This window comes from Ursus arctos, unplaced genomic scaffold (assembly GCF_023065955.2).
Source record: "Ursus arctos isolate Adak ecotype North America unplaced genomic scaffold, UrsArc2.0 scaffold_26, whole genome shotgun sequence".
Lineage (NCBI taxonomy): Eukaryota > Metazoa > Chordata > Mammalia > Carnivora > Ursidae > Ursus > Ursus arctos.
In genome coordinates, this window is record NW_026622941.1 from 9635731 (window position 1) to 9779909 (window position 144179).

At 36.0% G+C, this 144179-nt stretch overlaps 5 protein-coding genes across 6 annotated transcripts; 3 read left to right on the forward strand and 2 right to left on the reverse strand.

Moving 5' to 3' along the window:
- Positions 1–11427: 11427 nt before the first annotated feature.
- On the forward strand, positions 11428–26008 carry LOC113257907 (killer cell lectin-like receptor subfamily F member 1). Its single transcript, XM_026502473.4, has 6 exons — positions 11428–13166; positions 19394–19492; positions 20550–20705; positions 23705–23844; positions 24800–24912; positions 25420–26008. Exons 1-6 carry the CDS (start codon positions 13082–13084, stop codon positions 25535–25537), a joined length of 711 nt encoding a protein of 236 aa, XP_026358258.1. The 5' UTR covers positions 11428–13081; the 3' UTR covers positions 25538–26008.
- A 694-nt stretch (positions 26009–26702) lies between these two features.
- Positions 26703–47847, reverse strand: CLEC2B (C-type lectin domain family 2 member B). Its single transcript, XM_026502477.4, has 5 exons — positions 47605–47847; positions 41245–41334; positions 34976–35139; positions 31400–31503; positions 26703–30408 (listed from the first exon to the last, which is right to left on the reverse strand). Exons 1-5 carry the CDS (start codon positions 47672–47674, stop codon positions 30300–30302), a joined length of 537 nt encoding a protein of 178 aa, XP_026358262.2. The 5' UTR covers positions 47675–47847; the 3' UTR covers positions 26703–30299.
- A 21785-nt stretch (positions 47848–69632) lies between these two features.
- On the forward strand, positions 69633–81141 carry KLRF2 (killer cell lectin like receptor F2). The gene is given in 7 exon segments (XM_048216566.1): positions 69633–69702; positions 71145–71254; positions 74524–74572; positions 77946–78094; positions 78348–78363; positions 78366–78462; positions 81024–81141. Coding segments are annotated over 7 exon segments (609 nt in total).
- A 4509-nt stretch (positions 81142–85650) lies between these two features.
- On the reverse strand, positions 85651–89083 carry CLEC2A (C-type lectin domain family 2 member A). Its single transcript, XM_026502804.3, has 3 exons — positions 88943–89083; positions 87178–87281; positions 85651–85759 (listed from the first exon to the last, which is right to left on the reverse strand). The coding sequence occupies exons 1-3, from the start codon at positions 89081–89083 to the stop codon at positions 85651–85653; spliced, it is 354 nt and encodes a 117-aa protein (XP_026358589.3).
- A 39510-nt stretch (positions 89084–128593) lies between these two features.
- CLEC12A (C-type lectin domain family 12 member A) lies at positions 128594–138146 on the forward strand. Of its 2 annotated transcripts, XM_026502472.4 has the most exons (6): positions 128594–128796; positions 132557–132655; positions 132924–133112; positions 133995–134146; positions 135206–135312; positions 137873–138146. In XM_026502472.4, the coding sequence occupies exons 1-6, from the start codon at positions 128706–128708 to the stop codon at positions 138048–138050; spliced, it is 816 nt and encodes a 271-aa protein (XP_026358257.1). In that variant the 5' UTR covers positions 128594–128705; the 3' UTR covers positions 138051–138146. The 2 variants fall into 2 exon arrangements, with proteins under 2 accessions (XP_026358257.1, XP_048072448.1); XM_048216491.2 differs by lacking the exon at positions 132557–132655 and having other exon boundaries at positions 128682–128796.
- Positions 138147–144179: the final 6033 nt, after the last annotated feature.

The window sequence follows — 144179 nt, forward strand, 5'->3', positions numbered from 1 at the left end:
TTAGAAGTATCACTTAGGCTGAATAGTACAGGGTGGCTGTAGTAACCAGTAGGAGACTAGTGTGGTGGCAGCAGAGATGAAAGAAAGTCATGGAATTAAACACATGATTAGTAAAAATCGTCTGATTGATTGGATGAGAGAATTTAAGGAGAGGAGGTACAGAGAGAGAGAGTCAGATGTGGTCCTCATATTTTGATTCAGACAACATTGGGCCGTATTCCTTAAAAGGGATGAAGAATAAAGATTCAACTAGGTATTTTAATAGACATTTGGATACATGGTTCTAGCCTGACACAGAGGAGTCTGATCAAGAAAAGGGCCTGTCTTCTCTTTCAGTTTATTTATTTATTATTTTAAAAAAGATTTTATTTATGTATTTATTCATTTATTTATTTATTTGAGAGAGTCAGAGACAGAAAGAGTGGGGGAGGAGCAGAGGAAGAAAGACGAACAGACTTCATGCTGAGTGCAGAGCCTGACATGGGGCTTGATGCCAGCACCCCGAGATCATGACCTGAGCTGAAATCAAGCATGGATTGCTTAACCGACTGAGCCACCCAGGCACCCCTATCTTTTGGTTTAGAAAGTGACTTTCCATCTGAAGTGGATGCAGTGGTGTATCCCCAGTGAAGTACCCAATCCTTCAGCTGCCCAGGAGTTGGCATCTGAAGGCTTTAGCTGAATCTCTATGGTATGGCTTTTAGCCAAAGAGTACCACCTTCTCAAGGTCACACTCTCTGTTGGGACTGACTGAATCAAATGACTGGTTCATTTAGACTACAGAAACCTGGACTTCCTCCCTTGTACTGGGGGAAATTTAAAGGGACCACTCAGCTCCAGGGTTCCCTATGGTATCCACTACAGCTTTTGTTGGGACGGAATCACAGGTTCGAAGTTTTCCTTTGCCCAGACAGAAGTACCTCTCAAGTTTTGATTTTGAAATACCTCCTTAATTAGCATTCTGTATGCAAACCTCCATCATAGAGTCTGTTTCTTAAGGAACCTGACCCACCACACAATCTGAAGAAATATTGAGAATATATCTGGCAAAAAAGTAGAGTTCCATCTTTGATCCATTTATTTTTTGAATGATACATGTCATCTTTACTCCCTAGAAGCAGTACTACAAAGGAATGAGCAAATGTAGAATTTCTCTGCAGCCTATATCTTGACGATAGCTGCGTTTCCAACTCCTCCTTGAATCTGATATTTTTGAGGGATGATTATAATGAATATTTGACTCTTCAATAAACACATAGATATGAATATTTTGCAGGAAACCTATCATATTGTAGAAACCATAAAAATGACTGATACAAAAGAAAAGCAAAAATGGTTCTATTTACTGAGATCAGAGTGAATAGATTCATATTTTATCTCACAGCAGTTTCATTTGTCCATTTTTAAGTAATCACTTTAACCAGGGGATTGATATACTCTAGCTGACAACCTCCCAAGACCATATGATAAGAGCAAATGATTTTTTCAATGAAATAGGAAAGAAGATGATATGAAGACAAAATTTATGACTATCCTAGCTGAGGCTGTACATCTATTTAAATATTTTTTTTTTCATTGACCGAATGACAGATTGGCTTAAATGGTAGGTGTACTGCATTGAATATGATTAAATGGTAAGGTCAATGAACATCTCGTGTCCAGAAGAACAACAGAGCATATACAATATTAAGTTAATGAATAAAATAGGAAATGTCTTTATTTATCCAGACTTTCAACTGCAAAGCTCTAGTGTCCCATGTTTCTCAATAAAGAACAGAAAAGTAAAGAACCATAAGTAAAAAAGATGAAGGCCGTGATTCCTGCCCTGGATGTTTCCAGTCTAATTTTAGATAGAAGCCTGGTATATAAATCATTTTACCTGTAAAAATATAATTGCAAAATGATACAATTATACAAAATGGTAAAAGGGAGAGATTTAATAATAAGCCTTCCTAAAGGGTTGTATGAAAAACTAATTGTTCATAATATACTTAACAATCTTGCTTTCAATGTTGAAACAACTTTTCAACTGGCCAGGTTCTAGGAAAAGTCACCTTTCACTTTTCATTAAGGTCTCAGAATTTATTTGCAGCTAAGTAAGGATGCAACGCCTACACATCTGTTTCCTTTACATGTTTCTTTTATTTCACCACAAAAGCTACGTAATTTATAGGAAGTCAATTTAGCTTCCTTACTTAGAAACAAGAAGTTACAAATTTCAGGGGTGTTTTTTTAGGGGTACTGGAAGTTCATAATTTTATTTAAGGCTTGAGAAAAAGAATTGCTTAATTAAGGTTATCATCTGTAACTCTTACTCATATAAGAAAACCCTAACACAAAATATATGTCAAAGTAGCAAGTAACTGAATTAATTTTCATGAACAAAGTATAAATATAGAATTCAATATACCTTAAAAATCCAGTGAAACAAAATATTATTTTTCTGAAAATGTTTGTTATCTAGCTGGGGAATAACATAAAACCACGTTGAAATGTCTCATTATAAAGGTATATGCAACTCCAGTTAGTTAGTTAGGATTATAGTTAGTATTCCACCTTAAACCGTTCCTGTCAGGATCACCAGTGACCTTCATTTTGCAAAACCAATGACTTATTTTCTCTGTTCTCATCCACTTCACCCATCAGCAGGTTAGGACCCTGTAGATTTCTCTTTCTCTCCCTTCCTCCCTTGACCCTTCCTCTCTGGCCTCCCCTTTCCTCCCCACCACCCACCTCCCTCTCTTCCTCTCCTTCATTTTCTCTATTTGGCCTTCATGAAACTCTCCAAGTGATTGAACATCCCTTCTGTCTCTTCGGCAAAACCTTTTTTTAAATCTCCTTTTGTCTTCTTACAATACTCTATCTACATCAACTTCTTAGGTGACCCCAACTAACCCCTTGGCATTAATGTTATCCATATTCTTATAACCTATGATCTCTTTGCCACATTCCATACTTGTCTATCAACTGTTTATTCACCCTCTCTACTTCAATGGCAAATGGTCACCATGAACTTAAAATGTTCAAAATTAATCTTCATACCAAATTATTCTCCAGTTTTTCACATCTCAATTAATGATTTTCATCCCAGTAACTGAGCCTAAAAACATTGAGCCATCTCTGTCTCTTTTCTTTCTTTTTTTTTTACAATTTTTTATTATAATAATATTTTTTAATTATATTATGTTAGTCACCATACACTACAACCCTGGTTTTTGATGTAAAGTTCGATGATTCATTAGTTGCGTATAACACCCAGTGCCCTTTTTCTTAAACTCTACAGAAGAACCGTGGGTTCTTCTTTCATAATACAAAATCCACCTCCACTGCTATCACTGCATTTCAAGCTAACACAAACTTTTGCCTGCCTAATAAGATTTTAATAGGGATCTTTCTACTTCGTCCCGTGCAGAAATTGCAAAACAGTCCTTTATTTTTATAGCTGGATCTTGCTCTATTTTTCTTTCTTTCTTTCTTTCTTTCTTTCTTTCTTTCTTTCTTTCTTTTTTTTTTAAGGTGTATTTATTTATTTGAGAGAGAGAGACACACACAGAGAAAGAGAGCAGGCGGGGGGCGGGCAGAGGGAGGGGGAGAGAAAGAAACTCCAGCAGACTCCCCATTAAGCTCAGAGCCTGATGCAGGGCTCAAGCTCATGACCCTGAGATCATGACCCGAGCTAAACCAAGAGTTGGATGCTTAACTAACTGTGCTGCCCAGGTCCTCTGGATCTTGCTCTATTTTTCTTTAAAACAATTGAATTGCTATATAGTTGTTTTATTTTGTTGTGTTTATTGCTATCTCCCAGTATTTGAATGTAAGCAGCATGACAGTATTGGTTTTGTTGTAGTCACTGCTATATCTCCAGTGCCTAGAACATTGACAGGCAGATAATTGGTGTTCAATCATTATTTGTTGAATTAATGCATAAATCAATGTATTTCTATGATAGAGAGTGACAAAATGAGTAGATCAAAGGTGGTCATGCTAGAAAAAGTGTTCAGAAAGGACATCCTTAAATAATTCAGGAGATTTATTCTAGGCTTTGCATCTGTACCTATAGTAGTGCCCAGGAAAGAATCAGGCACAGAGGTGGTGTGTAGATACCAACTCCAAGAAATAAGAAACAGAGCCTTATAACTCTGGGGCACCATGTATCCTTTGCAGTTATATCTTGCTTTGAAAGGTACCATGACTTGATAGCTCTCAAAAACATCATTTCCAGTGGTTCATTGTATACCAAGCTTGAGCTGGCTGAAAAATCTCCTGCTCTTCCCCATACCCCCTCACCCAGGTAGGTGAAATTGGTAGTAGCTTAGGAGGGAGTCTAGTCTGAGCAATCAAAATTTTTCATACAGTTTGTATTAAATTGATTCCTCTTGTGTCAGTTAACGACCAAACATTCATCATGGTTTAAGTTTGCAGAATTCGAACAGCAGTGGAATGCAGACCACGGAGATACTGTGAGGATGACTAAGTTGGCTTTTACGTGGGTTTTAGGCAGATCCACCGGACAATGCTGTCTTCACATCCGGTCTGACTGTTCCAAAACTTAAAATTCAGTGGAAACCCAGATGGCGGTTGTTTTTATTATCATTGTCGCTATTATTTTTGTTATTCAATTCTGACCGCTGAAGACACAACAGTATTCTTTCTTTGGGGGGAAGAAATCTTGGCTCTTCTGCTGTATTCTTCTGGATAAATCTTAAAATTATTTTTCTGATGTTGTCAAGGTCATTATTAATCTGTCACTGTATTCTATATTCAGTACTCATTTTTCTTCCTTCTTTGGATGATGGAGAACTAGTATTAGCAATGCCATTAATATCAAAACCACCATCTTCACTACATCTAGCACTTTCCCTGACTCCATCACTGTTAATCTTCCCATGTGAAATTTGTGTAAAAGTTCTTTGTTTCATATTGACTTTCTTGGGTGTTTTGTTTTGTTTTTTGTAATTAGTCATATTTATAACTATAATAAGTAGTTCCCTAGGTGATCTGATTTGGCAGTGGAGGATTTATATACACCATTATTTTCATAAGCCTGCATTGAAATTTCATACTTACTGGTGAGATTTCTTTTGTTAATTTTCCCCAAAAAGTACTTCCATATATATAATTAGCCCACTGCCAAAATTTGTCTCTGTTCACTGGGATAGTCCTAATTTTTTCCTACTAAAAGTAGACTAATTCCAGGATACCGAAGAAGTTAAAACTAGACATAGCTTTATTTTTTCACTATTCCTTTGATCTCAGTTCAAAACAATATAAAACATTTAAATAATATCTGGATTGGCTGGTTTCAAACCTCTGCTAATAATTTTTTTTCCTTCTTTCTTTTGCAAAATTTCCCACCACACTTCTTGGGTTATTGGACCTAAATGCTTTGCTTTACAATTAGGCTACTGTTTCAAAAGGCAGGGGATGGAGGTGGGTGGGACAGGTAATCAGTCTTTTGACTATTATATCATGAAAAAAAGTAATTGGCCGTCATGAGATGAGTTCAAATGCTAACTCCATTATTTAACTTGAGTTGTGTTAAAATTGCACGTTCCACTTTGTTTTCTTGGTAGAATATGAAACAGGAAGTCAACATCATTTAGGACAATGACTTCTCAGAAAATTAAAAAAAATCATGTTTTTATTCGTAGTAACTTTTTTTTTAAAGATTTTATTTACTTATCTGACAGAGAGAGAGAGCACAAGCAGGGGAGTAGCAGGCAGAGAGAGAGGGAGAAGCAGGCTTCCCACTGAGCAGGGAGGCCCACGCAGGACTTGATCCCAGGACCCTGGGATCATGACCTGAGCTGAAGACAGAAGTTTAAGGGACTGAGCCACCCAGGTGCCCCTCATTGCAATTTTTGAAATGTGACTTTTTAAAAAAAGATTTTATTTATTTTTTAGAGAGGGAAGGAGAGAGAGAGAGAGAGAGCACAAGTGGGGGGAGGGGCAAAAGGAGAGGGAAAGAGAGACTCTGTCAAGCAAACTCTGCACTGGGCACAGAGCTGGACTGGAGGCTCTATCTCAGGACTTTGAGATCATGACCCTGAGATCATGACCTGAGCCGAAACCAAGAATCAGCTGCTTAACCGGCTAAGCCACCCAGATGCCTGTGAAATGTGACCTTTTCACAAAGGTTTATACAGGTCTTAGTGTGGCTTACTTTGGCAAAATACCTAACACGTAATTCATTAATTCCATTTTTTAATCCTTAAAGAAAGAAAGAAAATTAATTAATTTTACAGGACTGTTACAGTCTTTTTTTTTTTAAGATTTTATTTATTTATTTGACACAGAGAGAGAGAGAGAGGCAACGAGAGAGGGAACACAAGCAGGGGGAGTGGGAGAGGAAGAAGCAGGCTCCCAGGAGAGGAGCCCGATGCAGGGCTGGATCCCAGAATGCCGGAATCACTCCCTGAGCTGAAGGCAGACGCTTAATGGCTGAGCCACCCAGGCGCCCCAGGACTGCTAGAGTCTTGAGGCCTGTTGCCAGGTACTTGACATAGGGTTTCCAAAGCAGGTTGGCACTGGGAGTATTTCCAGTAGTACTGAGAGTATTGTAAGTCATTTTTACTTCGCATTCTTAAAAGGAAATATGTTTATAAAGCAATAAAACCTGTTGATTTGTGGCATACATATTTCTCATATAATAAAGTTTAAAAAAAGAAACTATAATTTCATCACTGGTTGCAGGGCAGTTGACTTAAGGCATTATTTAATTAATAGCATAGACGTTTACTGTGTTTAGATGTTACTATTTTCACAACCTTGAAATGCATATCCAGGTATCTCAAGCAGTATTCCATAATACAGAAAATCCTAAGTCTATATTACTTTATTTTGATCATTTTAATTTTTTGTTGGGGAAATTAATCCTAAAAGTCAAATTTTAAAGGAGTAATTAATTCTGCCAGCCTAACATCCTCCCTGAATGAAGGCAGATATTAATAGATATAGCAGGTGACAGTACTGAGCGCAAGGACCAACCAGATCAGTGTAGATAATTATTAAACATTAAGCAAATGTAACTTTGTATGATTTAAAAATAATTCAATTAATTAAAAGAAGGCACAAGTCAGTGCGTGAGAAGACACCATGTGATGAGTTTGTGTTTCAAAAGACTGAGTAGGTTTGAGATCTGCAGACTGCTGAGAACAGGCTGCTTTCTCGGGCTTTCTTTTTCTGTATTCCAGCCAGGATTGCCACTAGCAGACCTTCAGCTCTGCTGGCCGACTGGTGCTCTCTAGTGGTTCTGTGAGGCTTTAAACAAGACCCGCTACTATGCGATCAGGAGAACAATCTGTGTGGAGATTAAGTGCAGGCCTCTCACGCTGCTCCTTCCCCGGACTGAATACAGCCACCAAATCCTACCTACCCATCCAGTCCTTAACCAGACACTTACTAGACAGAAGCTAGTAGGACAGTGACTGATGGATGCTGGACATACAAACATAAAAGTTACAGACTCTCTCCTACTTCATATGTTTTATAAATTATGGTCTGCAAAAAAAGTAGAGATTAGCTCAGTAGAAACTATCAGTGATCTTTGGTATTTCCTTTCTTAAGTATTAGTCATTATGCTTAAGTTATTGTACTGTCAAGATCTGGAACATTCTAGCTATTAAATTAACACTGAATGAATGAATGAATGCATGCATGCGTGGTAGAAGCTGCTTCAGGAAAAGCAGTCTATGTAGAGTTTATTGACAAAATGAAAAGGCTTGGGTATGCAAGCAAAAACAGGGAAGAGAGAACTTCGCGATTCCTTTTCTGAAATATGTTTTCTTCCTACTTTATATGAGTGCTCCATCATATAATCATTTAATACATTTTCATACATGATTTTCAGTTTTGTAGGATGTGAAGTTTTTCAAAGATTAAATCATCCATTGCGTTTTGTTATATAATATCTATTGTTTCCGGACATGTACAAATACTAGAGGGTCTTTCTTCATTTTGGAGGTTATTGTTTACATAGACAGAAAAAAAAAAGTCTAATTTAGGCAGGGATTTGATTTGTAGAGCAGTGCGTTTGTGGCGTTGGAGGACTATGATGAAGGGTTTAAGAGAATATATATCAGTTGCGTTACTTGTTACTGTAGGGCAAGCCAGTATAGGGGGAAAGACCAGATCTGAGGCCTTCTAAGTTCTAACCTCAGATTTTCACCACTCCTGGGTTATTCTGGGAAAATGACACAATCTCTCTTATGTTCCTCTTCTTCATTTTCAAAATAAGATAACAATCTAAGCTGACACAAAAGTGTGACCCTAAGTTCTAATGATATAATGCATATGGGACACTTTCAAAAATCACTTCATATTTGAGTTACTACTACCATGGGCAATACTCACTTAGGAAACTATCTTAATCCCCAGACTGATTCAGTGTTTTTGTACCCCTATGTCCAATCAGATGTACTTCTATAGCCTTCCAAGACTTTCAGTCATATGCCTTTCCTCTGGTCTTAAACTTAGTCTGTATTGTAAATAGGGAATACTTCGAGACGGTTCCAGCTTTTATCAATATCTTCACTCTCCAGTACCTAGCAATACCTAGCACATTACCTGACAAGGAATATGTGCTTACTGTTCTTTTAGCTAATTGGACCATGAATGAATACATACAGGGCATATATTCATTGAAGATATAGCAACAAAAACAGATGATGAAATCTACAGCAAAGGTTCCCATAATTTTTTTAAGAGATAATTCTGTGATAGTTTACCGTCTTGTATTTTAAGACACTTCTGGTGTAAATGTAGTTATATAAATGCTATCGAGAAAGTAAACCAATTACAGAGTGACTCTAGGTTGTATTGTCAAGGAAGATCTTGAGGAAATGATGCTTGAATTGACATTTGAGGCTTATCACTTGTATTATTAATATAAGTCAAATAGGTGTATAGAATATATATTGATATATCCATCAATAGATACATGGACATTTACAGTATGGTTATGAATGTCTTTGAGTTCAATAATAACGAAATCCCCGATTTAATTCCTGTATCTGAAAAGGTCAGGGGGAAAACATCATGACATAATATGGTTCTTTGCATGAATCACTTCCATAAGTGAAACCTCCCCCGAGGTTTCAAAAGTAAATAAATAAAAGCTACAGGAAATCAGGAAGTAGCTTCTTAGCTGCATGTTTTAGCTGTGAAATGCAGTATTAAATTATTTAAGGAATTTTATGAATCTAAGTTATTTTATTATAGATTCTTTTGAATATTTAATAAAATAGTTCAATTTAAAATAGTTTGATATAATGCACTTGTAGAGATGTTTTTTATTCAAGTATAATTAACATACAGTGTATATTAGTTTCAGGTGTTCAATTTAATGATTCAGCAATCCCATCCACTGTTCAGTGCTCATCTATATAAATGTAGTCTTATTCCCCCTATTACCTCACCCCCCTCCCCTCATTTTTTCACATATGGATAACCAGATGTGCTAACATCATTGGTTGAAAAGTCAGCCCTGCTTCCTCTTCTGATCTGAAGAGCCACTTTCGTCATAATTGTCTGTGTCTCTGTGCACCTGTTTCTGGGACCTTTTTCTCTTTTATTGGTCTGTCATCCTTACACAGATACTATACTGCTTTAATTCATACCGCTTTCTAGTAAATTTTGATATCTGGTATAAAAGGTAGATTGTTATAACTCTAACATATTGTATGAAAACTTCAAGCCACAACAACAACAAAAAAATGTATAGGAGTTACACACACACACACACACACACACACACACAAGAGAAAGAAATCAAAGCATGCCAATGCAAAAACTCAGCAAAACACAAAGGTAGACATCAACAGAGAAAAATACAGGTAAAAAAATAAGACTAACAGAGAAGAACAAAATGGCAATAGTAAATCCTTCTCTATCAATAGTTACTTTAAATGTAAATAATTAAACTCCCCAATAAAAAAGACACCAAATGCTTGAATGGATAAACAGACACACAAAGCGCAAGACCCAACTGTATGCTCTCCAGAATAAACTCACTTTAGCTATAAGCACACATACAAGCTGAAAGTGAAAAGTTAGAAAAAGATGTTTCATGCACATGGTAAATAAAAGAGACCAGAGGTGGCTATATTTCTACCAGATAAAATAGACTTTAAGTCAAAAACTGTCACAAGAGACAAAGAAGGACATTATATAGTGATAAAAGGACCGATTAATTGAGAACATATAACAGTTATAAATATGTGTGCGCTTAACATCAGAGCACCCAAATATATCGAACAAACATTGATACACAGAAAGGAGAAATAGGACAGCAACACAGTGATAGTAGGAGACTTCACTACCCCACTTTCAGCAACAGATGGAGCATCCAGACAGAATACCAGTAAGGCAAACAACAGACTTGAACAGGCTTTAGACCAAATGAACGTCACAGACGTAGAGAGAGTACTCCACTCAGTAGCCGCAGAACACACTTCTTCTCAAGCACACAGAGAACATTCTCCAGGATAGATTACATGTTAGGTCAAAAACAGATCTTACAACATTTAAGACTAAAAGCATACGAAGTGTCTTTTCTGACCACAAAGGAACAAAATTACAAACCAGCAGCAGAAGGGAAAACGGAACATTCACGAACATATAGACATGAAACAAGTTCTCTGCAAGAGATAAGACAAAATGTATCAGATAGTTTTGCAGCTGAGAGCTTTGGGCAACGACGGTCAGAGTGAATTATTAAAAAAAATAGTTTGCCAAGTCTTAGTAAATAGTCATGTGTATCGTACGAATAAGTAGACAAGTCATACCAGAATGACCTCATATCCTTGGGAGTTTTACACTAATGTGTTTGAAAAACACTCATGATCTAGTATATGTGGTGTCCATGGAGATATTTGACAGAATCTACCGTAATACCGACCTGCACGAAAGAAGTTTCACTCAGGTTAGCTGTCGTTCATTGGGAGAGATCATTTGCTATATGCCAGATGTATTGTCTTTGGGCCCATCATGTCCCACATTTGAAGAATGCTTCAATTAATGTAACGAATTTGTAGCTGGCACACAACTTGGAGAGCTCATGCACTGAGTGCAGTCAAACACTCCAAACACTCCGAGAGTCAGTGTTTTGATTCATGTTTGGATTCACAGACCTGTACACTCTGTCGATAGCACCAGCTGGTGTCACTAGTGTGCCTTCAGAAAGTCATTTCAGCATCCTGCCCCGCAGGCTGCTCATGGATAAGTAAATTCTCCAGGCGTGAACTGATGACCGAACTTGCTGCAAAGTGTCAAATGCAAGGATGTGCGGAAAATCATGACAACAAAGAAGACATTCTGTAACTCTGTGAATGGTGATGCTCGTGGGAGCATTGCAGGTAGAGAGATCAGATCTACTTCTAAAGTATGTGATTGTTCCTACGAACACAGAGCACTACCCAGTGCATGAGGAAGGATGAGTAAGTAATAGGTCTGCCATCAGGAGGTTGGTCGGTTTCCCTCGGAAGCTGTGCTCTCCTTTGGTCTCTGCTGGTAACAGGTTGGGCATTCGGCAGAGGTTTTAGCAAAATCAGGCACAATGTGGGAGGGCCTTATTATTTCAATATTTATAACTTCCATCCTTACTGCCCTGGATCATTTTACAGGTGCCCATTTAATAAGTTCCAGGATGTCCGAGGAAAGAGGCTGACTGACATCCACAGGATAGGTCACTTTGTCCACCCAATTATTGATAAATACATCAAAAGTTGAAGACTCTTGGTGCGAAATGTATAGCAGGAACATAGCAGGAAGTTTTAGCCAAAGTTGTGCTACTGTAACTGTGAAAATACCAAATGTAATTATCACTAAATCACTACTAAATTCAAAAAGCTGATTTTGCCCCTCCAGCTCTGCCCGTCCACCTTCTCCAGCTCATTCTTTGCCCTGGAAGGTTGACCTGTGGAGACAAACTTGCCCTGTGGCCTCCACTTCCTGATTTGGGGGCAGGAAAGCAGAGGAATGAGATGCGAGTTGGGGTAATGGGCCCAGGCCCCCTCTTGAGAGCAGGACTGGCCGTGCTCCAGGCAGGGGTGACTGCCCTAAGCTCTCTTTCCTCAGTCTCTTGCCTCATCAGTGAAGTCTTCTGGTGGAAAGCTTTCGGTTTCTGTTCTCGATTTGCTGCAATGGCCAAAGATTTGGGATTTATGTGTCAAACCTTTAAACTTTCTCTCAACTTATAAAATTAGTATTTCCAGAATTATATTACTCTTTTTAGATTGGCCTTGAGGGAACTTTTTAGAGTTATAGGAAAGTTCCAAAACTGGATTTGGGTGGTGCTTGCACACATCTGTTTATTTGCTACAAATCAGCTAATTGTGTGCTTACAATGAGTGAATTTTATGGTGTATAAAGTAGACTTCACTAAAGCTGAGAGAAAAAAAAAAACCCTGAAATTTCTGGTCTGTCTCATGAATATTGGGCATTCTCTTCAAATACGAGAAAAGGTAATTGAAAAATATGGTTTCTTTCCCATTTCCCCCGCCCTCCCAATTTTTTTTTTTTGTATGTAGGATGTCTTTAGAATGCCAAAAATTGCCAGTTTTTTTTTCAAATTATATTATCAAATTATTAGCATGATTTGTAATCAATGTTGTTTTAGGATCAGGAAATTTAACTGTTAGGTAATTGCAAGCGATTATATTAAATCAAATATCATTATATTAGGAAGTGTAATTGAAAATTCACGTATTTTGGCTACATCAAAAGACACCTGTGTACTATATAACTCAACTCTAAAAGGAGAATAATTTCCATTTCTCTGACTTTATGGGTTAACCAGGAAACATTTTTTAAAGAACTACATGTGATATTAAATTCAATATGTGGTGGACAGTTGAGAAATCATGTGTTATCTAGGTCATGAGAAAAAAAATTTTTTAAAAAAGAAAACATTTCCTCTGAGGTTTTCACCAGTAGATGAAACTCTGCACCCTTGTTTGTATTGTGAGTGGACAATTTGAGGACTAGTTCTGATTAACAGCAGACATTATTTTTCTTACTATATATCATACTTAAAAAAAACAAAACGTACACGTATACACACCTATATTCACCCAAGTTGAAGATGCAAGATGAAGAAAGATACATGACATTGAATTTACAATTGAAAAAAAGGAGTTCTAGCCAAACATCCCAACTTAAATTTAAAGGTATGGAATTCAGTTTTTTTTTAAATTGGTGTAAGTTAATATGAGTATGGATTTAATATGGGTTAATATTAATATGAATATGAATGTGGACAGTAATTTCCAGTATTCTGTTCTTTACTGTTCTTGGACTGTTTTATTTTTTGTTGCTTTTCTCTGTCTCTGTCTTGTCTTTCTGTCTCTCTGTCTCTCTCACGTTTATCAAGGCGAGGGCTAACAATTATTTGCTTATTTTACTTTATTTTATTGTTTAATGATTTTATTTATTTATTTGATGGAGAGAGAGAGAGCACAAGCAGGGGGAGCATCAGGCAGAAGGAGAGGGAGAGGAAGGCTCCCCGCTGAGCGGGGAGTCCAAATTGGGGCTCGATCCCAGGATCCTGGGATCATGACCTGAGATGAAGGCAGATGCATAACCGACTGAGCCACCCAGGCGCCCCCAATTATTTGCCTTTAAAGTAACATTTTGTGTCATATAATTTCCTAAGGACATTCGCAGGAAAAATACATAATCAGTTAAAATTAATAAAGTTAAAATGAATATTTAGTGCCAGTCATCAACCTCCTTATCATTCATAAAAATGGCATCTTTAGTACTAGTTTTTAATTCAGCGTGTCAAAACCTTTAAAATATGTTTTTCACCAGGTGGAAAATTTTGTTTTGGAAAATAGAGATACTAACCTGAAAGACCACAACATGTAATGGCTCTTCTGTGCAAACTTTTTTTCACACTCAGTGTGTAGATGCCACTCTGAAACCAAAATGTGTTTTGGCCAGGAAAGGAGCTCAGGAGGTTACAAATAATAAATGTGCAAGTTCTAGCTATTTAAGTGGCGTAACTAACATCCATCCCTTACCAATGTATCCTTTGTTAACAATAAAGTTTGCTAATATTTACTAAAGCTGGTGGTATGACATACATTTAAATCTAATTGACCATTTTAGCCGTCATTATACACAGGGCTTTTCCTTAACTTATATATTTGTATTTTTTTTCTCATGTCTTGGTGCTAATGAAAATAAAAAATTACATTTTTTGCCACTATCTAAATCTTCAGAATCACTATAGAAATAGAATTATTAATAATATAGTTACTTAAAGTAGATTGAAATATCTTTGCAGGGTTTTTTTGACCTTAGGATATATTCCATTAGGCAGCACAAATTACATTTTAAAATTGCTTGAGGGGCGCGTGGGTGGCTCAGTCGGTTAAGCGTCCACCTTCAGCTCAGGTCACTATTTCAGGGTCCTGGGATCAAGCCCCCCCCCCCCCCGCCCCAAGTCAAGCTCCCTTCTCAGCAGGGTGGCTGCTTCTCCCTCTCACTCTGCGTCTTCCCACCTGCTTATGCATGTGCATGCTCTCTCTCTCTCAAATAGATAAATAAAATCTTTTAAAAAAAATTAAAAATAATAAAATAAAATTGCTTGAAATACTTCTGTATGAGTCAGGGCCTTTGACTTCATATTCCATTTTATTTTTAGGGATCACTTTTTTTTTTTCCATTTTGACTTACTTAGTATGTGTAAGTATACATACTCTGCAATCATAATTATATGTCATGCCAATTATATAATTAGAATCACTTTATAATTATTTAAAACATTGATATATATTTTCAAAGTCAAACCTATATACCAAGGTACTTCCAAAGATCTCCACTCCCAAAGATCCAGCTTCTGTCTTGTTGCTTTTGCCCTGCTCTCTCCCTCCCACACACTTTAATCCTTGAATAAAACAGCCTAATATTTCTCTATTAAGTGGATGTACCATAGTTCATTCAACGAGTTCCATTCCTGGACACTTAAGATGTTTGCTTTCTTTTTCTGTTATATCCCTGTTATAAATAGCATTGCAATGCCTTGCACGTATGTCTTTTCATATATTGCCAATGTGTCACTGGGATGTATTCCTAGAAGAGAGGTTGCTGGATGCTTATATAATTTTGCTAGTTTCCCCCCCAAAATCCCTCCACAGGATTGTACCATTCTATGCCACAATGAACATGAGTGCAAACTTCTTTTTGAAATACTGATTTCAATTCTTCTGGATATAGCCAGAAATGCGATTGCTGGATCATATGGTAGCCCTATTTTTAATTGTTTGAGGGACTGCCATACTGTCTTCCATAGTGACTGCACCATCTTACATTTTCACAACAGTGTGCAAGGGTTCAAAGTTCTCCGCACCTTCACCAAGACCTGTTATCTCTTTTTGATTGTAGCCGTTCTGACAGGCGTGAAGTGATAGCTCATTATGGTTTTCTTTGCATTTCCTGGATGATTAGAGATGTTGAACAACTTTTCACATACTTGGCCATTGGTAGGTCTTCTTTGGAAATCTGTTCAGATCCTCTGCCCATTTTTAAATAAGATTTTTTTTTCTAATTGAATTGTGTGAGTTGTATGAGTTCCTTACATATTTTGGAAGTTGACCATTTATCAGATAGTTATATAATTTTCAAATATTTTCTCCCTCTAGTCTGTTCTTTTTTCTCATTCCTTGAGGTTTAAATTTAGATGGTTTATTTGAGATCTTTCTTTTAATATAAATGTAGTTATCTATGGCTATAAAGTTCTCTCTTAGAAGTGTTTTTGCTGCAACCCATAAGTTTTATGTTGTATTTTCATGTTTCTTTGTTTCAAGATTTTTTTAAAATTTCCATTTTGGTTTCTTCTTTGATTTGTTAGCTGTTCAGGAGTGTGTTGCTTTATTTGACATATTTGTAAATTCTCCAGTTATCCTTCTGTCTTGATTTGTAGTTTCATACTATTGTCATTGGAAAAAAAATCTTTGGGATGACTTCAGTCTTCTTAAATTTGCCATGACCTTGTTTTGTAACCTATCTTATGATCTATCCTGGAGAATGTTCTGTGTGCATTTGAGAAGAATGTGTATTCTGCTGTTGTTGGATGGAATGTTCTGTGTATGTCAGGTCCATTTGGTCTGAAGTAATAGTTCAAGTCCCAGATTTTTTTTTTTAAGATTTTATTTATTTATTTGACACAGAGAGAGAGAGCACAAGCAGGGGGAGCAGCAGACAGAGGGAGCTGGATGCGGGGCTCGATCCTAGGACCCTGGGATCGTGACCTGAGCCGAAGGCAGGCGCTTAACCTACTGAGCCACCCAGGTGCCCCTCAAGTCCCAGATTTTTGTAGTGATTATTTGGGTGATCTGTGCATTGTTTAATATGAGATATTGAAGTCCCCTGTTCTTTCACCATCTGTTAATATTTGTTTAATGTATTTAGCTCCTTTGATGTTGGGTGCATATAGATTTATGATTATTATATCCTCTTGATAAATTGACCCCTTTATCATTACATAATAACCTTTGTCTCTTGTTACAGTTTTTGACTTAACCTCTACATTGTCTTATATACGTCTAGCTACTTCTGCTCTCTTTTTAGTTTCCATTTACATGGAGTATCTTTTCTATCTCTTCTCTTTGAGCCCACCTGTATCCTTAAAGAGGATTGAGTCTCTTGTATGCAGCATCTTGTTGTGTCCTGTTTTGTCTTTTTAATCTGTCCAGCCACTCCATGTATTTTTAAAGATTTTTAAAGAGTATTGAATCCATTTAGAATTAGAATAATTCTTCATATGAGAAGACTTACTAATGCCATCTTATTACCTGTTATTCGGCTGTTTTGTAATTCCCTTATTCCTTTCTCCTCTTCCTGCCTTCCTTTGTGAATTGACTTTTCATAGTGATATGCTTCTATTCCTTTTTCTTTTATTTCGTACATCTGCTGTAGGCTTTGTTTTGTGGTTACCGTGAGGCTTATATAAAACATCTTATAGCTATAATAGTGTATTTTACACTGATAACAACTTAACTTCAATTGCATACAAAAACTCTACCTTTTTAATGCCTGCCTTTTATATTTTGATGTCACAATTTGCCTCTTTTTATATTGTGTATTCATTAGCAAAGTATTGTATCTATAGTTACTTTTTTTTTTAAAGATTTTATTTATTTGACAGAGAGAGAGACAGCCAACAAGAGAGGGAACACAAGCAGGGGGAGTAGGAGAGGAAGAAGCAGGCTCATAGCGGAGGAGCCTGATGTGGGGCTCGATCCCATAACACCGGGATCACGCCCTGAGCCGAAGGCAGATGCTTAACCGCTGTGCCACCCAGGTGCCCCTATAGTTACTTTTAAGAATATTTTCTTTTAACCTTTATACTAGAGCTAATTTTTCCCCAAACTTTTGTGGAAAACTTCCAGCATTTTTCAGTTAACTTAATCAGACAAAAAAGCTGTTGTGCGTATTGAACAAGTATCCATCAATTCCTGCTTTATTTTCTAGCATAAAGTTGTTGAATTTAATCGATTGCACTTTTTCCATCTATTGGGATGATGATACATTCCTCTCTAGCTTTATTAATAAGATAAAATTAATTTCTGACTATTGAACAACCCTTGTATTCCTAGAATAAACCCACCATGGTCAAGGTATGTTTTGGCTACGAATAGTATATTTAAGATTTTTGTATGGACACTTAGGAGTGACTGATTGTAGGGCTTTTTGTTTTTAAATTATTTTTATTTTTATTTCCTGCTGTTAAAAGACTTGTGGGGCGCCTGGGTGGCACAGCGGTTAAGTGTCTGCCTTCGGCTCAGGGCGTGGTCCCAGCGTTCTGGGATCGAGCCCCACGTCAGGCTCTTCCGCTACGAGCCTGCTTCTTCCTCTCCCACTCCCCTTGCTTGTGTTCCCTCTCTTGCTGGCTGTCTCTATCTCTGTCAAATAAATAAATAAAATCTTAAAAAAAAAAAAAGACTTGTAAGTTAAATTCTGTACAGGAGAGTTCTCTACAGCTTCTCTATAGGAGAAAACACAGGGTAATGAAAATGTTATTTCCTCCAAAATTGTAAGCCTTCATATGCCTCAAATTCGTACTGTGAAGCTCAATTCATGATACTTAGGAGAGATAATTGAGTCTGAATTGAATTTGAAAAGGCTTCCACACCCTTTCTCCTAATGTTTTCTGATAATCATGTGTTTGATTTTTTTAAATGAATGGCATTTTTTTACATGTGCTGAATACTCTGAATGTATTGATTATAAATTTTATTATATCAAAATATTAGAAAATAATCCGAGAAATGCAGGGTATCCATTAATTGAATTATAATAAATCTTATTTTATGATCTTTGTCAATATTATAAGATAAAAACTGTGTACTATTTCTCTGACATACTGATTTATATGGTTTATTATGCCTTTTCTTGACAGAGCTTAGCATCTTCAAAAGCACGTGTGTGTTTTTTTTATTCCCACAGGTTTAAAGCGTATTTGGAACACAAATTTCAGTATTAATAACTCAATTTATTGACTGACCTCTAAGGATAATCATAGTTATGGAGAGTGGCTCCTTATTATTGTGATGCATTTATAAAAATAATCATTGATGACATAAACTATTATGGAAAATATAGATGTTTATTTATTCAGTATAAACTAATTACTTGTACAATTCCACACCCTAATGTCCACCAACCTAAAACCTTTTTAATGACATTGAGAAAAATAGCAACATATATACTTGAGGCCCTGGGTGAGACTATTTACTTTCTGTATTATGATATCAGTTTGCTCATTAATAGCCATCACTGAATGCACATCTTATCTCTAATGTAGGCATATGAAAAATAAGTCATCACTCTTAAAGAGTTTGCCATCTAATGAGAAGCTGAAACATCATTATTACATTGGTTAGAAAAGATTTTAGGATTTTTTTAGGTTAAAATAGAAGGCATAAGGAGTCATATTTAGTTCTTATTTGTATTACATCCTTAGTAAGTGAAGTAGATTGAATGACTTGTGAATATTACATTAAAGCAAATTATTAATTAGTGTATATTTGTGTGGATATATATGTGTGCATCTGTAAGTGCACATGAGCATGTCTGTGTGCATTCACATGCATGCTTGGGGAATTATTAGGTGTATATATTAAAATTATTTATCTCACTAGTCGTTTATGTCAAATATTAGCAATTTCTTAAGATTCAATATAACAGGCATCATAGCTCTCCACATGCAGTGTTACCATTGCTAAATAAAATACGTATGTATTTTTCTATTTATTTAGGTTTTAAGCTTTCAATTGCCTTGTACCCTTTAAAATTCAAACCCAATATTATATGCAATCTTATTATTACAGTTGCTTTCACTTCTTGGAAATGTACTTTTCTGAGCTAATTCCTGTGATTAATTTCTCAGATTGTTCTGTGATGTTGCACTGGTATAAAATCTTATTGGGGATATCTGGAACAGTAAATGGTATACTCGTTTTGACTTTGATCTCCCTGTCTTTATTGGGTAAGTTAAAAGATCTTAAATAAAAGTATGGAAAATGGGGGCGCCTGGGTGGCACAGCAGTTAAGCGTCTGCCTTCGGCTCAGGGCGTGATCCCAGAACGCTGGGATCGAGCCCCACATCAGGCTCCTCTGCTATGAGCCTGCTTCTTCCTCTCCCACTCCCCCTGCTTGGGTTCTCTCTCTCGCTGGCTGTCTCTATCTCTGTCGAATAAATAAATAAAATTAAAAAAATATATATGGAAAATGTTGCTATTTTCTTACGACTCTTTTCATATTCATTCATTCATTTGTTCATTTTTTGTTAACAAAGTCTTAATAAGAAGCTACTATGTATATTATACTCCATATAGTCAAATCAGGTAAGTATCTTGTTCTCAGATGGCATACAAGCTAAAAGGAAGAAAGTGTGTGTGTGTGTGTGTGTGTGTGTGTGTGTGTGTGTGTGTGTGTGATGTGTATTGGGAAACCACATTTTTGGATTTCTTAGAAACCTGTGCACAAATAGAATTCCATGATTTTTCTTGGAAATTTTTACATGTTGTATTAAAGATTGTATTTAGTTTATACTATATACTACTATACCCCAAGCATTACTACAGATTTCTGACATCAAAAAAAGCCCTCAAAACCAAAAAACCAAAAGATGAATAATCCTGGTGAGAAATCTCTAATGAAAGAAATAGATTTTAAATAAGTAATTATGGTAGAACGAGCTAAGCACAGTGTCATAGGTTTCAGCAAAGCATGACACTAAGAAAGCATGGAAAGGGCATGTATACTCCTTAGAGCAAGAATTTTGCTTTTTTTACCATTGTGTCACCAGTTCGTAGCTCAATGCCTGGCACAGAATCATTCCTCGACAAATAAGTATTCTATACGTGAATTAATTATGTAATATTTGAAATTATTTTTAATTAAGTAAACATGAAAATAAGAAAGACATTTCTAGTTATTCCTTCAGTTGTTTCTTATTCCAACCTCATTCCAAAGAATTTGCATCTGAAACACTGCACAGGGAGAAGATATTTACCTAACATTAAAATAATTCTGTTTTTAAGTTTCTCAGGGAATATTGCTAAAATGCCAAGAAGCAAAGAATTCAAATATCACCCAACATGATGATATTGGAAATCTGAAAATGAGCAGTGGCACAAGAGGAAATATAAGTAATAAAGACACAAGCCACTGTGGTTCAAAAGCTACAGACCATACAGGTATCCCTCAAGACTTTGGCCTATAATGGTTTTAATTCTTTTGGCTTTCTACGTTTGAAAAATCCTGTTTAACAGCTACGCAGATTACATTAACAAATAAAGATTTGATATCAATCTACTTTTCATTCAAAACTTCATACATATATATAGTTTATGACTCTTTTTGCAGTGGGAAGATAGTATCAGTGGAAAGAACATAAAAAAGAGGCTCTTTCCTTCAGGAATTTAAAACCAAATTGAAACACATAAATATGGAAAGTTAATTGTGGTTATAAGGCAGTATGTAAATAACTATTTTTTGTCTCCTATTTATTCTGTTTTGAAATACAAAATGAATTAAAGTAATTATACATAATGAATGATTCATTGTGATGTTATGCTTATAACTTCCAATTATACAAAATTTTGGAAAACTGTCCCTTCTACTTCCAATTTTGTTTTAGTTTAAAGTGCTTAATTTTTTGGGCCTTCAACATTTGTTTTATAGTATATGTGAGAAATGTGCAGATTAATTTATTTTATAACTATTTATCAAAAGATTTTCTCTAGGGACACCTGGATGGCTCAGTTAGCTAGGCATCGAACTTTTTCTTTCAGTTCAGGTCATAATCTTGAGGTCCTGGGATCAAGCCCCAAGTAGGGTTCTGTACTCAGCGGGGGGTCTGCTGTAGTTTCTCTCTCTCCATCTCTCTTTGCTCCCCCCCCAACTCTAAATAAATAAATAAATAAATAAATAAATAAATAAATGATTTTCTCTAACCCACTAGTTTGTGGTGTTCTCTTTATCGCATATCAAAATGTCATATATACTATGGTTTACTTACTGATACTCTTTTCTTTTGGATTATCTATCCGTTTTACATGTACAAGTCCCAAACTAATTGAAATACTGTAATTTTAACAGATATTTTAGACAACGAGTAGCTAATCCATCATTATGTTGGGTATTATAATGGAAATTTTACAGACCTAAGATAGGTAAACATGGAATCATAAAGACACTATTAAACTTTCATTAAAGTCAGTCTAAATACTGTATATCAAGCTGTAAGATATTAATTTCCTATTACCTTTTCCTTCTTTTTTAATTGAGGAAATATCCACAAACATCAAGTTAATCATTTAAAATAAAACAATTTAATGGCATTAGGATATTTGAATGTGCAATGACTATAGCTACTTAGCTCAAAAACATTTTCATCACCCAAAAAGAAATCCTATTCCCAGGAAGCAATTCCCCATTCCCTCTCCCCCACCCTTTAGCAACCACTAATCTGCTTTCTGTCTCTGTGGATTTACCTATTTTGGACTTTCATATAATGGAATCATACAATATTCACTTTTTGTGTCTTGCCTCTGTCACTTAGCAGAATGTTTTCAAGGTTCATCCATGTTGTGTCGTATATCAGCATCTTATGACTGAATAATATTCCTCTGTTTGTATAAATCCACAATTCATTTAAGATGGCAATACTAGTCAAAGTGATCTGCAGATTCAAAGAAATTCCTATCAAAATTCCAATGATCTTTTTCTGTGGAAATGGACAAGGTGATCTTAAAATTCATGTGAACTTTAAAAAATCCTGAATAGCAAACACAATCTTGAAAAAGAAGAATAAATTTTGAAGATTGACATTTTCCAATGTTGAAACATAATGGGATGGGGAGAATGGATAATGGCTGCTTAATGTTTATAGGGTTTAATTTTGGGGTGATAAAAATATTTTGTAATTAGATAGTAGTTATGTTTGCACACTGTGGGTGTAATAAAATCCATGGCATTTGCACTTTAAAGTGATTGAAATGGTGAATTTATGTCACATGAATTTTACTTCAATAAAGAAAGGAGATTTTAACGGCCATTAAGTTTGGAAAGTTATACTGACTTGAACTCATATTTATTCATACAATTCACTTTCTCTTATTATTATGTCGAAGTCTCAGATATTTTTTTTAATAATAGTATTTTTTTTATTATGTTTGTTAGTCACCATACAGTACATCCCTGGTTTTTGATGTAAAGTTCGATGATTCATTAGTTGCGTGTAACACCCAGTGCACCATGCAATACGTGCCCTCCTTACTACCCATCACCAGCCTGTCCCATTCCCCCACCCCCTCCCCTCTGAAGCCCTCAGTTTGTTTCCCAGAGTCCATAATCTCTCATGCTTCATTCCCCCTTCTGATTACCCCCCCTTTCTTTATCCCTTTCTTCTCCTACTGATCTTCCTACTTCTTATGTTCCATAAATGAGTGAAACCATGTGATAATTGTCTTTCTCTGCTTGACTTATTTCACTTAGCATTATCTCCTCCAGTGCCGTCCATGTTGCAGCAAATGTTGAGAAATCGTTCTTTTTGATAGCTGAGTAATATTCCATTTTATATATGGACCACATCCTCTTAATCCAGTCTTCTGTTGAAGGGCATCTTGGCTCCTTGCATGATTTAGCTATTGTGGACAATGCTGCTATGAACATTGGGGGTGCATATGGCCCTTCTCTTCACTACATCTGTATCTTTGGGGTAAATTTCCAATTGAAGACCTTAGTATAATTTAATTTAAGAAAATTAAAAAACTTGAACTTGTAATTATATAGAAACTGAAAAAGTATTATTCTCAATATTATTTAGATTTATGCACATAAAAAAGGAGAGAAGTCTTAAAGCTTTATATGAGTAAATTCTAAGAGAATGGTATAAATAATATTTAATCTTACAAGTAATGTTAATGTAATTTATAGCTTAAATGGTTCATCTTATTTTAGTAATTACATTAGATCTGGACAAGAAAAAGAAATCCCCTTTTGTCTAAGTTTTGCTTCATCTTACTAAATTAATTTCTTAATTTCCATGAATAATCATTTGTAATTTAGACATCTTGTAAATCTGAACACTTTGTTGTGAGTGATTTTATAGTACAGCTCCACTCTCGAAGTATTCAATTTTCAGAGATACACGTGTAACTTAATTTTCTTTGTTTCCTCCATTTCCCTATAGGGTTGTGCCCATCGGAATGGCTCAAATATCAAAAAAAGTGTTATTGGTTCTCTAATGAGATGAAAAGTTGGAGTGACAGTTATGGATATTGTTTGGGAAGAAAATCTCATCTACCAATCATTCAGGACCAATCTGAAATGGTAAATGGTTTAGTGTCAGGGTTATGGCATCAGTCTCTGTGCAGTGTAAAATAGTTTTCCTCAAGACAATTATCATATGATTTCACTCATATGTGGAATTTAAGAAACAGAGATTATAGGGGAAGGGTGGGAAAAATGAAAAAAGATGAAATCAGGGACAGAGACAAACCATAAGAGACTCTTAACTATAGGAAACAAACTGAGGGTAACTAGAGGTGTGGTGGGTGGGAGGATGGGGTAACCAGGTGATGGGCATTAATGAGCACTGGGTGTTATATGAAAGTGACTAATCACTAAACTCTACCTTTGAAACTAATACATTATATGTTAATTACTTGAATTAAAAAAATATACAAAATGAAAAAAATGGCTTCCCTCAAGGGCACCTGAGTGGCTCAGGCAGTTAAGCTTCCAACTCTTGATTTCAGCTCAGGTCATGATCTCAGGGTTGTGATCTCAGGGTCCTGACATCAAACCCCCTATCAGCTCTGCACTCAGCACAGAGTGTGCTTGGGATTCCCTCTCTCCTTCCCCCTCTGCCCCTCCCCTCACTCACACACTCTTTCTTTCTCTCTCAGTCTCCCTTAAATAAATAAATAAATACAATGTTTTTTTTAAAAAAATGGCTTTTCTCAAATTTCTTCCCACTCTTCCATTAAAATATCATTTATCTTGATTACTGAGTTTTTGACACCTCCTAAATTTTGTGCTCAATCCAGTGCCTCACTTGACTCATGCTAGTCCTGGGCTGAATACTTGTATTCAATTTGCAAGCGATATATATGTATGTGTATATATGTAATGAATATATAGTGTATATAAATAAGTACGAATTGATTAGTATAAGAATGTTCATGTAGAATGCTAATCGTCCAATAAAATTCTAAATCTTAATTAGTATGTCTACATTATTAAAATATTCTGTTCACTTAGTTGCTTGTTACTCACTTTTTAGGCTTTTATACAGAAAAACCTAAAACAAACAAACTACGTGTGGATTGGGCTTAACTTTACATCCCTGAAGAGGACATGGACCTGGGTGGATGGTTCTCCATTAGATTCAAAGACGTGAGTCTTTCCAAAAACGCTGTCTGATTTACTGTCTATTGTAGAACTTATCTTCATAAAGTACCTCGAAGTCCACCAAAACCAACTCTGAAATAATTTTCGATACTTAGGAATTTAAAAGGATGAAAATCGATTTAATGTTCACTGGAGTGCTCATGGATATTTTGGTTTTGTTTTCAAAGCAAAAAGATTTGAAAACAGTAATCATAGAGCATTTATTGTTTAAAGACTACACCATATAGAACAATGGAAAGAAGACTAGAACAGGGATATGGACACATATTTACTCTTAGCTCTGTCTTTTCTAACAGACTCTCTGGGGTCTCTGTGCCAATCACAGAGAGTAAGTTTAAGTTACACACATACTGTAACTTTTAGTGAATCAAAGGATTTAAAAATGCCCTGAAATCTGAGCAGCCTTTTAATTAAGAGAGGGTATTAGCTGAAAATACCAATGGATGTCTTCAGCAACAATGATTAACAATGTATTTATGCCTTCCTCTACAGATTTTTCATAAAAGGACCAGCTAAAGAAAATAGCTGTGCTGCCACCAAGGAAAACAAAATTTATTCTGAAACCTGCAGCAGTGTTTTCAAATGGATTTGCCAATCAATCAACCAATAATCAATGATCAAAATTTTTTCCAACTAGGTTCTAATATTAATCTTAAGGAGTAAGAATTTAAAACGACAATTAAAAAAATAGAACTGCAATTAAACAGCAAAATGTCTTCTCCATTTTCCCTCCACCATCTGCATTGGTCCTAACCTTAGAGTACACCATATAAACAATCTAAAATATGCCCTTTCTGTGTTTTATGTGGCAATATAATCCAGTGTGAGTCCATGCATTCATACTCAGGATTTTTATTCATTTTCATTTTAAACAAATGTGATCAGATTGTATCTGCTTTTCTGTATTGTGCTTGTTTAATTTGTAACAATATCCTATGCAAATTTCATATAATTCTGAGTTGCGTTATAGTGTGGATTTATATACTTTTTTACTGCTTTGTTGATGAACATTAGCTTTATTCTCAAGTTTTTTCTACTGTAAATGACACTGCAATAAACATTCTGAATATCTTTTTAAAAAGTAGTACCTTTTATTTCTTTGATACAAACCTTAAAACTGGATTTATGACTCAAAAGCATTAAATATGTTGTTTGCTTTAGATTTTATACAACGTTAATCTAACTTTAGAAACTAGCATGAATTTATAAGATTACAGGTGCAGAGCAAAAGCACTTTCCTTTTTCCTGAATCTCTTGGGAATTACTTGCCAGATTGATACATTTTATTATAAAATTTCAAGTATCATTGGATACTTCTGTGTATATTTCCTACAAAATATCCCCTACTTAATCACAATTAAATGATCAAAATTAACAAACTAGCATTGACACAGTGCTACCATCTAATTCTCAGACTCTCTTTAAGTTTTGCCAGTTGTCTCTAGAGTAAAAGATCTGGCTCAGAATCATCTTCTGCGTTTAGTTATTATGTCTCCTTAATCACCTTCCATCTAGAAGCATTCTTTAGCCTTCCTTGTTATTCACAACTTGACACTTTTGAATACTACGACCTCGTTATTCTGCAAAATGTTCTTCAATTTGAATCTGATTATTTCTCATGGTTATAGTCAACTGCTCCTTGGCAGAAACAGTGAGAAGTTGTTCCCACTGCATCCTTTCAGACGGCACACACCTTTGTTTATTCCATTGTTGATGCTATTGACTTTGTTCACACGCTTAATGTGATGTCTATCAGAATTCACTGTAAATTTCTCTTTTCCCTTTGTAATTAATTAATATTTTATGGACAGTGACCAAGATGGTTTCAACATTCCCTTCAGCTTGACTAAATTTTAGACAAGCTTTGTTCTTCCTATCTATGAGCCCCTGACCTCCTCATTTTTAGACCATTTACCTCAGGAAACGTGTAATTGGAAATTCTCTCTCTGCTTCTTTGAGGTGCAAATGTTTCAAAAAAGCTTTTTAAAGGCTTTATAACCCAGAAATGTCTATCTTAAGGACCAGAGACTCATTCCTTTGAAATGCGATCATCAAGAAAAGCAGCACCTCTATTTCTTAGTTTCTGTGGGAAGGTAGGAGGCTAACTTCAGTGGGCACCTACATCCAAGCTGTAAAACTCTCTCCTATCATGAAGACCTGGAAATGTTTAATTTTCCTCCGGGTACAGCTGTTTAGCACACACAGATGCTGTATGATCTCCCCCCCTACCCCAGCTCTGCAAAACCCTGCTGTCCTCTGTTTCAGCAGATTTTAGTTCAGACCGAGTTCTCGCCTATGTCCCTTATTGCCATAACCTTGAATAAAGTCTTTTCCTGTGTATTATTGTTTGATGCAATTTGTGCTTTGACAGAGGCCTTCCTGGAAACCTATAAACTACCAAGACTGAAACAGGAAGAAATTGATTTTTTAAACAGGCCAATTAATTATGAAGAGATTGAGTCAGTGATAAACAACCTTCCAAATAACAAAACTCCAGGCCCGAATAGTTTTTCTGGGGAATTCTACCAAACATTCAAAGAAGAAATAATACTTATTCTCCTAAAGCTATTTCAAAAAATAGAAATAGAAGGAAAGCTACCAAACTCATTCTATGAGGCCAATATTACCTTGATCCCCAAACCAGGCAAAGACCCCATCAAAAAGGAGAATTACAGACCGATTTCCCTAATGAATATGGATGCCAAAATCCTCAACAAGATACTTGCTAATAGAATCCAACAGTACATTAAAAGGATTATCCATCATGACCAAGTGGGCTTCATCCTTGGGATGCAACGGTGGTTCAACATTCGCAAATCGATTGGGGTCTTAGATTTTATCAGGAAAGAAAAATTCAGAAATCATATGATTCTCTCAATAGATGCAGAAAAAGCATTTGACAAAATACAGTATCCTTTCCTGATTAAAATCCTTCAGAGTGTAGGGATAGAGGGTACATTCCTCAATCTCATAAAAACCATCTATGAAAAGCCTACAGCAAATATCATTCTCAATGGGGAAAAGCTGGAAGCCTTTCCCTTAAAATCAGGAACACGACAAGGATGCCCACTCTCGCCACTATTATTCAACATAGTACTAGAAGTCCTTGCAACAGCAATCAGACAACAAAAAGTGATGAAAGGTATCCAAATCGGAAGAGAAGAAGTCAAAATGTCTCTCTTTGCAGATGACATGATACTCTATATGGAAAACCCAAAAGAAGCCACTCCCAAACTATTAGAAGTTATAGAGCAATTCAGTAATGTGGCAGGATACAAAATCAATGCTCAGAAATCAGTTGCATTTCTATACATGAATAATGAGACTGAAGAAAGAGAAATTAGGGAATCCATCCCATTTACAATAGCACCAAAAACCATACATTACCTAGGTATTAATTTAACCAGAGATGTAAAGGACCTATATTCTAGAAACTATAAATCACTCTTGAAATACATTGAGGAAGACACAAAAAGATGGAAGAATATTCCATACTCATGGATCAGAAGAATTAACATACTTAAAATGTCCATGCTACCCAGAGCAATCTACACTTTCAATGCTATCCCGATCTAAATACCGATGACATTTTTCAAAGAACTGGAACAAATAGTCCTTAAATTTGTATGGAACCAGAAAAGGCCCCGAATCTCCAAGGAACTGTTGAAAAGGAAAAACAAAGCTGGGGGCATCACAATGCCAGATTTCGAGCTGTACTACAAAGCTGTGATCACAAAGACAGCATGGTACTGGCACAAAAACAGACACATAGACCAATGGAACAGAATAGAGAACCCAGAAATGGACCCTCGGCTCTTTGGGCAAGTAATATTTGATAAAGCAGGAAAAAACATCCAGTGGAAAAAAGACAGTCTCTTCAATAAATGGTGCTGGGAAAATTGGACAGCTACATGCAAAAGAATGAAACTTGACCACTCTCTCACACCATACACAAAGATAAACTCCAAATGGAAGAAAGACCTCGATGTGAGACAGGAATCCATCAAAATTCTAGAGAACATAGGCAACTACCTCTACAACATTGGCCAAAGCAAACTTTTTCATGACACATCTCCAAAGGCAAGAGAAACAGAAGATAAAATGAACTTGTGGGACTTCATCAAGATAAAAAGCTTCTGCACAGCCAAGGAAACAGTCAAAAAAACTAAGAGGCAGCCCATGGAATGGGAGAATATATTTGCAAATGACACTACAGATAAAAGACTGGTATCCAAGATCTACAAAGAACTTCTCAAACTCAATACACAAGAAACAAACAAATCATAAAATGGGCAGAAGATATGAACAGACATTTTCCAATGATGACATACAAATGGCTAACAGACACATGAAAAAATGTTCAAAATCATTAGCCATCAGGGAAATTCAAATCAAAACCACATTAAGATACACCTTACGCCAGTTAGAATGGCAAAAATGGACAAGGCAGGAAACAACAATTGCTGGAGAGGATGTGGAGAAAGGGGATCCCTCCTCCATTGTTGCTGGGAATGCGAGTTGGTACAGCCACTCTGGAAAACAGTGTGGAGGTCCCTTAAAAATTTAAAAATTGAGCTACCCTATAACCCAGCCATTGCAATACTGGGTATTTACCCCCAAAAGACAGACCTAGTGAAGAGAAGGGCCATATGCACCCCAATATTCATAGCAGCCTTGTCCACAATAGCTAAATCGTGGAAGGAACCGAGATGGCCTTCAACAGATGACTGGATTAAGAAGCTGTGGTCCATATATACAATGGAATGTTACTCAGCTATCAGAAAGAACGAATTCTCAACATTTGCTGCAACATGGACAGCACTGGAGGAGATAATGCTAAGTGAAATAAGTCAAGCAGAGAAAGACAATTATCATATGATTTCTCTCATTTATGGAACATAAGAACTAGGATGATCGGTAGGGGAAGAAAGGGATAAAGAAAGGGGGGGTAATCAGAAGGGGGAATGAAGCAGGAGAGACTATGGACTATGAGAAACAAACTGAGGGCTTCAGGGGGGTGGGGGAATTAGATAGACCGGTGATGGGTAGTAAGGAGGGCACGTATTGCATGGTGCATTGGGTGTTATACGCAACTAATGAATCATCAGAAACCAGGGATGTACTGTACGGTGACTAACATAATATAATAAAAAAATTAAAAAAAAAGAGAGAGAAAAGAAAAGCAAAGTTCCAGGCCACTTGAAAAGTAGAAAAATAAGTTGAAGGAAATTATTTTAGCAATTACCAAGATGTATTATCAGGCTAGAAAATTAAAGCATTGAAGTGTTGAAAATTAACTTATACAGAGGGAAAGAAAAAAAGAATTACAAAACATGGTACCCATGTTGCAATTCCACGATAGAAAAATTAAGTTAGTGCATTTTCCTACTGCAAATCCATTTTCTTTCTGTGTAGCATCTCGCTGTTGCTGCACCAACATCATCGAGGTAAGCACATTTTCCATTTCCTCTCAGAGGAAACCTACAATAAAGGGATTAAACACCATGTACCAAAAAAAAAATCCAGTGATTTCTTGCTTGCCCAATGACCCCATTAAAAAAAAAAAAATCTGTCCAGAGTCCTGAAAAAGTGTGCTGTGGCACAGTCCTCTCTTGCTAAGGGGAAGATATCTGTACCAAATTAGACCATAAGAGTTTCTCTTCCAAGAATTCATACCTGTTAAACTGACATTAAGATAGTTATGTGTAATCAGTGGAACTAACAGTTTATATAAACTAATAGTTCTTAAGGCGATTTTGCTTTCTGTTCCGCACCCCATCCCCCAACACACCCATACACCAAGTGACACTTAGCAACATCTGGAGAGAGTTTGGGTTCTCGTAAGTGAGGTGGGGGTCTGCCTAATAGGCAGAAGCCAGAGATGCTAACATCCTAAAATGCACAAATGGCACCCCCTCCCCACAACAAAGAATTATTCAGCCCAAAATGTCAGTTGTGTTGCTATTGAGAAATTCTAATATAAACCAAGTGGCTAAGTGGCTGGCAGTCACCTATTTAGGGTAGTCAGGTGGGGATCATGTGTGCGGTAAATATTGCAAAATGAAAGATATGAAGCCCAGATAAAATCAGGTTAAAATGAACAGTAAGTTTAACTTGAACTGTAAAAGATGTCAGCAAACAGGTAGCATGAAGTTTGAAGAATGGATATAAATTGGAGAATATAGGTTAAAATCAGGCAAATGTATTTTGGAGTTTTTCTTTTTGGTCTGTGTTTATGAATCACCAGTCTTTATTTTCAAAATAACCAACTAAGATCTTCCCTCTTTTATCCTGATTCCAACCTCCGTGGTTGATTCTTGGAACTAATCTCAAAACATGATACAGTTTTCCCTATCTCATTTTTCCAACACACACACAAACCTTGGGCTCTAGAGAAATGCAGCTAATGCAAAGATTCTGGAGAAGGCTGTGCTATCTGAATTTAAATAATCCCCCAAAGAAAGAAACTCACAATTTGTTAAATATGGTTCCATTTACCCATCGTCCTGGTTGGTTTTCTGTCATCTCCAGCCCAATCCAGTGATCAGAAGAGCATTTGTGTCGTATAAGAAATTCCTTTAGAGACAAAATAATATATATATATATATATATATATATATATATATATATATATATATATATTTTTTTTTTTTTTTACTACAACCTAGGTTATGAGGAGTAAGGCAACAAATTTTCAACTCCTGCTTCACCAGAAAATAGCTATGGGATTCTGAAAAAGCATTTTACCTTCTGACCCTTAGTTTTCTTCCTTGTAAACAAAGACATGAGATAAGTTTTCTTTAAGACACTTTTGGATTCCAAACTGACAAATATTCAATATGGAAATCCATTCCTCCAGGATTTTAATACTGTAAAGTCCTGGAAAGCCAGAGTTTGCAATTGACTTCTTACACAGCCTTTCTCATTATCAGATATTTATTATGTTTTTCCACTTCCCAGTAAATACTAGTATATTGATTTTAATGTTATATTTTACTTCAAATTCTCTCCCAAAGCATCGCGTGGGCGCACACACACAACCTTCATATATGTAATTCCTTTAGAATTTAATTCTCAAACTTTATTTTTCTGCCCCAACTTTCTATTTCTAAAGAGATCATTCAGGGGAAAATATAATTTTATCCTCATATTTCTCCTTTTCTCCTTATTCATTCAATGTTGAAATTTCTTGCTGCCTTGGAGCATTTTTAACCCATACAACTATATGCAGAAAGTCATTGAGTCTATTAAGCCACTAAATATCTGGGAAACCACAAACTTGGCATTGTATCACTCCATGTTTCACTTTTATGATAAATACAAGGGATACAGTTCACAACACTATGGTCCAGTCCTGTCTGTAACAGTGACACTAATAATAACCTTTGGCATTTTAATATACCATTTTCTCCAGCATTTCATAAATGTATTTGAAAAAAAATATTTAACTCATTGAGCTAAGCTTTGGGTTTATAAAAGAATAGATTAATCAAACGCTGTCCTTGGATTCATAAGGTTTCATTTATAGTGAAGAAACTTATGTAAACATAGCATTAGAAAATATCCTCCTGGATAAGGAGAAGAATATGACTGTAATAAATACAAAGTGAAATTTTAGTTTACAAGAAAGAAGTATCTGAATCTTTATAGGACACTTACATATAGGATGTGCTCTAAGAGGTGTATCTGGAAGGGAAGAGTAGAATGTTTTATAGTAAATACAGAGAACAAAGAAGAAGAGGGCAATTCATATTGTAGGCTTAGGAAAGAACACGCTTGAAGGCAGAAAAAAATGTGAGAAAGGATAAATGTATTGACAACCAGCAGTATATATGTTATTGGATAATTGGGAAAATTGGGTGACTTTCAGTAGCTGTGGACTTAGTGACAGGGAACAGGGAGGTGAGTTTCCTAAAGCCTGTCCTAAGAAAAATGTTAATTATTATTTGCTCACTAAAAGAATACCCATGTGGCTTCTTGTTAAAGGTGCAAGATAACCTTACAGAAGTGGAAATAAATTTGAAAAATATTTCATGAAACAAGGTATATCTCATTTTAACTAAGGAAAACATTTTGCAATTCAAGTAAACATATAAAATATTTTAATTAAGCCATTCCTTTAAAATTCTTCTATATATTATTTTTATCACTCCTTCACAGATAGCTTTACCTCATTTTGTTGGTCACTTAAATTTTGCCCAGGTTACGTAGTAAATATAAGCATCTATGACCTTCAAAATATATCAGAAAATTTTAGGATCAAAGTCTCTTTTCTTGATTCAAAGAGTACAGTCATTCTTAACCAATATGTTTAATGACTTCTCTTAAGTTCAAAACTAATTATTTTGGTATGTTTTGACCTTGTGTTCTATGATATTCACTATTTTTGTCAGCTTTTGCTGACAAGATTCCCATAAGCGAAGATTTTTAAAATATTGTGCCTCTTTAATTCTTTACCTCTCAAAAATTTTTCTAGCATTCATTTTGTTTTTCCATCTTGCTGCTAATTTAGACATTTTTCCCCAAGAGGAACTGTAAAGGACAATATAAGAATTTCTCAGACTGTTCATTGCAAAAGTCTTGCAAAATTCAGCAGTGACACTACTGACTGCGTACAGAAGACCTTCCTATTAATTTGAGCCTGCATCTTACTTGTTGATTTGCTGTGTCTACTCTTAACATACCTAGTTTTTTGTTTTATTTGGATTTCTATGCCTTTTGTTGCAACCAAAAAAGTTGAGTTTTCTTGCACTGATCTATAAATTGCCCCGTCTGGTTCACATATATTTAAATTTGAACCAATCTTTGCACAGATTGCATAAATATATTTTATTGACCACAGAATTAAGAGAATTCTCTTTTAACAATTTTAAATGCTGTGCTGTGCTTCTTAATGTTTTAAACACTTCTTAATTACAAATTATTCAAGTTATTATACCTCTTATATAGACCCTTTACCTAGTTTTTTTTTTATTTGAATATAGATGATGTACAATATTACATTAGTTTCAGGTGTTTCAGAAACATAGTGTTTCAACAAATTTATGCATTATGGTATACTCATCACAAGTGTAGCTACCGTCTGTCACTGTACAAGGCTATTACAATATCATTGGCTATATTCCCTATGCTATGCCTTTTATTCCCACGACTTATTCATTCCATAACTGGCAGTCTGTACCTCCCACTCCCCTTCACCCATTTTGCCCATCCCACCACCCCTTTCCCTCTGGCAACGATCAGTTTGTTCTCTGTATTTTTAGGTCTGATTCTGCTTTTTGTTTGTTTATTCATTTGTGTTTTTAGAGTCCACACATGAGTGAAATCATATCTTGAGCCTTAACTTTTAAAGAGACTAAACAGGTGTAAAAATGTGTGCTTATCACATAAATAATTCAGGGAAAGAACAGATTTCACAAGTGCAGAAGTATGTAGTTTCACAATTCTTTGTTAAAGTTCTAGGAAATTTCCTTTACTCATAGGATTTTTGCCATGTAAATCAATATTTATCTTAAGCTTTTAATTTGTACATGTCTTTGTGGTATATTAAATCCAGCAACTTCAAATAAAACATAGTGTTTGTTCAGTGGAAGTTCATGCTTCAGTCTGAGAAGACTTTCAGTTACATACCTATTCTATTACTGGTAGTGAGTGCTCTGATGGAAGCTGCTCTGGGACCTCAGAGAGAGCAAAGCAAGACTGAGAAGTCAGAGGAAGTTTCCTCAAAGGGGGTAGATTGGAGAATCCTATCCTTCCTGAAACAGTTGTTCTTGTGGAGTACTGACTTCTAGAAGGATTCCAAATATTATCGAGTTCTTCTATTCATACTCATTAAAATACAAAGATAGCTGTCAAGTCTACTACTTGATATAAGTCTTAAACAATTCAAACCAAACATCACCAAGTTTTTCAACTATATCTCACATGGCATGTTCTAAAAATTCTCTGCATAGAGGGACATGTGAAAAATTTCAAGAATCATAATACCATTTGAATATTTCCAATGTCCCTAATTAAGAAATTGCATAAGAATTGTGTATCACATTACCATTTCTTTCTTAGTGTCAATCACAGTTAGGTCAGCACGTTGAGTGACACAGTTGTGTCTGCTTGAACTCCAATCCCCTTCTTCTTCAGAGAAATAATAGCATTTGTTTCGGAAACCAATCCAATCATCTGGGCAGGAATCCTGAGTACTCCTAAATGCTAAAACTGGAAATGAGACAAACACATATATTAAGGGCCAGATGAAATAATATGCCACTGTATTTTGAGATCAATGGGGAAAGACAAGATTGTGTTGTAAGATTTTGATCATGACCAGAATTGCATATCTATCATGCAACAAGTTGAAAGACAAATTTCATGTTAGGTTAAATGACAGCAGTTCAGGATTTAACAAGATGCTGATATTCCTTTCAACTCCAGTCCCAGTGATACATCATCCTTCGTAGGGCTACCAGGGTGATTTTACTTGTGTTAAGTCACCTATACCACTTTTGGATAAGTGAAATATAACAAAATCCTAGCATTATTTGGGTGGTAATAAAAATACTAATTTATGTTAAACTAATTTATGTTAAACTAATTTATGTTTATGTCCTAGATTATGTTATAATCTAGGACACATGTTTTAATTTCTAAGGAAACGATGAAAAGAATAAAACAATATATAATTAACAATATTTGTGTTTGATTGCTTATTGTCAACTAGGTACCACCATCACTGTATGGCTCTGAGCCACTGAAAAGAACCCACATGAGATTTTGAAGGTGAAAGTAAAGCAGAAAAATTTATCCTTGGAGACCTAGGGCATAGAAGCTTCACAGGCCTTTTAATGAGTTTGTCTATGGTAGTCTTGGCAGCTAGATGTATTTTTAGACTTTCCTTTAATCTCTAGGTTCTCCAAACTGCTTAGTGCTTTAAGTCCAAATCATTAGTGACTATTTCACTTCCAGCTACACAGCTTTCCAGACCATCACTCTTCAGCTCTTTCCACAGCCATGTTATTCTTAATTCCCATAATAAAGTCCTATTCTTGTAACGTTTTCAGTGTCTATTTTCCTGAAGGCACCCAGAATGAATCAGTTTTGGGTACCAAAAGTGGGTCTAAAGGAACAAAACCTTAAGGATGAGATATGGTATTGATTGTCCACATGATTCACTTTAAAGGCATTGATTCAAACACCAGTCATAAATGGGATGCTGGTGATCTATAGCATGCGAAGATAAAACAAATTATCACCTACAGTCACCTGATGCCAAGTACCTATAGAAGGTAAAATCTTTAACACCTTTTTCTTTTTTAAAAAATTTGAATTCCAGTTAGTTAACATACATCGTTATATTAGTTTGAGGTGTACAATATAGTGATTCAGCAGTTCCACGCATCCCCCTGTGCTTATCGCAAGTGCACGCTTTAATAATCCTCATCACCTGTTTAACCCATCCCCCACCACCCTCGCCTCTAATAATCATCAGTTTGTTCTCTATAATTAAGAGTTGGTTTCTTGATTTGTCTCTATCTTTTTTCCTCTTTGGTTGTTTGTTTTGTTTCTTAAATTCCACATATGAGTGAAATCATGGTATTAGTTTTTCTCTGAGTGATTTATTTCACGTATCATTATACTCTCTAGCTCCTTCCACCAAATTACAAATGGTAAGATTTCATTCTTTGTCATGCTGAATTATATTCTATTGCGTATATATATTACATCTTTTTTATCCATTCATCTATCAATGGACGTGTGGTCTGCTTCCATATCTTGGTTATTGTAAATAATGCTGCCAGAAACATAAGGGTGCATGTACCCCTTTGAATTAATGTTTTCATATTCTTTAGGTAAATACCCAGGAGTGTGATTGCTGGATCATAAGATAATTCTATTTTTAAATTTTTGAGGAACCTCCATACTGTTTTCCAAAGTGGATGCATCAGTTTGCATTCCCACCAACAATGTATGAATATTCCTTTTTCTCCACATCCTCACCAACACCTGTTGTTTCTTGTGTTTTTGATTTTAGCCATTCTGACAGGTGTGAGGGCATATCTCATTATAGTTTTGATTTATATTTGTTTTGTGGGTGTTGAGATTTCTAAGTTCTTTATATATTTTGGATACTAACTCTTAAATGAATATGTCATTTGCAAAATACCTTGTCTCATTCCATAGTTTGCCTTTCAGTTTTGTTGATTATTTTCTTCACTGTGCAGAAGCTTTTTATTTTGGAAGCTTTTTATTTTGATGTAATTTAACAACTTTTTCTTTTTTCTTTTTTTTTAGGTTTTATTTATTCATTTGAGACAGAGAGAGAGAGAGAGAGAGAGAACAGGAGTGGGGGAGAGGCAGAGGGAGAGGAGAAGCAGACTCCACACTGAGTGTGGAGGCCCGATGTGGGGCTCAATCTCACGACCTGAGATCATGACCTGAACTAGCCAAGTGCCCTTAAAAGTAACCATTCCTAATAGAGAAATATTTAAAAACTTTCTCATGGATTTAAGAATGAGATAAAGATGCAACCTGAACTATTCTCTTCAACCTTGTACTGGAAGTTCAAGCCAGTAAAACAAGACAATACACTGAAAGGTATAAGATTTCAAGAGAATAAATAAAAACATTTCTATTTGCAGATAATCTGAATGCTTACATAAACTTCCCAATGAAGATTAACAAGTTATTTAAATTAATAATAATCATAAAACACACATTAACAAATTTAGATGAAAGGAAATCATATGATGTCTGCTTTCAGATCACAATGGAATTAAACCAGAAATCAATAACAGAAAGATAGCTGAAAGATTTTCCCAAACACGTAGCTAAAACAACACAGCTCTAAATAGCACATGGGAAAAAAAAATCTCAAGAGAAATTTTAAAATGTTTTGAATGAAAGAGAAATAAAAACACATCTTATCAAAATTTGTGGGATGCAGTGAAAGGAATGGTTATAGGAAAATATATAGTATTGAAAGCATACTTTAGAAAAGGAAAAGATCTAAAAATCAATCATCTAAATTTTCATCTTAAAAAACTAATAAAAGAAGAGAAAACTAAACCCAAGTAAACAGAGGAAAAGAAATAATAAAATTACAGCAAAAATCAATGAAAATCAACAAAATCAAAAGCTTGTTCTTTGAGGAACAATAAAATCAGCTAGTTTCTACCCAGGTTAACTATGAAAAAAAAAAGAGAGAGAATTAGGGATACAGGTTAACATGCAAAAGTCAATTGTTTTCTCATGTGCCAGAAATAAAGAAATGTAATTTGAAATTAAAAATAAAAAATGATTTACACTAGAACCCTCCAAAATTGGATACTTATGTATAAATCTAATAAAATATATACTACATTATATGAAGATAAGTACAAAACTCTGATGAACAAAATCGAACTAAACAGTTTTTAGAGAGACATTCTATGTTCATAATTAGGAAGACACAATATTGTCAACATATTAGTTCTTTCCCTACTTGAGTTATAGATTTGATGAAATCCCAATTAAAATCTAGGCAGGTTATTTGTGAATACCAACAAACTAATTCTAAGGTTTATTTTGAGAATGAAAAAGTACAGAATAGCCAACTCAATTTGGGAGAAGATCAAAATTGGAGGACTGATATTACCCAACATCAAGACTTGCTATAAAGCTACAGTAATCTCTAAGGCAGTGTAGTATCGATGAAAGAATAGACAAATAAATGAATGTAATAGAGAAGAAAGATCAGCAATAGACTCACATAAATGTAGTCACCTGAACCTGGACAAAGGAGCAAAGACAATATAATGGAGCTAAGACAGTTTTTCAATTAATGGTGCTAGAACAACTGGACATGCAAAAAAATGAATCTAAACTCAGACTTTACATCCTTCACAAAAATTAACTCAAAACATATCAAAGACCTAAATGTAAACACAAAATTTAAAAATTTCTATAAGATTTCATAGGAGCAAACCTTAATGAGCTCAGGAAAATGCAAATGTAAACAAGATGGGATACTACACACCTATTAGAATGGCCAAAATCCGGGACACTGACAATACCAAATGCTGGTGAGGATGTGGAACTTCCATTCATTGCCAGTGGGAATGTGAAATGGTACAGGCACTTTGAAATACAGTTTGAAGGTTTCTCACTAAACTAAACACACTCTTACCATATAATCCAGCAATTGCACTCCTTGGTATTTACCCAAAGGAGCTGAAAACTTTTGTCCACACAAAATCCTGCACATGGTTGTTAATGCAGCTTTATTCATGATTGCCAAAACTTGGAAGCAACCAAGATGCCCTCCAGTAAGTGAATAGATAAATAAACTGTGGTACATCAGAAAATGGAATATTATTCAGTGCAAACAAACAAACAAACAAATAAAAACCTCTCAAACCATAAGCCACAGGGGATCCTTAGATACATATTACTAAGTGAAAAAAGCCAGTCTGAAAAGACTACATACTACAGGATTCCAACTGTATGACATTCCTGAAAAGTCAAAACAATGGGAACAGTAAAAAGATTAGTGATTTCCAGTGGTTGGAGTTTGAGGAGAGGTGAATACATGGGGCACAGAAGATTTTGGGGGCAGTGAAGATGCTCTGTAGGATACGACAATGAAGGATACATGTCATTGTACATTTTTCCAGATTCAGGATGCACAACACCAGGAATGAAAAGTTGGACTTTTCAATAAATTGCTTCAGATAGAATGTGTGAATGAAGAAAAATACACTTGACATTATACCTAAACACTTATAACAATCAATGTCAAAAGCGTTATAGCTCTGGATGTGAAACTAATAAAAATATAATAAATGTTGTCATGGAAACAAGAGTAACATCTTCATGCGTGTGGAGTACAGTAAATTTCTTAAACAGGAGGTAAAACATAGTAAAAATAGAGAAAAAATTTTAAAAAATGAAAACTACCTAAAATTAAGAACTTCCCTTCATTGAAAGACATTATACAGGAAATAAACGTAAGCTTCATAAAGATTTTTCCTATGCTTGTATTTACATGGTAGAAGATATTTACAATAGAAATACTAAACATTTTTATCGATTATATTAAAGAATGCCTATGAATCAAACAAAAAACAAAGAGCTAACTCAAGAAAAATATGGACCAAGTATTTGAATATACCCATCACAAAATACCATGACTGAGTGAGCTATAAATACGACAAGGAGCTTAATAGTATTGGTCATCAGGAAAATGTCAATTAAAGTCACAATAAGGTATTAACATACACTCATCAGAATGGCAAAAATGGGTAAAACTGACAGCAAAGTGTTGACCAGTATGTTAAACAACCAGTACATCATAAACTTTTGGCTGGATTATATACAATCTATGGAATTATTTACTAAAGCTGACCTATACATATTCCATGATTTAATAATTCTTCTCATAAGTATATCCCAAACGATACCCACTATTCACTAAAAGTCTAAAAGTATAAGGATGTTCAAAGCAGCATAATTCGCGGTAGTCAAAATGTGGGACTATCCAAATGTCCATCAAAAGTAGAGTGATTAATAAATTAATATAGAACATGAAATACTCTACAGTGAGGATCTGAAAACTACAACCTGAGGCCAAAATCAAAGCTAAAAACGTTTTTACATTTTAAAAATAATTGACACAATAATAAATAATAGAAAATCAAAACAATTAAAAGAGGAATAATATTTTGTGACACATAAAAATTATATAATATTCGAATTTCCATGGTTAATTTTAGTGAAACACAGCAAGCTCAATTGTTTATATCTCATGCATGGCTGTTTTTTCACTACAAATGTAGAATGGAGTACTTGCAACACAGATTGTATGGCTAACAAAGCCAAATTTATTTACTATCTGACCCTTTGCATAAAAATTTTTCCAACCCCTTTCAACAATGAGTCAATGAACTTCTGCTACCTGTTGTGACATAGAAGAATCATACAAACATGATGTGAAACAAAGAAAAAAAATGCAAAGAACACATAACAATTGTATGATCTTATTTATGCGTGGGCAAAACTAACCTATGCAACAGAAATCATTGGTATGGGAATGTTCGGTGGAATGTGAAATTATAAGGGTGAATGATTTTGTCATAACCATTTTTGCATCTCCCAATGCTTTACTTAGGTCATATAATTCATAATAATCCATTCATTGATACTCATTAAATCATGAATAATGGAAAAAGAGTGAGAATAATGAGGAAAAAATCATGATTGAGGCAGAAAAGTAAATGATTATTCAATAGGAAGCCCTAGAAAAGAAAAAAAAATAAGTAAAGAAATGAAAAAATGTAATTTACTCACCGAATACAATAATTAGAAGAAGAAGAATAATTAAAGATAATGCAATTGAAATAAATGTGTGAGTTGTCATCTTACACTTGTCCCTTATACCTGAAAAAAAAAATTATATTTAGAAACTGGTAAAAGAAAGACTAAATTTGCATTCATAACCATAACTAACAAACTTCTTTTGGCAATTTATTCCAATATTTCATGAGATAAAACAAACATACTATTTCTGTTTGATATATATAAAAAAAACCCTGCTTTTTATGAAATTTCTCAGTTCATCCTTACATTCAATCTAAGTGTTACCATTGATTTTACTGTCATAGTCTAAGGAATCAAATATGTATAATTCTTTAGGGTAGAATTTCTTAAGACCTGGAGCCACTCCCAGGCCTTCAGTATTCTTCTATGGTACAATATCAGCACATCCTAACATTCCTTGAATATTTCTAAGAAAATCTACTTTCTAACTAATGAAAACTTTATTTTAAAGGATAGATAGTACAGCATATTTGAAAGTTCATAAATAATCAATCCAAAGATTTGGAATTGAGCTTTTTGCTACAAATGAGCAAAGGAATTAACATGATACTTTTTTTTTTCCTGGCCTGGTATTTTCTCATCTGCAAAGTCAGTAGAACAGAAAAAAATTTTGATGAGGAGTTGTTTTTCTTTTATTAGTGTCCATTTGGGGAAAAAATGATACGTAAGTTTTTTTTTGAAATAAAACACTTTTGTTACTTTATGTGATTATAAACATCTTTATTATAAAATTTTATGAAATTTTAAGTGTTACAGGAGGTATTTTAAGTTAGATGGTAAACTTATTGAGGGCATTTATCATTCCTATATTTTTCCTAGTGAAGAGCTATTCTTTTGTTGAATAAATGTTTTTCCTTTGTGGATGTACGAAAGATATTAAATTTAAAACACATTTAAATTTCTACTCCTTCAACATAACCAGCATTATCATTTGGGTTAACATCCTTCCATCCATATATCTCTTCAATCCTATTTTCACACATATTACTTCCCCCACAAATATGCATGATTGTAAATGAGTACAATCATCATGTACCCACTGTTTTATATTCTAATGTTTTCAGTTAACAATTTGTTCTTCTCATGTGTGGTTGACTGTTAAGAATGGCCCCCAATGAATCATGCCCCCCCCCCCCGTGTCCACCACCCCTTTAACACATGATCCTGTTCCTCCTCCCATCAAGAGATATACTGTATTTCCCACCACTTGAATATGAATTGCCTTGTGCTTTGCTTTAACCAACAGACTGTGGTAGAAGTGACACTGAAACTTTAGAGCCCAAGCCTTAAGGGACCTTGTAATTCCTACTCTCACTGCTTTGGAGCCCAGCATAACAGAGGAGACTTGAGCCATTCCTACTGAATCTGTCATTATCCCTAAACCTTAGAACCACAAGCAACAGCCACTAAAATTTGAAGGTGGTTGTTCATTTAGAGCAACAGCTGAATTTATACATCATGTAAAAGAATAATTTCACATTATAATTTTAATGACTGATAAAAAAAGTCCTCTTCTAATGGGTATTTAGGCTGTCCCACCCTTTTTAGTTTTAACCAGAATTAGAACTATACTTTAAATGTCTTGCATACTTGTCTAATTATCGTCTTAAGAAAAAAAATTCAAAAATAAATAAATTGGCATGTATTGATTAGATGTTCTTCCGAAAGTATGGTAGCAACATATCATGGTAACATATGGAAATATTGGTACTTACAAAAATACATAATAAAGTAATTTTTAGAAAGTACCATAAGGAGGGGGAGGGAATGCAGCAAAGAGAAAACTAGCATTGTTTCTGAGCCACCAGACTGTTATTATTTCAACTATGTGAGAAATATAATTAGGAATTATGTCTAACCTATGTGTTTCTGTCAAATTTCTGGAAAGTCCTGTCATTAGTCATGCATTTCTTCTGACCATCTGGCATTTCAAAGCTACATAATAAGCATGAACTGCAGTGCTTCCCTTGTGAACCAGTATTGTTCATTCTTTGACAAATATTTACTGATCACCTACTATGTGCTAGTTTTCATAAATCTAATAATAAACAAAAAAAGACATAATCCATGTTCTCCTGGAATTTACATTTGGTGGAAAAGACACAGTCAACTGAAAAAAATTAAAAATTACAGATCGCAACAAGAGCTGGAAGGCAATAAGCAGGGTGATTGATAAAGGGAAAATGACCAGGAAAGATATTGGGGGGGGGGTGGAATTCTGTGGAGGTGACATTAAAACCAAAACATATATGAGCAGTGGCCATTTATGTGAAATAAACCAGATAAAGCATTTTAAGCAAAGAGAACAGCAAGTTCAAGTGCCTTAAATCAGGAAAGAATTGAAAAGGATGTGGACAAGTAGAGCAGGTTTGATGAGGTCAGTAGTCAGGAATAGTGACTAGTTAGGAACGAAATGATGCTAAGCTTTGAAGGCCCTGGGAAAGAACTGGACTTTCTTCAAATCATAATGGAAGCCACTCAATTGTTTTTATGCACTGCCAAATTTATGCTTTTAAAAGTTCCCTGTGACTACTGAATGGAGAGACTATTTAGGGACCTATAGTTCTAATCAATTAAATTATGGGGATCTCATAAACAAGGGTGGTAGCAGTGGAGGTAGAAAAATTAAATGGAGCACTTGGAGGCCACTGGTATCCTTGACAGAGTGGTTTCAGAGTCACACGGAATAAGGGTATATTGGCTAGAAGTAAGGAAGTGAAATCAGCATGTAGACTCAGAGAACTTGTGCTATGTGTATGAGAGCAAGCAAAGAGGTAGTTAGAATGAGATGAGTGGTTATTACAGGTTTTTTTTTAACATATAACATATAATGTTTCTTTTATGCATTTGGGGATGATTTAATATGGAAGGGATAGATTGCCAATGCAGGCAAGAGAGGGGAGGGATAATTAAATTAAGAAGAATTTTTGCACAGACTACAGGGTTTGCAGTCTGAAGTACAAATGGAAGGGGTATTCCTAGGTAAAAGAAATGGCCCTCCTTCCAATGCAGCAAAAGTCATAAAGAGGAGAAACAAAACATACACCTGTCTTTTCAGCCTTTTGGTTCTGTGTATACCTTGGTTCAAACTATAGTCCAGGCTCTTTCTAATGGGGTTTTAATCACCTTTCAAGAATCTCCTTATTAATTTTTCTAATTCCCTATTAGTTTTCTTCAAATATCAGGTATCATGAAAACAAGTACGAAAACAAGTACTTTTCTCCTTTTTCTATATCATCAGTCAAGTCAATGTGTCATTAGGGCATTCTTTTTGTCCGTGAATTGGCAGAGTGGACAAAAGAGCATTATTGTTATAAATACTACAGGTTCAAAATCTTGATCAAAATTTTATAGCGTATAATTTTATTTCTTAACTCTTTTGAGCCTATCATCTCTTCATCCATTAAATAACACTATCTCTTTCTTTTTATATTTTTTAATTTTAATTATTTTGGGGGGCATGCAAGTGGTGGGAGAAGGCAGACAGAGAGAATCTCAAGCGGACTCCTCGCTGAGTGGAGCCTGACAAATGCTTATTCCAGGACCCTGAGATCATGACGGGAGGACGTGACACTTATTCAACTGAGCCACTCAGGCGCCCCTCCCCTATCTCTTTTTTTTTTTAATTAGAGAATATATATGTGCTTTGTTTTCAGAAGGTCTGGCACATAATAGTAATTAAATAAAAGAAAGCTTATGTTATTTTTTTTTTCTTGTGTTAAAGCTCTCCCATCTTTCCATATTTTAGTTATTGTGTGTGGAGGGGGAGGTGAAGATTATTTACTGCAATATTAAGTGGAGTTTTTTAAATGTATTTTTTTCTATTTATTATTTTAAGTAGGTAGTCAGCTTCTTTGGAATCCTTTCCTCCAGGATGATTGTTGAAAGAAAACCCAAAACTGTTTGGAATCAATGACACTTCATTTAAAAAAAATCTAGCTTATTAAAGGGATGATTCTAAGAATCATGGAGGGGTTTTAAAAAGAGGAAATGCCTCTGAAGCCATCAAGAAGAAGGGCACGTACCTGTTGACGATATAAGAAACGCTCACTTGCATTACAAAAACAGTGAGTCCTTTCCACGGCAAAGTTGGTAAGATATTACATCATGTAATTTTGTGGTGCAGCTGAGAATACTAGATCCTGCATGCATACAACACCAGACTCAATAAGGTGCATGTGCCATCAATGTGGCAAAGAAACAGTGTGGCTTTTAAGTGTGGCACAGGAATAGCGGGAGTAGAACCAAAAGGCTAATTGATGTTGGGCTGTCTCTTTTCACAAAGAATCAGAGAAAAGAAATGACTGAAGACTCTTTTGATGCTTCGATGCCACAATAAAGCTAGAAAAAGTCATATAACCCGGAAGAACCTCCCCCACACTCTCAATACCACCAAACAGCAAAGATTAAAGGTCCCGTCAGCTCAGCGGGATGGGGACTTGGAATGACGTTTGGTTTGATATAGGACACTAATGAATTGGACATTTACTGCATTTCAGATATGCATGTACATATTTAAGCACGCTACATGTTCACTCTCTGATCTGTCCTGAGCCCTAAAATCTACTTTTCTACATTCAATATAAATAGCTTTCATTTTATAAGTTCCTTCTCTTTATCGTTATACTCAATGATCAATACCTGTACACTGCACAAATTATCCAAAAAACAAAAAGAACAGACAACGTTGGTTTCCCACCATGAATTTAGTAGTGAGAGATGAATTTCAAAGAAGTTGCTCAGCCCTCAACAAAGGAATGTAAAAACAGATAACAACCCTGGGCAGCTCAGTAAAAACCTATTTAATTAATAATGTGACTAAAATAGTTCTAAACTCATCGCTATCGTAATCTAAACAGCTAAGGATTCCAATTACTTTCCCCATAGAAAGGATGACTCAAGCAATTTCTCTCCGTTTCTGGCTCTGGTCTCCTCCCTGCTTGATTCAGCAGCACATACACTAAAATTGACAATAATCTCTAAGGAGAGATTAGAGGAAAAATCCAAGGTAACCAAGGAATTTAAAACTAAATAAAATACACTTTCTCCTAGCTGACAGCTATAGAAAAAAAAATCACAAATTACTAATAAGCAGAAAGAATAATGTAAAAGAAATATTTAAAAATAAATATAATATTAAAAAATAAATTATATCATGCACTAAATTAACTATTACAATGGTGTTTATAAGTTCAAATTATATATTTATATATGCTATGTATAATATTATACATATACATAATATTATTTTACTTAGCAAATTACAGACTATATTTATGTAATATATACCATTTATACATAAAATATGTAAACATTTTGTGGATTGATCTTTAGGATAGAAATTAACATTGATTTTATGAGTGGCTAGAAAGCATTCTTAAAACTTTTGGTTCTGATATTTTCATGTTATCATCTAATACTTGATCCCATTGTCCCCAACCCTCTTTGATCTAACCTTATACAGAATTATTAAGTTGTCAAAAAAATGAGGAATAAGTATTTATGCATTCTAATATGAACTGCAGCAACAATAACTTTTGACTGTTGCATGCACTAGTAGGTTGAAAAGAAATTAAGTGGCAAATGTTTTAAACATTTAAACAAACATTTAAACCCACTAGACTTCACCATATTTGATTATGAAGACTGTTGAAATAACTTTGAAAGATTTTTCTGCTAGATTTAGAGTTTGGATCTTGCATATTCTGAACTTGCTAGTTAGTACTTCCAAAGCTACCAAGTTGTTTTCTAGTTTCTAGTTTTAGCTTTAAAGTGCATTTTCTTTTCTTATCTTTCCTAAAGTTGCCAGAGACATCTTCAAGGACACCAGTGTACTAGTGATTCTTTAGATGAGAGGAGGATAGGGAGATAATCTTTCTGCTATTAAGCACCCCAAAAGTCTGGCTTATCTTGGTTCCACTCACTGTCCACAAACAATCTTCTAAGACATTAGAAATATTGGCCAAATTTTTCATATTGTGTCTGCATTCTGGGACTTGAATGATCAAATTTAACATTCTCTCCAGTATTGGTTTTATTAAATGCTTAGTAAAAATGAAATTAAATCTTGAACAGTTTTAAGCTGTGGTTAATCCCTCTCCACTATCAGTTAAGATAAGATTATCTCCATTTATAAGACAAAATAGCCAATTACAAATATGAATTTTATTGTCACAATTTTCATTTTATGGAGATGTTAACTCAAAAAAAGGATTTTTCTGACTTGATGAAAAAAACAACAAAATCCATCCCATATTTTGGAAAGTTTTTAACATAATGTCATAATTTCCATCAATAACTTCAATTCTGAACAACTGTAAATGTCCTTACCTTGTTCGTTTTCATCGGTTCCTAGATTCCTGTGATCAGTCTTAGTAGCTATTGGCGGGCTTTGTGTCATCCCTTCTAAAACCTCTCTTCAAAGTTTTAAATTGAATGTAAAAATATTAGTCTCTTTAACAGTAGCTCCAAACCAGAGTTACTCTACTTTAGAAAAACAAAGCAATGTTAAGCAGTATATCTCAAAATGAAAGTAACAACGTGTCTGATTGAGTCAAACTGTTGTCTAAACACAATTTCCTCCTGTAAAACGAAAAAAAAAAAAAAAACCATTTGCTGAAGAAGGAGGAAGTTCACTAAAATGTAAAAAAATAACAAGCTCATAGATTCCTATTTTCTTGGTAGAGGATCCCCACTGAACAAACAAAAAAAAAAAATTCAAGAGACTTTTTTCGATTATTTCAAGAGTAGTACATAACTAGTGTCCTTCCGGGGCCATAGGAGATAAGAATATTAATTAATTAAAAGGCATGATTTAAGCCATATCTTTAGACATGTGCTTGACACAACAATCATATGTTTAGAAAGACAATCTTAAAGGTGATTAAATCAAAGATAAGAAAGCAATGTTTCAAGCTGGCTACTGAAACAAGAACAAAAACAATTTTCTCTCTTTCTCAGATGCTATCATGGCTGCATGCATGCCCACACACCCCTACACAGACAGAAAACAAAGAGAGAAAAAGGAAGATAAACTTAAAAGGTAATCAGAATATTATCATCAATATTCAAGACGGTAATGCTATTAGGCTAGTGTTAGGTTATCAGGAAACAATCTCCTTTTGAAATCTGCCCTCATCAGAATTTTTAAATGGTTTCATATTCTCTTTCAATAAATACATTAAAAATCGACACAGAGGCAGCTGATGTCCTATAAGCTGCTTCAGGAATAACACCACATTTGTTCTGACAGGGACGCTGTGAGAGAAAAGGAAATGAGAATAGGGAGGAAAGTAAAAGACAAAGAAACGAAAAGAAAAAAAAATGTGAAGAGAATAATCCCATTTAATACAGGATTAAACTCTTCCAGATGGCCTTGAATATATAGGTCTGGTCACTTCTATCATCACTCAAAACAAAATTACGCAAGATGAAATGCAGATAACAAAATTATTCCTTCCGTTTTGGGACAGAAAGAAGACTAAAATTTTGAGGAGAAATGAACATTTCTACCTATGTCATCACCAAAATATTCTATCCATAAGACTATTAGAAATGCATATATAGGAAAATATAGGGATTGCACTATCATGGTTGAATGAAATTTAGTTTTGTTCCTAGGGAAAAGCAATGAAGATACGAAATTTCACTTAAAATATAAAACACTTCCATCACCTCAAAGTGTTTGCTGATGAACATTTGCAGTTCATCCCAGGAATCAGGCAGCCACTAATCTACTATCAACAGACATGAGTTTTGCTGGTTTTAGAATTTTATATAAATGGAATCACACAGTATGCACCCTTGTGACTTTGGTATCTTTTGCAAAGTAAAATGTTTTGTTTCATCTAGATTGTGGCATAGACCAGCCCCTCATTCCTTTTCATTGCTGAGTAGACTCTCATTGTGTAAATATATAATAATTTGCTTATCCATTACTCCATTTGTCTCTCCTTTTTGACTATCATAAAATCAACATCGATATTTCTCTTAGTCTTTCTGTGGACATTTATTTTCTAATCTTGAGGAAATACCTATTAGTGGAATTGTTAGGTCATATAGAAAATATGTTTGTATTCTTTGTGATAAGAACACTCAACATGTGATCTGGGAGGTGATGGACATGTCTATTATCTAGATTGTGATAGTGGTACCGTGGGTGTTTGCATATGTCCAAACTCATTAAATTGTACACATTAAATATGTGCAGTTTCAATAAAGCTGTTTTTAAGAAAGAAAATATGTGTTTAATTTTATAAACATCAAATATCTTTCAAGGAGGTTGTACCATTCCCTCCATTAATATGGAGAACAGTTGCAGTTCCTGATATAGTCAGTCTTTTTAATTTTCACCATTTCGGTAGATATATGGCTGTATCTAAATGTAGTTTTAATCTCTTGATAATCTGCTGCACATTTTCTCATGTGCGTATGGCAATTAACATATCTTTTTTTCTAAAGATTTTATTTTTTTAATTGTTGGAGAGAGAGAGAGAGAGCACTTACAAGCAGGGGGAGCATCAGGCAGAGGGAGAAGCAAGCAGAGGGAGAAGTAAACTCCCCACTGAGCAAGGAGCCAGATGCAGGACTTGATCCCAGGACCTTAGGTTCATGACCTGAGCCAAAGGCAGACACAACTGACTAAGCCACCCTGGCATCCCAATATATCTTTTTTGGTGAACTCTCTATTCAGATACTTTGCCAATTTTTATAGGATGATTTATCTTCTTTTTAATGGGTTGTAAGATATATATATATACATATATATATGTATATATATATCTTGTATTTGTTATGTTGTTATGCTTATATATATATGTCTTACAACTCATTAAAAAGAAGGCAAATCATCCTATAAAAATATATATATAATGAGTTGTAAACTAATATATAAACAATATGGAAACAATTTCTTTGTCAGATATATGTATTACAAATACTTCCCACCATTTGTAGAGTGTCTTTCCATAAAAGCTTTCTCAAAAACCTCAAAAATCTAGAACCCTCTAAATGTTGAGCTCTCTAGATCTTTGAAAATGGCATATTCTCCATTGTTTAAGTCTAAAGTTTATCCTTGCTTAAAGATGGTGCTGAATCCTCTGCCATCAACTACGCACCCTCCTTACAATTACCCCTTCCTTCCCCTCCTGATCATAAAGCCAATAACTAAGATTAGCTGTTAGCCTGATACTCAGGAGAAATTCAGACCTGACCAATATGTAAAGACACCTAGACAGTACACAGTGTAATTGGATTCCAGGAGCGCTAGAGCAAGAAAGAAACACAAAGCTGGATAAGGGAGATTTTATCAACGCTGGAGTACTCTTTTAAGACATAAAATTTAATAACCTGGCAAAATGTTGTGAGAGGGTGCTGATAAACTGCTAAAATAACTCCAGAAAGATTGAAGAAAGTAATAGCCCATGCTAAGCAGAGTAAAATGCCAGAATTGCTGTGGGAGATAGAGGAGATAAAAACACAAAAATACTTATAGCAGTTGGCATTCTGTAGTGGGTATACTCTATATGGGCAGAAAATCCACCAAGCCTTCTATGGGATGGTATGATGGACACCCTATTAAGAAAGCAACAAGGTATGAACTGGAAGACCATAAGCATCACTGAGAAGCTTACTGCAGCTTTCCTCTCTAGACCAAGGCTCACAATAGGAGATGTCTTCACAGAATTGGATTTACAGACAGCATTGAGACTGATAGGATCTTGGAGTAGTAGAGGTCATGACAATGGCACAGCTCAACTCTGAAACAAGGTTGACAAATATTGTAATGAGGGTTGAGTTTGGAGTAGCATCTAGATTCCTGACCAAGAAAAAGTTATAGAAATGTTAAATGTCTCTGAGGTAAGACGGATGGAGAGCTAGAAAGGATATTTTTACTTATGCACTGGTCTTTAACCTGGTGCTACAGAGAAAAACAACAACAATTTATAATTGCTGATTCCTGCGATGTAATTACTCCCACCATAATGAATTTCAAGCTACCAATGTGACATCACTAAATGCCAGAGTTGAAAAGAGATGTGCAGTAGTGCGTGGTTATATAGTAGTTCTATTATACGGACATAGTAGACGTAAAAAACTTCACATGTAGATAATGGTAAAATATAGTTAAACAAAACAAAACAAAACAAACAAACCAGGAACTGAGTTATGCTAAGTATTTATTACCTCTGTTTTTAATATGATTTATTTAATTTTAGGTTTAAATAATGTAGTTTTTAATAATAACTATATTCAATGATTGGCTCACAAAGTCCTGAAAATTTAGTAGTCAGACCGTGTAAGCATACCACTGGCTTTTGCTCAACAACTACAATAGAAATAAACCAAAAATGGATGATCAGTAGGCTAAGGGAAACCATTCCCCCAAAGTTATAAATTACTACCTCATCCTACTCCTGCCTGAACCAGTTTTCTGACTCAGGACCCAATTATTAAAGGCAAAGCGAGTCCTTAGAAAGAAGACCACATGGTTAGCATACATCAAAATGATCCCCTCAATTCAATCCCAAAGGGACTTATATTAGCCTTCTCAGGCTGCCATTTCAAAATACCACTGGCTGGGTGACTTAAATAATAGAAATTAATTTTCCCACAGTTTTCGAGCCTGGAGGTACACAATCAAAGTTCCAGAGAATTGATGCCTGGTGGAACCTCTCTTTCTCGCTTGCAGATGGCTGTCTTTTCACTGTTTCCTCATATTACTTTTTGTTTACGTTCATGGACTGACAGAGAGCTCACTGGTGTTTCATCCCTTCTTATAAGGACACCAGTCATATCAGATTAAGCCTCAACCCTTATGTCCTCATTTCTCTTAATTATCTCCTTAAAGGCCCTAACTCCAAATAGACCACAATGGGGGTTAGGGCTTCAATAGATGAATCTGGAAAGACAAATTTAGTTCATAATATTCCATCCTCTGGCCCTTCAAGTAGCATATCCTTCTTGCATGTTAAATATATTCACCCCATCCTAGTAGCCTCAAGTCTTAACCTATCCAGCATCAATTCCAAGTCTAATGTCTTATCTAAATTATGTCCGGTGAACCTTCAAGTGTGATTCACCTGGAGGCAAAATTCCTCTCTAGCTGTGAAACTGAAAGCAGACAAGTTATGTACTTACAAGATATAATGGTGGGATCAGTTCAGATAGACATTCTTATTCCAAAAGGGAGAAATCAGAAAGAATAAAGGAAGGACAGGCTCCAAGCCTGTCCAAAATGTAGGAAAATTCCACTACTCTTAGGGCTCAAGAGTAATCCCCTGGCTGAATGCTCTGCTTTGTGGGCCCACTGATGAGAGATGGGGCCCTAGGTTTCTCAGCTTTGAGTGCAGCCTTGCCCCTGAAGCCCTGAGTAGGAGCCCTCTGAAACTGAGGAGGTCGCCCCACACTCTGAAATTGAGGAGAAAACAGCCTTGTCCTTCCCCATTCCCCACTTCCTCCTCTTGCCATATGTTCTGGGTTTGTGATGGGAGTGGCAGCCCTGATGAGACCTAATAGTCTTTAAGGTTATCCCTCCCTTTTCTTGAAGGATAAAGCATGTTCATTGGATCCCAACAGTCTGAAAACCTTTTATTTCATCTTGCCTCATCCATCTTTAGTTCAAATTTGCAGTGTCTTTGCTGGTTCATTCCTATCTCTATTTCTGGCTTCTGATGATATGGCTGATGAAAATTATGGGTAATTTCTTTATGGAGTGATTGTCCAGTCACACTTTCGGTGTTTTCTCCAAAACACATGTTCTCATTTTTCTGCTATATTGATAGGCAAAGAATTTTCCAAATCTTCAAGTTCTAGATCCTTTTTGGCTTAATAATTTCTTCGTTAGTGACCAAACACTTTCCCTTCAAAGTGCTTATCATATTTTAGTTTTATATTCATGGACTCACTGATTCTACTCTTCTACTCTTGCTCATTTTACACCAGTCACAGTGGCTTCACGGTCTCATGAATTTTGAGCTTCCTGTTGCTTCTGCCTCGAAATGTCTTTCCTCAAATACCAAGAAGGTTTATTACATCACTTTTTTTGAGTATTTGCTTAATGTCACCTTCTCAGTGAAGTTCACGATAATTCTATTTAAATTGCAAACCATCTCCACTTGTACTCACAGAGAAAAGTCTTAATTCCAAGAACATATACACATATGTATGGTGTGAATATATATTTACTTATTTTGCTGATGTGTGTCCCCTACACTAAAATGGAAGTTCCATGAAACCGTGAAATCAAAAGGTTTTATCTGTTTTATTTACTGTCTGTCCTCAGTGCCTAGCAATGTGTGTGTTTGCATGTATGTGTGTGTGTGTATTCCAAAAGTCTCATTGAGTGAATTAACATATGATGAACATATATAGCAAAATGATCATTAAGAAGTTAGGAACAAAAAAAAGAATAGGGCAACCCTCTCAGGTCCCCTCCTTCTTCGAGAGCCTTGTACTATCACTCAATAAAATTTACTATTACTTAGTAAACTCTGAAAAAAAAAGAATAAAGGAATGAATAGTTTACCCAAGTAATGAAAGAAATATAGTCAATAAATGTATCCAAAGGTGCCAAAGAAAATCCAAATGTAAAGTGGTATAATAAAACAGCTTATCAGACAAAAAGTGGGCCTGTAAAATTAAAATGATAATTTGGCATGGATGTGGGGAAACCTTCAATTTCAGTGGGAGTATAGTTATAACATTTCTGAAGAGAATAATGATTTTCTTCTATTAACCAGTTCATACATAATGATATGAATTTTGTAAAAGGTGTAAATTTTCAACAACTTATTTTTATTATCTTTTCTTTGTCATCACATTGATTTCACATAACATTTATTATAAAATGACTCTGTCTTTTGTTTTCCATGAATCAACCAGGGGCCAGGGCAAAAGTGGACCAAATGCTATGGTGAAATAAAGTTTACATTGACAAAATGGAGGTTGCACTAAAATGGTGACTCTTAAGATGGGCAGTAGTGAATTGACAAGGGAAATGTGAAAGGGGTTAAATTGACAGGATGTCATGATTAATTGAGTAGAAAACACTGGATAAAGCTAAAGTTTGGGGTAAAAATTATGGTATAAATTTTAGATGTGTTCAAATCAAGATATCTCTCAATTGGATATCTCTGAGCTATCTCAGCATTCAATCCCATCAACTCTTATTACAATCAGACTCATAATTAGAGAATTAGATATCAACATAGCCTGGACAGAGAGGATAAAGAATTTTTTTGTTTAAGAAGTAGGATCACATGACTAGCTAATCTGTATTGGTAAGTACCTGAGATCATAGATTAGAATGAATTCTAAGAATGTCATTGGAATGGGATAAAATAGGTGAATTGACAAAGATGAATTTTTTGACATTGAATTAGGATGTAATATTTGTTTCATCATCTAGGACGTGAATTAATGATTAGGTAATTTGGCTACCAAAACCTGGATATAGTTAATGATGCTTAAATATTTGAAATTCCATAGCATGAACTATAGGATAGAATTTTAGGCCTTCAGATTATGCTGAAATGAAGCTAGTCTGTGCAACCCACTCAACCACTTCTTAACCATATTTCCCTGGAGGGCCCAGAGGGCTTGCTTTGCAACAAAACCTTAAGAATGCATTGTCAAAGTCAATTGGTGATGGCCTATTGTGATGACTGTTCTCTGTAGATGTAGTGGAAGTTGCTAATATCGCTGGTAATTATCTGGTTTTAAAGGTCAAGTGGATTCAATTTCTGCAATAAGCCAGAGGGACTGACGGGTAATTTGAGTTTTGATTCACAGAAATCTGTGACAATGGGTAGTTAATTTTAGACTTGATTCCTAGAAATAGGTTGGAGGGGACTAAGTAGTTGCTTTATATGCTGGGAAGATTCTAAGAATGTTGACCAGAATCTTAACTCAAATTTTCAGAGAGATGACTCACTGTCCCTTATCCAGCCCTCAACTTAGGTATGGTTGCTAGTGGAAGCTCTTCCCAGATCAGGAATCATTCGCTTGGGAAAAGGACCGTAAGGACCCCCTTGTTAAAGGACACTGTACCATGGCCACAGGTATCATTATGGCACTTCTTCTCCCAAACCTAACCCAGAAAACCTCCAGCCATTTTCTTGGATGACTACATTCTGCAAAATGGAATACTAGCTTTTATTTACAAGCATAAAGGCCATGAACATTTCTTTACTGTCAAGCCCAAGTATATATTAGCTGTCCTGATCTCTGCCATAAGGTATCCCAGAGGGAACTAGATCATCTTGATATATCTCAGAACATGATATAGCTCAGAATTTATTGCCAAAATAGATGTATTACTTTGATGACATTATACTAATGGTACCTGGTGAACACTAAGCAGTAAACACCCTATAACTTTAATATAGTATATGCTCACCAGCAAGAATCTGATCTAATTTGTCCAGCCTGACCCAACAGACTCTAAATTTGGAAATGCACAGCAGTGTTCTATCATAAACTCAAAGGGGTATATTGGAGGCCAGGCCTGAGCAGTTCCAAAAAAGCACAGTAAATTACATGAAGAGATGGCTCAGACACCCACGGTACATGTTGCATTAATTCTCTCTCTTCACCTCAACCATGTGTGGGGGCCTTGGGATAGGGTGGGGAGGTGGTTTTGGAAAAGGTTTCATATGGTCATATAGTGGAGAAGTAAAAAGAAATGGTTTTATCAATGGAAGTGAGAAAAATACCAGCTAGAAATAGATGCCACACTACAGTTCATTTTGGGGGTGACTTTGAAAGACAGAAGTAAAGTTAAATTTTCACATTAAATAGAAATTTGAGTGATATATCTGGTTGTCCATCTGGGAGGAAGGATAAGTAACTAGAGATATAAATCTAAACTGGCTCATGGTCAGAGATTGATGGGTTAGATGGCTGGTCAAGAACTTGAAAAGAACACAATTGGAAAATTAGTGACAAAGAAATTTGGGGGAGAAGTATATGTGAGGATTATTCAGAATGAACACAAATTGTGAAGATATTCATTCCCATGTAAATACCAAGTGATATCCACAGTTGAGGAGGAGATTCTCAATAATCAGGTAAGTAAAATGATATGTGCTGTGGGCATCTGGCAGTCTCTTTCTCCAGACACACAGATGTTTGATCAGTGGATCAATATAGAGTAACTATACAGCCAAACTGGAGACCATTCATGGAATCAACAATGTGGTCCTCTACTACCCAAGGATGACCTGGAATTAATGAATGCCTAACCTGTCAAATATAGATGCTGAATCTAAGTCTCAGAAAAGACAACAACTCCGGGAGGCACAGCTAGCTGGCCTGGTGGGAGATTCATTACATTGACACTGTATCATACTGAATGGGACAACGCTATATTTTGTAAGGTAGACTCATACTCCAATAATGAATTTGCCTTGGTCCCCACAGATCTTCTGCAGTTCCATCATCGACAGAGGTAAAGAATTATAGTATGCTGTATCCAACTGTCTTACATTTACTCTACGGTTGTTTCTGTACGATCATCTCTTGAGAACCACCTCAGACCACTGTGGCTATACCTCTTTCAAGGATTTTGGATAATTATTTAGACTAATTGTTATGACAACTGATTCAAAGCAAGCCCGATATTACCTTTTTTCATGCCCTTATTATGTGCGCCTCACCTAACAGCCTATGACTTACCAGTTGTCACTGAAGAGAGGCATTTTCCTGTATGTGGACGCACGCATCATGCACAAATGTGGTAAAGGTAGTGTCACATAGAGCAACTTTTTACCAATGTAAGGACTAGAGCGATGGATAAGCTTTCCCCCCTTGTTCTGCTTTCTGCTCCTGGGACAAAGTAATCTAAACGACTTTTCTAAAGATGATCCTGTGAGGTAAAAAAATCATCCTTGATATTGAGTAATGCTCAACTTACATTTACTCTTTCTTTTTTCCTATCTCATTCCCTTTCTTGCCTTCCTGTTTCTTTGTGTTGCACTTCTGCAAAAAGCATTAGATGCCTTTCACTCAGGCTTTGTTTTCCAGGAACCACACTTCCTAGAATAACTGGTAACTGAGTGGCTTCAAGAAGTAGATTTTCTGAATGGGATTTTGTCAGTTAGAATGAGGACAAGGGGGACTCCATTACTAGAAGCAGATAGAGCAGTAATGACCCCCAGTACACGGGTTATTAAAATATTAAGTTATTCACTTGTGATCAATTTCTGTGAGTGCAGTGGAAGGCAAAGAGTATATGATGGGGTGGTCCTTGGTTGGTATGGAGGTGATCATAGGCATTGTGATGAGGGCTGGCTAATAGGAAACTTAGAAAAAGAAAATGAAAGGTTCTGGTCACTAGCTGAAAACTGAATGAATTATATGAAATTTGGAATGTTTCTAAGGCTGCTTTGATGAAAATTTGCATGTTCTGGAACTTCAGGGTAGATTGTGATAAGAATTTGGCCCAAAATCCAATTACAAAAGTCATGTACATCTGTAAGTAAAAATCAACCTTGACTAGAAAAAATAAATATCATGTTCCAGAGACCTGACATAGGAATATTTCATCAGATGACTCTGCACATCTTAGATTCCAAAATTCCTCTCTGCCCTCAGAAACTATAACTTGTCTCTATCCTTTGCCAGAGAATAATAGTCTTCCTATGACCGGAGACCATTTAATGATCTTACCTTAAGCAGGTACCTCACAGGATGAGTCTTCCCCTTATTGTCTTTGTGTCCAGATGATGACTTCCAGAAGACAAAGAACACAACCTAAATAGGGAAGAATAGCATTTGTTTTTAGAAGTAATAGCTTACATGGTAAAAAAAATTATGGGGCCTAGTAGTAACTGGGATATCATGTATGGGGTTGTATGGTGTAAGGAGGGATGGAACACAAGACTGTATAAGAGACACTTAATTTATATTGATGGGGGGGCTCACTCATACCTTGAGATTTTATGTTCTCATAGGGATATTTTTATCTAGTCCTAATAATCTGCTGGGATGGCTACATTAAGCTGAAACATATGATGATCTATTTTAAATGAAGTAGAAATCAAAATTTGCTAAGCATAGTTTTGAGAAAGGGGTCAAAAGTACTCCCAGGTACTAAATACAAAATTCTGAAACTTTAATAGTTTAATCATTAATCTTTTGGGAAGAAAAACATTCAAACCAACTTCATATATAAATGGGAAAGAGAAGGAGCTTATAAGGAATTGGCTTACATGATAATGGAGGCTGAGACGTCCCATGATCTACAGTCAGTAAGCTAGATACTGAGTGCTGTAAATTCCAATCATAGTGCACATGACCTAGGATCAGGAAAGCTAGGGATGTTTCAGTCCAAGGGCAGGAAACTGATGTTAAAGCTTAAAGATAGACAGAGAGAAAGTGAATTCCCCTTTCCCCAGTCTTTTTGTTTTATCAGCCCCTCAGAGGATTGGATGATGCCCACCCCCATTGGTGAGGGCAATCTGCATTAGTCAGTCTACCAATTCAAGTGCTAATCTCATCCAGAAACATCATCACAGACATACTCAAAAATAATGTTAACTGGATATTTGGGCAATGCATGGCTCAGTCAAGTTGACACAAAATTAACTATCCCAAGCCCATCTCTTGTCAATTTGGTACCCATACACATCTCCCTAAACCTTACTTAATCTCCAAATAAAGACATTCACAAGATCATAATTCTGCTTAACATTATACAGTATGTATCCTGCATACAACTAAAAATGTGCTAAACCCTTACTCAGAAAAAGAAGTAAAGACCTTGAGTAAAGTTCACTCTTCTAATTGATACTTCATAACTTAAATATTATGGCTGAAATTAATGATACTTAAATACTATGATAGAAAGCCAATGCATCTTATGTTAGATGATAAGGAAATAAGAGAGGAAAGAGAATAAAGATATTTTAATTTATACTTATATCTATCTACCTATAAATGTATTTACACAAAATAAAAAGAAAATATTTAGTCCTCGTTTCTGTAAGTGGTCATGTGGTCATAGCTGGTATTTATAACTACCTCCTTCCACTATCCATTTTGTATTCCCCTTGCACATAGCAAGCACCTGAGTTGGTCATAATTCTTTACCTGGTGGAATGATTCAAATCTTCATTCCTGAAGGGTCAAGACCATTAATAGGCCTACCTTGATTAGGCTGTTATGGTTTTTCTTTGACCTTTCTCACTCTTATGTGCTGAGGATGGCAGGGATTTGCTCCAAAATACTAAGGGTCTGTGCTGTGAGTCACCCATATGGGCCTGCCAAACACTCCCAACAGCAGCTCTATCTGCCACAGCCACTTCAAGCATCATTGAATCTGTTGAATCATAGGGACCAAGTGAGAGAGAAGCTTGTTGCTGACTCTTCTCTTATTCTGAGACCCACTCAAAACTAACTGCTTCTTGAGCTACTCAGTAAATAGGCTGGAGTAACAACCCAAATGAAGAAGACGTTGCCTCCAAAATCCAAACAGGTTCACTGGGAGTTGTGCTTCTTTCTTGGTTGTAGGAAGAGCTAGAAGGGGCTGGTTATCTTTCACCTTATAAGAGGTATCTCAACATGTTACACATCACTGGAACTCTAGAAATTTTACTTAGGGAGGAAGCCTCTGAATTTTAGTCAAATTTATTTCCCACCCACTGACATGCAAAACTCTTACAGTAAATCTAGAGTAGTTGCTATTTCTTGTTCACTGGGCCATTCAGCTTAATGTCATCAGTGTAATGGACCTACTGTATGATGTTGTGTGGAAAGTAAAGGTGATAAAATCTCTGCAGACTGAATTATGATACTATTGATACAAACCTGAGATAGGCCAATGCATTCCTGGCATTGCCAGCTGAAAGCAACCTGCTTTTTATGAGCCTATGGTCAAATATGAAGAAAAAGACATTTGTCAGATCAATAGTTGCATATCAGGTACCAGGAATTATGTTAAATTGCTGAAGCCATGAAACCGTATCTGGTGTGTCAGCTACAAGAGTCACTACTGGTTGAGTTTAGAATAAATCACTGTCATTGTCCAAGATCCATCTGTCTTCAGCACAGATCAAATAGGCTAGTTGAATGGCTAGTTGAATCACCACCCTTTTAAGTCCTTGATGATGGCACTAATCTCTGCAGCCCCTTTTCCTTTTCCTTTATTATTTTCCAAGGTAGATGGAATTCTAGCAGCTTCCACTTGGCATTTCTTAATCAGGGATCCAATGTGCAGATTTTGCCAGCTACTGTGTATCTATTTCAAGTATGCATTCTGATGCTGAGAAAATAGCTGCAGAGACCATTCAGGGACCCACTGGGTCCACTGTGAGATGAACCTGAGCTAAAATTTCATTGATCACTTGACCTCCATAAGCTCCTGCTCTGACTAGTGGGCCACAGTTACATTTGGGTGTTGTGTAATTATTGTCAGTTCGGAGGCAGGGTCGAGTACTCCCTGAAAGGTCAGAAATTTTATTGTCCCCCAATTTATAGTTACCCTGGTGAAAGGCCATAAGTCTTTTTGGAGAAGGCTGTGAGAATAATTTAACAGGGTCAGTTTTAGGGAGTGGGGTTTTGGTACTGGGTTTTTCCTCAAAGGAACCTGACCTCCTCTTCATTCAAGGAGTCTGGGTCTGTAAACTGGGTCAAGCCTGGGGATTGATGGAAAAACTGTGACTCACTTTCCAAGATGGCAGACACACAAATATTTTTAAAATGTCTATGCTATCTGGAGCAATATATACATTCAATGCAATCCCTATCAAAATGCCATCAACTTTTTTCACAGAGCTGGAACAAATAATCCTAAAATTTGTATGGATCCAGAAGAGACCCTGAAGAGTGAATGGAATGTTGAGAAAGAAAACCAAAACTGGTGGCATCACAATTCTGGACTTCAAGCTCTATTACAAAGCTGTAATCTTCAAGACAGTATGGTACTGGCACGAAAGACACACAGATCAATGGAATGGAATACAGAACCCAGAAATGGACCTTCAACTCTATGGTCAGCTAATCTTCAACAAAGCAGGAAAGAATATCCAATGGAAAAAAGACAGTCTCTTCAACAAATGGTGTTGGGAAAATTAGACAGCCACATGCAGAAGAATGAGACTGGACCACTGCCTTATACCATACCAAAAAAAAAAAAAAAAAAAGACTCAAAATAGATGAAAGACCTAAATGTGAAAGAGAAATCCGTAAAAAATCCATCAAAATCCTAGAGGAGAACAAAAGCAGCAATCTCTTCAACCTCAGCCACAGCAACTTCTTCCTAGACACACTGCCAAAAGCAAGAGAAACAAAGGCAAAAATGAACTATTGGGACTTAATCAAGATCAAAAGCTTTTGCACAGCCAAAGAAACAGTCGACAAAACCAAAAGACAGCTTACGGAATGGGGGAAGATAGTTGCAAATATTTTATCAGATAAAGGTCTAGTATCCAAAATCTATAAAGAAAGTATCACACTCAACACACAAAGAACCAAAAATCCAATCAAGAAATGGGCAGAAGACATGAACAGACATGTCTCTAAAGAAGAGATCCAAAATGGCCAACAAACACATGAAAAAATGCTCCACATCACTCAGCATCAGGGAAATACAAATCAAAACCACAATGAGATACCACCTCACACCTGTCAGAATGGCTAAAATTAACAAGTCAGGAAACAACAGATGTTGGTGAGGATACAGGGGAACCCTCTTACTTTGTTGGTGGGAATGCAAACTGGTGCAACCTCTCTGAAAACAGTATGAAAGTTCCTCAAAAATTTGAAAATACAGCTACCCTATGACCCAGCAATTGCGCTACTAGGTATCTATCCCAAAGATACAGATATAGTGATCCGAAGGAGCACCTGCACCCCAATGTTTATAGCAGCAATGTCCTCAAGAGCCAAACTATGGAAATAGCCCAGATGTCCATTGACAGATGAATGGATAAAGAAGAGGTGGTATATATATACACATACATACACACACACAATGGAATACTACTCAGCCATTAAAAAAATGAAATCTTGCCATTTGCAACAACGTGGATGGAACTAGAGGGTATTAGGCTAGGAGAAATAAGTCAAACAGAGAAAGATAATTATTATGTGATCTCATTCATATGTGGAATTTAAGAAACAAAACAGAGGATCATAGGGGAAGGGAGGGAAAAATAAAACAAGACAAAATCAGAGAGGGAGACAAACCATAAGAGACTCTTAATCATAGGGAACAAACTGAGGGTTGCTGGAAGGGAAGGAGGATGCGGGATGGAGTAACTGGGTGATGTACATTAAGGAGAGTACGTCATGTAATGAGCACTGGGTATTATGTAAGATTGATGAATCTCTGAACTCTACCTCTGAAACTAATAATACACCATATGTTAATTAATTGAATTTAAATAAATAAAAATAATTTTAAAATAATAAATAAATAAATAAATAAATAAATAAATAAATAAAATGAATTTAAACCAAAAAAAGAAAAGTTGTGACTTTGTTTTTGTGATTCAGGTTGGATTTATGCTCACTTGACCTAGAACTTTTCTGCTTATACAGAGCAAACAAGAATTTAATAAACTTCCTATCTATTGCATTTCTAGGAACACCGTAATCAACTAGTCACCACCATGGGTCTGTGAGGGTCAGACTATTTTGGTTGCTGTTTTGACTCCACTGGCCATTATAGTAATCACACCCACCTTGCCTTTTGTGATTGCTGCCACTTGGCCATTGTCACCCAGAGATCAAATTATTCCCATTGCATTTAAGTTTCTCAATTCAGTGACATCAGTTCCCCATGTAAAGTCTTGCCTACAGAAGAGATCAATTACAGAGCTCTTTAAGAGTGATGGGGATTGCTTCACCAATTTCATTTGGTGAACTTTTTCACATTATTGGTGAGAGATATTTCTTCTGGAACTTCCGGGAAAAGTGCGTAGGTCTTAAATGACAAAGCCAAACTGATATTCCAATCTCCCTAAGCCTTTGCATCCCCTCCTCTACATAATCCAAGGCAGGTCCGTCATTTCCAAGGCACACCAAGGCCCACCTTTTGGTCCATGTTTTAGTCAGCCTACCAAACTGTTAGAGTCTTTTCTACTCCTCAAGCTGAAGCATTTAATGAATAATCTCTGCCTAATATGCCAATATCAATAAATGTGGCCCGACCTGTGTTCCTTCTACCATTATTCCATATCCTTAGTTTCCACACATGTTCCCACGATTTCTGCTTGTGTAAACTATTGAGAAAACTCAAATGGTTCTTTTGGAGTATAATGCATCTCCTCATGGGCTGTACTTTGTACTTCACCTTTAGGACCCTGCTGGGACTTATGTCTAGTTATAGGTCTAGAAGCAAAAAAAAGTGGTGGGGTGGGTCTTGAGGAGAATCATCATTGTGTGGCCAGCTTCCCCATAAAAGGCTATTACCACTTCCTCAGGCAATGCAAGGTTAATCCCCTCAAACAGCAATGGAAAGACCTACACCTTTGTTAGTGGTAAGGCTGATACCATTGTGGGTAGGGAAACCACTTCCACTGTGTTGTAGAGGCCACTCCAATGCGGGCAGGGAAACTTCTTCAACTGTCAAGGAAGACTCAACAGAATTTAGGGGCTCAATGTGCTCAGATTTATCAAAGTCTTCCCACATGTCCCCATTTCTGCTAACAGGATCTCATTCTTTGAGAGTCAGTGCCACCATTTTAGCAGTAGAAACACTCTGCAAGGCTGGAAATACAACTTGTGCTATAACTCAGCCAGATGCAGTAGGAGATTTTGTATTTGATTTTCAACAATTTCAGCTCTGTGGCTTCTGAAGATAGGGGTCATTCATGTGGAACTTGTGCTGAGAGTTTGAAACCCTGGGTTCATCCTTTCCTTTCACCACTTTGTCTAGTAACATTAGTAGCAACAGGGCAATCTCATTATATTTGTTATTTTTCTAAAAATGTTTGTATCATAGGATCAGTGGAAGTATCATATATACAAACACTGAACTCCTTGTTTCTTATAAACAGTTGATTGGGAGTATCCATGGGGATATTTTGCATATCTCTATTGCCTGATTAGTCCATAGTGATTATCAGTACTCTACTCTGTTTACTACTACTGGAAATAGAGTTGTTAGTGTCTCATTCTAATCAGGTAAAAGAAGGAAACCCAGAAACTCCATAGGCTCATGCAATTATGGAAGCTGAGAAGCCCACAATCTGCAGCTGGTGAGCTGGAGACCCAAGGGAGATGAGGGTGTAGCTCCAGTCCAAATCTGAAGGCCTAAGAACCAAGAGTGTTGATGTAAGTTCTAGCCTAATGGAAGGAGAAAACTGGTATCACAACTCAAAAACAACTGGACATGGAGAGAGTAAATTCCAACTTCCTCAGCCTTTTTAAACTTTTTAAATCCTTCAACAGATTTGATTAAGCTCATCCACTTTGGGGAGAAAAATCTGCTTTACTCAATCTACCAATTCAAGTGCTAATTTCTGGGTGCCTGGGTGGCTCAGTTATGAAGAGTCTGCCTTCAGCTCAGGTCCTGATCCCAGCATTCCAGGATTGAGCCCCACATCTGTCTTCCTGGTCAGCAGGAAGCCTGCTTCTCCCTCTTCCACTCCCCCTGCTGTGTTCCCTCTCTTGCTGTCTCTTTCTCTGTCAAATAAATAAATAAAATCTTTTTTAAAAATGCTAATTTCTGGGGCGCCTGGGTGGCGCAGTTGTTAAGTGTCTGCCTTCGGCTCAGGGCGTGATCCCAGCGTTATGGGATCAAGCCCCACATCAGGCTCCCCCGCTGGGAACCTGCTTCTTCCTCTCCCACTCCCCCTGCTTGTGTTCCCTCTCTCGCTGGCTGTCTCTCTCTGTCAAATAAATAAATAAAATCTTTTTTAAAAATGCTGATTTCTTACAGAAACACCCTCACAGACACACCCAGGAATAGAGTTTGACTAAGTATCTGGGCACCCCATGGCCCAGTAAAGATGACACACAAAATTTATAATCATAGTTATTGAGCCTGGGACTGTCAGTCTTCTTTGAACATACCATCTTTTATCAAAGAAATAAGATCTATTTATTCTATAACTCACTAGCCAAATTTCCTCAAATATATTTTCCAAAAATCTTAGTTAATTTTTCTGTTACTGTGGCTTTGTTCATGGAGGTTGAGCACAAAGGATCTGGATTGTCTTAGACTCCACCAAACGGCCATTGGAAGAGCCCATGCCATGCATGACACAGTCTTGAGATAGCTAACATCTGTTGTGGCTCAGAGTGGTGTTAATGGAAAAAGAGAGGCTTGGGTTTAGATCCTAGTTCTGTAACTTAGAATTTGTGCGTGAGTGTTTGTGTGGGGGTGTATATAAAACTACTTAAGTTCTCTGAACAACTGTTGATTCGCCTACAAAATATTGTCAATAGTATCAATAGTTTAATACATAAAGACCTTATTCTTGTGTTTCATCACCCTTAAATGCATTATCAAAGCACGTATAGCTGTTTGCTCAAGGGAGATTTGCATAACTTTTACAGGTGATAACTTTTGATTTTGTTGCTAGTAATTAATAGCACTGTCAAAAATTACTTATTAGGGAGGGATAAAGGAAAAAAAGATATAGTAAGAAAAGACAAATAATTGGGTCTGAAGGCAAACGTTTCTAATTTAATAATATTTGGGGAAAATAGTGGCTAAAAGTAATATAAAATAGGTGAAGTTTTCATTAGAGAAAAAAATGAAAAAATTGCTAGTGAAAGTGAAACTATGTTATAGTTTAACAGCACTTTAAAAATATAGTAGTGTGGGGCAGCTGGGCGGTGGAGTCAGCTACGCCTGGGACTCTTGGTTTCACTCAGGTCTGATCTCAGCATCATTAGATCCAGCCCCAAATCTGGCTCCACACTCAGTGCAGAGTTCGCTTAGGTTTCATTCTCCCTCTGCCTCTCTCCTGTCCTCTCCTGTGCTCTGTCTCTCTCTCTCTCTAATGTAAATAAATAAATCTTTTTAAAAATAATAACATTAAAAATATAGTAGTGAATAAATATTAAATTTTGTCTGCATTTTTCAGACCTTCATGAATTTAATGCAAAATCTGATGTCACAAGTCTGAAAATAATGGACATAATTACTTGCGTGTTTAGTATTAACTGTCTTGAAATGGCTGTACCTGGATCTGGTCAGGGGCAGCCAATCTTGGAGAGAAGGTGAATCACGTGAATAGGATAGAGGGTGGTCCTTATCCAGGGGAGAAGAGAGCAGGGTCTTAACATGAAAACACTGCTATAGAGTGCTTATAAGTCATACTATGCAGTTTGTATTCATTAAAAGAACTGATAAAAGACCATAAGTAACTGAGTAAGTTTACTAAAGATTTGTCTGGGTGAAGAAAGGAAAATAGATAAAGGGACCCCTGAAGACTCATATGGAGGTCATTGAAATATTACAGGCTTGAGATGAGGGTACACTGTTAATCGATAATTAATTGTTGAGGCTACGGAGATGGAGAGAAGTAAATGGATTGGAGAGACATCTTGGAGCAAAATCTATAGGACTTAGTGCTTACTTGAAGAAGGGATGAAGGACAGGGGAACCACAAGACTGTTTTTCACAATTGGTTGGATAGTGGTGAAATACAGTGCAGTAGGAAACACTGAATTTATGCCAGTTCGGGGAAGAAAATCATGCATTCAATTTTAGAAATATTTGGTTGGAGCCATTGTGATACTATGAAATCAGTTGGGTGTATTGCGTGGAGATCAAAGGAAGTTTTGGTGACAAGCCTTAGGGATTGCTGAAAAATGGGTACTAAATTAGGCCGTGATTATGAATAAAAGTTTCTTGAGAAGAAAGTGGAATGAAGAAAGGAAATTATTTAGGATTGTAGGAAATCTAACATTAAATAGATAGTGAAAGGAAGATGAATCTGCTTGAAAAAAGAAGCCATCAGAGAGGATAAAGAAATATCAAAGGAATGTGGTATCACAAAATTGAGGTGAAGACTGTTTCAAAAAGAAGGGAAACTTTTTCAAAAGGTTAATATTTCTGGGGCGCCTGAGTGGCGCAGTCGTTAAGCGTCTGCCTTCGGCTCAGGCCGTGATCCCGGCATTCTGGGATCGAGCCCCACATCAGGCTTCTCTGCTGGGAGTCTGCTTCTTCCTCTCCCACTCCTCCTGCTTGTGTTCCCTCTCTCGCTGGCTGTCTCTATCTCTGTCGAATAAATAAATAAAATCTTTAAAAAAAAGGTTAATATTTCTGAGTTTCCTATAAGTTAAAGGCAGAAATATATGTACTGCAATTAGGATCTGGGAAATCGTAGATGATTTGAATGAGCAGGTTTTTCTTTAAATGACCTCAGCAGGTTAGTGTGGGCTGAGACTGGAGGAGAATGACATTTGCTTTATTATGAGGCCCCTGAAACAAGGGTGACTACATGTCAAACTTGTACAGAGAAAAACGGGGGGGCAAATCAGCAGATTAGATGATCTTAGACAAGATCAGAGGATTTCAAAATATAGACATTATTTTGGCCACTACTATATGAAAGGTTTTAATTTAAACTTAAAAAAAAATAATACTCCCAATATGTGGGATTCATTGTTAAAACACATTAATTGAACATACATCAAGTATATTTAAAACTCCTTACTAAGCACTGCTTTTTAAAGTGCTGTAGGGTCCAAGTACGTGTATATACGTCATTTGGTGGTGATTCTTAAAGTGAAGATTACTGGACCATACTCCAAATCTACTGTGTAAGTCAGAGTTCTCCGAGAAACAGAATAAGATGATGATAGCTGATAGATGATAGATAGATGATAGATAGATAATAGGTGATAGATATAGATAGATGATAGAGATGATAGATGATAGCTAGCTAGCTAGATGATAGATGACAGATGAGAGATTTATTATAAGGAATTGGTTTATGAGATTATAGAGGCTAGCAAATAAAAAATCTGCAGAATGGACTGGCAATTTTGATCCCCTGGAAAGCTGATATTTCACTTTGAGTTTATTTTTATTTTTTTAAGATTTTATTTATTTAAGAGAGTGAGCAAAAGAGAGAAAACACGAACGGGGTGGAGGGGCAGGGGGAGAGAGAGAAGCAGACTCCCTACTGAGCAGGACCCTGGGATCACAAAGTGAGTTGAAGGCAGATGCTTAACTGACTGAGCCACCCAGGCACCCCATCAGTTTTTTAAGTCATCTGCTGTAGAACCAGGAAAAGCCCATATTGCAAATGAAGCAGGAAAACACAATGGACTGCTGGGAAATTCTTGCTCAGAGGAAGCTAGTCTCTCTCTCTCTTTTTAATTTTATTTAAATTCAGTTATTTAACACATAATGTATTATTAGTTTCAGAGGTAGAGTTCAGTGATTCATCAGTTGCTTATAACACCCAGTGCAAGTTACATCACGTGCCCTCCTTAATGTCCATCACCCAGTTACCCCATCTCCCCACCCCTCTCCTCTCCAGCAGCCCTCAGTTTGTTTCCTAGAGTTTAGAGTCTCTTATGAGGCCAGTCTTTTTGTTCTAGTCAGGCCTTCAACTGATTAGATGAGTTCCACCTACATCATGGAGAGCGATCTGCTTTCCTCAAAGTCCACTACTTTAAATATGAACTTTATCCAAAACCATCTTCACAAAAACAATTGAAATGTTTGACCAAATATTTGGGCACTCTGTAGCCCAGGCAAGCTGACACATAAAATTAACTATCACACTTACAGAAGGAAAAAAAAATCTCTCTGACGGGAATTTTCTGAAAAAACATTCTTAAAAAGTTACTTTATTCATAATGACTCTTGTTCCCACCAATTTGAGACTTACTGATCTATTATTTTCCTGTTTTGCCTCATACAGGCATTTTTCTCTAGACTCTATTAGCCAGATATGTCCCCAAAGAGCAAAATGGGTACTTTAATTTTTTAATTTAAAATTTTTATTCTTAACTAGCTAGACATTGTTCTCTCATTTGTTTGGTATTTATTTGGTTTATTTCATTTTTTTTCTTTTACTAGAATATAAAGGACATGAGAGCAGAAAGTATTTTTATCTTTTTCACTATTATGTTCTTAATACACTGCAGACAACTGTCTGGTACATGGTAAGTGCACAATAAAGAACTGTTGAAAAATGGAATAATAGAGCCACCTTTACCTTGAGGATACAGAACTTTAACCAGAAATTCACATGGCTATCCACCTGTATTTTACCAACACATCCGGTGTGGTTCTAACCACCCATATCTGAGTAACTTTGGGGTATTTTTGGACTTCCTTTCAGCTTCTGGTACATTGTGCCCAGTAGAAATATCTAAGGCTAAAACTATTCTCCATTTTCTCTATACTATTTTCTGGGTAATATCACATGAAAACATTTTAGGAGATGGAAAATGAAGACGGCTATATGGTGTTGGATTATAAGAATCTTTTCAAATCCAGGCAGAGGTCTAAAGGTAGGCATATTATCTCCCCTCATTCCGACTCCAGGATAAAATTGCATTACTCTCTTAAGAAGATTATCATCTTTGAATATTTTAAAGAGTTAAAATTAACTATATTCTCTGTTCACCTGGCTTTATATATGTATGTATATTTTGATTTATATTTTAAAAATATTGATTTTTAATTTATAGCTACAATCTTATTTTGGAATGCGTTTGAAATTTCCCTTTCTAGCAAATATGGAACCAGTAAACTGCAGATCTGTATGCCTAGAGTTGGTGTCCCTCATAAAATTGAGGAAACGTATTTTGAAGATTTTCAGCTAAGTGGAGGTCTTTTTACTTTTGAGTAAGCAAAAAGAATACCTATAGGCAAGAAAAAAAACTTATTTTGGATTTATTCTGTAATACAGACAATTGGTTAGTAAATTTCAAAAGTTTTACTACATACAGGATACATTCTACAAGTGTGCTATACGTATAATCAGATGCATGAAGTCCATAAAAATGAAAGTAAAACATACACATATTACCCAGATTTGAGAAACAGCACTTTTTATTATGACTTAGAAGATAAATTGTGAAATCCATAACCAAGATTATGATATTAAGTGCTTGCTTATTTATAAGCTAATAAAAACAGGGGAATAATTTTCTGAGTATCAGATTATTCAACTTTCTCTTTGGCCACTAAGATGACAAATTAGCTAGAATGGCTAGATTGAGATAGTGTTCCTATGGCATCTGCATGGAAAAGGATGTCTGTGTTCATTTTGTTTGTAGAAAGAGTGTATATATCCAACTTATTCAAAAGTGCTCAGATGTGGAAGCAAATATATAAGATTGAAAGAGAAAAATAATATATGTATATCCCTGTTCATTGTGTTTGGATGCTCCCTGTTTCCTCCCCTGTGAAGAGATCATTCCTGCCAGCTCTGATCCAAGAGAGTACTATGGCATAACTTCTATAAAAGCACCATTAATCAGAGATCTATGATGCTTAGATTGACAGTGATTCCTGTCCAAAAAGTCAAGCCAGGAAAATACAATATATCATATATAAAAGTGAAATAACATGAATATTACCAGTATAGTGATTGGTACATGATAGAACTTCAATAAATGTTTTTTCCTTCTTTTATTTCTAACGGTGGGTCATTAAAATAAATAATACATATAACAAATATGCACTTGGCAATGAACAATCCAAAATTAAAATTGAGAAAAACAATTCCATTTACAATAACATTGTATATATCTAGAATTATTCTGCATAGAATCATTCTACCTATAATTTATGCAATACATAATATGTTCATATTATATAATATATAGTATTGTATATAGGCAATATAAAATGTGTTTCTATTATATTTTATATATTAATATAAATACATATGATATAAATAATCAAGTGAGCTCTAAAATTCACCAAAAAACTCTCAATATTTCAGACTTCTCCCTGTATCCACGAGATTATCATCTTATGCTAGTATGCAGCTGTATTGGGATCCTTATTTTCATGATCACACTGATTTCCCTGAACTTTTGGGGTGAGCATGGAGTTTTTATTTACATTTGCACTTTTAGAACATAAATATTGATTTTTAATTCTTCTTTTTTTCAAAGATTTATTTATTTCAGAGAGAGAGAGCTTGTGTTCAAGTCAGGGGGAGGAACAAAGGGAGAGAGAGAAAGAGAATCTCAAGCAGACTGCCGGCTGAGTGGGAGCCTGATGAGGTCTTGATCTCACGATTCTGAGATCACAACCTGAGCCAAAATCAAGAGTTGGATGCCTAACCAACTGAGCCACCCAGGTGCCCTGATTTTTAATTCTTCTTAATATCAAGATCAACTCCACATTGTAGCCCCAAATTGGTAAATTAAACTGATCAGCCATATATGTCATATTCAAAATTATTTTAAATTTAAGAAAAATTAAGAAACAAATATAAAATTGACATTTATTCAGCATCTTTTCTTATGAAGAGCCTCCACTGAAAAGTTAGTTGACTTATTTTATAAAACATTAGTGATATATTTTTATGAAAAGAGTATGTGTTCATTGGTACTATTTTCAGAGATAATGATTTAAATGTACAAATGCGATGGTTAAAAAAGACAAAGGACCTGTTTGAAAACTATTTTAAATATACTTCTGTGCCATTTTTTTTCCCTGAAGGGATATTTAATGTGTATAATCTATAGTTGTTCTTTTCAAAACAACTAGACCAATTCATGGATTTCTATAATTCTGTACTTCTCTTGAAATGGTCATTCTTAAAAATGTAGGGCTAACGTGGGTTCTGTTTTATATGTAATACTGACATGGAAACATAAACTCGGGTGGTCTTTGATGAGATGTCTAAATATAAGTGAGCCCCAAGGCAAATTCTCTGAGGGAGACAAGGAAGTAGAGGGTCTATTTTTGTATTGGGCAGTTAAGTTTGTTTTTGTGTTTTCCCCAATACAACAGGGGAAAATACCAAATATTTCTAAGACAAAATAAATGTTCTACTTAATGTAATTGTTCTGTACTTTGCACAGCACTTTGGCTGGGAAGTTGTCAACTAATCATATCCTTCAAATATGTTCAAATTTTACTTGAAATCAAATTCCAATACTATGAAATTCTCCACCTATTTAACAGTCAATATTAGGTGACTAATATTTGTTTTCATGAGTCCACCTAAGTAAGCATTATTGTCTGTTAACCAACAATTCTAGGAAGTTGTACATACTGTAATAATTATTACTGCTTTTTTTTTAAGTTCTTAAAATTCAGGACAAATGGTTTCTTGTTAGGCACTAAATATAGTATGTACAGGCTACCATTGACCTCTTGTTTGACTCAGTTCTCTTTTCTGTAATACATAAGTGATAAAATATGTAATTGGTGTCTAATCATTGCTTTAGAGAAGGACCCTACTGAGAAGAAATCAGTAAAATTTGACACATTGGTAAAATATTAGTAGGGACAATATTTTTTCCTAGTGATATTATTTTAACAAATTAGTAACAGTTTCAATATTTGTGTTTCTATTAAGTTTGCACTTACACTTTGACCAGTTTAAAAATATTTTCCATGGCTTCTAGTTCAAAACAAAGTATTGACCATAAATATTTACATCTGCTCTCTCCCAAGATTCTGGGTTAGACCAGTAAAAGATATCAAAATTGAATAAATTAATATGAGCACAGGCCATGGAAAGGGTAGAATATTAGAAAAGAAATGAGAAGCAGAGGGAATAATGCTGTTGGATTAATCAATGGAGAGAATTGCAGTGTAGAGAAAGCACAGCAACAGCCCAGTGGAGACGAACCTGTTCCTCATGGCAAAACCCAGGCAGGACCCTTGTCAGAGAGGAGAGTATAGATTATAAACAGAAGTCTAAAAAAAATGTAATTAGCTGGAAGACTTTCTAAGGAATGCTCTTTTAGATTGTTGTCTTGACAACCTCTTACTCCACTCACACAGTAGCATTTGCCACTATATCATGCCAAAATCAAAAAACAAAACCAAAAACAAATCCTTGGAAAACAAGGAGATACATAACTAGAACAAGCTTGGGCTCCTCACTTAGAGAGTGGTGGTTGGTGCGATAGACATGTCCCCCTTACTTTGATTCTGGAGTGGGAGGGGGAGTAGTGTAGTGGATTACAGCGTAGCTTGGCTATTTCCAGTGTGTTTTCTATCTAAAAATTCATAGTAGCTAACAAAATATCCCAGAGTGTAGAGAAAAATATCAGTAAAAAAAAAAATCAATAAATATAAATATAAGAAATCTGAGACAAAAATACAAAATATTGTCCATCCAGAAAAGATAATGTCTCCCTAATAAATTCCTAGAGGAAGAGAACAGGGAGAAAAGTAGATGTGAATAAAACATAATTTTGAGGAGAAAAAAAACAAATGCCAAACCATGAGTTTCCAGCTTTTAAGAACCTACCAAATTCAGAGTAGGATATGCAAATAGATATAGATAGATGATAGATGGATGGATAGATATGAATAGGTAGATGATAGATAAATAGATAGATGATAGATAGATAAGATAATGAGAGAGAGAGATCTGCATCATATTTCAGGACACCAGGGGTAAAGATTTGATCTTAAGTTTTCTCCCCAAAGAGAAACAAATTGACCTCAGATTTTTCAATGTACATAAAAGGACACCACTTTAGTAATGCCTTCAACTTTATGAGCAAATCTAAACAAGTTTGTGTATTTATTTTTTATTTATTTTTAAACAAGTTTAAAACAAGAGTAATCAAGCAATATAATTTTTCCATGCATACTTTTGGAACAAATAGGGCAGGTGTGTGTGTGTGCTGATTTTAGATAGAGTGAAGCTAGCACAAGAATGTAATGAAAAGACATTTCAGGTTATCAGCTGTTCTAGGTCCCTGGGCAGCAATGAATTCAGTCTATATGGAAACAACCTATAAATAATGCTATAAGATGCTAAAGGAACTTGATATGGTAAAAAGGAGATTTTTTTTGGGGGGGTGGGTCTGGACCAAAAAGAAATAACAGTAATTTAAAAGATCATTGGGAAAAAGAAAACAATATACAAAAAAAGTAATGCGCATGAAGTTTAAGAAAGTACACATTATTTAGAATTGTGATCAGCACCTAAAAGAGTAAAAGTGGATATGGTAAAAAGTGGCTAATTTTGGGGAAAGAGAAGAGTAGAAGCAGAGTATAAGAGAGAGACTTTGAATTTTTATTTGACTGTCTTTGTTTTGTGCAAGTTTTTATTCTAACATACCTAGATTGCTACTTATTTTCAAATGTTTCTCATTATTATTTTCTTTTTGCACTGACTACAGATAAAAAAACCAGATTTCTCCCAGAAAGTAAATATCAGCCATCTAGCAGGTAATGTCTTGTCCTAACATGCTGCTCTATGTTTGAATGAAGAGATTCCCCAACTGGTCACATGAATTTAGGCAGATTAAACGGGAATTTTCTAAATTTTCAAGTGGGGATATAATACCCACATGATAGAATATTTACTGTAGATTAAATCAATGGTGGTGTTAATTTTAGTGTCAACTTGGCTAGGCCACACACAGCGCTCAGATATTGGAGCAAATACTGGCCTAGATGTTGCTGTAAAATTACTTTTTAGAGGAGATTAGCATTTATATCAGTAGATTCTGAGTTAAGCAGATTACCTTCCATACTGTGGGTGGGCCTTGCCCAATTAGCTGAAAGCCTTTAGAGAAAAAAAATACTGAGGTTCCCCAAAGGAAGAGGGAATTGGGCCTCCAGACTGCTTTTGGACAGGAGCTGCAATATCACCTCTTCCCTGGGTCTCCAGCTTGCCAGCCCGTCATGCACATTAGATAATAAAATAAAAGTAGAGACTTGTATAATAAATGTCCATGTACATTTCAAACAGCCTCAACATTTGTCAGTATATAATCAATATTATTTATGTCTCTCCCATCGTCACTCCTCCAAACCAGATTACATTAAAGCAATGATCAGATATGGATTCTGAGAAACAAACTGAGGGCTTCAGAGGGGAGGGGGGTGGGGGAATGGGATAGGCTGGTGATGGGTAGTAAGGAGGGCACGTATTGCATGGTGCACTGGGTGTTATACGCAACTAATGAATCATGGAACTTTACATCAAAAACCAGGGATGTACTGTACGGTAACTAACATAATATAATAAAAAAATATTATTATAAGGAAAAAAAGATATCATGCCATTTAGTATTTTAATATATCCGTATGTAATTAAAAAAACAGTTAAGGGCTCTTTTGCTTAACACAAACACAATACCATTATACATCTGTGCTACTTTTCTCTGGATGTGTAACAAATCACCACATGCTTAGCAGTTTAAGATAATAATTATTATTGTTGGGAGTATGGGCACAGCTTAACTCGGTCTTCTATTCAGGGTATCATTGGCTATAATTTAGGTGTTGACAAGATCACACACCTTTCTGGAGCTGAGGTTCCTCTTGCAGGCTCATGTGGTGGTTGGTACAATTCAGTTACTTATAGCTGTAGGACTGAAGTCACTGGTTTCTTGCTGGCTGTCATCCAGGGCGACTCTAGTTTCATATAGGACCCCTGCATTTCCTTGCCATCCTCTCTGTACATCCTCTCAAGATCTGAAGGCCCAATTCTTAAAAGAAAATAGGAATTATCTTTCTCTTTAGAAAAGGCCCAGGCCTGTTCTTAAAATCTTATATCTGATTAAATCAGACCTACCTGGGATAATCTCTTCATTCGTTCAAAATTGATGGCCTGCAGACCCTTCCCTAGTCTTCAAAATCTTTTCATCTTGCCACACCATATAACTTAATCACGGGAGGGCTGGTCTGTCATATTCACAGGTCTGACTCACACCAAAAGAAAGGGAATTCCACACACCAGGTACACTATGGGGCAGGAATCTTGGGAGATTTTAAAATTTCTCTAAGAATGTTTTATTCTGTCCACCACAGCTCCTAAAATAAAGTCATCAATAACTTCTTAAGATCGTCTACTATCCAGTCAGCATTAAAATGTCTTTTTTTCTTCCAAAAGATTTGTTAGAATCAGAATCATAACAAAGACCACAACTGGCATTTGGTTAAAATGTCTCTTGAGTATCTTAACCTGTAGGTCCTCTTTACCTCCTTTTATTTCTTCTTTGCCATTTATTCGTCAGAAAAAAAGAATGGATCATGGTTGTGTGTAATTTCTCACATTCTGGATTTTTCTGCTCAGATGTCCATGGTGTCATTTAACATGTTCCTCTATCTTATAAAGTAGTTTTAAAAACTAAGTATGTTAGGTGCCTAGAAACTCACCCACTGTAGTGGCTCTATGTGTTTGTTGTTGTTATGATGTAAAGCGTCTGAGACAGGAATTGGTATAAAGCGTTGCTCAATAAATATTTCATTCCATTCTCATCCCCCAGGATATTTCTTCTTATTTTAAAAGATGGCACTTGAACCTGAGTTCACAATAATAACTCTTTTGGACAATTAGTATCCACCTTTTGCATCATTCTTTTGGATATTTCAATATATTACACTAATCATTTAGGGCATTTTTAGGGTGTTTTGCAACTCTGCAACTATACTTCATAATAGCCACATAATGTAGTTACTTAGTCCAAATGACTCCTTCTCAAAAATAATAATAAATAGAAAGCTCCTTTCAATCATAAATTGGGAGGTATATTTGAGGTCATCTTATACTTTTTAACATGCTACTATGCACTGTTAGAACTGAGAATAGACTTATTCTGAGTCTACCAATATTTTGCAAAATTATAATTATTCAAGATTGGCAATGCTTTCCTGGCACAGAATGTATTAGTGAGTTAAGAATATATATGGAGTTTGTATGGAAATTATTCCTTGATAGTCCTCTTCAAGTCATATGTACTGATATTACTTTTATTTCCCATCTTAGCTGGACATATAAATTCAATTTCCTAAAATAGATTTTTACAAAAATTTAGGCTCATATATAACAGACTAAAAGATTAGCACTAAAAAATATAACATGCCTTAACTTATGGATATTTAATTCAATCATTTAATAATTAAATAACATATCAAAGTGCTATGTGATAGGAAATTCAAAGATGAATATGACAGTCACATTGACAACCTCCCAGTCGGGTAAAAGACAAGGAGATGCTCGCAAATGACTGGGACATGGACAATACACTCTTTGCTAAATGGCACCTAAATGTTATGAGTCTAGAGCCAGCAGAAATTATGACTGGTTAAAGACGTTGTTTTTGAGATGGAAGTACAGCTGAACAGTAAAATATAAGTCTAATTTAGATGAAGAAGAAGGAAGGGAAGGCTATTCAAGTGTAAGGAGAGAGTATGAATGAAAACACAGGAGGATCAAAGTATCCTATGAGAAATCATGTAAGTAATGCTAATGGTAAGTAATCTCACAGAAACAAAGTACAGGTTGTAAGGACAACCCCAAGAAAAGGAATTAGGCCAGATAGAGAGGTTTAAGCAATAGGCTCTTACTTGTGTTAGTTATAAATAATCAAAAATATTAAATATTTTTTTCTTCTAATTATGAGGGTCGGAATTCATATGCTTTTTTTCTCCCCAACCCTCACTCAAAATCCTGCCTCCATTCCAGAAATATACAGATTAATAAATTAATCTCATTCTTGTTCTGCTCTTAGAGTAGCCTTTTAATAACATATGGTCTATTCACACTTTATTGACTGTAAAGTCTAATCTTTTTTCTTACATTTTCCTTTAGGAAATATTTTTTTGTGCCCAGAAGACTGGCTGCTGAACCAAGGGAAATGCTACAGGTTTTCAATTTCTTCTAAAACTTGGAATGAGAGTCAACATGATTGTGCAAATCTACAGGCACATTTACCAGTGATCCAAACTTTGAACGAGCTGGTGAGGAATCAAATACAGGATCTAAGTACCCAAGGAAGAATTGCTAGGTGCAATTCTAAGAAGTGTGGGTGGTTTAGAACATTCGTTAGCCATAATATAATTACTGTTGTTTATTTAAAAAAAAAAAAACGTATTCTTTATGAAAGAAATGATTATTTACCATTCCATCGATGCCTGGCATAGTGCCTTATTCTATAGAGGGCATGGAATTTTTTGAATAAATTAGTAAATGACTACACCATTTCCTTGATAGGAGTTCATACAGAAGACTTTAAACCTGGAAATCCTGGTTGGATTGGACTGTATATTACATCTCCAGGAAAACAATGGATGTGGATAAATAAACACCTTTTTGTGGAACAAAATGAGTAAGTAATTATTTGAGGTGGAAGAATGGCAGCAATAATGTGGTTTTATTGATAGAAAGGTATTTTTAATAAGCTTCCATGATTTCCAGTTTTTTTTATCATTCTTCCTCCTTTCTTTTCTTCCTTTGCCCCCTCCTTTTCCTTTCCTATCTTTCTTTTTCAGAATTTTCTCTTTCTTCTTTGTTTCCTCTCCTTCTTCTTTTAACATGCACTAAAGATGAGAAGTAGGTCTAGAAAGTGCTCACTATGACATCTGGAAATTTTAATGGTCAAGAAATGATAATGACTTTATAATTTTTAAGCCCACTTAAATCTCACTTAAAATAATTTTCAGCAACTATATTCTTTTTTTTTTCAAGATTTTATTTATTTATTTGACAGAGAGAGACAGCCAGTGAGAGAGGGAACACAAGCAGGGAGAGTGGGAGAGGAAGAAGCAGGCTCCCAGCGGAGAAGCCTGATGTGGGGCCCGATCCCATAATGCCGGGATCACGCCCTGAGCCGAAGGCAGACGCTTAATGACTGTGCCACCCAGGCGTCCCATCGGCAACTATATTCTACATAGAAAATGCAAAGATAAAATTCCCCTATAAATAAAAGCGTCTGCAATGTATAAAAACACCTCTCGAGCTGAAATCAGAAAACGAGTTTGAAATTTTGCCCTTAGAATATTCTCCTAAACTTGGGGCACCTGGGTGGTTCAGCCAGTTAAGCATCCGACTCTTGATTTCACCTCAGGTCATGATATTGCAGTTGTGAGATGGAGCCCAGTGCTCAGTGCTCACTGGGGAGTCTGCTTGAGATTCTTTCCCTCACCTTCTCCCTCTGCCCCACCCACCTCTCTCACTCTCTCTCAAATAAATAAATAAATAAATAAATAAATAAATAAATAAATCTTTAAAAAGAAGAATATTCTAAACTTTTGATATCAATTTCTTTATCTGTATGAAAAGAATAATGAAGCTTCCCTCACAATGTTCTTCTGTGAACAACATAAGGTAATTCATATAAGGGTGTTTTAAAATTCTTTTTTTTTTTTTAAGATTTTATTTATTTATTTGACAGAGACAGCCAGCGAGAGAAGGAACACAGCAGGGGAGTGGGAGAGGAAGAAGCAGGCTCCCAGCGGAGGAGCCTGATGTGGGGCTCGATCCCAGAACGCTGGGATCACGCCCTGAGCCGAAGGCAGACGCTTAACGACTGCGCCACCCAGGTGCCCCCGAGGGTGTTTTAAAATTCTTAAGTGTCACATACATTTACACGTTCTCCTCTGTACCCTTGTTTTCTTTACACATCACTAGAGCACCTGGCCTGTGGCAGTTTTAAAGCAAAGGCCTTGGAGTCATAGTCCATTTCAGTCTCGATATTTATCTACTTCGAGATGCTTCCATTCTCCATATGTTATCATCTCTCATGCACATGAAACTATAGTGTGAAGTGGTATTCATTCTTTGTCCCTGCTTGGACAGCAATCTTAGACACAAATTAGTAAGGAACACCTAGGCCTTTCTCTCCCTCCCCCTTTGGAAACCAACATATTGTTAGGGCAGCATCTCTCTTTCAAAAAACTTTCATTTGATTATTTAAGGAGAAATGATATGCAAATGGTTATAATAGTGTTTGGTTTTTATTGTTAAATAGTAGTCAGCAACTGGAAAGAATAGTTAAGGTGATAGCTCTCTCCAAAAATATTCTCTTCACATATTTTCCTCATCATACTGTTGAAGTTAATGAAGAATTTAAACATCTAAATAGCTTTTTACTTTAACATAAATAAAAATTGTCCTCCTGAGTTAGGCTTTTCAACTCCTACTGGTATCTCTATTACCATGCAGTCTTTACTAAAAACTCATATTTTAGGGGCTCCTGGATGGTTCAGTCGGTTGAGTGTCTGACTCTTACTTTTGGCTCAGGTCATAATCTCAGGGTTGTGAGGGTGAGTGTGTCCCCATGCCCCTCATCAGGCTCTGCACTGGGCATGGAGTCTGCTTAAGATTGTCTCTCTCCCTCCCCCTCTGCCCCTCCCACTCTTCGTCTCTAAAAAATTTTAAACAGAGAGAAAAACTTACATTTTAATATTTAATTACCTTTTATAGAAAATTATTTTGCTGTGTGGAGAATGAATAGATGGAAAATGAAATTGAAATTGAAGTTCAGTCAGAAGGCTGTAACCAAAGATAAGGGAGAGGCAGTAGCAGCCTGGGCTGGGAGTGAATGGACATAAGGACCAATCCAGAGGCAGAATACCAGAACTTGTTGATACATGCAATTCGAGGGTGGAGAGAGAAGGAAGAGACAGTGATGCTTCTAGTCATCAGGCCGGAGCTTCTGTGGCAATGTTGCTCAAATAAGAAAGACATCCCAGGGGGAGGGTGTGGAGGGCAAGCAAAACAAGAGTGCCCAAATACAATTACTGGCAATAAAAGAAGAGTCTATTCTAAAACCTCTGCAACATTTTGGCTACTGAAGAATTACCTATATACGTTTGGCTGGAGGAAACTTTAAGAACCATAATCATTAATTTAAAATAAATGCTCTAACGTCTACATTTGATCTCCTAGTTTTCTCGTGATGGGACAAACGGATCACAAGAGCTGTGCAGTCATAACAGGAAATCAGGTATATTCTGAAGACTGTAACTCCAGATTTAATGGCATTTGCCAAAGAGACGTTGTCTGAACAACAAAAGCAAATCTGTGCATTTAAATAAAGACTTGGAATAAATTCTTGTGGCTGTTAACAGTGCCTATCTTTTTTTTTAATTGGAATGTAAATTTATTTATTTTCTATATTATTAAAAAACAAAATTCAAACAAATAAATTTGAAGATCTAATTGGCTTTATTCAATGACTCATGGAACTGGGCAGCATTCCCACCTAGCAAGTAAAAAGGAGCGCCAGCGAGCTCCAGAAAAGGAACGATAGGGCTGAAACAAGGAAGTCATATAGAACAAAACAAACAAAACAAGACAAACCAACAACGACAAAAGATTATTTTGGGCAAGGTCACCTTTCTTTGGCACACAAAAGGGGTCAATCAGGTGGATTATGTCATTAGTGTTGACCAGAAAATTCTCAACCAGTTAAAATTATATTTCTGGGGAGATTAAAACTGCAATTAGATTAGGTATTAAGTTTTGGTTTGGTGACATGGGCTTACTATTTTGGGCCTGTTGTCTCTTTTTTAACAATACAAATATAACATTTTCAAATATTCCATATAGAAATAATACTTCAAAATGAGGAAATATAACTTATTTTTAAACAAAAAAACACACTTTTCTATTATTTCAATGTCTAAAAAATAATTAAATTTAATCTTCTAAATTACCTTACCTTATTCTCTCTGTGTGTCTTATTTCTTGGGTTCTAACTCCTGAGCATCTGGTGAAGTAATAGCCGAGGCGCATAGATATAACATTTTTTTCTTCATGGTGGGCTTTTACCCCAAGGTAATTGTCTTCAATTTTTATCAAAAAGAAATCAAACTTTCAACTAGTATTAAGTACTCAGATGTTGTAAGTATGAGATGTCTATTTGAGTAATTTGATGTGATCCCAAATTTATTTCCCTTTAATCAAATTTATATATCATTTATATTTAAAATTATTATATTAAGAATGATCCCACTCCCTTAGTTTTCTTTTTTTTTTTTAAAGATTTTTTTTTAATTTATTTATTCGACAGAGATAGAGACAGCCAGCGAGAGAGGGAACACAAGCAGGGGGAGTGGGAGAGGAAGAAGCAGGCTCATAGCAGAGGAGCCTGATGTGGGGCTCGATCCCAGAATGCTGGGATCACACCCTGAGCCGAAGGCAAACGCTTAACCGCTGTGCCACTCAGGCTCCCCCCACTCCCTTAGTTTTCTAACTGAAGTTCTATACAATGTGAAGTTTCTTATTTTCCTCTAATGCATTTAAAACACATTTGTATTTCAAAATAAATGTAACAGTTTGTGTCCACTATATAAGTAAGGTCATTACTTAACTCCTCCAAATTGACCATAATAAATTATAAGCCATCAGGAATTTATACCCTAATAACTGTGAATCAAAGAAAAAAAGAGTGCATTACTCTAAATTACTAAGCAATTTACAAAATCAGTTTATAACCATGAAACAACACTAAAAATAAAACCTGTATTATGAATCAAATAAAACTTGGACTTAGCCAGAACTTAATACATCCAACTGTAATACACAATGGCATTCTAAAATGCATTATTTTCATGTTTTTTTTGATAACATCATGCATGGGTATAATTGCCCATACTTGATTACATGCTGACATTTGCTAAGTCATTTTCGTTCCCATATAGTGCCAGGGTAAACATTGACTAGTCAGCTTGCAAGAATTTCCTTTTCATTTATCAGAAAGTTTCAACTGTATCTAATTAGGAAAATAAGCCTCCATTAAAGATATGCAAGAAGGACATGTTCCTATGTGTTTGTAATATAGATACTCTCTTTTCCTCCCAGCTTCTCCACCCTACTATTTTCTCTTTCGCCTACACTCACTTCTTTCCTGCACTCATAGATTATGAGTAATTTATAGTTACCTAGTTACTCATAATAATTCATAGTTACCTAGGCAAGAATTTAAACTCAAGCTAATGTAATGTAGGTGGTTTTGATATATTTTTTTGAGTGCCCTGGAGAATTAGAATTTTACGACTGCACCCAGGGATATGTCATAAGCACATCCTATTTTCTTGTCCTTACTTGGGAAATTAATTTTTTTTCAATTATCTATTGTTTGGTTACTTCTGATATAATTATTCTAGTTTATATTCCACTGTCTAAGCTTTGTAATATTTTAAATTGAAGTATAATTGATACAGTATCCCATTAGTTTCAGGTGTATATCATAGTTATTTCACATTTTTATACATTACAAAACTATCCCCATGAGTCTAGTTACCATGTGTCACCATGCAAAGTTATTACAATATTAGTTACTGTATTCCCTATACTGTACATTACATCCCCTTGACGTATTTATTTTATCATTGGAAGTTTGTACCTCTTAATCTCTTTCCATCTACCTCACTTCCCCTTAATACCTCCCCCATTTGACAGCCAATAGTTTGTTTCCTGTATCTATAAGTCTGCTCCTGGTTTTTTTTTGTTTATTTGTTTTCTTTCTATTTTTTTGTTCCATATATAATTGAAATCATGCGGCATTTGTCTTTCTCTGTCTGACTTATTCCACTTCGCATAATACCCTCCTGGTCCATCCATGTTGTTGCAAATGGCAAGATTTCATTCTCTTATATGGCTGAGTAATACTCCATTGTATATATATATACCACATTTTTATTGATTCATCCATTGATGGACACTTAGATTCCTTCCATATCTTGGCTATCGTAAATACTGCAATTAATATAGGGGTATGAATATCTCTTTGAATTGTGTTTTTCTTTTCTTTGGGAAAGTACACCAAAATAGAATTGTTGAGTTTTATGGTAGTTCTATTTTTATATTGGGGGGAACCTCCATACTACATTCCATAGTGGCTGCACCAAGTTACCTTCCCACCAACAGTGTACAAGGATTCTTTTTTCTCTGTATCTTCACCAACATCACTCTCATTTTATTTCTTATCTTTTTGATAATAGTCAATCTGACAGATAGGAGATGATCTCTTTGTGGTTTCAAGTTGCAGTTCTCTAATGATTAGTGATGTTGAGCATTTTGTCATGTGCCACTTGGCCACCTGTGTTTGAAAAACGTCTATTCAAGCCTTCTGCTCATTTTTATTTTTTTTATTTTTATTTTTTTTAAGATTTTATTTATTTATTTAACACAGATAGAGACAGCCAGCGAGAGAGGGAACACAAGCAGGGGGAGTGGGAGAGGAAGAAGCAGGCTCATAGCGGAGGAGCCTGATGCGGGGCTCGATCCCATAACGCTGGGATCACGCCCTGAGCTGAAGGCAGATGCTCAACTGCTGTGCCACCCAGGCGCCCCTGCCCATTTTTAATGCTCATTTTTAATTAGTTTTTTATAAATTCCAAGTTATCTTTTCATTTTGCTGATGGTTTTCTTCACTGTGCAAAGCTCTTTAGTTTGAATAATCTCATTTGTTTATTTTAGCTTTTGTTGCCCTTGCCTGAGGAGACTGGTTTAAAAAAAAAATTCTTATGTCAAAGAGCTTACCAACTGTTTTCTTCTAAGAGTTTTATGATTTCGGGTCTTATAGTTAAGTCTTTAATCCAGTTTGAATTTACTTCTGTATATGGTGTAAGATAGTGGTCCAGTTTCATTCTTTGGCATGTAGCTGTCCAATTTTTCCAACACTATTTATTGAAATGACTGTCTTTTCCCCATTGTATATTCGTACCTCCTTTGTAATAGATTAATTGACCATATAAGTGTGGGTTTTATTTCTGTGCTCTCTATTCTATTCCATTGACTTATGTGTCTGTTTTTGTGCCAGTACCATATTGTTTTGATTACTACAGCTTGGTAGAATAGTTTGAAATCAGGGAGTGTGATGCCTCCAGCTTTGTTCTTCCTCAAGATTGCTTTCGCTATTTGGAGTCTTTTGTGATTCCATACAAATTTTAAGATTCTTGGTTCTAATCCTGTGAAAAATGTCATTGGTATTTTGATGAAGATTGCATTGAATCTGTAGATTGTTTTGAGTAATCTTTATAATTCAATGTATAATTCTGATCATTTATCAGTGATTTTTATCGATAGAGTTAGGATCCTTATTGGTGAGTTTTTCCTTGTTTTTAGGATGTTATTGAAGTGAATGTCTTTTCATAGGTGATTCTCTTGTAACATTTCTTTAAGCCAAAGTTATTATTGTTAGTATTTTGCAATATTTACGCATACAGAACACAGATATTTCTCTAACTTTTAAGCTAAGTAAATGTTGGCGGGCCTATCGATATAGATCTCTTTAAATTGGCTTAAAGTCATCTTTGCAGTCACAGGTCATCTAATTGTCATTACTTCATTTGGTTCTCTTTAGTAGAAGTTTCCTGACTTGTGCTTATAATGGGCAGTTGTGTGTCTTGAATTGATGAGGTTCATTCATTCAACAATTTTTAGCTCCTTTTTTAAAATTTGCAAAATTTGGTATTCAGTGGCATAACAAGTGAGAAATAACTGCTGCCCACCTAAGCCTTCTCTCTATCTCTGACATGTGATAGTTATTTTCCAGCTTTTTGCTCTATTAAAATTTAGGTTTGCTGCAAATCCACTTGATATCAATAAATCCCCTAGAACTATGGACTCCGTCAGCATTCAGAAAAGCAAAGGATCCATTCCCACTAATTTCAAACCTGAAAAGAACCATTAGAATTAGTTTGGGAACCACTTAAAGCTGTAATCAAAAATAAAATTAAGATTCATGTGATCTGAAACTTTACACAAAACATTGAGCTCCATACTCACTCATCACCATATGCTACAAAAAAATATCTGGTACATCAAAGGAATAGAAGACTGAATATAGCTATTTAATTATTATAATTATTAGTATAATTATTATAATTATTAGTATAATCTGTAAATTATTTATAACAATAAATAGAAAGGCAGCTATAGGTATAAATGAACACGGATAAACCATGAATATTCATGTAAGTCAATATCTATCGACATTTATCTATCTATATCTATTTCCATCCATTTATCAAGAGAGACTATGTTTGCTAAATTGAAAAATCTCTAGAGTTTCTTTAAAGCAGTTTTCTGGCATATTTTTAGCCAATGTTCCTTTTTGAAATTAAGGAATAAGATTTATATTTATTTGATGCATTTGAAACATACTGAGATAGAAACCAAAGAGACTAATTGCAATATTGTTTTTATTAATTTGCTCTGTTGATTTTTTTCTTCTTTTGCAATTAGTGTAATTTGTCTTATCTCACATATTTTAATATTTCTTTAATTGGTTCCCTCTGTTTATCTAGCACTTAACGAAATATTAAGGCAGGAGTACATAGATAAAAAAGAAAAGTCACACAGCAGTTGTTTCCAAGTGTAATAGTACGTAAGTGAGAAAACAACATTCACTCGTAACAGTTACATAAATAAATAATATTGTTTATGATGGACTTATGGAAAGTTAAAGATAAATACGTGGTCACTTATTCTTTAAACAAAAGATCTTGTATAAATATAACTAGTTTAAAAAAAGGTGCAAGTAGGGATGCCTGGGTGGCTTAGTTGCTTAAGCATCTGCCTTTGGCTCATGGTCATGATCCCAGGGTCCTGGGATCAAGCCCCACATTGGGCTGTCTGCTCCACGGGGAGCCTGCTTCTCTCTCTCCCTCTGCCGCCCCCTGCACCCGCTTTACTCTCTATCAGATAAATAAATAAATAAATAAATAAAATCTTTTAAAAAAGAAAGTGCAAGTAATACATATGTTTTGGCTTGGAAATTGCAAAAAAATTTGAATTTGAATTAGCAAAAGAAGTGTTTATTAGCAAGGCTTTGGCAATAAAAATAAAATGAAATAAGAAACAAAAATAAAACACAAAAAGAAAAATTTCACTGTGTGTCACTTCAAGTAGAAGGAAGACAGGTTGCTCTAAGGTATGTTTCAATGTGAAAAGGCACATGTCACAGGGTGAAAACTAAGAAAGGTAATTGCCCATAGAAAATAGAAAGATTTCTTTATAATAATACAACTCTAAATCATTTAAAATGTTTATACACCAGAATAAAACCTTTCCTACTAAATCTGAAAGTCACCAAGGACTGAATGTGGTGGCATTTGTCCATTTCCAAGACTCTCCTTGTTTCCTGTTCAATCCAATCCAGTGCATAAAAGTTCCTGTATGTCTCCTCAAAAACTCCTTTCACAAAAATCAGGGCAATATCCATTACTTCATATTTTAGAGCACATTGCTGAACATGTTTCTCACCCAATCTTCCCATCTTTTATGATTTCCATTCTAATCTGCATGCCCTAATGCTTCTTTAGCAACAAGTAGGGGTATTTAGGTTGTTTATCAGAAAGATTTTCACTTCTTAAATATCTGTAAGCAATAGAGTGACTTTCATCAAGTCATTGCAATTCACTGAGCTGCACTCTCTTGAAGTATCTTTTGGGATAATTTCTATCTCTCAAATGAGAAACTGGTGAGGAAAACATCTGAATTAATTTCCTTCAAACTAGACCATCAGTATGTTTTAGTCACAGAATGAATGACAAAGACTATAAACTGATATGATGTTACATGTGTTTGGATGACAAAATCAGGAGCTGAGCATTCTATAGGAACTGAGACAGAATGTTCTGTAAGGATGACAGAGACCTAATGCTTCTAGTTTGTTTTGTGCACAGGTCCTCTCTTAAAAATCACAGAGGAAGGATTCCGGGGGAAAGGGTTTAATAGAAAGTATAAGTACTGTTAAAATGGGAAAACTTGGTCATAAGCTACATTTGATCCTTGAACAATGCTGCCATGCAGTTGAAACCCCAAGCATAAATCTTGATTCCTCCCAAATTTGACTACTAATAGCTTACTGTTGACAGAATGCCTTAATGCTAATATAAACAATTAACACATATTGTGTATGTTATATATATTATATACTGCTTTCTTACAATAAAGTAAACTAGAGAAAACAAAATGTTATTCAGAAAATCATATGGAAGAGAAAATACACTTACAGTGCTGTACTATGATTACTGAAAACAATCTGCATGTAAGTGGACCTAACAGTTCAAACCTGTGTTGTTCAAGGGTCAACTGTCCTTTGAGTAGATACCAGAATAAGAATGTTATTGCTGCTGTATGTTTTCTCATATAATCAAAAATCAAACTAACTTCTGGATGATTATGATTAATTGCAAGAAAATATATTGAGTGATGGATTTCATTTCTCTTCTCTTCGCTCCTTGCTACATACAGGTTTGGACCACAAACCTATTAGTCAGCTTTCTTACTAGGAACAAACCTCTTTCCTTACCCGGTATTCCTGTAGCCCAAGTCCCTTTCCTTTGCCCTCTTTCACTTCTGTTCATGGTCTCATGCTCTTCAAACTGCTATTTCCCTCAGATCCTCAACCTAAATTCTAAGAGCCATATCTGGTTTTTGGTTTTAATTTTTCCAGGCTATTCTTGGCAGAATAAAAATGTAGAGGTGTTAAAAACAATCTATTTAATAATCTAAAAACATCAAATAAAGACATTTAGCTATATAAACAGCATACATTGTTATTAAGGACATAGCATCACCAGCTAATTTGACTAGGTTCAAATCCCAGTTCAACAAGTCCTGGCTGTGTGACAATGGCTATGTTACATAATATCTCTGTGCCTCACTGTGTTCATCTTTAAAATAGGATATTTTCATATGCACTTCATAGGCACTGGTTGAAGATTACACGAATTTTTATAGTTATAGTCCTTAGAACACTGTCTGACATAGTATCATATTCACTTTTTTCATTTTTATTCTTTGTGCAAACTTAAGCTCTGAAATGATTAAGAACTTTCCCCTTTTCTTACCATATCCTCTTGTGTATCAATATGAGCAAGTTCTGATCCCTGTGAACTGCAAAATCTTTTACTGGCTGTCCAATTTTTGGTATCCCTGGAAAAATAGAAACACTTCTTTCTTATTCCAATCCATTCGCCTGAACATTCCATAGTTTGGGGACATTTTGAAATTACTGCAAATATTGAAAAAAGTAAGAAATTGTCAAATAAAAAAATAAGTTAAAGAGTATCTCTACTCATTCTGATGAATCAGTTTTACTTTTACTCCTATGGTTTGCAGTCTGTAAAATTAACTTGATTCATGGGGATGATGGATAAATTCAATTCTGTTGTCTGTAAGGAAAACCACTTAATGGTCAAGCAGTCCATAGTTTATCCAATTTATTTGGCTTCTACTTTGAAGAATGGAGCTCCTGACTCTAATAGTCTATATTGACATCCTCCCAGAAACAGTGCATAAAATTTAACAATTGACAAACAGACCTAGAGACATGAATACAAATTAGGCCTCATGGACTAGGGTAAGAAAGGTAAGCTTACCTTTACCTTGCAGAAATGAAATGCTCATAGACAAGAAAGGACATCCAAGCTAGGGAAGTAAAACTCACCATACATGACAACAAAATATTGGAGTATGAGTTAGTAAAACATTTGTTCTACTTCACCAATATTCAGTGCCAAAGAAGCTGGAATCCTATTTCTTATGTTCCATAAATGAGTGAAACCATATGATAATTGTCTTTCTCTGCTTGACTTATTTCACTTAGCATAATCTCCTCCAGTCCCGTCCATGTTGCTGCAAATGTTGTGTAATCGTTCTTTCTGATGGCTGAGTAATATTCCATTGCATATATGGACCACATCTTCTTAATCCAGTCATCTGTTGAAGAGCATCTCAGCTCCTTCCATGATTTAGCTATTGTGGACAATGCAGCTATGAACATTGGGGTGCATATGGCCCTTCTCTTCACTACGTCTGTATCTTTGGGGTAAATACCCAGTAGAACATAAGAAATAGGAAGATCGTTAGGAGAAGGAAGGAAAGAATGAAGGGGGGGTAAACAGAAGAGGGAATGAACCATGAGATACTGTGGACTCTGGGAAACAAACTGAGGGCTTCAGAGGGGAGGGGGGTGGGGGAATGGGATAGACTGGTGACAGGTAGTAAGGAGGGCACATATTGCATGGTGCACTGGGTGTTATATGCAAGTAATGAATCATGGAACATTGCATCAAGAACTGGGGATGTACTGTATGGTGACTAATATAACAAAATAAATATTATTAAAAAAAACAAAAACAAAAAACAAAACAAAAAAAAAGAAGCTGGAATCATGACGAACTGATTTCTGCATATAGTGTTTTGAGAATTTTCTGTTTCAAGGTTTTAGTTAGGTGCTGAATAATCAGAATAAGATAAAGTTCTTACCCTCCAAATGTTTGAGTAAGTTAATGTAACTAGAAAAGAACCAAATAAACATTCAAATGTCAAGCCAACTCTAAAGCCTTCTCTCTTCATTTTGCCATGATATATAATGTATAACATATATATATATAACATAATATATAATATTATAACATAATTTGTGTGTGTATGTGTATAAAATACTTGGAAGCGGATCCAGGCTACCATACATAGGTAATGAACTATATTGTGTTTCCATTTTTTTATTAGTGAATGAATGAATGTAAATGCTTCTTATAGAAACACTTCTTTATAAATATGTAAATGCTCAGTCAGAAAGAGCTTGACACTTTTGATCTTGAGGTCATGAGTTCCAGCCCTAAGTCGGGTACAGAGATTACTAAAATAATAAAAATATAAACATTTAACTGCAAGATATTTAAATATCAATAACATTGAGCTCCAAGGACACTATGATGACAGAAAAAGCTATATGCAAGAAGAGTATTGGTACTCTGTGAATGACAAAGAAAACAAGAATAAAGAGTACTAACTGTTACTTTAATGTAAGTGCTAACAAGTGCTGTATTAAGCAAGGCATGCATATGGAAAATCAAAATCTGAGACTATCGAGTCATGGCTCAAGAATTAAAAAACCTACCTTTGAATTATTTTCATATGAGTCAATAATGTCCAGAAGAACATTGATATCTTCATTTTTACAAATCTACTCCAACAGAGAAAATCTTGCAACAAATCACTTGTGCCTTTATTTCGTTTTTTCTTTTAACATAATAAATATTTCATAGAACAACTATTAGTAATATAACTTAATCTTAATCCAAAAGAAATAAGAGCAAAGAAATACTGTAGTTATATAGGCAGTATTGCATGGTGGTTAGAATATCAGGAATTAGAGCCAGACAGACAAGAAGAGTCTCAATTCTGGGTCTGGAATTTGTTATTTGTGAGAGGCAACTTATTCACTCTGGTTTCTATTTCTTTGCCTGTAAATGGATTTCATAATTATATTTGTTTCATGGTCTTATAAGAATTAAATATAAATAATTAATATAGTGTATTTAATATTGGTTCTTTAACTGGCACAAAGTACTCTCAATTAAAAAACATAGCTATTGCTGTTGTTATGTGGTGGTCGTTTGAGAATTTATTATTATTTTACTCAAAGATTAAGAACTTCTATAAATTCAAGAAGATAACGATATTGTGAGATTTAGAGTATTTAGTTTTTTTGTTTTTTGTTAAGCAATCTCTACACCCAATGTGGGGTTCAAACTCATGACTTAGAGATCAAGTTAATGCTCAACTGACTGAGCCAGCCAGTGCCCCGAGAGTATTTAGGTTTTTTAATTTACTTTTTAAATTGAAGCATGGTGATATATTAGTTTCAGGTGTACAACATAGTGATTTGTCAATTTTATACACTACAAAATGCTCACCATGATAAATATAGTTAGCATCTGTCACCTTACAAAGTTATTATAATATTCTTGACCATATTCCCTATGCTGTATTTTTAATCTCTGTGATTTATTTATTTTATAACTAGAAATTTGTACCTCTTAATGCCTTCCACCTATTTTGCTCATCTGCCTAACACCCTCCCTCTGGCAACCACCAGTTTGCTCTCTGTATTTTTGAGTCTGTGTCTATTTTTTGTTTGTTTATTTTATTTTATTTTTAAAGATTCTACATATAAGTGAAATGATATGATATTTGTCTTTGTCTTACTTCACTTCACATAATACCCTCTAGGTCCATTCATGCTGTCACAATGGCAGGATTTCATTCTTTTAGTCTGAATAATATTCCATTATGTATATATACCACATCTTCTTATTTATTCATTTACAAATGATATATCCAATAAAGAGTTAATAACCAAAATACACAAGTAACTCATAACACAAAAAAACCAAATAATCCAATTAAAAAATGAACAGAGGACCTGAATAGACTTTTTTTCCAAAGAAGACATGCAGATGGCTAACAGACATGTGAAAAAATGCTCAACATCACTAATCATCAGGGAAATGCAAATCAAAACCATAATGAAATATCACCTCATCCCAGTCAGAATGGCTGGTATCAAGAAAAGGCTCAAGAGTATTTTTGAGAGGGACGCCTGGGTGGCTTAGTTGGTTAAGCAACTGCCTTCAGCTCAGGTCATGATCCTGGGGTCCTGGGATCAAGCCCTGCATTGGGCTCCCTACTCAGCAGGAACCCTGCTTCTCCCTCTCTCTCTGCCACTCCCCCTGCTTGTGTTCTCTTTCTGTGTGTCAAATAAATATATAAAAGCTTAAAAAGAAAAAAAAAGAGTATTTTTGAGAGAGACAAAGAATATGGTAAAACCTGCCAGACTGGTAGGAACCTGAGAACTTGTCTCTATAAGACCTTTTTGTTACTCCAGAATTGAGAGATCCAGGATTAAGTTTGAGAAAAGATTGGCCCCACTGGACATAAAGAACCATAGAAAGTGTATTAGCTCAGCCACTCACCTACTATTACAGGAATGACCAGTGTGAGAAGTATGATGCACATACAAAGGTATATTATCCAGCAATTTTTCAACTTGCAAACTGCAAAATAAATAAATATGTACTGTAAAATTTCCAGGGAAACCCTACCTGATTATTTATTTTTGTTTATTCCCCTTCATAATAGCTAATTTTAAAACTCTCATTAAAAGCATCTATATTTTAAAGTAATGAAGGATACAATGACCTTATAAAGCACAAAGAAGTGAAGTACCAATGACCACTGTAGCTGGTCAGGTAGGGCATCAGGGGTGGAAGGAGGGAGGAAAGGCAAGGTCATTTCAAAGGTAGAAGTAATGTGAATGGTGGATTGTTGTCAAGAAAGTATAAGGTTCAACAAAAGGGCTATCATCAGACAAATGGCTCTAAAAGATATATAAATAACAAAATCAAAAATAGGGGAGAAAGGAAAGTCATAAAGTCAAATGACAGAAGAAAAATGTAAGATAAATGGTTTTCTTTATTCCATAAGCAATAGGGAGAAATTTAATGCATTTAAGCAAGGAAATGTCAAGATAAAAGCAGTAATTTGTGGTGAGCAGAAAGAATTAGAGAGGGGATTTGGCACTCATGGAAATGTTAAGAGATTAAAAAAAACAGTAACAACTTTAGTAGTGATTAAGATCATCTAGTCTGACAAATTATTGGCATATGTAGAAAGAATGTTTTCCATACACACGTTTAAATGTCAAGTAAAAGGATTTGGAAAGTCAGGAAGATGGCAGAGCCGAAAGACCCGAGGCTCCTCTCATCCCATGAACACAATTAGAGAACTATCAAATTATCTTAAATACCCTGTAAGTCAACCTGAAGATTGACAGAACAAACTTGTCGAGAGCAAAATGGAGTCTCTCATATCAAGCAGGGGTCTGTGTCAAGCAGTGATGCAAGTACTTAAAGGTACCGCATCTATGAGATATCACTGGGACCAGCATCAGCTGACAGGCCAGAATTGATAACAAGCGGAACTCGAGGAGGTCTGCAAGGGGCCTAAGACTAATTAAATCCCTTTAAAAAGGAGAGGATTTTTGCAGCACACTGTCAGACTCTTCAGACATGACCTCTTTATGTCTGATCACTTAGAAAAGCCAAAGGCTCTGCTTGACTGATCTCTGAACAGAATGAGATCCTCACTGCTTGAACATAATAAGTAGTAAATACCAAGAGTTGACCCAGACCAGATTAGTCTTATCTCAACTACACACCCATAGACTGACTTTGCGTTTGGTTTATTAACTTCCTACACCCTTCTGCTATCTTTGTTGTGTGGTTTACCTTATGTTCTGCTGTGTGTGCTGTGTGAGGAGTCAAGTTTAATTGCACAGTGAAATGTCATTGAGTTTGAAATCCTGAACCTGCTTTATAATTGTGATTAACTTTGCTTTATGATTGAATAAAGGGGACATTATGAAAAGACACAACTCATATATGCACCTTCATAGCGTGCTCATGACAAAACTCCATAACTAAAAGGAGAGAGGATGCCACATCGAAGAAGGTAGGTAGAAGAGAAAGAGGTCACAGGTGCTATGGAGGGGAGAGAGCTGTGGTTGAGCAGAAGGCCAAGAGAGGAGGGAGAACACAAGGCAATGCACAAGAACATTTCCCCAAAGACATTGGCTTGAAAAATGAGAAACGCTGAATTTTGTGAGTTCTGGCAATGAGTGGGGCTTAAATCTGGAGTTTTAAAGATCAGTAGGCTTGGCTGGAATACAGTCCAGAGTACTCTGCTGCTCCTGGAGATAAGGTAGGCAAACAATCTGGGAGCAGAGAGTATGGAAATGGTGATCTCAAGAACTCTGGGGACCCACACAGGGGAGATTATTCACACTTCTTGGAACTCATCCCTGAGAGGCAACATTCATGGAAATGCATCTCCAGGAACAAAGGAGCTGGCTGGTGCCATTTCCCTCCCCCACACCTTAGTATAAAAACAGAGTCATCTGCAAGAAGCAATGCAGTGCCAACACTAACTTCCTTACACCAAGCCCCACACCCTTGCTCTCTGGTGGAACTGCCTTTCTCAGTCACACTTGCCTCAGTCCCAGTACAGTGGGCCCCTCCTCCAGAAGACCAGCACAAACCCCTGCCCACACCATGTCTCCCAACAAGAGAGTTATACAGGGCCTCAGTTCTGGTGGAGTTGGAATCAGGTCTCATTTCACAAGCAGACCACAGCACACCTAGTTAAAACTCACTGCATTGAGTTTTAACTGCCCATAACAGGAAAGGAGAACCTCTACAGGTGACTGGCATGAAGGATATAGCAACCAAACACAATAGCAGAGCACACGCAGCACACTGGAAACACTCCCTAAAGAACCAGGTCCTAGACACTACATGACCTCTTTTTCATAAAGCCACTACTTTTAGGAGCAGGAGACATGACTGGCTTTTCTAACACAGAGAAGAAGGCAGAGATGTAGACAAAATGCCAAGATGGAGGAATTCATCCCAAATGAAAGTATAAGATAAGGCCACTGCCAGAGATCTAAGTGAAACAGATCTAAGTAACATGCCTGACGAAGAATTTAAAGCAACAATCATAAGGATACTCATTGGTCTTGAGAAAAGAATGGAAGACATCAGTGAGACCCTTACCACAGAGATAAAAGAGTTAAAAAAGAAACAATCAGAGATGAAGAGTGCAATAAATGAGATTGGAAACAGGCTTGATGGAATAAACAGTGGGCTGGAAGAAGCAGCAGAATGAATTAGTGACATAGAAGACAAAATTATGGAAAAGAATGATGCTGAAAAAAGAGAGAAAGAAGAATTATGCAACATGAGAATAGACTTAAGGAACTCAGTGACTCCACCAGACATAATAACATTCGTATTATAGAAGTCCCAGAGAAGAAGAGACAGAAAAAGGGGCAAAAAGTTTACTTGAAGAAATAATAGCTGAAAAGTTCCCAAATCTGGGGAAGGGAATAGACATCCAGATCCAAGAGGCATGGAGAACTCCCATCAAAATCAACAAAAGCAGGCTGACTGCAAGACATATGGTAATTTGCAAAATGTGGTGATAAAGAAAAAAATTTTTAAAGCAAGCAGCTAGACAAAAGAAGTCCTTAACTTACATAAGGCTAGCTACAAATTTCCCAACAGAAACTTAGTAGGGTAGAAGAGAGAGGCGTGATATATTCAACATGCTTACTAGGAAAAATATGCACTCGAGAATACTCTATCCAGGAGGGCTATCATTTGGAATAGAAGGAGAGATAAAGAATTTCCCAGGCAAACCAAAACTGAAGGAGTTCATGACCAGCAAACCAGCCCAGCAAGAAATATTAAAGGGGACCCTTAAAATGCTAAGGAGAGACCCAAAGCAACAAAGACAAGAAAGGATCAGAAAAAATCTCCAGAACAAGAATAAAACAAGTAATAAAATGGCAATAAATGCATATCATATCAATAATTATTTGGAATATAAATAGACTAAATGCTTCGATCAAAAGACATAAGGTGTCAGAATGGACAAAAAAACAAGACCCATCTATATACTGCCTACAAGAGACTCATTTTAGACCTAAAGGCACCTGCAGATAGAAAGTAAGGGGATGGAGAAATATTTATCCAGCAAATGCATGTCAAGAGAAAGCTGGACTAACAATACTTATATTGGACAAACTAGGTTTTATTTTTTTATTTTTTTAAAATATTTTATTTATTTATTTGACAGAGAGATAGCCAGCAAGAAAGGGAACACAGCAGGGGAGTGGGAGAGGAAGAAGCAGGCTCCCAGCGGAGGAGCCTGATGTGGGACTCGATCCCAGAACGCCGGGATCACACACTGAGCCGAAGGCAGACGCTTAACAACTGCACTACCCAGGCGCCCCTGGACAAACTAGATTTTAAAACAAAGACTCTAACCAGAGATAAAGAAGGACACCAAGACATAATAAAGGGGACAATCCTGTGAGAAGATCTAACAATTGTAAATATTTATATACCCAACATGGGAGCTCCCAAATATACAAAACAATTAATAACAAACATAAAGGAACTAATTGATAATAATACAATAATAGTAGGGGACTTTAATGCCCCATTTACGTCAATGGACAGATCATCTAAATGGAAAATAAACAAGTAAACAATGGTTTTGAATAACACAGTGGACCAGATGGATTTAACAGATACATTCAGAACATTCCACCCTAAAACAGGAGATTACACATTCTTTTCAAGTGCACATGGGACAGTCTCCAGGATCTATCATATATTAGGTCACAAAATAGGCCTCAACAAGTAGAAAAAGATTGAAATCACACTGTGCACCTTTTATTTTTTTCCCTTCCAATTTTCTATTTAAATTCGAGTTAGTGAACACACAGTGTAATATTAGTTTCAGGTGTATAACTTAGTGATTCACACTTCCATACAACACCCAGTGCTCAACACAAGTGCCCTCCTTAATCCCCACACCTATTTAACCCATTCCCCCACCACCTTCCCTCTGGTAACCATCAGTTTGTTCTCTATAGTTAAGAATCTTTTTCTTATTTTTCTTCCTTTTTTTCCCACTGTGTTCATTTGATTTGTTTCCTAAATTCCACATATGAGTGAAATCTTACCATGCATCTTTTCTAACCACAATGCTATGAAACTAGAAGTCAACCACAAGAAAAAATCTGGAAAAACCATACATACATTGAGGTTAAAAAACATGTTACTAAACAGTGAATGGGTCAACCAAGAAATTTTAAAAAAATATATAGAAACAAAGTAAAATGAAAACACATGGTCCAAACCCTTTGGGTTGCAGCAAAAGTGGTCATAAGAGGGAGGTATGGAGCCATATAGGACTACCTTTAGAAGCAAGAAAAATCTCAAATAAAAAACCTAACCTTACACCTACAGGAGCTAGCAAAAGAACAATAAGCAAAGCCAAAAGTCAGTAGAAGGAAGGAAATAATAAAGATTAAAGCAGAAATAAATTATATAGAAACTAAAAAGAAAAAAAAAGAACATATCAATGAAATCAGGAGCTGGTTCTTTGAAAAAAAATTAATAAAATTGATAAACCTCTAGCTAGACTTAACAAAAAGAAAAGAGAAAGGGCCCAAAACTCACAAATGAGAGAGCGGAAATAACAACCAACACCACAGAAATACAAACAATTATAAGAGAATATTATGAAAAACTATATGCCAACAAAGCAGACAACCTGGAAGAAAATGGATAAATTCCTAGAAACTTATGAACTAGAAAACTGAAACAGAAAAAAAATAGAAAATTTGAACAGACCCATAACCAGCAAAGAAATTGAATCATGAAACATAAAACTCCCAACAAACAAAAGTCCAGGGCCAGATGGCTTCACATGTGAATCCTACCAAACATTTAAAGAAGAATTAGTATCTATTGTTTTCAAACTATTCCAAAAATTGAAAAGGAAGGGAAACTGCCAAATTCATTCTATGAGGCCAGCGTTACCCTGATAATAAAATCAGATGAAGACTCCACCAAAAAACAAAAACAAACAAACAAACAAACAAACCCACAAAAAAACCCACAAAACAAAAACAAAAACTAGAGGCCAACATCCCTGATGAGCATGAATGCAAAAATTCTCAATAAAATACTAGCAAACTGAATCCAACAATACATTAAAAAATACTTTACCACAATCAAATGGGATTTATTCCTGGGTTGTAAAAGTGGGTCAATATTTGCAAATCAATCAATGTGACACACCACATTAATAAAGGAAAGGATAAGAACCACATGATCATTTCAACAGATGCAGAAAAAGCTTTTGACAAAGTACAACATCCATTCATGATAAAAACCCTCAACAAAGTAGGGTTAGAGGGAACATATCCCAGCATAAAAAAGGCCATATATGAAAAACACAGAGCTAATATCATCCTCAATGGGGAAAAGAGTGAGAGCTTTTCCTCTGTGTCAGAAACAAGACAGGGATGTCCACTCTCACCAGTGTTATTCAACATAGTACTGGAAGTCCTAGCCACAGCAATCAGAGAGCAACAAGAAATAAAAGTCATCCAGATTGGCAAGAAAGAAGACAAATTTTCATTCTTTGCAGATGATATGATACTCTATATAGAAAACCTGAAAGACTACCAAAAAAACTGCTAAAACTGATACACGAATTCCGTAAAGTCACAGGACACAAAATCAATGTACAGAAATCTCTTGCATTTCTATACACCAATAATGAAGCAGCAGAAAGGGAAATTAAGGAATCAATCCCATTTACAACTGCATAAAAAAACATACGATACCTAGGAACAAACCTAAGCAAAGAGATGAAAGACCTGTACACTGAAAACTATAAAACACTGATGATAGAAATTGATGATGACACAGAGAAATGGAAAGACATTCCATGTTTGTGGATTGGAAGAAGAAATATTGTTAAAATATCTATACTACCCAAAACAATCTACACATTTAAGGCAATCCCTATCAAAATACCACTAGCAGTTCTCACAGAGCTAGAACAAATGATCCTAAGACTTGTATGGAACCAAAAAAGACACTGAATAGCCAAAGCAATCTTGAAAAAGAAAAGCAAAGTGGAGGCATCACAATTGTGGACTTCAAGCAATATTACAAAGCAGTATTGATCAAAACAGTATGACACTGGCACACACACAAAAAAACAACACATAGATCAATGGAACAGAATAGAAAACCCAGAAATGGACTCACAGATATATGGTCAATTGATCTTTGACAAAGCAGAAAAGAATATCCAATGGGAAAAAGACAGTCTTTTCAATAAATGGTGTTGGGAAAACTGGTCAGCTACATGCAAAAGAATGAAACTGGACCACTTTCTTACACCATATACAAAAATAAATTCAAAAGACCTAAATGTGATACCTAAAACCATAAAAATCCTAGAGGAGATCACAGGCAGTAACTTCTTTGATGCAGCCATAGCAACTTCTTTCTAGCTATGTCATCTGAGGCAAGGGAAACAAAAGCTAAAATAAACTATTAAGCCTTCATCAAAATGAAAAGCTTCTACACAGTGAAGCAGACAATAAAACTAAAAGGTACCTATGGAATGGGAGAGGATATTTGCAAATGACATATCTGATAAAGGGTTAGTATCCACAATATATAAAGAACTTATACAACACCCAAACCAAATAATCCAATTAAAAATGGGCAGAAGACATGAATAAACGTGTTTCCAAACATCATACAGATGACCAACAGACACATGAAAAGACGCTCAACATCATTGATCATCAGGGAAATACAATTCAAGACTACAATGAGATACCACTTCACTGTGCCAGAATGGCTAAAATCAACATCTTCAGAAACAACAGGTGTTGGTGAGGATGCAGAGAAAGGGAAACATTCTTACACTGTTGGTGGGAATGTAAACGGGTGCAGACACTCTGGAAATCAGTATGGAGATTCCCCCAAACGTTAAATATATAACTACCTCATGATCCAGCAATTGCACTGCTAGGAATTTACCCAAAGAATACACAAATAGTAATTCAAAGGGATACATGCACCCTGATGTATACAGCAGCATTATCTAGAAGAGTCAAACTATGGAAACAGCCCAAGTGTTTCATTCATCAGTCAATGACTGATGAATGGAAAAAGAAGATGTGGTATGTATACGATGGAATAGTACTCAGCCATAAAACAGAATGAAATCTTGCCATTTGCAATGAGGTGGATGGAGCTAGAGAGTATAATGTTAAGCAAAATAAGTCAGTCAGAGAAAGACAAATACCATATGATTTCACCCATATGTGGAATTTAGGAAGCAAAACAAATGAGCAGGGGGTTGGGGGGGGGGGAGGGAAACCAAGAAACAGACTCTTAACTATGGAGAACAAATTGATTGTTACCAGAAGGGAGGTGGGTGGGGGGATGGGTGAAATCGGGTGATGGGGATGAAGGAGGGCACTTGTCAAGATGAGCACCTAGTAATGTGTGAAAGTGTGGAATCACCATATTGTATACCTGAAACTAATATTACACTGTATGTTCACTAACGGGAATTTAAATTAAAACTTAAAAAAAAAAAAAAAGAAAAGAAAAAGAAGAAAAAAAATTTCCCCCTATTTTCTTTGTTCAGAACTACAGAACAGATCTGGGGAATGAAAACTAAGAAAAGTTGTTAACTTAAAAGGAGGGGCAGACCTTCACCTCCAGCCATTTTAGGTTTTCTCCTGCACTTTTTAACAAAAAGGCAGATTAATTAGAGAAAAACAAGTTATTAACACATTACATGGGAGAAACACCTATATGAAGAGGAATTCAACAGGAGGGTGGTGCGGCTTAGAACACCAGCCCACTTAGCATCTTCAACAGAGAACACTACTTTTGGAGAGAAGTAACAACACAAAGAAAAGCAGTTTTAGTCTTCCAAAGGTGGCACTCTGGGGGAAGGTAAATTTATAAGTGAGAAAACAAATGGAGTAAGGTTTGCTGCTTATGAGCTAATAAGAGAAGAGTTGGTGTAGTAAAAGGAGAATTTATACCCTGTCCCTAGGTAGAAAAGGGGGGGTATAGGGTGGGTTTTGATGTGGGGAACAAAGGTAAAAGAAAAAAAAATTAAATTTCCTTACAACTTATAGCCCATTGACAAGTCCTTGTGACAGGCAGAGTGACTTTCCTCCAGGAACTCAACTACCATGTTAATACTTTGCTAAGGGCAAAGGCAATCTTAGTTTCACATTATCCCGACCTCCAGGATCCTGTAAGTCTTCAACATATTAAAATCCCTTTGGAAACTTCCTTTATCTCCCCTCCCCCCAAGATATATGTTAGTAATTATCCTCTAAGCATATGGCCCACTGATACACATCTGAAGGGTCTCATGACTAAGGTTTTATTAGACAGTAATAAATGAACTTTTCCTAGGTCTCTTCTGGAAACCTTGCTTCCAAAATTCCTTGGAGACTTATGTTATCCTTACCCCTCCCAACCTGAAAGTATGCAATCACCACCCCTCACAACCCCAGTGCACCTCACAGGTCCTGTCTCCGTGCTTTAAGAAAACAACCATTTTGCACCTAAGACATCACAAGAATTTTTTCTGGACTGTTTGCTCTGAACCCCAACATTGCCACATCAGCTTTCTCTTGTGTTTACTGCTTCCTAATTGCCTTCAGTTCAGAATATTTTTTTATGTCAAAAAAGCATGTTTTGGGGGTACATATTCTAGTTTCCTTCAGTTTCATGATCACAAAAGAAGGGGAAGGATTCTAACAGAGGAGATACATCTGCAATATTTTCAGACGATTTGATTATATAAAAAGAAATACCAACAGAATCAGCTTTTATTTTGTTTGCTTTTTGTGTGTCTCTGGTTACAACCTCTAGCGCGGTACTACGCTAAAAAGTACCAATGAGTGAGCATCTTTTGCTTGTTCTTCGTCTTAAAGGGATCTATAAAATTGTATTAAGCATCATAAAAATGCTGTATAAATTTAGCATATAACATTGGCAATCTAAGGAAGTACTCTCTTATTCCTTGTTTCTTAAGAGGGTTTAGCCCAGATAGATGTTGAATGTTATCAAATGCTTTCTATGCTCTTATTGAATAACGAATGCTCATTTCAGCAGTACATGTGCTAAAATTGGAATGAACAGTCATGTGGTTTTACTTTTTAAGTCTGTTAATGAGGTAGCCTACACTGATTGCTTTTCTGATATCTGAGCATTCCAAAGGTAAATCCATGTGAATATGAATTTTTGACCACCTTGTTGTAGTTAACTAATTTTTTTTTAATTTCTACTTCTAATTTCATAAGAGAATCTATTTCCTTTTGTCTTGTTCTTAGCTTGTTTTGAAAGCAAATTTTCACTGGCCTATTAGGAAGTGGGCAGCTATCTTTTTTTTTTTCTTTCTATTTTCTGGAGAAAGATGTAAAAGAATTAGCTGTTCCTTGAAAGATTGGTAGATTTACTCTATTTTAATTGCCATTTCCCAGTTTCTGTATCTATTTTAATTCTTTTTGCCATTACATTTTGGCATTTTATATTTTCCAAAAATTTGTTTATTTTCTGTTATCTAAGTCGATAAATGCATTGGTGTTTTAGTTTACTAGGACTGCTGTAACAAGGTGCCACAAACTGAGTGGCTTAAACAACAGATATTTATCATGTCACATTTCTGGAGGTCAGAAGTCTGAAACTAAGGTGTTGGCAGGGTTGGTTCTTTGCAGGGGCTGTAAGAAAGGGATCTGTTCCAGGTCTTTTTGGCTTGTAGATTATCATTATGTTGATAAGCATTCTTCCTGTATTTGAGTCTATCTCCAAAATTCTCCTTTTAATAAGGACACCAGTCATATTGGATTGAGGCCCAGCCTGCTGGCCTCATTTTTACTCAGTAAGACCTTATCTCCAAATAAGTCACATTCTGAGATACTGGGGGGTTGGACTTCAACATATGAACTTGCAGGGAGACTGAATTCAATCTGTAACAACTGATGAATCATTTTTCAAAATATTTCATTAAATTTTAACATTTATGTTTTATGTAATTATTTGTACTCTGATTTTTCTTTTTTGGTAGCTTCTCTTTGGCAAACTTTTGTATATCTAGTTATTTAATCTTTTCTAACTACAGTTTGATTTTGTTAACTCTTCTCATTCCTTCTTTTATTCACTTCTCCCATTACCTGTATTTTTTCATTTTGTGTATTTTTATTTCACTCTATTGCACATAGATGTGAGTGTACGTATGCGTATTATACTATCTCCTTCTTCCTCTCTCTCCATCTCTATCTCAGATTCTTATTATCTAGAAGTTGACATTTTTTTTAAAGATTTTATTTATTTATTCGACAGAGATAGAGACAGCCAGCGAGAGAGGGAATACAAGCAGGGGGAGTGGGAGAGGAAGAAGCAGGCTCATAGCGGAGGAGCCTGATGTGGGGCTCGATCCCACAACGCTGGGATCACGCCCTGAGCCGAAGGCAGACGCTTAACCGCTGTGCCACCCAGGCGCCCCAGAAGTTGACATTTCTATTTGCATTTTTCATATCTCTCAGCTTTTCTTTTGTATTTTCCATCTTGTTTCCTTTTCTATTGGGTTTTAGACTAATTCATTCGTAATAGCATCTGCTCTACTGGTTAATGCTACAAAATGTCCTTTATTTCAAATCTATTTCCATACCTACCTACTATTTCCACTTGGTTGTCCTAATTTTGTTGAGTATTTTTATAATGCTTTAATTCTCAGAATAACTCCTTGAAAGATTTCGCTTCTTGGAATATCCTGGGAATTATTGTATTATTTATTTATTTATTTATTTATTTATTTAGGAATTATTGTATTTTAGAGTGCTTACCTTTCTCAGGTCCCCAGCTAGTTTACATGTTCTCCAGGTATCTGTGGCCCTCTCATATAGTGTCATGACTGAAGGCCAAGTTTTCAATTTAAGGAGATATCATGGCCTTGGAGTGCAAGACTGTGAGTTATAAGCACAACAGGCTACTATTGGCAACCCCTTTCTGTTTCTACCTCACAGAAAAGGTCCTCTGGTCAAGAATTCAACCTTAAAGCCTATAAAAAAAAAAAGAAACAATAGTAGGAAAAGGCAATCTTTTTAGGTTACAATCACAATCCATAGGGTTTGTAGAGAGCGCAAGTATAGGAGTTAATGTAATAAGCTGCCTGGCCAGCTTGCAAGGGTATAGTTTAAAATTCAGCCTTTCTAAACAATTATAAACATATATACACCAAATATCAGATATTCAAACTATAGGAAGCAAACACTGACAGAATTTTAAAAATTATTCTGAATTTTGGATAGCTGGACATTAGTGTTAAAAAAGGAATAAAATACCTTTAGCCAAGTCAATCAGTCAGGTTTGTAAGGTAACAGATGCAACTGTTTAAAGAGCATAAAGAGGAAGAAGATTCCCATCCTGGCACGATGGAAAGAGATAAGATATGATTCTGAATCAAAGGATTCTGATGATTGATTTTACTGTAAGAATATGAGAACACCAGATTGTAGAAATAGCATGCAAGAATGAAGGAAAACAAAATCTTCAGCTGTTAATTCAGTCCATATTTCGGGGTTTCAATATATGTTTTCCCTGAATCCAAAGTCTATCCAACCATGTATTAAGAATCCTTTGGTTAGCCTCACATGGCAGTTGGAAAAGTATCCTGTCTACATGTGCAAAATCAATGTTAAAGATCATGAACTAGAAGATAAGGGCATGGAGGTGGTATGACAGAGTGCCTAGGATTTCGGCTTATTGCTTCATTCATCTCTATGCACACCCAAACTTGCATCAGTGTGTGAATATATACATTTTCCATCTGAGGTCATTGCAGTCTTTTTAAGAATCACTTTTGGACTTAGTATTTTTTTGACGCTTTGCTTTTTATTTATTCTTGTATCCCACTTCCTTTGTATTTTTGATTCTACTTTCTGTGAAATTCATTTAGAGAGGGCCTATGGGTAGCAATTATTTTAAATTTTTACATCTGAAAATTTTCTCCAACATCTGATAGACTGAATTACAGACCTGAATTTAAACATTTTCTCCTTTATAAATGTGAAGAATTTGTTCTATTCTCTTTATGCAGCTGCTGTTGCTGATGAGAGACCTACCGTCCAGAGGATTTTCATTATCTTGGAGTTCATTTGGTTTGTGTGTTTTCCTCTTTGAGGGCTTTTGAGATTTTCTCTTTATTCTTGATGTTTTGAATTCAGTATCAATCATCAAATTATGAAAAATCCTTTTAATCTTTCTGCTCAGCATTGTGTATCCTTTTTCAAATTTTAGGCTCATATTTTTCTTCAGTTATGATACGTTTTCTTCTGCTACTGCTAATAGTACATCCATCCCCTTACACTTCACTCTTTCTGGGACTCCTTTATATACCACACCTCTAACCTTTTTAAACACATAAATTTATTGCTTTATTTTTCAATGATATCCAAGAGACTTATTCAGTAGCATGAGGATACAAATTCTGATATGAAAAATTAGTTATTCATCTTTGAACAAGTTCTTTAGTGTACAAGAAAATAGCAGTCCACAGATATCTCCTTCCACCCTTAAAAAAAAAAAAACTAGGGAAAGTACAGAAGTAAGAAAACGGCACACAGACTTAAGAAATTACACAAAGCACTGCTGGAAACCCCTTTGGAGATCCACGTCTCTTCTTTGTGCATGTGAGTGTGTGTGTGTGCGCATGAGTGTGCATGAATGGTGAGTGAGGGGTAAGGCTCGGGGTTGCAGTTGGGAGATACAGCAGTGTAAGGACACAAAATACAAAATGCAGTTGAAGAAAGTTTTTGCTTTTTGCTTTTGCTTTCTTCCATCTGGCCTTTGGACAATCATTACATGTTCTAGAGCCAAAAAACCACCCAGGCCTCTTGGGTGTATGTGACAAGTACTCAAAATCCATGATGGAGAGAAAGACTGAATTTATTTAATTGTGGCAAAAAAATAAAATTTAGCACTTGAACCACTTTTAAATGAATAATCAGTGAAAGATCCTTCTAATTAAAATTTCTCAAAATTGAAATTGAGTGCCTTGTATATGAGATATTATCACTAAAAAATATTCTAGTACAGAAATTTCTGCTAGACTCAATCTTCAAACTTCTTCAAAAGCCCTTTTCAGCCTAAGTATCTTCAAGCCACCTTCCAGATTTTCTCTATTTCTATTTCCTATAATATCAAGATGATGTTGGGGAAACAAAAAAAGACACTGGACACCTAATGATTCTTAAAGTCAGCTTGACCCAAGCACAAATATTTAGAAACATCTTCACTCACTTTAGCAAGATATTAGCTATTCCTATCCATCCTTGGTCTGTGCTGGTTGAGACAGAGAAAGTAATCTTGGCTACAGGATTGGGTAAAACTGTGGTAAATAACTTCTCTTTGTTATAAAAGTACATTTAAAAAACCTTTTTATTGGGATATAATGCACACACTATAAAACTCACCCCAAATATCTTCATACATACAAGCTTACACTCTCTCACAGAGATAAAATTCCATACGTTCTCCCAAATTTTGCATTATTTTACAGAAAGCAGTGCTTCCTCTGCTTCATAAACTTAAATAGTTTTCCTCCTTACAAGGTCATCATTTTTAGGCTGTCCTATATTTTGTTTTTGGTTTTTCCCCTTCATTCTCCCTCACCCAAAGAATCTTACTTGTCCTTTGTATCCAGTTATCATGCCTGCCATCATGCCACTCTAGGGTGGTCATGGCAACTCTGGTGATTGATCCAGATCAAAGGAGAGAACTAGAAGGACTTATATACATGGATCACAAAAAAACGAGCAAGCTTTTATGTCTAACAGTGGTGAAAAAATTGGCAATCAATAGACTCATTTAATCCAAGGAGAAGCAGTGAGTAATCAGTCTTACCAGTTCAGATCAGAGATAAAAGTAGATTAGGATAAAAATGGAAAATTGACTCATCCATAAGCATGATAAGAGTATCATAAAATTGGCAAAATATGTCCTCAAATAATAAAAATATCCTGTGTGGCATATTGAGTGGAACACATAGAAAATAATGTTCATCTTATTATAGCACTCATTACTATTTCTTGGAATCATCTCACTTTTCTTTTTTTTTTTTTTTTAAAGATTTTATTTATTTATTTGACAGAGAGAGACAGCCAGCGAGAGAGGGAACACAAGCAGGGGGAGTGGGAGAGGAAGAAGCAGGCTCTTAGCGGAGGAACCTGATGTGGGGCTCGATCCCAGAACACTGGTATCACGCCCTGAGACGAAGGCAGACGCTTAACGATTGTGCCACCCAGGCGCCCCTCATCTCACTTTTCATTTTTATGGAAAGTCAAATCAATAGTAATTACACACACACACACACGCATTATTCAATCTGTATAGGTTCAAATGCAGTTATTACTCATGTGACTTTGAGAAAGGTAAACCCTGTTGCTCAGTTCTTCCTTCTATCATCTATCTTTCTTCTATCATCTATCTATCTATCTATCTATCTATCTATCTATCTATCTATCTATCATCTATCATCTATCTATCATCTATCATCCATCCATCCACACAGAGGCACACACACACATATTATGGTACATTTAAAATCTACTTATGAATTTTATAGCATACATGTGAACTAAAATAGAACTGTATATTCCTTGAAGATTTTGTGTATGAAGCTGTATTATGTTTTTAAAATTTACATCTTTAGGTCATTCATTGGTTAGATCACTGATCCACTTTAATGGTAAGAGTCAGCATTTCTGTACTGTATGGTGACTAACATAATATAATAAAAAATCATTAAAAAAAATTAAAAAAAAAGAGTCAGCATTTCTCTCTAGATTTGTTATATAAATTTATGCAATTTTGACAACCGAATTCTGTGGATACCTCAGCTTTCTGTACAGAGCCAGCCCTCTGTTCATTACTATAAAATTAAGAAGCTTATATACAGACACTGGTGAACATCCCCTAAGTTTTACTTAATCACGCTAGGACAGTTGGTCCATGCTTTGTGGACTTTTGGAAAGAGCCACTTTTGGAATTAGAAAGAACTGATTCTAATCTTGGGTCTAGAATTTCCTTTTTTTGGACTTCTAGAAAGTTACATGAACTCTCTTCATTGGATATTCTTTATTGGTCTTCCTCATTCTGTTTGGAAGGCTATTAAATGAGATGACAGAGTATACTGGAAACAGAAAGGGCATAGATGTGTTCAGTGAACTTGAAGAACTTTTCTTCCCCTACATGCTGTCTTACAATCCTGCATACACATATATTAAAGCACTTCACATTTTGCATTGTAATTACTTTTTTCCCCCAAGCCTGACAGAGGCAATCAAGTAGTTTAGCAAAGTCTAAAATAATCTTTCATTTGCTCATTATTTAAGAAAAATTGAGATAAAATATTCTCAAAAGAGAATTATTTTGTTTGTAAATGTAAAATAAAATAGAGACTAAAATATTAAATATTAAAATGTGCACAGATTTTTAATGAAAACTAGATGTTGACCCTCACCCTCTGTCCCACGGATTCCTATCTAAATGTGATCTGGGATCTAAATCCCACAGCTTTGTGGAAGACCAGAGAAATCTCCATGCCTCTTCAAGTTACCAGGGCTTCTTCCCTCACATTTTGCTCTCTTTCTAAATACTGACGTTTTGCTCACGATGACTCACATCCCAAAGCCTGATTCCTTCAGTGGTTTCAGCAACAACAAATTCATGTAATGTAATTCTTCATCTCAGTAGCTTGAATAAAGATCTAGGAAACTGTGAAAAATTGTGTAAATTTATTCTCAGAGCATTTGGTCTTTGATGGTGATGCAAAGTAAGAAATCCTAATTAATCTCTGAATACTTCTCCCATGTCCTTACTTCCAAATTCTAAATGAGTTACATACCATTGGAGGCTGAGTGGCTTAACTGAATTTCAGATAGAGAAATCTTTCATTCCTTTCTCTTTACCCTCCAATCTGTTCCACTGAGGCATACTGTTGAATCAGTTGTGAATACGACCAGTATTACACTCCTAGGCTTGGACACACCATTTATGTGGCTAAGCAACGTCATGTAAAAATTGTTTAGTTTCTTGACTTCTTAGACAAGTTATTTAAATGAAGATAGAAGTCATTTAAAATTTTATCAAGCAACTTAAAACATATGTTTGATGGGAAGGAAAATGTATCCATATGAATTTATAATGCATAAAAAAGTTAGTTTTTCTTTAATTATTTTATTTTATTGTGAGGGACCTTTAAGGACAAAGGGATTCTCTGCTGCATATATATTTTACTGCATCATCACAACCGGCACTGCTTATGCCCTTCTTAAGCATGAAGGCACACGTTCCATTTCTTTCAATATTAAACCTGAAACAAAATATTTACCGAACCTCATGAAAAATAACTATGCACAGCCTAAAATATGTAACTTTGGTGACCATGTTTCGAAATGTGCAATGAAAAAGGAGTAGAGAGAGTGAAATGAACTGCTTCTCTCCTCTTCAGCCTCCAAACTTCACTTCAGGATGGTGGTGTGAAGAAACAAGCACCAAGGAACTTCACTGCAGTAACAACAAAGAATCCTGAAATTTGTTGCTGTTTTATACTGTAATAGACTTTGAAAAGCACTTGGCATAGGATTAGATTCTTCCTTTTATACATAAGAATAAAATTAAGTAAATAAATATAGTTAGCCATTTAAAGATCATATACAGGGAGAGTATAACTGAAATTTTATTGACACCCCCCCCCGCATACATTTAAAAAATTGGTCTAAAGGCTGAGGTAGAGGTTCACTCATCCATATTTTGAAACCATTAGCATAGGAATAGTGAAATAGGTATTCTTCACTTGATGAACTATGAAACATGTAAATACTCATAAATAAAATATCTAGAAAGGATTTTCTAAATTCTTATTTTAGGTTATATAAAACGTATGAAATTGAAAATTCAAAATGAGGAAAAGAAAAATAGAATGTTGAGTTATGACGGATTTCTGGTTACATGGCAATTAAAATGCTTTTAGCACTTCATTTTTGGGGAACTTTGTAGCACTGGTGTACACTTTCTTAACCTTCAAAATTTTATCCTGTTTATTTCCAAAACATACATCCATTTCTGTGACTACCCTAGTGGCAACTGTGTTGGGCTTACTTATGTCCCCCCAGAATTCAGATGTTTAAGACCTAACCCCTAGTAGCTCAGAATATAACCATATTAAGAGATGAAGCATTTGAAGAGGTGATTAAGTTAAAATGAGGTCTTTGGAGCCCTAATCCAATGTTACTGGTGTCCTCGTAAGAAGAAATTTGAACAAGATAGGCATGTGGACAGAGGGAAGACTATGTGAAGACACAGAGGGAGCAGATTTTCCCTACGAGCCAAAGAGAGAGGCTTCAGAGGAAATCAACCCTCCTGACACCTTGATCTTGGATTTCTAGTCTCTAGAACTGTTGTCTGCACTGTCTAGTCTGTGATATTTGCTACAGTAGCCTTAGCAAACCAATACATCATCTTTAACCAACTTCTAGTTTTTACTTCTTCCTCATCTTTTATTTTTAAGTGGGACTTTATATAATATATAATATCATGTCACACTGCCAGTATTTTCTCTAAAGAAAATAGTATTAGGTTTTGTAGTCAGAAAGTTTAATTTATGTCATACTTTTTCTTACATTTTTTAAGTCGGCTATATTATTATCCTCAAATCATTGTGTGTGTATTTTCACCCTAATTGGATATAAATACAATGATAACAGAAGGCTCTCTATTTTTAGAAAGTCCTGCCATATCTTTATCAGGTCATATGCCTCATATAATATCTAGCACAGAATTAGTAGATGCTGAAAAAATTGTAGCTAGAGGCTCCTTTCACAGGGAACTCAATATTCTTTCTTTTCCTTTCTCCTCTCTGACGTTGGAAAAAGCCAAATATTTCAAAAAAGAAAATGGAGTGGAGGGGTATAGTCAGTTCTTCAAGCTAAGGAACATAGAGAAGTTCGAAAATTTTAAATAAAGATCGTCTAGAGCATTCAATTTCTCTTTCTCACTCATTCCCTTCCATTTCAGGCCACCAATGTGCATGGTAAGTATAGGCTTGAGTACACTTTCTCAGACTCCCTTATCAATGACAGTCCAAAGCACCAACAAACAGAGGCAAAACCCCAAGTGGAAAGAGGCAAGGATCAAACCAATTAGATTTTTATATAGTCTCAGAAAAAAAGAACACTTGTGGTACACATGTGGTATATACAGTCCAATTTACCATATAGAAGTAGATATTGATATTTGATGACAAACCCTCACTAAGGACTGTATATTTGTTTAAAGGTTCTCTTTGGCGTCTATATATATTGACGGTCTTCTGGGGAGATAATGTGGAGGGAACTATAGGCTTAGAATCCTTACCATGCTTAACACATTTAATAACAAATGTTATTAAGGCTTACCAATTGTCAAATGCATCTCCATCTGCCCACATCCAAGGTGCACTTGCATTTGGCTTCTTTAGTCCAATCCAATATGAAGAGGGTCCCAGATCGGGCATCAAAGATTCCTTTTATGAAACACAGGGTGCTGTAATGGATGTCTCCTAGTTTTCTCATTCTCACTACCTCCAGTGCTATGGTCCTTCTTTGGGCCCATTATTCTCTTGCTAGGGTTACTGCAATAGCCTTGTAACATGGCACTTTACTTTTATATTTGCCACTCACTAGCTCATCACGGCAAAGAGAATGATTCTTTCAAAACTTAAGTCAGATCGTGTCTCACTTGTGTTCATAGTTCTGCAATATTTCCCTATTTTACTTGGAGGAAAACCAAAGTATTTATTAGGGCCTCCAAGACCCTAATCATCCGCATCTTTCACTCACTCCCTCATTCTAGACACATTGGCTGATTTTTTTTTTCTGTTCCTTGAATAGTCCAGGTATATACCTACCACAAGGTCCATGTTCCAGATATTTCTTCTTCCTGGAAAGTTTATCCCCCTGATATTCCTCTAACTCTTTCTACTCTACAGTTTTGCTCAGTATCATCATCTCAATAAGACCATCTTACTTGCAGCCTACCCACTAAGAACACTCAGAATATCACTTATGCATATCTATACCATATCATATACACATATTATATACATAAATCATATATATGTGTATCAGAATTTACTAACATCTAATATACTATGTAATTTACATGGTGGTTATGATTCTTTTTCATTCTCTGTCTCTCCCTCTGGGATGTAAGCTCCATAAAGCAAAGATCTTTGTTTTGTTGGCTCATATATATCACACCCTTGAAGTATACTTGTCATATAATGGCTACTCAACAAATTAAATGCGATTTATATTGCAAAGGAGAAATCTAGCCACTTCATTCTTGGAGTTGAATATGGCCAGAGATCCACGATAGGCTATGCAGTTTGCTTGGCCATCTCTCCAAGCTTTTCCATGTTCAGACTGAAAGAAGCAATTATTATTAATTTGGTTCCAGCCTTGTGGACATACGGTTTCATCCTCAGAGCGTGTATTGTCTTTAAATATCCTTGGATTTTTAACTAAAATTAACACGGTGGTAGAAAAAAAAAATGAAGAAGGTGTAAGAGAAAGGAAGGGTCTTACCTTCAGGGTAAAAGTTATATTTCAGATTGAGAAAATGTATTTTAATTCCATAGTCAATTCAAATGATTTAACTTCGAACGTCAACTCAGAAAGAGAAAAGATCAAGAACATAGCATGAAAGAAATCAGCATTGAAGAATGCAGGTATATGCATTATTTAATATAGCAACAGTAGACAAATAAACGAAAAAACTCAGTCATTTCTAGCCAGTTCCCTCCCATTTTTTTATACTACTGACATTTTCTCTAGTCATCCATTTCCTTCCCTATAATTTACTAAGATGTCTGGGACATGACTCACTGCAAATAAACCAATTGTCTGTATCCATAACCTCAGAGGGCTGCTTCCTATTGTTGACTTAATTGAGACTAGTTTGTCTTTCAAGAACACTTTTCCCCAGAAGTTGAAGTTGTTCGTTTGTTTTTAAACACAGAACAATGCTCTTTGCATTTTTTTCCTTAAAAAGTTTGAAATTTTACTATCTTTCTCCTATCCACTTTTTACTTTCCAACTTACTGCAACTAGACAGATGAAGCTACTTGTTAAGGTATAGCCCTGCAAAAAGCGAGGCTCGCCAAAAGGACACCTCTTCACAGTTCAAATAAATGACTAGTTCATAGTCAAGCCTATGAATGAGAGTCTTCAAACGATACAAGAAACCAGCAGTGTAGGACTATTCACATGAGCCCTGGTATAAAAGCCAAGTGGAAAAATCAGGTCACCAAAATTACCTGAAAGTATCAAGTTCAAAATGATTTTAAAGTTTCAAATTTAAATGAACAGTTAGTACAAAACTTAAGTATTTGGTTTAGATCTTGGGTTACCAGGAAAACAAGTTTTGTCATTCATTCATTTATTCATTCATTCAACAACTACCAGTTGAGCTTCTGTCATGTGCCAGACATTTCTGTGGTCTAGAAATACAACAGTGTAGGGGCACCTGGGTGGCACAGCGGTTAAGCGTCTGCCTTCAGCTCAGGGCGTGATCCCGGCATTATGGGATCGAGCCCCACATCAGTCTCCTCCACTATGAGCCTGCTTCTTCCTCTCCCACTCCCCCTGCTTGTGTTCCCTCTCTCGCTGGCTGTCTCTATCTCTGTCGAATAAATAAATAAAATCTTAAAAAAAAAAGAAAAAAAGAAATACAACAGTGTACATAACATACTAAAAAATCCAAAAAATTTTTGGTATCCAAAAAATTTTGGAATCCAAATTCCAAAAAATTTTTATGGGACTTGTATGTCCACTAAATTATATAGTTTGCCATAAAATATATCAGAGTAAAGGGGATTAGGATTATTGGTAGAAAGGCTTGCAATTTTAATTCAGTAGCCAGGATAGGATTCAACCAGAGGGTGATTTTACCAAAACTTGAGGGTGGTGAACTAGCGAGGGATACGCATGTATAGGGGAAGATCTTCCCTAGCAAAGAGAAGAAACAGTACAAGGGACCAAGATGAAGTGCCTGGCCTTTTCTCAAAATAGTGAGGATGCCTGTATGACTGAAGAAGACTGAGTGAAGGGGCAGGGGTAGGAGATGAGATCACAAAAGTAATTGGGTGACTGGATCCAACAGAGCCTTGTAGACCATCAGCAAGATTTTGGCATTACTCCAAGTGAATAAACAACCATTGCAGCATTTTAACAGATCTGTTTTTGAAAATTTGTTTAAAATATATTACAGAAGTGTACTGTCCAGTATGGTAACCACTAGCTACACATGGTCAATCCAACTCCAAATGTAAGTATAAGACACACACTGAACATCAAAAACTTGGTACAAGAAATTTTTAAAATATCATTAGTAATATATTGATACATGGTGAAATGATAATATATTGACTATACTGATATTAACCTAAAATTGTCAGGACGCAATAACTAAGCAAAAGCATTTTTTAATCAAAGAATTGAGATTCAGGGTATATAGATTTGAGTGGCAATCCAAATAACATCCCACTAGGGAGCAGAAGTCAGGAGTTTTTAAAGACAAAAAGGGAAAGTTCGTATATATTGTTTACAAAGAATTTTGATTAGTGCTGGTAGCAGAAAACTAATCTTGTCTAAGCAGAATTGGTGGCTAAGGCTTTCAGGGAGCCAAAGTCCATTAGTGTAGCAAATTGCAGGAGCTCTTGCACAGTCTTTGTAATATTTGGGGTTTGGCCTGGTTCAAAAGTTCAACTGAATGCGCATAAGGCCCACCTCCTTAATGGCCTCCTGGATACATTTTAAAACACCTTGACATAAATGACTCCATTTTATTTTATTCTTCACACTGGGTTAAATAAAAAATACAAGAAAACCATTTTGTTTTTTTACTTTTCTCAATGTAGCTTCTAAAATCTAAATGACATTTGTGGCTCACATTTTTTCACTGGACAATTTTGCTCTATGAGGTAAAGGGTGGAAGAGGGACGAACATTTAGAAAAGAGGATGTTGGTTAGGTACAGGGTGTAACAGTAGAAGTGGTGAAAAGTACACCGATTCTATTTATATTTTGAAAGAACGGGAAGAATTTGCTGATTATGGGGAGGGGGCATGGGAGAGGGAAAAAAGAGTCAAATATGACTATAAGGTTGGTTTGAAAATTGGAAAGACAAAGTTGCATTTCCTGAAATAAGGAAGACCACAGATAGAAGGGGTTATGAGAGAGAGCCAGACTAATATTTCAGCTTGGACAATGTTATGTTTGAGAAGTTTATTAGACAGTCCAGTAGGTGGATCTAAAAATTTAAAATTCAGAGAAGAAACCCGGATTGGAAATGTGTATTTGGAGGTCATCAGAATTTATGTGACAAAGTTGTAAGTATAGTTCAGATTGCCAAGGGTACAAGGGTAGATAAAGAAGGGACCTGCTCAGGGACTGAGCCCCAGGGCACCCCCAAAATTAAGACATCAGGGAGAAAGGAAAGAGTAAGCAAAGGAAAGCTGGAAGAAGCAACAAGTTAGGTAGAAAACAAACCATGGGAGAATGGTGTCTTGGAAGCCAAATGAAGAAATTATTTCCAGGGGAAGAGACCGCTGAATGCTGCAAAGAGGTCAAATAAGATGAAAACTGAGAAGGTTCTGGATTTAACAACACGGAAGTTGCCAATGAACTTGAAAGACAAATTCGGTAGAAGAAAAAGGAAGTGGACCCTGATCAGAGTAGATTAACAGAAAATGGGAAGATAGAAATTAGAAGAACTTGGCCAAAATTTTTTTGAAAGAGGTTGCTGTAACAGAAGAAAAAAGAAAGAAATTGGTAGCTAAAGAAAGAGTGGGCTCTAATCAATTTTTTTTTTAAGGTAGGGAAGATATCACCATAATGTACTGCTGATGGGGATGTTTCTTTCAGTTGCACATGGAAAAGTTATATAGTAGGAGAGAGAGAGGAGTATTATTAGAGTCATATAACTGATCAAGTGAGAGGCTATAGAAACTAGTGTAGAACATGAATACTTCAGCTATAGTACCAGGATTCTAGACAGAGTATATTCCTGGTAGAGATAGAGGTAAGAAAGCAGGTGTGGTCATTAGAATATTTGGAAGTTTTCTAGTAATTGTTATAATTTATGAGGTAAAATTGAAAGCAAAAATATAGACTTGAGAGTGAAGATGAGGAAAGAGGCATTAAAGTTCTGGAGAAAAAGGAGAAACTATAACATAATCATCAATGGGAGTAACAGTTAATGCACTAGGGAAAGGTGACACAAATGCTAGTCCCCATGCCACTTCTTTTGAACTCTGTCACATGTACACCTGGTGTGATTCTCTGACACTCTTGTTCCTTCTTTCATCTGAGGCACTCGCTCATAAACGCTTACTTGACCTTAAGTTTCTGCACAAATGTCTTTCCCGTCACAAAGTTTTGCTTGACCACCAAAAACCAATTTATAATCTCCTCTTCCTCTTCAAATTGAACATACTTCTATTTAGCAAGTATTTTATTGTTACTATTTGCTTATGTGCTTGTTTCCTCTGTCAAAGATTAATTCATTTCAGTCTAACATCCCCCCTCTTTTTTTTTTTTTTTCATTTTGGTAGCATCATCACCTAGTACTATGCCCAAAGTTCAATAGATATTTAAAGAATAATCTTTTTATGGGGCGCCTGGCTGGCTCAGTTGGTAAAGCATGCAATTCTTCACTTCAGGGGTGTGAGTTCAAGCCCCATATTGGGTGTAGAGATTAATAAATAAATAAATAAATAAACTTAAAAAAAAGACTAATCTTTCTAGAAGGCAAAGCAGGTAACTAGCTTGGAAAAGCAATTAGATGCTTTGGGAGAATGCTTTCTGATTCTAATTATTCAATGTTAGGGAAGAACAGGCTAGTCATTGGTATCAGACTGAAGCAATGATAACACAATTAACATATTTTTAGCAGAAACTGCCTACTTACAATTTCTAGGAAATCCTAACATTGCCCAAAGAAGAAAAGCGATGCCTCCACATATCATACTTGACATGACTAGCATTTTCTTCGTTACTATACCTAAGGAAGATGCATGTCCTTGTTTATATTCTAGAGAAAAAAAACAAGCAATCAAACAGAAAACTCAAGTAAGATTTACCTTTTTCTCTATCTTCTATACGTGCTACTCTTCACAACACAGCAATTAATATTGGGAAAGTGAGAAAGGGTACTCAGAGCTAACTTCTCAGCAGCAAGAGTCCCAGAAGTGCTTTGGCTCCACTTTTTAGTGCCATTTCTGAAAACTATTTTACTTACTCACTTTTCCTGCCTTGGGTCCAGAATAGAAAACCAAACTTAATCCTGGGCTTTTTTTATTGTTGCCTCTTCCAAGGGGGAAAAATCTGGTGGAGAGGGTTTATCCACCATTTCTTTGAAGTCTTTATTAATGAATAGTGCTTTTATTTACGGGCAGATTATAGACCATTAAAAACAGAAGTGCTGAGGACGCAATCTGGGATCAAGAAAGGATGCTAGGAAAATCAGGGGAGGCTCAGTTTCTGTACCCGAAGACAATCTCTGTGGCCCCTCCTTACCTGGCCTCTTGACCTTCTCCTCCACAGCCTCCATCCCATCCCTTCTCTCAATCCCATCTCCCTCCATCTCCAAAGCTCACAGACAAGGCTCTTCTGCTACGAGGCTGAAACAGTAATGGCTTCCAGGCAAGCACCAACCGCTACCCTTGTTCCAGGGGTGTGGGCTCAACAAGTGGGATTGGCTGGACCACAGAGACGACTCGGAGAATTCAGTCTCTGATTGGCTCCTTACCCCCCATCGGTCAACTCCTCAAAGCTGAGCAGGGAGAGGCCCATACTCCTCATAGTGGGTGCCTTGCTGTGTAACCTGTAATATGGAGCTAGTATCTTTTTTATCTTTCTTAAACTTTCATACTTCTAAGTTTGAATGGGCTTCCAACATTGTATTTTTTGCATTTGGAATGTCATGGAATATCTCTGAGAAACCCTTTTATTTAAAATTTTTTTCGTGGATATAACTTCTCCGGGACATCTCCATCCTTTCATCACAACCACATCCCTTATTTTTGTTGATGATTGACTTCAGAATTCCTCAGCTGCATATCTAGAGTCTCTCCAAAAGTCGAAGTATCAATATACTCATGCACAGCTATTTCTTTCTACTTGTCTATTTTCTTTCTTTTTTTTTTTTAAATTATTTATTCATTTGAGAGAGAGAGAGAGACAGAGAGAGAGCACAAGCAGAGGGAGAGGGAGAGGGAAATGCAGACTCCCTGCTGAGCTATGAGCCTGACGTGGGGCTCAATCCTAGGACCCTGAGATCATGACCTGAGCAGAAGGCAGACACTTAACCATCTGAACCACCCAGGTGCTCCTCTCCTTGTCTAATTTCTATTTGACTTTGACCTCCAGCATTACCACTTTTTGTTTCTTTGCTGCATTTTAATCATTATTGACCAGTTCTCTATTTCGATTACTTATTTTTGTAAAATATCACATGAATTTATCACTGTGAGATGAAGAGGTAACATAACTTTACACTTGATTGTCTATGTGCTAACTAAAGACAGATGCTAACTAAAGACGAATCAATCATTGACAGACTTACAAGAATGTGACATGACTATCATTGAACACAATGCATATCTGTTTTATACATAGTGACTTGGCTGAAAAACTAGCAGTGAACTTTGTGCTTTATACAATTAGAGTAAATATACTGTAAATATATTATAAATATGCATAAGTATACTATAAAACTAAAATTTGAGACATGTAGCTGGAGCATGTGTCATTTAATTAAACCAGGGCAAATGAAATTTGTGCAGACCATAAAAAATAATGCACAATCACCCCCAACATATTCATACGTTCTCTTGCAAGGTACATATAAAAATAAAAGTATACGCACGCATATTTATAAACATACATCATGTACATATATACTTATGCATATGTTATGGGCTGTCTGTGTACTTATAAAATGCATATATTGAAACCCCCTAATGTGATGTTACGGGAAGATAAGATCTTTGAAAGGTAATTGGATTTAGATGAGGTAATGGAGGTAGAGCTCCCATAATGGAGTGTGTGTGTGTATGTATGTGTGTATTTCCTACCCATGCTTATTTTTGTCTACTCAATCTGATGATTAGGGCACATTGAAGATTCATTGCTACAATGTGGACATTATGCTAAATATTGGTGGGAATGTAAAATGGCGCAGCTGCTATGGAAAACAGTATGGTGGTTCCTCAAAAAATTAAACACCAAATTGTTGTATGATCCAGCAATTCTATTTCTGGGTATATGCTCTCAAAGAATTAAATGCAGGATTTTGAAGAGATATTTATAAACCTCATGTTCATAACAGCAGTATTCATGATAGCCAAGAGGTGAAAGCATCCCAAGGATCCATTGATGGATGAATGAAGAAAAGGTGATCTATACATACAATGGAATATTCCTTAGCTTTAAAAAGGCAGAAAATTCTGACAACATGGATGAACCTTAACAACATAATACTAAGTGAAATAAGCCAGTCACGAAAAAACAAACACTGTATGACTCCAGTTATTATGAGGGTCCTGAGTAGTCAAATTCATAGAGACAAAAATAGAATGATAGTTGCCAGGGACTGGGGGTAAGAGGAGTTGTTGTTTAAGGGGTGTAAAGTTTCAGTTTTGCAACCTGAGAAGAGTTCCGGAGACTGGTTGCACAACAATGTGAATGTACTTAACACCACTAAACTGTACTCTTCAAAGGAGTTAAGACAGGAAATTTTATATTATGTATATTTAGCCACATTTTTAAAGACTAGTATCCAAGAGGCTCTAGGCGATGAAACCCTAAGTGAGAATCTATAGAACTCCCAAAAATGAGGAGTAAGGGAAGTATCTCCCAGCTCGAGAAATCTCTCTGATGGGAAGTAAGAAGCAGTTAAATAGGTGATTTCTTAAAAAAAAAAAAAAATCAAAAACCCACAAAGTCTCAATAAGGAAGCCATCAGCAGCACATGGCTGTGCCTCTTTTTCTTCAGTTTTCTTCCCCTATATGGGGTCAGAAGAAAAAGCACATCTCATTTTCTGTAGGCTACCAGGTCTGGAATAGTACAGGCTGGAGGACGGTAGTGGTTTTAAATTGAGTTTTACGTTTGAGTAGAAGAATTTGGAGTTTTGGGATTATGCTGGATATAATAATTTCTGAAATGAGACTATTCCTATTACTGAAAAGAACCACAAAAGCTATGAGACCGACCCCAAACTATCCAGGTGTGGAGAACTAAAAGTCTCAGAGAGCTTAATGGAATGAAAGAAGAAAGTTCTGTGTGTCCATACAGAGCTACAGTCCTTAGAAAACACCAGATCCCCTTGTTTGCCTATCCTCTGATCCCTGCCTGTGGGTTCTTCCCATTTTCATAAACATGGCTGAAGGTTGTGGGTTAATGGTTCTTCCATTAACCCTCAATAAATGGGGATCAGTTGCTGTTAGGTGGGAAGGGAGGGACACAGAATCTTAAGAAATATCCCAGCCATACAAATTGCTTTTTAAATAAATAGATTTCCAGGAATCTCATGGCTGAGTTTTTCTTCTATTTATTTCATTAACTCTTCTTTAAGGAAGTGTTTTCAGATTTTTTTCAGAATGTACTGTATATTTTAAAACTTTTTCCTCATTTTGCTCATGCTTCTAGGATTTGATTTTGAGATGAGTTACTTCAGGATGAGTATTTAAATGTTTTAGATACAAAATAGAAAATATAAAACAATTATTAATAGCTATATTTTGTGAAATTTGGAATCCAGCTGCTTTGAAGTGTGGTAACCAAGAATATGGTGGTGCAGCAGGTGCTGGAGTGAGATTGGTAAAGAGAATGTTGCCAGGCAACTAACGCAACAAATATCTAGTGAGGAACCATCTAAATAGCGTCTGGGCTTGAGTTTGTTGCCTGGCAACATTTCCTTGGCCAATCTCACCCCCAGCAAGCACTGCACTGAGCTTACGGAGTACTTGTTCCCCACCAGATCTCCAGTTGCCTTGAGAAATAAAAAAAGGTGGAGATGTTTACTACTGGATAAAGATTCTGGTACATAAGCACATATGCTTCAGTTTTGTACTATTTTATTCCACTTGTTGTGGCAGCCTGGATTTCAAAGTTTGTGCTATGAAGTTTCTTTCCCTAGCAAACTGACTTGCAGACACTTCAGTGGCTATGTCCCTGCTTCATTCAGCCAGCTTTCTGTGATGTATGAAGGCCAGAGCCTAAAGTAGCAGGAAGCCATTCCATAAACACAAGGACTTTCCTGAGGCACTTCAGTCATTTGGAAAATATTAATTGGGCACTTAAATACTTGATTGAAACAATGAAAAAACATGGGACTGAGCAATGAGTGGTCAAGTGATAGGTGTACAGAGGGGTGACGAGAACATACTGCAGGGTGGGTGGTCAGGATAAACCTTCCTTCTTACTGAAAGAATTTTTGCAACCTGTACATATTTGTCTCCATTTTTCTAGCCAACCCACTCCTTGGGCTTATGTATGGGGTGACCAGATTTAGCAAATTAAAATATAGAATTCCCAGTCAAATTTAAATTTCAGACCAACAGCAAATAATGCGAATGCTACAAATGAAAACATTGTGGGAGGCCTATTACACTGAAAATAAATGATTTTCAATCCAAATTTCAAATTTAACTAGAGATCTTACATTTTTTCTGACCACCCTACTTAGGTCACAACACGTTTTCTTATCTTTTAAATTGGTAAGTGCTCTAGGGCTTGGTTTGGGATTTTTCTCGATTCTCTGCTTATGCCTGTCTGGGAACCCTTAGGGAGTGATCCAGCTCCGGGGACTGAGGATAGGAGAGAAATGTGCAACAAAGGAAAGACAGATTGCTGCCCTTTCAAGGGCAGAAAGGACTAAAGAAAGGAAAAGTGGAAAAAGACAACCTGAGACTTGAAGAATCTAGTGCAGGCTATATATTTGGAAGGTGAAAGAAACAGCAAAGAAACATTCATGAAGACACAGGATGTGTGTCAGGCAAGTAGCCACTGTGAATAATTAGAGTTTCATTTAGCAGAGCATGTCTGGCAGCCAGTGTAAATACGATCAGTATGTTTTCCAGTCTTTCCCCCAGGAGTATAGAAACATTTCTGTTTCATTTCCATCTGTAATGAGTCCCCCGGTGGCCTGAGAGGGAGACTTTTGTTCCTTAGGGGAGACATTTCCAGATGGGACTTCATGTCATCTGCACGGTGACTACTGTTCATGTACCCCAGTCCTTCATCGTTTTTAAACTTTCAGCATCTAGTGAGGTCTGTAAAGTGTCTGCAGCTGGGTGTTACATACCCTTGTGTCTGTAGCAATCAGGAGTTCTATGCTCTCATATAAACCCACAATCTACCACAATCTACCTTTAGCAACTTGTTAAAAGCTTTCCCCTAATTCTTTATAATAGTTTATATGAGTTGAGTATTTATCCCAAGTAAGCAAGCCCTGTCTCTTTCCTCAGATGTTAGCTTAGTTGGCTGCCCTATGACCTCAGATCTCTGAGGAGTTGAAAAGAAGTTATAAATTTGCAGATTATCTGTTGTAAAAGCAGGAATGACATTCTTTCCCCGTTTTCTACATGCGAAGTGAAACTGAGTCTCTTCCTCCAGTGGCTGTTGTTCTAGTGATCCAGCCTCATAGCTGGATCACTTACAGGTTGAGGTGTTCATCAACTGCAGTGGAAAGAATGTCAGCCACACTTTAGAGTCAAGACGAGAATGAGAGGAGAGGATTAACTCATCCAATATGGATTTGCTTCAGGTTTAGCCCCTGTAAGTCTCCAAAGTAACTAGCTATAGGCGAGCACTTAAAACAGTCAATTTGGATAGCACTCCCAAGTAAGGACTCGCATGACAGGTTCTGACACATCTTATGGTTACAGACATAAGGAGTGGGCTGGTGGTTTCTGTGGTGAAAATACTGAGACAGCAGCATAGGGGAGAAGCAAGATTTCCCGGTGTTACATCATGACCAAAATGCTTAGAACATAGCTCTTCGTAATGCCTGCAAAGAAGCTGCTCATTCCCCAGCCATACACCTAAAACACCCTTGTGCAGCATCAGAATCTTCTACCTGGAGGGGTGCCTGGGTGGCTCAGTCGGTTAAGCGTCTGGCTTCTACTCAGGTCATGATCTCAGGGTCCTGGGATGGAGCCCTACCTGGAGCCTGCCTGGAGCTGGCCTCGAGTCCCTGGTCTGGCTCTGTGCTCAGCAGGGAGTCTGCTTGAGATTCTTTCCCTCTCTCTGTGCCCCTCCCCCTGCTCATGCTCTTTCTGTCTCTCTCCCAAATAAATAAATAAAATCTTAAAAAAAAAAAATCTCCTACCTAAAGTCTGACACTCAGACTTGCCCAATTCCTGTGCATTGCCCCATAGTGTGACGGGTGAGAGGGAAGTTCAGCAACTGCTATTGGTTCTGCTTCTATGATACTGTCCCTCATACATGTTGTTTCAGAAACACTGGTGTAGATGTATTGCTTGACCATTAGCTCTTCTACATATGCTCGGTAGGTTTTATACGATGAGCAATTGGGAGATCTCCAGTTCTGGCCATAGAACTGTGTCCAGTATCACATGAAGCCTCCTACAAAAAGATTGGTATAAAGGTTGAACAAAATTTATTAAAAAAAATAAACCCGACAAGATGAAACTTGAGGGACTCCAACTGATGGAGGCTTACTGCTTTTATTGTACCTGCCTGACAGGAAAACAAAAAACAAAAACAATCTTGTTATGGAACGATATCATTCATAATCTCAACTGTTTTTACATACAATGTCTGGCATTTGATAAAAAATTATGAGGCATCCTAAAGAAAAAAAAAAAAAGACTACATGGCCAAACACCAACTGACAAGCCAAATTAAAACAAACAAAAAAACTGAGTTGCAAGTGCTTTCAGATACTGATAGCATTGGACAGGAAATTTGAAACAAAAATGGTTACTGTTTCAAGTAAAGAGAAAAAAAGAATAAAGAATTTCAGCAGCATGGAAATAATTCAAGAGTCAAATGAAAACTCTAGAACTGAAATAAATAATAACTGAAATTAAAAAGAATTTAATTAAGGATTAAGTGAGACCAAGATGGAATCCAAGAAATAAAAGTGTTTAAAAAGGAAGGAGTAGGGGCACCTGGGTGGCTCAGTGGGTCGTATCTGCCTTCCGCTCAGGTCATGATCTCTGGGTCCTGGGATCGAGCCCTGCATTGGGCTTCCTCCTCAGCAAGGAGTCTGGTTCTCTCTCTCTCTCCCTCTGCCCCTCCCCCACTGCTCGTTTTCTCTCTCTCTCTCCAAATAAAATCTAAAAAAAAAAAAAAAAAAAAAAGGAAAAAGTAGCCACTGGCTTCAAATACTTCTAAGAAGGGAAAGCTAAGGAACTGCTATTGCTCCTGCATCCACGGTGCTGTCCCCTAGGAAATGCACCAGATAAACTACTCACTGGTAAGTTATGCTAATATATAAGAAATATTCAACAGATATAGTGAAAATATAATCTTTGTTGAACTTAATGAGATCCATTCTGCTGTTTTGTTAAATGGAAGAGAAGAATTCAGTTTGGACTGGATTGATGAGATGAAGGGACAAAGGGAGTAGGGGTGTGTGTGTGTGTGTGTGTGTGTGTGTGTGTGTGTGATATTTGAGAAACAGGAGAAAGTGGAGTTTTTATAAATTTGGGACACTGACTCAGACACAGATTTGTCTTCATTGCATTCAACGCATCAGATAGCACCATCATCATGGCTTTATAGGCAAGTTATTAATCTCCGTGGTAGTTCTTACAACATGCTTTTTCTGAGAAAGAAATTAATTTCAAGGCAAAGAAAGGGAGCCACGAATAACATCTTGGTGGACTTAATACATGGCCCACCACCCAAAAGCAGCTACCTTAGTAGAACAGAGAAATGACTTGAATGCTTTTTAAGATTTAATTGTGCTATAATCTGGGAGAAGGTCATTTAGGGGTTTGGAGAGCTCCCCAATAACCTATTCTATATGCTTTAAAACAGCATATATATGTTAGAATATGGTCAACTCCCAGGGTGCCTGGGTGGCTCAGTTGGTTAAGTGTCATGATCCTGGGGACTTGCTTCGGGCTCCTTGTTTGGTGGGAGCTTTCCCTTTCCCTCTGCCCCCCACCCCTCCATGCACTCTCTCTCTCATGCTCTGTCTAGAATAAATAACATCTTTTAAAAATATGGTAAACTCCCTATATCCAGAATATTGTTGTCCGGATTGTCTGTGAAATTGTCTGTGAAAGCAGAAGTAGCTATTCTGTGTATTACACCTGAGAGCTCATGTAATGAATTTTTGCTGCTTGTTTGCCAAACTAAGTTGGTGTGTTTGGACGTGCCAGACCCAAAAGTTGTAGTGTTTCTACCAGTAACACAATCATGGTTCTGTTAAATTGGAAATTGAGACAGGTCACTGTCGGTAATAGTGTTTCCTATGCCTCTAAAACAAGAGGTATAGTATTGTTCAAAGGAAAGATTCAAATATTAAATACAACTTGAGTTGTGCCTACACAGTGGGACAAGCAGGATAGATAGTAACTGAAGTGTTTCCTTGTTCCCCCGTTCCCAAAAGAATAGGTCAGGTGAAAGCTGAGGTAGTCCTATATAAACGGGACTAAGAAGGACTCAAGTCCTATGAGATGGACGTGGGGGTCAAATTACGGTAAAGGTGCTGGAATAAGGTAAGGGAGATATGATATATATGGTATGAAAAGAAAGCTAGGATTCCAGTTTAGACCACATGTTCGGCTAAATGTGGAGATACTAGCAATGATTTTTTTGTAACTGAATTTTTCCACTTTCCTTCTACCCCACCCTCTACCTTATATGAATTACATATGTGCTAGTTAATATTATAGGTTTGTGATAGTGAATGTTATGTGCCAACATGACTGCACTAAGATGCCCAGATACCTGATTAGAACATTATTTCTGGGTGTGTCTATGAGGGTGTCTCCAGAAGAGATTAGCATTTGAATCAGTAGACTCAATAAAGAAGGCTGTCCTCACCATTCTAGGTGGACATAATGTAATTTATTAAGTTCCTGAATAGAACTAAAAAAAAAAAAAAAGAGAGAGAGAGAGAGAGAGGAATGGCAAGTTCTCCCTCTTTCTCTCTGCTTGAGCTGAGATGTCCATATTCTCCTATACTTGGACATTAGAGCTGTTGGTTGTCAGGCTTTCAGACTCAGACAGAGACTTACATAATTACCCTCCCTCTCCCCCACTCCCCTCCAACCTTCAATTCTCAGACCTTAGGACTCGGACAATTACACCATCAAATTTCTTGGTTCTTCAGCTTTCAGATGGAAGACCATAGGACTTCGTGGCCTCCATAATCATGTAAGGCAATTCTAATAATAATACGAAGAAAAACATATTTATATATATATATATATATATTCCATAATAATGATTATTTTCATATATGTATATTCTTTTCTTTTACATTTTTTTGGTAATTTGAAACTATATTTTTAAATTTATTTTTTAATTATTATGTTCAATTAGCCAGCATATAGTACATCATTAGTTTTTGATGTAGTGTTCAGTGATTCATTAGTTGTGTATAACACCAGTACTCATCATGTGTCTTTCTTAATACCCATCACCCGGTTACCCCATCCTCCCACCCCCTCCCTTCTGTAACCCTCAGTTTGTTTACTGAGTCCAGAGTCTCTCGTAGTTTGTCTCCCTCTCTGACTTCTTCCCATTCAGTTTTCCCTCCCTTCCGCTGTGGTCCTCCACGCTATTCCTTATGTTCCACACGTGAGTGAAAGCATATGATAATTGTCTTTCTCTGCTCGACTTATTTCACTTAGCGTAATCCCCTCTAGTTTCATCCACATCAATGAAAATGGTGGGTATTAACCCTTTCTGATGGCTGAGTAATATTCCATTGTATACATGAACCACATCTTTATCCATTCATCTGTTGAAGGGCATCTCAGCTCCTTCCATAGTTGGCTATTGTGAACATTGCTGCTATGAACATCGGGGTTCATGTGGCCCTTCTTTTCAGTGCATCTGTATCTTTGGATATATATATATTCCTTTGAGCCTATCCACATCGTACAAATTGTCCCTTTATTATTTTCAAACTCCCCCTTTAAAGTATATACTTGTTTTTTTCTTTTTTGATCCTGATTGTGGCTCTCTTTTTTGAACTTGAGTATGTCACTGTGGTCTCTCAACTCTTCAATTATGTGACCGGAAATAGAAGATTTACCCATAAGAATTAGGAAGGAACTTATTCAAAAACAACATTCCCAAGCTCCCACCCTCACTTTGTACACTCGATCAGTAAATGAATGCATCCCCGCCTCCTAAGAATGCTAAATGAACTTTTTAAGAGCCTGGCTTGCATGACCCTTGAGGCTCATTTGCTTCTCCCTTTCGGTATACTTTAGCTGGGAGCTGCCTCAGAAAGATTGAGGCAGTCTGAATAGACACAGCAAGACTGATCTCAGCTTTCCTGGACTACAGAGCAATTTCTAGGGCCTTTGGTATACCCACCTCGGCCGTCAGTATGCATTACTCCCTGGTGTGGCCCCTGGACCCCAGACCCCTTAATGTGTTTCTTGCTACTAGGGAAATTAGATGTTCCCTAACTCCCCTTAGGTTAACTTATCCCTAAGTAACAAAGTTACAGAGTGGGTCTTATCCTCTGCCTCTCCCTAAGAGTGCTGTGGATATGTACAGTCCCAGCAAAGGCAAATCTTCTCTGTCAGGACCTTTGCCGTGACACATACAGAATGTTTGTGCCAGGCCGTTGCTGTAGAAGAGTGAATGTTTGGGGATTGTGTCCTTCTGTTCTTTCTCTACTTGAAGGTTTTCTCCAATAAATTCTATGTTACATCTGCACATGTGTTGCTAGTGATCTGTGCCCCCTTGCATGGCACTAACCAAAACGGTTTTTTTTTTTTAAACTACTGTCTGTAGTTGGGAGATATGGAGAAATGACAAAAAGGAAGAGGTAAGAGGAAGAAAGACTTTCAGTCTTGCAACTGTGTCTATACTTATCTGAGGCCTCTGATAGGCTACAGCTCCTTTGTATACACACAGGATTGGGACAGTGAAAAGAGAAGTTAAAGCTTATACATTTAAGCTTTGGTTTATAAACAGAAGGCTAAACTCACAATTCCTGTTTAACATTCAACTCTGTTAGTTCACCTTCATCTTTTTTTTTTTTTTTAATAGTTTGTTGGACTTTCTTTTCATAGCCATCGATGTCTGAAGAAGTTATGTATGCAGACCTAAAATTTCAGGACTCCAGTAAAGGGGAAAATATCCATGAGTTTGACACAGTTGGGATAAAAGGTAAGATTTTAGCTTTGGATGTGTTGTAGGCTGAGTCTCATTTGACCTTTTGAAGTCTCTGTGCTCTCACATATAAAATGGAGATAACAAGGCCTGTTTCATTATGAGCTTGAAGCCATAATTTAGTGTATGCTGCTTGTGCCATTTTGGAAAAGGCCAACATATTTAATGATTATTTTGTGATAAAGATGAGAAATACACCAATAAAATGCTTTTTTTTTATTGGCCAGGATTTCACTAATCATTTTTTGTTTATTCATTTAATCCAGTAGGTATTTCTTTAATATTTGAAATTGACCATACTTTTCAGTTCTGGGTACCACAAATAAAAATGTGAGGATATCAAAAAGAATGACAACAGTAAGTAAGTTTGAGAATATTTTTCAGAAAGGGATATTAGAAGGAATTAAAGTTCTGTTACTTTTAAGCTGCTCAATTTGGCCAATTTGACCATTACCATCAAACAAATTAAATTTTATTCAGAGAAAGATACTAAGCAAATCTCCGTAGGCATATGTGACTAAATGGAAGAATATGAACTTAAAACTGATGGTGAAGAATTTTATTTTAATATTAAACTATAACTAGAGATAAAGAGTGAGATAATAATATTCGGACCTATAAATGGGAATTTTGTGAATGAATACGCTACTGTACTGTTAGACATATATTCATTCACTTACATAAAATCAGATTATATCACTTCTCTTTAGCTTGCTGTTAGGTCTATTCACTCTTTAAATGATTAGAAAATAATACCTCATGGAATATTATGGTTGAATGGGGATACAACTCTTTATCATAAATCTTTAATTAATCTAGTTTCCCTGGGTGTGAGATGTATTTTGAACTAAATTTACTCATCTTAAATATGGCATTTAAGAAGTGACTGCTTTGGTTGAACTGTTGAGGAGAACTTAATAGTTTGATACTTTATTTTAAAATGATTCTTGCAGTCATATGACGGGATTAATGTTTCTCATTATTTAGAAAAGGAAAAAATAATGTTTATTGGAGGCTACAAAACGCTTAGATACATACACACACCACAATTTCCATATGTTGAGCTAGATATAGGGAAGAAAGAATGAGAGAGAGAGGGAAAGGAAGAGAGGGCAAAAGGGTGGGAGGGACGAAGGGAGGAAGGAGAAAAGTAAAGAAAGAAAGAAAAAGAAAGAAATGAAGTACGTGTGTGTGTGTGTGTGTGTGTGTGTGTGCATGGGTAACAGAGACAGAAAGACAAATGAGAGAGACAGAACTTTAAAAAATGTCATTTAATATTCTACCAAGTCAAGCATATATTACCCCCGAATTTCTCCTATTTTTTTTTTTTTTTGGAGGTTAAGTTAAATGAAAAGACACGTAGAGGACTAAAGGAAGAAAAGAGGTAAAGAAATATTCGAAGATATAACATTCAAAACCACACTATACCTGAAAGTTTGTATTTTTAAAAAAGTTTTCCTCTAAAACTGTTTCCTTTCCCCAATCATCCTCATCTTGTTAAATACAAATATAAATACATATTTAATACAGTCACCAAGTATTTGCTCTATGCCAGCACTATTCTAATTCTATTACCAATATCAATTCACTTAATCTCCGATATTTTGTGGCTTTCTTTTTTAACCAATGCAGAAACTAAGACACAGAGAGGTTAAGGGACTTGGACAAGGTCACACATGATAAGCAGCAGATCCAGCATTCAAGCCCAGGCATACTAGCCCTAGGAATGCTGTGGCTTTTTTTGTTTGTTTGTTTGTCTTAATCGCTATGCTATACTTCCTACAAGTGTATATATTTATTATCCACCACCTTTATCAAATAAAAGATCTCTCATAAATATTTCAGAAACTTGTACTATAGATTCTAACTTCAAAATGTATTCTTAATCAATTCACAGGTCATCACATCCTAGTAAAGTAAAGTACTAGTCTCTCTCACATGGCCTACTACAATAGTTTTCTTGCTATTCTCCCTGCTTCCAACACTGCAGCCCTACAATTAATTCATTGTCCATATGCAGTAATAGTGATCTTTCCAAAAAACAACAGTAACAGCTCAATTATTTTCCTGTCTTCATTAAACCCTTCCAGTGGTTTTCCAAAAGAACTCCAATCCTCTTGCTCTGGCTTAATAAAGTCTGTAGATAATCTGTCTCCTGCCTTCTTTTTGACCTCCTCAAACATCATTCCTCACTTTGGCCACAATTCTTCAGCCACTGAATGTTTTTCTGTTTTTCAAACAGGTAAAGATCTTTCCCAGATTAGGTCCTTTGAACTAGATACTCTTGCTGCTGTTCTTCCCACGGATTTTGCAGGCTCATTTGCATTGGCCATAAGATCAGAACTACAGGCTCTCCATAATATAACTGTTTCAAATCTGTGCATACCACAGTACAATTTAAGATCCCTGTCATTTATCTATCATCTATCCATTTATTTTTCTCTCACAATTAAATGCATTTTTTTATGAGAGCAAGAACTTCTATATCTCGCTCACTTGTGTATTGTGAGCACCCAAAATAATGTCTAATGTATAGAAGGTATTGAAAAGATAACTTTTGTCTAACTGAATACATAAATAAATGAGAACATAATTCTTAGGAAGATAGCACTTGAAGTCATACTTCTAACCTTCGGTAAGATCTTGATTATACAGTTCTTTCACTATTAACTATTGTTCAAAGTCTAAAAAGTTGTTTTACATTTTGCTTTCAATTCTCTCTATATTTTACAATATTCTTATATCACCAACTAAGAGATGTAAGACACAGATCAGAAGTATGATGTTATCATGTTATTCCTGAATTATATTTTTTGAAATATCTAGTATCCATATATACAGATGATGATAATTTAAATCAGGTACTGATTTAATAATAATTAATTTATAATATAAAGTTTATAATTCCTGGGTTTTTTAAAATAGGAAAGTGGGACTTTAGTGTTTAGCAAAACAGAAATGCCAAACAGAAGTTTGTTGCTAAAAATATGAAGAAATCCTGATGAGGAAATGATGTTGATCTGGTCTAAGGTCTGGCTGGTGGGAGGACACATGGAGACATTACAAGAGACACCGTATCATTTATGTTCCACAGCCAAACTCTCAGGATCTGTGGGGAAGGACATGAGTAACTGAAATTATTTTCTTTGACACTCACAGTTGTCCATTCAAGGAAGGAATACTCTGATTGACCTCTCTATTAGCTGCCAGCTACCCATTTCCCCAGTTTGTACAGAAAGGATATATCGTATCCAGATTGATTGGTTTTCTCAGTTCTCCTTTTCAAAACCCATTTTTGCCTCTTTGTTTCTTTTTTTAAATTATAATAATATTTTTTATTATATTATGTTAGTCACCATACAATACATCCCCGGTTTTTGATGTAAAGTTCGATGATTCATTAGTTGCGTATAACACCCAGTGCACCATGCAATACGTGCCCTCCTTACTACCCATCACCAGCCTATCCCATTCCCCCACCCCTCTCCCCACTGAAGCCCTCAGTTTGTTTCTTGACTCAGTCTCCAGTTAACAACATTTCCTGTGAGAATGAGTTTGCATGTAAAACAAGTAACAAAATGTTTTTTACTTATTCTTTAAAAAAAGGTATTTTAAAATGTCCTTGAATTTTCTAGCAAAACACATTTCTTTACCAGATACATGTTAGGAAAGAAATAAAGGCAAAATGAATGAATGGATGATTCAAATTAAGACGTATACCATTTTCAGGCCTGCCTGCTAATTTTGCTTTCCACAGCACCACCTGCTCCTTCCCGCGGATGGCGTCAGAGAGCCTTGGCCCTGACTTTTCTATGCCTTCTGCTGCTGATTGGACTAGGAGTCTTAGGAATCATATGTATGTATTACCCATGTTTTGATTGAAAGGGAAAACACCTAGAATTACATGAGTTTTAGAAGAAAGTTTATTCTTGGATTGAAGCTTTGGAATGATTATAGGTGATATAACCCAAAAGGTATTAATAACTAGATATTTAAACATGGTAATCTGTTTTCCTCACTCCTTCCCTAGACCTTTAATGTTTGTAATACTAGTTCAGCAGGAAGGAGATAATGGTTGGGTTGAGGGATTAAAATTTTTTATCATTTCTTTTTTTTATCTGGAGTTTACACAACTTTGAAGATAGAAATGGGAAAATTGAATAAACTACAAAATTTCAAAGAAGAACTTCAGAGAAATGTTTCTCTACAACTGATACATAACATGAATAGTTCCAAGATGATCAGGGACCTGTCAATCACACTGCAAGAAATAGCCACCAAATTATGTCATGAGCTCTATAAAAGAGAACCAGGTAACCCTATATTCCTCTCTAAGCTATTTATTAGAAAATGAATAAAACTGAGGAGTCACTTGAAAATTATTCAATAGCTAGCAGCCTTTTCCTAGGATGCCATTATTTGGAGAAAGGAATTAAATGTGGTTGACAGAGGACTCACTGATATTTCTGTGCAGTTAGAAGTTTCTCTAATCTGACATTTACTACTGTTATTTTGGAAACTGAGGTCAACAGAAGATAAGGAGGAGAGGATAGGTCACCACTCTACACCCTTTTTAAAGGATAAAAAGAGAAGATAGGTCACCTCTTTCTAGGTGACCTTGTTCCTACATTTCAGTCAATGTTTGATTAGAGTCAATAGAAAAGAAATAGTTAGGCCTTGCCTTTGGAATTAGGAGGAATTGTTTTTTTTTAATATCTCTAGCAATTTCTATAGCTATTATAACTAAAACGTTTTTTGTACTCTTAAGAACTCTCCCAAATATTCAATGTCAGGCAGCCAGAAATGCCATAGTCAGAGAAGGCAACTGATATAGGTTTGGAGGGTTGATTCTTACCACACAATGTTTTTGTGATTAGCCTTTATTGCCATGTAGTCATATAAAAAATGAAAAAGAGAGAGAAATAAGTCAGTTAATCATTATTCAGGACTCCTGAGGTAAGAAAACACACTGGAATACACTGGACATTTAATTCAAAGTGTGTTGTTCAGATTATGTTTTGGACATATTGTGGTGGTATATAGGGACCTGGAACACAGGATGCATTTTCTTCACCTTTCATGTAAAAAAAAGAAAGACAAGTAAATTTAGTTAGCTTAATATAGAGGACAATGGGAATAATAAGAATAATGAACATTATCAACACAAACCAAATGAAACTACATTCTTCTTCCAGAGCACAAATGTAAACCTTGTCCAGAGACATGGATGTGGCATGAGGACAACTGTTACATACTAATTGACAATTATGAAACATGGCAAGAGAGTGTCATGTTCTGTTCTGCTCAAAATGCCAGTCTGCTGACGATTAAGAACAAAAGCGTATTGGTAAGGTCCCATGGATCTCTGCCTGTGAGGAAGGAAGTCACTTTTCCCATCATAATAGAGAGGAGTGAGGCATGGTGGGGAAGATTTGTACTAATCCAGGCATGAGCTTATTTTAGTTAGGGTATGAGGTGACTGAGACTTAGTACATTTATTGTATGGCACGATAGCCAAAGTGTCATCCAAAACCTTAGCTTAGGTCCTTAATGTCCCTGGACTCTCAGAGGCTGGGCAGATGGGTAGACATGGGGTACCCAGAATCTTTAGAGCTGTGAGCATTTCCAAACTGGAACTTTAGGATCAACACTTAGAACACTATTTCTGAGAATTCATCTAAAAGCAGATCTGGAAATAACACCTAAGGGTTACCAATTCCGTAAAATCTATATAGGAGAAGTTTCTTTGTTTCTACCATTTTGTCTTTTTTTTAACTAAGAGAAAAAGCCAACATATACTAGAATAAAAAGAGAGGTTGGATAAAATATGTTAAAAAGTTAGAATTAAAATGGGATATCAGAGGCAAGTGCCAAGCAGATATATTATACTGACTCCTTGGGTCCCAGGAAAATGAGTTCTTTGAAAGATTTATTTATGTGTATATATGTATTTTATTTATTTTCTTTTTTCTAATATTTAAGTAGCATCTCCATATTTTACTTATTTATTGCTCTTCATTTCTGGTCTCTCAGGCCACTATATAACTTGTGTATATAGTAACTAACCACCTCCTTTGCTCCTGGACTGACTACTGCTGGATCCTTGAATCTTGAAGTTGGTGACCTTCATTGGCCCTAAGTTAAAGTAACGCATGGATGAGTAGATACTTTTCCTTGTGAAACAGTAACTGATAAATAACTGTTGGAGGAAATCTTACAGTAAGGAGCACTTTGTTTTGATTTTTTTTTCTAATGGCATCAAAAAGTAGTAGTGTAATGTCAAAAATGTTACCTTAAAGCAGCAATTCGTAAGAAATTATGTTGTGAAGTAATGTACAGAAATGGGAGACAGTTATTATTTTGGGGGGGAGACAATTATTTTTTTAAACATCTCTATTTCTTGTAGGAATTTATAAAATCCAAGAGGTTACGTAAATACTGGCTGGGATTACTTACCAGAAAATATCAAAAAAATTACCAGAGACTGGATGAGACAATTTTCTCCTCCGACTGGTAAGTCTTTATTCTTATTGAATTTTTCTGGTTGGTTTGAGTAAAGATGTTTTCCCCAGGAGCAGTATTGATTACACTTAAAACCAGCTTCAACTGAAATTGCTCCCTTAAGTAACTCTTTTCCGTCAGGCTTCTTTAATGTCTAATAATGCAAAAAATTGCCACAAATGTCTTCTCATTATCTTGACAAGTCACTAATGAATTTCTTTCTAGTAGCCAAATAAGGGCGATTTCTGTGAGACTTTTCTCTCAGAAAATTATAGAAGCCAACAAAACTCACTGGGTTCTAACAGTGTGCTTAAAACTTTAAGTTCTGGGATTTAAAGATGAATGAAAGATTGATTCTTCTCTTTGTTACTTATTGATTGTATGTGCAGACTAGTTAAACAATTCTACATATAAAAGGAATATAATGTGATAAATCCTTCAGTAAGAATACATGAAATAACCAAAGAGAAAGTTTAGCTGTGAAATTGTGTTGTAACTGATATTTGAAATGGCCATTTTGAATAAAAAATTTAGAGATAGACTAGAACATCTTTCAGTAAAGAGAATAATTGAGCAAGGGCATGGTACATTGCATATATGGTACACATAAAACAATTTGTTGTGTAATATATTAAGAAATATGGTTATAAGTATACCATGACAAATAGATTCATATGTTATATATGTGCCATCTGACATAGGGGGAGAGTAGACAGGCAAGAAAGACATAAACATAATGCCAAAATTCCTTTTGTATTTTATAATCCCTTACATTTGGGAAGCAGACAGGATTAGACTAAAGAAAGAAACCAGAGGCTCAACCTGCCCACAAATTTACACATATTTGTTGGTTGAGGACGCACAAGCAAGAGTGAATGCAGGACAGGTGTATGGGGGTTCAGCCACACTAAATCTAAACCCTGAGATTCCTGCACACTCCCCACTGTGGGCAAGAAGCAAATAAAAATTTTGATTGTTTTGTTTTGTTTGCATTTTTCTTCAAACAGAAAGAGTAGATGTAAGAATATGGGTCCAAAAGACAAGGCAGCTTTGTCTTTGGCAGTTTACACGGATGGGACAGAATAGGGGATAATATGTATACAAATGGAGGACAAAAGGAGGTGTATTTTAAGGATCTCATTTGAAGTGAAGGGACTAGAGGTCAGGGTAGTGTATGCATCATGGAGAGTACAGTTGGAATCTTGTTTTGAAAAAGTAGAATTTCTGGGGCACCGGGTGGCTCAGTTGGTTAAGTGTCTGCCTTCGGTTCAGGTCCTGATCCCAGGGTCCTGGGATTGAGCCTTGTATCAGGCTCCCTGCTCAGTGGGGAGCCTGCTTCTCTCTCTCCCCCTCCCCTTGTGCTCTCTAGCTCTCTGTCAAATAAATAAATAAAATCTTTAAAAAAGAAAGAAAGAAAGAAAAAGTAGAATTTCCATGCTTTTATTTGTAATTATTGCTAATGGGAAGGTAATCTATGGTGGGATAGAAAACACAGTATATATTTCAAATTATTAAGAAATGATACCAAAATAAAAAGTATACAATATTATATATAATATATATATATAATACATTATATATGTGTATAATACATAATTATATATGTATTTCCTTTTGTTTTTTATTCTTAATGTTATTTTGGGATTTGTTTCTTGAAAAGTGCTGTGATCAATGACATCTGTATTATGTCACTTCAAATAGGAAATTTAACTTTTGAAAATTTAATTGATAAACTTATTTATTTATTAATGATCATTATTTATTGACCAAAATATTTAATACTACATTTTTCCCAAAAGATAATATATATTTTTTAAAGATTTTATTTATTTATTCGACAGAGATAGAGACAGCCAGCGAGAGAGGGAACACAAGCAGGGGGAGTGGGAGAGGAAGAAGCAGGCTCATAGCAGAAGAGCCTGATGTGGGGCTCGATCCCAGATCGCCGGGATCACGCCCTGAGCCGAAGGCAGACGCTTAACCGCTGTGCCACCCAGGCGCCCCGCAAAAGATAATATTTTTAACTTATAAGTTTGTCTTTGATGCCTAGTCCCTGCTCAGTAATCTTGTTTTAGGAGCTGGTAATCATTCAGGACTTCAGAATAAAATGTCTGAAAAATGGCTAGAGGGAAATGTTACTTGGAGATGATGTTGAACTGAAGGTATCATACATTAGGTTAATTCCTGGCTTGGGTGATTATGAAAAAATACTTGAAGAGATGGTGTCCAAGATTTACTACAGGGACCAGACTAGAGAATGTAATAGAATTGTATTATTCTAAATCATATTAAGTATTGGGGAAGGGAGGTGATACATCTGGAAGTAAAGGACAGCAAATAGGATGTAAGAAACAGTGGAAAAGGCAGTCTGAAGTAAGGCAGTGTTTGATACTGCGTATTTGTCGATAAATATAAGTAACTTGGACACTCTTGATACCCCAAATAATAATTAAAATTTATTTTAGACAATGCAGACCCAGGAGCAATGATATATTGGAAAACTATTTTTTTTCCTGGGGATGTGTTTTAAATGTTTGACTTGCTAAGTGTAATTCTTTATTTTCTCTTTCAGGCTTCTAAGAAACACAAATGATGTAAATGATAGGATGCATTGTGGCTACGTAGACTCAATGTATGTTTACTATACAGACTGTACTTCCACAATGAATTTTATGTGCGAGAAGCTGGCTAATCCAGTGAAGATTGAAAGCACACTAATGAATGAAATACCAGATGGAAAATACAGTTAGTGCAAGTATTTCTCTATTATCCTGCTATTAAGAAAACTTTAGGGAGCATACATCTTGTGGACCACACAAAGGGAATAAAGATGCTATGAGACTAAATCTTTGTCTCCTAACAATGTACATTTTTAAACTTTCTTCTTTCTTTCTTCTCATTTGTTGAGTGAAAGGAACCCAAAGGCATACCTTATCATCCAGATACAGTCCAGATACTGTTGAGCATAAATACAGTGCGTTGGGTGAACATACAGAAAACTGAATCTAACTTTTCCTGCTTTTCCAGGAATAAACAAGGAAAATACTAACCTTAGAGAACACCAGGGAAAATGAAATCTAGGAATATGTAGAAGGGATAATACATCACAACCAACTGGGATTTATTCTAGTAATACAAATTGTTTTACATTTTAGAAAAAAAATAAGAGAGAGAAAAATCTATTATTATTTTAATAGATGTAGAAAAGCATTTGATAAAATTTAACAGCTAATCTCTAAGAATACTAGAAGCAGAAGTTTTCCCTAATCTGATAAACATTGATTGATATTAAATAAGAGAAAACAAACAAAAAACTAACAACAACAACAAACTCTAAACCTAACATCATGCTTTTGGTAAAAAAATGAATATTTATTCTTTTGAGCTCGGAACAAGATCAGATGGTCTTTATCAATTATTTTATTCGGTAGCCTCTACTGTCTATTAGAGGTCCTAGAAGTAAAATAAGGCAAGATAAATAAATTTAAAAATATAAAAAATGAGAAAGGAAGAAATAAGACATTTTTATTTGTAGCTGATGTAATTGTGTGTGTATATATATATTCTCTATATAAATAATATAAATTATTAGAATAAAGTTATTGAATAAAGGTTATTGAATAAAGTCTCAAAATATCTTAATGTTAAACATCAATTATATTTCTGAAGGTTAGCAGTAAACAAAAATTTAAAAAGCAATACCATTTATAAGAGCATCCAAAAATAAAATAGTAATAAATGTAATAAAATTCAAAAAACCTTTCTGCCCAATCTTGCTTCCTTCTGCTCCCTTGCACAGGTGGTAACACCAAGAATGCTCCCTAATAAGCCCCCAGCACACTAATCTTGATTCCAGAATCTGCTTCCTGGGAAACCAAGGCTGCAAGTGTTGCTGACAAAATAGAAAACCTTAATTAATAAGTGGAGAGTTAACCATATACTTGAATTAGAATACTCTATATTCTTGGGAAATAAGGTCTCCCAAAATCTACCTACAGAGTGAATACAATCCCTAAATACATCAGATAGATTTTTTTTTTGAAAAATGACATGCTAATTCTAAAATTAACATAGAAATGCATAGGATTTAGAATAGCCAAGACAACACTGGAAAGAAGAATGTTTGGGGAAATTACAGCACTGAATATCAAGATTTACTTTAAAGCTGTAATCATAAAAACACTTTGATTTCGTACCAGAATAGCTATACATCCATAGGACCAGATGCAGTCCAAAAAAGAAAAAAAAATAGACGCATACAATTGCCTTTTTTATGTATTAAAAAAAATTGTCACTGCCATTAGAGGTAGAAAGTGATTGTCTTTTCAATAAATGGAGCTGAATCGATTGGATATCCGCATGGAAATAAGTGAAACTTCATATCTACCCTATATCATACATAAATATTAATTTAAAATGGATCATAGAACTAAATATGAGAATTCAAAATATAGAGCTTCTAGTTAGGGGCACCTGGGCGGCTCAGTCAGTTAAGCATCCAACTTGTGGTTTCGGCTTAGGTCATGCTCTTAGGGCTGTGGGATCCCACCCCATAAGGAGCCCCATGTAGGGCCACCTGTAACTCCTCTGGGGCTCTGAGCCCAGCAGGGAGTCTACTTGGGATTCTCTCTCTCCCTTTGCCTCTCCTCCCACTTGTTCTCTCTCACAGAGAGAGAGAGAGAGAGAAGCAGACTCCCCACTGAGCAGGAAGCCTGACCTGGGGCTGGATCTCAGGACCCTGGGATCATGACCTGAGCCCAAGGCAGACACTTAACCCACTGAGCCACTCAGGCGCCCCTCAAATAAACAAATCTTCAAACAAATATATAAAGCTTCTAGTTAAAACATAACAGAATACCTTTATGGCTTTATGGCAGACAAAGATTTCTTAAACAGGATGAAATAAATACTAATAATAAAAAACCTAGGAAAATCAGACTATAAGAATAGTGTTAAGAGAGCGAAGATGCAAGTTGTAGCCTTGGAAAGACGTGCTCGGTTTGAATTAGTACAATACACACATATCCAGATTTATACAAGACTAGCAGTCAGGATAGAATTAACTCCTACAGATCGATAACAAAAAGCTCTAATTAAAAAATGGGCAGAAAGACTTGAAGCAGCACTTCACGAAAAAAGATACTCAAATGGCCATAAAATTCTATAAAAGGTGCTGCACATCATTATTCACCAGAAACATATTGAAAATAAAAATACTGTGAGGTACCAGGACACCTACCAAAATGGCTAAAAGTAAAGGCTGGCAATACTAAATGTGGAATATGCTGGATTTTTCTGTGGTCAAACTAGCACCAAAATACCTGTCTGGGAAATACATTTCCCAGAATCCCTTTTCCTGGGCAATGAGGGGAACTCCCCGAATAACTGGAAGATAAAACCGAGGCACAGATCGTTACTCTCGGAAGGATGCTGAAGTAAACAGAAGGACGGGCTCATGCTGAAGCGCCGGTAGACCCCACATCATCATCTGTCTCCCCCTTCTTCACACCCAGTTACTTCATCTTTCTCTGCCAACCCACAGTACCTCCAGCTCTACCCACAGGTGCGTGACCCAGACCCACAAAGCAGCAGCCTCCACAGAGACGGTGATTCCTGAGAGACAGTGGCCTTTGTGAAGAAACCGTTTTCCAGAGACAACCGCTTCCTCACAGACAGCATTTCCCCTCTAGGCAGCAACTTCCACAAAGGGGTAGATTCCCATAGCTTTCTCCTAAAGCTCCCTTTTTATAGTTCCATTGTGGAACCCAGATGAACAAGACCGCTTGGAATTTTACCCCTTCCAGATTGTGGTAGAGTGAAAAACAGGGAACCCAAGATATTCGGTCCCAATCCCTAGAACCCACACATGTTATTTTATTAGGGAAAAGGATCGATGCAGATGTGATTCGGTCAAGGATCTTGGCGTGGGGATTATCCTGGATTATCTGGGGAGGCCCTAAATCCAATCACACCATTGAGAGCTTCCATCATTTCAGATTATACTGTTCCCAGTTCTCTGCTCCTTCCATTTAGGGATGTTATAGAGCCCCACCTTCGCCCCGCGGCCTTAGTTGCAGTACAATTTCCCAGCCCACTGTCAGTCTTAGCTGTGGCTTGACCAGTCAGGGAATTGTGATCTAGTATGTGCTGTGTCAATCAGAAATTTTAAATGCCCTTGTGTATTTTGCTTTACTTTATTGCTTCTGCCTTTGCCATGTAAAAGGGACTGATCCTTCAGTCTGGACCCCAAAATAGAAAGACTTAATCAAAGCTAGTAGAGCCCCGCAGAGGCATATGTAACCCAAAGCAGAGAGTAAGAAAGAAACGTGGTTCTAAAATATTGAAATATTGAGATTGTTTGTAACTACAGAAAACTATTACTAAACGCATCATTTCTGTTAAAGTTTAGCTGTCAGTGTTACTGATGTTATTTTTAAAGACAATGTATCTCTCTCTTCTATGGACACCTTTTAAGACTTTGTCTTTGTTTTCAGTAGTCTTATTGATATATATTGGTATGGTTTTCTTGTTTTTGTTTTTTGTTTGTTTGTCTTTTTCCTGCTTAAGATTTACAAAGTTTCGGGGCGCCTGGGTGGCACAGCGGTTGAGCATCTGCCTTCGGCTCCGGGCGTGATTCCGGCGTTATGGGATCGAGCCCCACATCAGGCTCTTCCGCTATGAGCCTGCTTCTTCCTCTCCCACTCCCCCTCTTGTGTTCCCTCTCTTGCTGACTGTCTCTATCTCTGTTGAATGAATAAATAAAAATCTTTAAAAAAAAAAAAGATTTACAAAGTTTCTTGAATCTGTACTTTTTAAATGCTTTTCGAAAATTCTTAGAAAGTTTCTCTTCTAATAATACTTCTACCACAAATTCTTACTCCTCCTGTTATAAGATTCCATTAAATGCCTATTAAAATTTATTACTCTATTCCACAGATTTCTTACATTCTTCTAAATTGTTTAATCTTTTTTGTTTCCCTTCCTTGTATCCATCTGAATAGGTTTCATTGACTTACCTAAGTCAATAGAAACTAATTCTATGTATCTTTTGCACGCTTTGATTGAGTTTTTAATTTGTTTTTATACTTCTTAGTTTCAGAATTTCTGTGTGATCCTTTTGTAGAGATCCCATTTCTTTAGGAATGTTCCCCATCTTGAAACCAATATTGTTGCATCTGTTAATAAGAAAAGAAATTTGAAGTCTATGCCTAATAACATCAATATCTACTTCTCCCCTGGATCTCTTTCTGTTTTTTTTTTTTTTTTTCTTTTCTCTTGTTCTTTTATCATTTGGGCCTGAAGCCTGGATACTTTTCACTCAATTACTATCCTACAGAATGAAAATCTGTAGAAGATATGGGTGATGCTATCTTTCTTCAGAATGGATTTAATTCTTTTTTGACAGAGACTTTTCATAGGGGAGGATCACTTTGCCCTAATCAGGAATTGAGATGTCTAAGATTGTATTTCAGTAATTGTAAAGAGTGATATCCCTCTGATTTTTACTTCAAAAGGTACCTTTTTTTATTTTTAAGATTTTATTTATTTATTGGACAGAGAGAAACACAGTAAAAGAGGGAACACCAGCAGGGGGAGTGGGTGAGGGAGAAACAGGCTTCCTGCTGAGCAGGGAGGCCGATGCGGGGCTTGATCCCAGGACCCTGGGATCATGACCTGAGGTGAAGGCAGATGCTTAACGACTGAGCCACCCAGGAGCCCCAAAAGGTACCTCTTCCAAAATGTTGACTTTATAGGTCTCAGCTTTAGGACTCTGTTTTTATTGTTACTGCCACACTATGAGACTAATAAGCTCTAGGTATTCTCTTTCTCTTTTTCTTTTTTTTAAGATTTATTTATTTATTTATTTATTTATTTATTTATTAGAGAGAATATGGGGGGAGGGGCAGAGGGAGAGGGAGAGAAAATCTCAAGCAGACTCCTCGAGTGCAGAGCCTAATGTGGGGCACGATCCCATGACCCTGAGATCATGACCTGAGCCAAAATCAAGAGCCGACCACTCAACCCACTGAGCCACCCGGGTGCCCCAGCTCTATGTATTTTCTAAGGCTCTTTGCTACTATTTTCACTTGACTTCTTGACCCTATGCCCTGCACCTGATGGTTTGAAGAGATACACTTTGAGGAGAAAAGTGGCTCAGACTCACTTCTCTGTAGTTCCTTTTCTTTCTGTTACTTTGCCTCCTTAAATCCTGATTATCTTGTTTTTTGCTGGACTCCAGTTTTGTTTCTTTATGCTATCTAAAACTTTGAGCTGTTTGTTTCTGCTTGGTATTTAGCCCTGAGCAAAAATGGAATCAGTTATGTGGAAATATGAATATCAGAGTTATCATAAAGTGTTCCCTCTAGAGGCACTATCTTGATACCCATAAAGTCTGGCTGAATTAGTTGATATTCAACGTCTCCAAACAGCTATTTTGGTATTTGATATATGTCTTAGAGTTTTTTTGGTTGAAAGATCTGATTTAATGTAACCTACTCTCTGTAGCTGAAAGTGAAAACCTATCAAGATTTCTAGTGAACTTTAGCAGCACCTTATCAATAACTATGTAAACTACTTAGTATAATTTTGATGCCTATTCTGTCACATTTTAAGTAAATTTCAGAATTGACCATTTTACATATTTAGTATTCTAATCCAAGAACGTGGTATATCTTTCCTTTTCTTTAAGACTTTTAAATAACTCTCAATAAACTAATATCCTGTAAAAAGTTCTGGCAATAATAGCTTTATTGAGTTATAATTAATACAGAATAGATTGCACATATTTAAAGTTAACAATTTATTAAGATTTGTCATATGTATAAACTCATGAAATCATTATCACATTCAAAATAGTGAATATATCCATACCCTCAAAA

Excerpts from the sequence above, each read along its gene's own strand:
- LOC113257907 (XM_026502473.4), top strand. The coding sequence starts at position 13,082 with ATGCAAGATGAAGAAAGATACATGACATTGAATTTACAATTGAAAAAA. Across the intron at positions 23,845-24,799 it reads TTCAGGACCAATCTGAAATG|GCTTTTATACAGAAAAACCT; the intron begins GTAAATGGTTTA and ends CTCACTTTTTAG. Across the intron at positions 24,913-25,419 it reads TCTCCATTAGATTCAAAGAC|ATTTTTCATAAAAGGACCAG; the intron begins GTGAGTCTTTCC and ends CTTCCTCTACAG.
- CLEC2B (XM_026502477.4), bottom strand. The coding sequence starts at position 47,674 with ATGACACAAAGCCCGCCAATAGCTACTAAGACTGATCACAGGAATCTA. Across the intron at positions 41,335-47,604 it reads AACCGATGAAAACGAACAAG|GTATAAGGGACAAGTGTAAG; the intron begins GTAAGGACATTT and ends TTTTTTTTTCAG. Across the intron at positions 31,504-34,975 it reads TTGACACTAAGAAAGAAATG|GAATTTCTTATACGACACAA; the intron begins GTAATGTGATAC and ends TTGTCTCTAAAG.
- CLEC2A (XM_026502804.3), bottom strand. The coding sequence starts at position 89,083 with ATGGAATGTTCAGGCGAATGGATTGGAATAAGAAAGAAGTGTTTCTAT. Across the intron at positions 87,282-88,942 it reads TTGATACACAAGAGGATATG|GAGTTTTTGAGGAGACATAC; the intron begins GTAAGAAAAGGG and ends TTTTTGTGAAAG. Across the intron at positions 85,760-87,177 it reads GCCACCACATTCAGTCCTTG|GTTTGAAATTAGTGGGAATG; the intron begins GTGACTTTCAGA and ends GGTTCTTTTCAG.
- CLEC12A (XM_026502472.4), top strand. The coding sequence starts at position 128,706 with ATGTCTGAAGAAGTTATGTATGCAGACCTAAAATTTCAGGACTCCAGT. Across the intron at positions 128,797-132,556 it reads TGACACAGTTGGGATAAAAG|CACCACCTGCTCCTTCCCGC; the intron begins GTAAGATTTTAG and ends TGCTTTCCACAG. Across the intron at positions 135,313-137,872 it reads ACAATTTTCTCCTCCGACTG|GCTTCTAAGAAACACAAATG; the intron begins GTAAGTCTTTAT and ends TTTCTCTTTCAG.